The sequence below is a fragment of the Phyllostomus hastatus genome, unplaced genomic scaffold (genome assembly GCF_019186645.2).
Source record: "Phyllostomus hastatus isolate PE091 unplaced genomic scaffold, TTU_PhHast_1.1 phas_scaffold_39, whole genome shotgun sequence".
NCBI classification, from domain to species: domain Eukaryota; kingdom Metazoa; phylum Chordata; class Mammalia; order Chiroptera; family Phyllostomidae; genus Phyllostomus; species Phyllostomus hastatus.
Genome location: NW_025334028.1, coordinates 6,998,853 through 7,120,748, shown reverse-complemented (window position 1 = coordinate 7,120,748; position 121,896 = coordinate 6,998,853). Strand labels below are relative to the sequence as shown.

Below are 121,896 nucleotides of genomic sequence, written 5' to 3'. Positions count from 1 at the left end.
ATTAGGATAATACTGGCCTCATAAAAAGAGTTTGAGGATCTTCCCTCTTCTTGGATTTTTTGGAATAGTTTGAGTCAGGGTTAACCCTTCTCTAAATGTTTGGTAAAGTTCTTTGATGAAGCTCTCTGGCCCAGGGCTTTTGTGCACTGGGTGGTTTTTTTTTTTTTATGGCTTCAATTTTCCTAGTTGTGATTGATCTATTCAGGCTTTCTGCTTTTTCTTCACTCAGTTTTGAAAGATTATGTGTTTCTAGAAATTTGTCCATTTCACCCAGGTTTTTAAATTTCTTGGCATATAGTTATTCATTGTAATTTCTTATGATCCTTTGTATTTTTATGGTATCAGTTGTAAGTTCTGTTCTTTCATTTCTGATTTTAGTTTTGGGGGCACTCTTTCTTTTTTTCTTGATGAGTCAGGTTAAGGCTGGTCGATTTTGTTTAACTTTTCAAAGAACCAGCTCCTGGATGTAATGATTCTTTGAATTGTTCTTTGAGTCTCTATGTCACTTAATTCTGCTCTGATCTTGGTTATATCCTTTGTTCTATTGCTCTAGGCTTTGCTTGTTGTTGTTCTTCCAGTTCTTATAGATGTAGGGTCAGGATGCTTATTTGAAATGTTTCTATCTATTTTAAGTAGGCCTATATCACTATGAACTCCCCTCTCAGGACTGCCTTTGCTGTGTCCCATAAGTTTTGAACTGTTGTGTGTTCCTTGTCATTTGTTTCCAGAAAGTTTTAAGTTTCTTCCTTGATCTCATTCTTAACCCATTCATTGTTTAATAGCATGCAGTTCAGTCTCCATGAATTTGAATGATTTTGATTTTTTTACTTGAGGTTGGTTTCTAGTTTCAGTCCCTATGTGGTTGCTTCATATGATTTCAGTTTTCTTGAATTTTTTGAGGCTTGTTTTGTGTCCTATCATGTGGTCTATCTTTGAAAATGTTCCATGTGCATTTGAAAAGAATGTGTATTTTGGTTCTTGGGATGAAAGGTTCTGTATGTATCAGTAAAGTCCATTTGAGCTAGTGCATTATTCAATGCCACAAAATCCTTGTTGATATTTTGTTTGGAAGACCTATCCATTGTTGACAGTTGAGTGTTAAATTCCCCTACTATAAGTTTGTTCTTGTCTCTATCTTTCTTGAAGTCTTCCAAGGTTTTCCTTACATTTTGGGTGCTCCTGTGTTGGGTGCCTATATGCTTAGAATATTTATGTCTTCTTCATGGATTCTTCCCTTTTGTGTCTCTTTTTATGGCCTTTGTTTTGAAGTCTATTTTGTTTGATATGAGTATTGCTTCCCCAGCTTTTTTTTCCTGTCCATTTGCTTGGAATATTTTTTTCAACCCTTCACTTTCAGTCTGTGTAGGTCTTTTGTTCTGAAGTGAGTCTGTTGTAGGCAGCATATGTGTGGGTCATGTTTTCTTATCCATTCAGCTACCCTATGTCTTTTGATTGCAGCATTTAATCCATTAACATTTAAGGTTATTATTGATCCATTTAATCCACTTACACTTAAGGTTATTTTTGATAAGTACTTATCCATCGCCATTTTCCCCCTTTGTACCTGAATTCATCTCTCTCTCACTGTTTTTATTCCTCTTCTTAAAGCAGTCCCTTTAGAATCTCTAGCAATGCTGGGTTGGAGGAGGTGTATTCTTTTGGACTTCTTTTGTCTGGGAAACTCCTTAGTTGGCTTTCCATTTTAATTGAGAGCCTTGCTGGGTAGAGTAGTCTTGGTTGCAGGCCTTTGCTTTTCATTACTTGGAATCTTTCTTGTCATCCTCCAAGAAAAATGATTTTGAGAGGATAGAGGGAGGAGCATTAATAAGAATAGGGAAGTAGAGCAATGATATAGAGAAAGTAAAATTTACATCATAAATAAAAAAGGGAATGAAGATGGCAGAAATGGAGTAAGGGAAGGGAAGCATGTAATATTCATTTAAAACAGAAATTAAAATAAAATAAAGTGAGAGAGAAAGAATAAGGAAAAATAAGCAAATAATAAAAATATAGGAACCAAATTGGAGAGAAAGATCCACCACAGTACTATCAACAACAAATGAGCTAAAATTAATGTAGGTGGGATGGGAATAAGAGGGGGAAAAGAATGGAAGAGAAGCTTAAGAGATGTCTAGAGGAAAGTGAAGTCATTTTTGCAGTGGGAGAGGGAAAGTAATGAAAACCAGGCTAAGACAGGGAAAAATTAAAATTTGAGATGAAATAAAATAGGAGAGGGGAACAGTAAAATTTGAGAGTCGATGTGAAAAATTAGTGAAGATCTAGAGATAAAATTGAAAAAAATGCAACAACAACATCCCTATCCACAACCAATGAGCAAAGATTTCTAAAGGCGGAGAGAGAACTTGGGTATTTTAAAAGTGGGAAAAAGAATGTGAGCTGACCATTGACAAGAAAATTGGTTTTGAAGGGCTAGTCGGGGGAGAAATAGTAAGTGTACAGAATGGGACAAGTTGTAACAAGAGAAAAAACAAAATTTAAAACAAAAATAATAAAAGGAAAGAAAAAGGTAAAATGGGGTAGGAGAGGGGAGGGGCAAATATGTGAAGTGAAATAAACTATAATATAAAATCTAGTGACTTAATATGCACACACTTGATGGAAAAGAAATGAATGTTAAAAAGCTATGCAGGAGAGTCCCAACCTCCCTTGGTTGGCTCCCCAACCTCCCTTGGTTGGCTCCACTTTCCTCTTAACCTCCTTTAAAAAAAAAAGCTATGCATGAAAGAAAATATCCAAATCATGGAGAAGACCACAGTGGATTTACTCCCAGTAGCATCTAGTATTTACCACTCTTTTTTCTTTCTGAATCTTCTTCTGGTGATGTCAGATGTTGACCCCATCTGACCTTAGGCAACCTGTTAAAGATTTCCAGGGATCTACTATCTGTCACTGACTCCATCTGTTGTTAATCCAGTCACTCTGCACTCAGCAATTAGGCTTAAGCACCACAGGGAGGGAAAGAATCCCCCCTGAGGTTGGAGCTATTGTTCTCCTCAGGCTGTTCCCTCTAGGAGGGGAGTGGTCTTCCTGAGCAACGAGGCTGCTGTGGTATAGGGGATGGCTCAGCCTCAGGATCCCTGAAGCTACTTTCTCAGTTCTCTCACTAAAGCCTCCATCCCTAGTCTCTCCTCAAGCATTTTTAGTCCACTCTGCCACCTCCCCGCCTTTGCCAGAGCCCAGGGTATGTGGCTGCAAATGAAAATTTATGCTTTGCCCCTTTAAATGGCTCTTTGCATCTCAAGCTGTAGTTTCTGGCAGAGAGCAACCCTACTGCTTTTCACAGCTGTATGTGGTTTGTGTACTCTTTGGGCTCTGGTGCTGTAGGCTGGGGATACAAGCTTAGGGTTTAGACCTCGCACTTAAGGGGATACAACCGGCTGCTTAAATATTCCTCTGGAGCTGCTGCCTGTGGGGGCCCAGCCAACCCTCCTGTGTCTCCCGTGCACTCCATACCAGTAGCATTGCGCCGAAGCTGCCCTCTTTGTCTGTCCGTGGTTATAAGGCTTCTCTCTCACTATTGCTCAGTTGTTTGTTCTGGGTGAATTCTCCACAATTTAATTGTAATTCCAGATTAGTCCTGGGAGTAGATTAGTGTAACTTCCAGTCACTCCTCTGCCATGTTAGATTGATAAATAATTTCTTTATATGCATATGCACATTAGGCAGTACTATGCTTTTTGCTTCAATCATCAAACATAGGAGTTCTGGCCAAGGTGGAGGTGTAGGTAGAAACCCTTTGCTTCCTCACACAACCAAAAGGAGGAAAAAAATCTAAAATCAATAATCAACCAGTAGTGCCAGAAAAATCAAACTATATGGAACTCCAACAACCACAGAATTAAAGAAAGAGTCAAATAGAACAACCAGATCTGTAAGGCAGTGGACAGAGAGAAACTGAGGTGAGGCAGTGGACCGTGGGGGCAGGGCTGGCTGTGGTGAGGCAGCAGGCTGTGTTGGAGGGGCGGAAACTAAAACTCAGAGGTGGCTATGGACTACAGCAGTTGCTGTGGTGGGAGAAACTCCCAGTCCCACACAAGAGTTCATTGAAAAGTGTGCTAGAGATGAGCAGGTGAGCTGCGTTGCTCCCTCTGTGGCACCTCCCCCACAGGCAGCGCCTCAGTGTAGCAAGGAGGTTTGCCTGGGTGAATATGGAAGGCCCTGCCCCCTTACAACTTATCAGGGGCCTGAGCAAAGAGATAAAATAAAAGAACAGAGGGCCAAAATAAAAGAACAGAGTAAAGCCTTAGAAAGAGAGCTAAGTGAAGAGATCACCAACCTATCTGATGGAGAATTTAAAGCCCTGGTAATCAAAATACTCACAGATCTGATTGAGCTTGGTTGAAAATGCAAAAACAAATGAAGGATACTCAAAGTGAAATAAAGCAGAATGTTCAGGGAATCAACAGTATCAGGAAGGAAACCAGGACTCATCAACAATTTGGAACAAAAGGAAGAAATAAACATCCAACCAGAATAGAATGAAGGAACAAAAATTCAAAAAAAAAATGAAGAGAGACTTTTGAGCCTCTGGGACAACCTGAAACATTCCAATATCTGAATTATAGGGGTGTCAGAAAAAAGAGGAAGACCAAGAAATTGAAAAAGTAATGAAATAGTAATTGAAAAGTAATTGAAATAAGTAATTACTTATTTGAACAAGTAATGAAGGAAAACTTCCCCAATCTGGTGAAGGAAATAGACTTCCAGGAAGTCCAGGAAGCTCAGAGAGTCCCAAAGAAGTGGACCCAAAGAGGAACACACCAAGGCACATCATCATTAAGTTACTCAAGATCAAAGATAAAGAAAGAACCCTAAAAGAAGCAAGAGGAAAGGAGAGAGTGACCTACAAAGGAGTTCCCATGAGACTATCAGCTGATTTCTCAAAAGAGACCTGACAGGCAAGAAGGGGCTGGAAAGAAGTATTCAAGTCATGAAAGGCAAGGACCTACATCTCAGATTACTCTATCCAGCAAAGCTTTCATTTAGAATAGAAGGGCAGATAAAGTGCTCCCCAGATAAGGTCAAGTTAAAGGAGTTCATCACCACCAAGCTCTTATTATATGAAATGTTAAAGGGACTTTTCTAAGGAATAGAAGATCAAAACTATGAACAGTAAAATGACAACAAACTCACAACTATCAACAAATGAACCTCAAATTAAAAAAAAAGAAAACAAAAACTAAGCAAACTAGAACAGGAACAGAATCAGAGAAATGGATATCACATGGAGGTTTTTCAGTGGGGAGAGGGAAGGGAGGAATAGGTGGGGGAAAAGTACAGGGAAGAAGAAGCATGCTTAGTCGTCATAAGGAAGACTGGGAGAGATAAAAAAAAAATGGTATAGGAAACAGAGGACTCAAAGAACTTATATGTATAACCCATGGACATGAACTAAGGGGGGGAATGCTGAAGGGTTGGGGGGGCAAGGCAAAGGGGGGATAGAGGGGAAAAATTGGGAAAACTGTAATAGCATAATCAATAAAAATATTAGTAAAGAAGAAAACTAAGATGACTCTAAAAAATAAAGTAAAATTTTGATTTACTTTTAAATTTTTCAAATGATCATATATTGTTAAGAGCTAGCCTGATTTGCTTCTGGGAATATAAAAAGGGAGCATTTGGAATTAAAAAATTTCCTTCTCTGTGTCTTTTTTTTCAAGATTTTTATTTATTTATATATGGTTTTTTAAAAAAGTATTTTTATTGTATTTTTCCATTACTATTTAACTCTCTTATACCTGCCCATCCCTCTACGATCACCATACTGTTGTCCATGTCCATGAGTCCCTTTGTCTTTTTGCTGGATCCTATCACCCCCTAAGCTCCTCTTCCCCCAATACCTGTCATTCTGCTCTCTATCCACGAGTCTCTGTTTTGCTTGTTAGTTCAGTTTCTTCAAAGATTCCACATATAAATGAAATCATATAATATTTGTCTTTCTCTGACTTCCTTATTTCATCTAGCATTATGTTCTCCAGGTCCATCCATGCTGTCACAAAGGGTAAAATTATCTTCTTTACATCCTACTAGTATTCCACTGTGGAACTGTCCCATAGCTGTTTTATTCAGCCATCTACTGATGGACACTTGGCTGCTTCCATATCTTGGCAATTGTAAATAATGCTGCAATGATCATAGGGGTGCTTATGTTCTTTTGAATTAGTGTTTTGGGTTCCTTCAGGTACATTTCTAGAAGTGGGTTCATTGGGTAAAAAGGCAGATTTATTTTTAATTTTTTGAGGTATCTTCATACTGCTTTCCATAGTGGCTCTACCTGTCTGCATTCCCACCAATAGTACAAAAGAGTTCCCCTTTCTCCACATCCTTGCCAGCACTTGTTTGTTGGTTTATTATAGCTGTTCTGACAGGTGTGAGATGATATCTCATTGTGGTTTTAATTTGTATTTCTCTGATGATTAGTGATGCTGATCATGTTTTCAAAAGTCTGTTGGCCATTTGTATGCCCTCTTTGGATAAGGTTCTACTCAGGTTGTTTTCCTATTTTTTAATTGGATTGTATATTTTTTTGGTGTTGAGTTTATAAGTTCTTTATAAATTTTGGATATTAACCCCTTATCAGATGTATTGACAAACATATTCTCCCATTACATCGGTTGTCTTTTTGTTATTTGATGGTCTCCTTTGCTGTGCTAAAGCTTTTAGTTTGATGTAACCCCATTTGTTTATTTTTTTTTCTTTTGTTTCCTTGCCCAGGGAGATAGATCAAATAAAATATTGGTATAAGTAATGTCTGAGATTTTACTGCCTATGTTTTCTTCTAGAAATTTTATTTTTGGGGTCTAATGTTTAAGTCTTAGTCCATTTTGAATTTATTCTTGTGTGTGGTGTAAGAAGGTGGTCTAGTTTCATTTTTCTGCATGAATCTGTCCAATATTCAAAACACCATTTATTGAATAACCTATCTTTAACCCATTGTACGTGCTTGCTTCCTCTGTCCAATATTAATTGACTATAAAGGTGTGGGTTTATTTATAGGCTCTCTGTTCTGTTCCATTGACCTATGTGTCTGTTTTTATGCCAGTGCAATGCTGTTTTGATTACTATGTCCCTGTAGTATAGTTTCGTATTAGGTAATGTGATTCCTCCAACTTCATTCTTCTTTCTCAGGATCTCTGTTGCTATGTGGGGCCTTTTATGGTTTCACATAAATTTTGGAAATATTTGTTCTAGTTCTATGAAACATGTCATTGGAATTGTGACAGGAATTGCATTGAATCTATGGATTACTTTGGGTAGTATGGACATTTTAAAGATTTTATTTATTTTTAGAGAAGGAGAAGGGAGGAAGAAAAAGAGGGAGAAAAACATTGATGTCTGAGAGAAACATTGGATGCCTCTTGCACATCCCCAGTTGGGGACCTAGTCCACAGCCCCAGCATGTGCCCTGACCAGGAATTGAACAGCGACCTTTCAGTCGCTGACAGGCCAGTATTCAGTCCCCTGAACCACACCACTCAGGGCAGGTAGCATGGACATTTTAATGATGTTAATTCTTCTTATCCATGAATATCATATGCATTTCCACTTATTCGTATTTTCTTCAATTTCTTTCTTCAGCGTCTTATAATATTCTGAGTACAGGTCTTCTACATCATTGGTTAGATTTATTCCTAGGTATTTTATTAGTTTTGAAGCAGTTTTGAATGGGATTGTTTTCTTACTTTCCCTTTCTGTTCATTATTGGCATATAAAAATGCAACTGATTTCTGGATATTGATTTTGTATCCTGCTATTTCACTAAATTCATTCATCAGTTCCAGTAGTTTCTTGGTGAAATACTTGGGGTTTTCATGTCATCTGCAAATAAGGACAGTTTTACTTCATCCTTTCCAATTTGGATGCCTTTTATTTCTTCTTCTTGTCTGATTGATATGGCTAGGGCTTCCAGTAGTATGTTAAATAAGAGAGGTGAAAGTGGAATTCGCTGTCTTGTTCCCGATCTTAAAGGGAACACTTGTAGTTTTTGCCCATTGAGTATGATGCTGGCAGTGGGTTTGTCATATATAGCCTTTATTATGTTTAAGTATGTTCCTTCTAATCCTACTTTGTTGAGAGTTTTTATTATAAATGGATGCTAGATTTTATCAAATGATTTTTCTGCATCTATTGATATGATCATGTGGGTTTTATTTTTCATTTTGTTTATGTAGTGAATCACATTTATTGATTTATGAATATTGTATCAACCTTGCATTTCCAAAATAAATCCCACTTGATCATGATGTGTGATCTTTTTAATCACACATCATGAACCTGGATTTGGTTCACTAATATTTTGTTGAGGATTTTAGCATGTATGTTCATCATGAATACTGGCCTATAATTTTCTTTTCTTGTAGTATCTTCATCTGGTTTTGAAATTTGGATAATGCTGACCTCATAAAATGAGATTGGGGGCTTCCCCCCTCTTGAATTTTTTGAAATAGTTTGAGAAGGTGAGGTGATAGTTCTCAGAATGTTTGATAAAATTTACCTCTTGAAGCCATCTAATCCAAGGCTTTTGTTTGTTGGGGGTCTTTTGATTATTACTTCAATTTCACTAGGTGTAATCTGTGTATTCAGATTCTATGATTCTTCCTGATTTCGTTTTGGAAGATTTATGTTTTTAGGAATTTATCCATTTCATCCAGGTTGTCCAGTTTGTTGGCGTACAGTTGTTTCTAAAATTTTCTTACAATTCTTTGTATTTCTTTGATGTCAGTTGTTATTTATTCTTTCTCATTTCTGATTTTATTTATTTGATTCTTCTCTTTTTTTCTTAATGAGTCTGGTTAAAGGTTTGTCAATCTTGATTATCTTTTCAAAGAAGCAGTTCCTGTATTCATTGATCTTTTGTCTCATTTTTTGAGACTCTGTTTCAATTATTCCTGCTCTGATCTTTATTATTTCCTTACTTCCACTCACTTTATGCTTTGTTTGTTATTTTTTCACAGTCCTTTAAGTGTAAAGTAAGATTGTTTATTTGAACTCTTTCTTGCTTTTTTGAGATAGGCCTGTAATGCAATGAATTTCCCTCTTAGGGTTGCTTTCTCTGTGTTCCACAGATTTTGGGTTGTTGTGTTCTCATTTCATTTGTGTCAAGGTATCTCGATATCTTCCTTGATCTCATTGATCACCTATTCATTGTTTAATAACTTGTTATGTAGCTTCCATGTCATTGTGTATTTTTCAGTATTTTTTTCTTGAGATTGATTTCTAGTTTCATAGCATTGAGGTCAAAGAAGATGCTTGATATGATTTCAATCTTCTTAAATTTACTGAGACTTGTTTCATGTCCTAACATGTTCTATCCTAGAAAACATTCCAAGTGCACTTGAGAAGTGTGTATATTCTGCTGTTTTGTGGTAAAATGCTCTGAAGATAGCAATTAAATCTAGGGTGTTGTTTAAGGTCACTGTCTCTTTGTTGATTTTGTCTGAAAGATCCTTCCATTGAAATCAAAAGGGTGTTAAAATCCCCTACTACTGAAACTGGAGGGCAACTGAGTCCAGGCTCATGCTGCCTGTCACTGCTCATCCAAATAGTGACAGGGATTGGATTATAATTGCACTTTTATTAATACCAGAGACTAGCAGTCTGAGAAGGTGGTGGGTTAAAACCCTAGCATTCACCTTAACTTGAGCTTTTAGAGGCAAGTTTATATTGGGAAAATGTGGGAATTTGGGAATGGGAAATTCCTAGGAGGAGCACAGATGTGCAGATGTGCTGTTTCTTTTGGGAGGGGCAACTGACAGAGAGGTCACATAGCTTCTTTCCAAATTGGCTCCCTTTGTCCCAGTGTTATCTCTCTATTTCTGTTAGCACTCTTCTCTTCCTTGGACACCTGTGTTCTATGGCCAGGGAGGTTATGTATTTTCTGGTTGGGGAGGAGAGGTATATAACATTTGCTCAAATGTCCTTGGGTAGAGGAAATAAGGTCTTGCAGTTCACCAGCTGGCTGTCAATTGCTCAGACTGTTTGGCCTTGTTTAATTTTCTTGTCTCATTTTTTTCCTCTTCTCAGTTTCCCCATTCCACTTGCCCAGGAATTTTCTTAGCTTCTTACTATCCTGTCTCACTATGACTATATTTCTGTTGGTCTTTCCTTTTATGGCAATCAAGATTTGCTTTAGATATTTAGGTGCTCCTGTGTTGGGTGCATAAATGTTTCCTAAGGTTATATATTCTTATTAGATTGTTTCTTTTATCATTATGTACTGTCATTCTAGGTCTCTTACTATAGACTTGGTTTTAATGTCTATTTTATTGGATGTAAGTATTGCTACCCCAGGTTTTTTTTTCCCTTTCCATTTGCATGAAATATCTTTTTTTTTTATCCCCTTACCTTTAGTTTGTGTGTATCTTTTGATCTGAGGTGGGTCCCTTGGACATGACATCAATATGGGTCTTGTTTTTTTTATCCATTCAGCTACCTTGTCTTTTGGTTGTAACATTTAAGCCTTTTAGATTTAAGGCGATTATTGATAGATACATATTTATTGCCTTTTTATTTTTAAACTATTTTCCTCTGTTTTTTCTTTTTCTTTGCTTCTTAAAGCAAGCCCTTTAACATTTATTGCAATACTGGTTTGGTGTTAACAAACTCCCTCAGCTTTTTTTTGTGTATGTGAGAAGCTCTTTATTTCTCCCTCAATTTTAAGTGAAAGCCTTACTGGGTAAAGTACCCCTGGTTGTAGGTTCTTGCTGTTCATCACCTGGAGTATTTCAAAACCTTTTGGCCCAGAAGGTTTCTGTTGAGAAATCCAATGACATTCTAATTGGAGCTCCTTGGAGGTAAACTACCTGCTTTTCTCTTGTGACTTTTAGGATTCTCTCCTTGTTTTAAGCTTTGCCATTTTAATTATTATGTGTCTCAGTGTGTGTCTCTTTGGGTCTATCTTGTTGGGGCTCTCCTTGCTTTCTGGACTTATGTGTCTTCTTTCACCAGATTAAGGGAAGCTTTTGGTCATAATATCTTCATATAGGTTCTTGATCCCTTGGTCAGTTTCTTCTCTTTCTGGTATTCCTGGGATATAGGTATTGCTACTCTCATGTCATCTCAAAGGTTTCTTAAGCTCTCTTTATGTTTTTAATTTTTGCTGCTCTGCTTGGGTGTTTTCTTCTACCTTGTCTTCCAAATTGCTCATTCAGTCCTCTGCTTCATCTCACCTACTGTTCATTCTTCCACTGTGTTATTTATTTCCAGTATTGCATTCTTTATTTCTGACTGGCATTTTTCATGGTTTCTATATCTTTTCTGTATTTTTCATGCAGTTGAGTATCCTTATAATTATTACCCTAAATTCTATATCTGATAAATTGCTTGCCTCCCTTTAATTTAGTTCTTCTGGAGAACTCTCCTGTTCTTTCATCTGGGCCTGTTTCTTTGTCTTCCCATTTTGGCTGCCTTTTTTATGTTTGTTTCTATGTATTAGGTAGATTTGTAAGAGCTCCTGTGCACCTTTTGTCAGACCCTGCCTGTGACTGGCCCTGGGCAACCTGTTTGGAACTTTCAGCAATCCACAGTTTATGGCCCTATCTGCTGGGCCTGGGTTTGTGCAGAAAGAACCAGACTATGCCCATGGCTGGCTTTTACCACTGGGTGAGAGGGAAGGTCACCTAAAGTCTCAGAGTTCCCAGAGATTTCCTTTAGTTGTTAAATTTAATCACTGAGATGACCTCCAAATCTACTCAGCAGCCAGCCTTAAGCACCACAGGGTGGGTCAGAGTAATTCTTGTGGGCGGGGCTATTGCTTCCTCTCAGGCTGATGTCACTTGGAGGGGAGTGCTCTTCCTGAGAAAGACAGCCTCTGCAGTATGGGGAATGACTTAGCACAGGGGTTCCTGGCTGCCAACCTTTGCATTCTCTCCCCAGGGTCACCAACCCTTAGTCTCCTCATGTTACTCTAGTCTACTCTTCTCTCCCTCTGCTAGAGTCCAGGGCAAGTGGCTACAAATGGAATTTTGTGGGTTGGCCCTTTAAGAGGCTGTCTATATCTCCAGCCATCTCTTCCTGGCAGACAAAAGCCCCACTACTTTCCACAGCTGGATGTTATCTGGGTTCCTTTGCAGGCTCTGCTGCTATAGGCTGTGGAGCCCAGCTTGGGGTTTAGATCTCCTACTTCTCAGGGTGAACCCCCTGGCCACTGAAATATCCCTCTGGAACTTCAGCTGCCACCTATGGGAGCCCAGTCAGCCCTCTCGTGCTTCCTTCACACTCCCTACCAGTCTCATTGTGGTGAAGTGGTTTCTTCTGTCTGTCCTTGGTTATAAGGTTTTTCTCCAGCTAGTGTTCAGCTGGTTATTCAGGATGGTTTTTCTACAATTTAGTTGTAATTCCAGTTTGGTTCCAGGAAGAGGTTTGTGCAGCTTCCACTGAACCCTCCACCATCTTGATCTCCCTATTTATTTCAAAAAATTCCCTCTCCTTGAAAGCATGTTTTGCAAATTTGTGATCTGAAAAATTCTCAACAGCAGGCTAGTCTGAAAATGTAACATTTTCTCTTTGCCTTCCTGCCATGAGAATTATAATACTGCCTGAGGCAAATGGATGATCCCTACCAAATGGGGGAGGTCACAAAAGTGGAGGAAAGTACAGGGAGAAAGCACATCATTTATTTTAAAATAATATCCATTACAGTGATAATCCAGCATCACACTTGACCCAGCTCTTTCAAATACCTTTTTACACTTCATGTTTAGTCACTATTCAGGCCCAAACAAACAGAAATAGTTCCTAACCTCTTGCACGTACATTTTTAAGTAAACGGTACAAATATCCCTGTTGTTTAGAGGTCATCATTTGGGGTTACTCCAATCCTCCTTAAATGTTAGAACAAAAATGAAAAATATTCCTCAATACTTACCCAGGAGTCTAATGGCAAAAGAATCATTCTAAACGAATTTTTCAAATGATTACCTATTGTTAAAAATTATGCCATTATAATAATGGAAAAACTGTTTGGTCTAGAGCTATCTGATCACATGGTGACTATGCCTTCTGTTAGATGACTGGCTAAAGCCGAGGCAACCGTGTGTGCAAGGGAGATATGGCAATGGGCCAGGGCAGTGATCTTGCTAGTAACTCAGTAGTTAGAACAGTTCCTGATAGTTCTTTATGTTTTGGTAGTTATTAACTGTTTTAACATTGAATAGCAATTTTGCAATTACATGTAAACATTTGTGGAATTAAGTGAAGATGAAATAAAACAAGTAAAGCAAAAGCTATGTATTCTGAGTCAGCCACCCTCTCTTGTGTTTTGGCTGAGAGTCCAAGGTAGGCAGAGGGTTTGCAAAGTGCTTCAGGGGCACCTTGACTGGAGGATGTTGTCCTGAGGAAGCTGGAGGTCGCTAACTAGAAGCTGGACATCCTCTGTGATTTGTTAGGAGTATTTGTGATTTGGCTTTCTCTGGTTGGTCCTAAGTGAGAAGTGGGGAAAAAATTAGGGAAGCTGTTAGATATTAATCCAGTCTTGGGCCATTTTAGGCTGATTTTTACAGATATAACTGTTTAACTTCCTAGATTTCCCTAGAGATAGCATTCTTGCTTCTGGTAAGTCTTACAGCAGGCTAGTTTCCTGGGCAGGTCACTGCAGATTGTGGGTTAAAGTTCTATTTTTTTAAAAAATTGTGTTTTATCCTTACCTGAGGATATTTTTTCCCCATTGCTTTCAGAGAGAGAGGAAGAGAGAGAGAGAGAAACATCCATGTGAGAGAGAAGCATCAATTGGTTGCCTATCACACACACCAGGACAGGGGATCTTAGCGCTGGGGCAGAAGGAATATTGGGTAGTGAACCTGCAACCTAGGTTATGTGCTCCAACAGGGAATGGATCCGCGACCTTTCAGTTATAGGATGATTCTCCAACCAACAGAGCCACACTGGCCAGGGCTAAAGTTCTATGCTTATATTTATGGTCTGGCCATTGTCCATTTGTACATTTGGTCTCTCACATCCCATTTCTTAATATATATATTGGAAAGAAAATCTAGGCAAACACATCCAAAAGATGTTGGAGAAAGATCAATTTTTAAATGACAATCACTATGCTCTTTTTGAATTAAGATATTTAAACTTCAGATATATCCTTCAGTTACATACAAGTCAGGTTGCAGATATTCTGGGTAAATAATTTATTTTAAGAAAGCCAGTGTCCTAGAGTTATGCATTTTATTTACATTCACGTTGTGTGCAGTCGACCTCCGCAGCTGTTTTCATCTTGCAGGCATGATGTGGCTAAGCGAGGTGGGCGTGCCACCCTGCCGCTGCGGAGAAGACGTCAGGCTCCCGGACCCCGGGCTGACATAGTGCGGCCCTGACCCAGGTACCCAGAGCTGTGCGTGAGGAGAACACGTCTGCGTTGGCGACAGAGAGCTCACCTCAGGTGAGTGCCAAGTCCTCCTTGTTGTCCTCCTGGAGGACAGCCTCAACAGCAACCCCACTCAGTGCACGCACGGCACAGAGTCTCCAGAGCCTAGCGTGGTGCTCAACAATTTGGCGACTCTTATTCGACATCTGACAGAGTTAATGAACGTTCCTATTCATCAGCAACAAAATAAATGCACAACGCTAGTGAAAAATAAGACGGCAGCTGCGGCCACGACGCTGCAGCCCAGCTACCCCTTGTTCACAGACAAGCCTGCTCCTCGAGGGGAGGCGCCAGCCTCGCACACAGTTCTAGTAACTCCTGTTCTGTACTTGAGGCTGTTAAGCATCAGGATATGGAATTGCCCAGAGAGTTTTCTTTCTGTTCACAACAAGAAGTTGAATCCACTAAGCAAACTTTAGGTAGTAGAAACAAAGCTTTGCCTGAGCAGGTTTGGATTAAAGTGGGAGGTGGGAGAAGCGCCGTGCAAACAAGCAATAAATAAGAGGAATCAGAGTAGGATAACCAGTTGCACACAAATGTGGAGCAAACAGCCCTGGGAGAGACTCAGAGGGTGAGGAAAGGCGGCCCTGCCGCCCCTGGCTCTTGGCAGTCCACGAGTGGGTGCAGCCGCACCTGGGGGAGCACAGGGTGGGGGTGGGAGTGGGGTGAGGTTGCAGCACAAGGAGAGGCACAACTGCATGGATGGGGACAGAAGGCACAGAATCCACATTTGCTGTGAGGAGTTGAACCTCTTCCTCTGGCTCTGCTACCTGAAGGCAGACAAGGTCACGACCCTGCAGTGGACCATCTCCTTCCAGACGTACATCCAGGAGCAGCATGGAGATTCTTTGAAGAAGTTATTTTAATATTGAAGTTGGAAGAAAATTAGCAACATTTCTGGCATATTATGCTTTATTATTTCAAGAAAATAAAAAAACAACAGAAACACAAAAAAAGATTTGTGCAGTGTATGCAGAAGGTGCTGTGACTGATCCAAGGTGTCAAAAGTTGTCTGCAAGTTTTATGCTGGAGATTTCTGGCTGGATGATGCTCCATAGTGGAGTACCAGTTGAAGTTGATAGTGATAAAATCAAGACATTAATTGAGAATAATCCACATTCTACCACAAGGGAGATAGCCAACATACTCAAAATCCTCAAATCAAAGTTATTGGTGGGGGGGGGGGCGGGGAAAAGAAACAGTCACCAATCACCTCTCTCATGCCCCAACTGGGGACCTGGCCTGCAACCCAGGCATGTGCCCATTAAATAACAGTACCAATTAAACAACTCCCCATTTCCCACTGCCTCTATGAAGCTGACCACCTGAGGGACCTTGTGTATGTGGGATCATACAGTATTTGCCATGTTTTGATGGGTTTGTTTCATGTTACATAATGTCTCCAAACTTCATCCATGTTGTAGTATATGTCAAAAATTTTCTTCCTTTTTACGCTGAATAATAGATTGTTGTATGGATATACCACATTCTGCTAATTTATTCATCTATCCATGAACACTTAGGTTGCTTTCACCTTTTGGCTCTCATGAATAATGCTATAAACATGAATGTCCAAAATTTCTTTGAGAACATGTTTTCAATTCCTCTGGGTGAGAAATGGAATTACTAAATCATAACATAATTCTATTTGTAACTTTGGGAGAGCCATTATACTATTTTCCATAGCATCTGCACCATTTTACATTTCCACTAGCAGTGAACAAGAATGTTTCTAACCCTTAAGGTTAATGACCTGGTTTGCTTGCCTGGAATAGTAAACTAGAAGGATCGCAGGTAAAATAACAGCATGAAGTATCGTTTAGAAATCTTGAGTGACAAGAATTCTTTTTTTTCTCTCTCTTTTTTTTATTTTAATCATTGTTCAAGTACAGTTTTCTCCCTTTTACTCCCATTCTAGCCCACCCACCCAACCCTCCCCACTTCCCTCCCATTACCACCCTCCCCCTAGTTTTTGTCCATGTGTCCTTTAAATTTGTTCCTGTAAACTGTACCCATTCTCCCCTGAAATTCCTTCTTCTCTCCCCTCTGGTCATTGTCAGTCTGGAGTGACAAGAATTCTAAGAAATAAAATTAGTACTCGATTATTACAATATTCAATAATAGATACCCTGGAGATATAATGAAAAAGTTTGATTTCCTTTGTATAAGGATGCAAGCATCTATATTATTTTAGAAAAAAACATCCATTGATAATCAATTATATTAAGGTGTTTAATTTTCTCATTATTTCAAAAACTAAGAGTTCCATGGAAAATGGTGAAATTTTTCACAGGATTGGTCTTTATGGAGTTAATTTTCACTTATCCAGAAATTTCATTTATGTGGAATGGAGCTCCTCCCTGTAATGCCACATAGTGGGACATTACTATTTCCATATATAATAATGAATCATACAGATGACTTTCCAAATATAAATCATAATATAATAAGAACAAATACTGAGCTAAAACAGTATTTTCAGTTAATGTTGTATGGTTGTGACATGTTTATTGATCAAATTAGATAGAAGACATCCACTGAGCTAGGAAAAATGTTGTGGAGTTTAATATTAAAATGTGAAATAGTATACTTGAGGATGGAAATAAAAGTTTTCAGGATACTATAGGCTTTCTGAATTTGCATCCTTTTCCCTCTCATTTCATATTTATTCAACCCAAATTTACAAACCAAATCCTTGATGAATAATGACAACTCTAACAATCACTTTGGTGTGGGGGGGAATATGTTGAACTGCCTTGTGTACAGAGCACTAGGAATCTGAAAGAAATGCAGAGGTGACATTTGCTCTGAGGAAGGTCCTAACATAGTTATGACACACAAGGGGCATTATTACAGTGCATGCAGGGCTGCACCTGGGAGGAGGGGGTGGGAATCAGGGAGAGATGTGTACTCCATCCTGTGCAGGAGCGGCTATGGCCACCCCATCGTAGGTGGCTAGCTGGCTAGCTGGCTAGTTGGCTAGCTGGCAGGCTTGTCCAGAGACAGCCCAGGCTAGGGCATGGCAGCGAGCACTGTAAGTGGAGCAGAGGTCCCCAGGAAGCGAGGGTGGACTGTGAGTCAGGAGTAATGTTCATCAGGAAGCTTGTTTGGGGGTTCACCAACAGAGACTGAAGCCAGGGAGACATGAAGATTTGGGAGCCCACAGTGATCTGACTGGAACAAAGAAGCAATTAATAGTTAGAATAGCAGAGATTCATTGGGTGTGGGGGGGATATCACAAACAATGAGGTTTCAATTTCATATCTTGAATTGGGAAAATGCTACTATTACTTGCTGTGCTGTACCTCATGATTCCTTTGTAAAGTAGGTGTGTCGTTCCAGATTCATGGATGAGCAAACTGGGCAGCGAACCCAAGTCCCCTTCAGTCATATCAACACCAGGAGCTGAGCTAGGACTGGCAATTACTTCCTTGGAGCTTTTTGCCACGAGATAAGCCTTGATACTGTAATTTTCCAGTGCTAAAAGTATTTTCCTTACTAGAAAAAGGTTTTGTTTCTAATAACATATTATGTTTTGATTGGCCTTGGGTTATAGGAACTAGAGTATAATTTGTACAAACAGCCATTAAAAATCATAGGTTTCTTCAGAAATGTTAGCTTAGGAAGTGGCCTGATTTTAGGTGACTTGTTATTTAAACTCTATTTAGAGACACTGGGTTTTTGGTGACTTGCACTGAGACTTCTATTCAGTAGAACAGATTCTATATTAATCTTTAAAACTAATTATCTGGATTAATGATTTTTATCTAAAATGAAAATATTTATCTCTTTTGTAGGCAATGAAAAGGGGCTTTTCATGTATGTTTGAAGCCTCAGTGGAGATTTCAAAAAACAATCACTAAAATGTAAGACTATCAAGATTGCTTATATTATTTAAGGCTTCAAAAAATAACTAGATTGATAGGCAATGAGTCTTGGTCAACTGAAAGTTTACTTATTTAGTAGTTGAATCTTTAAACCTCAGTTACTTCTAAGTAGTTACAGACAAAATAGCCCAAGGTACTACTATATTCTAGAATGTTCTACAAACAAGTATAAGACTGATTTTAAAATGTTCTAGAGCTATAAGAATTTTGACTTTCTGTCAAGACCATGTTCATTTTTATAATACTTTTTAAATGTATTATGATACATGAACCACATCTCAATTGGTTAGGATATAAGATGATGCTCCAACTACTATAATATTAGATACTATAAGAATTAGCTAGGAAAAAAATTAGCCAGAGCATTGTTTTTTGATGCATAAAGAACCCCTAATTTTAATATGTCTTCAACTGATCAGGACTGCTTATTGGAAGTAATATAAAAATAGACTCTATTGTTAGGTATGACTTGATTCTGATACTTGCTTTGCTTTCAAGAGAGTTATTTTTAAAAACAGACATAATATTTAGCTATTTATATTTACAATACCAGGAACAGCAATCTATTCCCCCCTATTTTAATTCAGTATGGACTTCAGATTATTCTTATTTATGTTCTACACACACAAAATGGATGTGGGGCAACAACATCCCGTGTAGTTCTCTTTAGAGTTTTGAGAGCAATTTAAAAATATCACTCATACGTGGCTAACTTTGTTTTCAAGAAATATTTTCAATTGATATTCTCAAGGTAAAATTAAGTAAAGTTAGCCCTGGCTGGTGTGCCTCAGTGGATTGAGCACCAGCCTGTGAACCAAAGGGTCACCGATTTGATTCCCAGTCAGGGCCCATGCCTGGGTTGTGGTCCAGGTTCGCTGTAGGGGGTGTGTCAGAGGCAACAGCACATTGATGTTTCTCCCCTTCTCTAAAAATAAATAAAATCTTTTTTAAAAAATAAGTAAAATTCAGCTGCATTGACTTTGAAATTTGTTAGCCACAATGTTAAAAAAACCCTCATTGCGAAAGAAAGCCATTAAAGATACTACATTTTTGAATTTTGTGTTTATCTTCCTTTAGCATAATTAAATAGGACTTTACAGTAAAATATTTTGCATCTTTCTTTAAGTGTTCATATTTATAATATTATTTTTCTGCTTTTCAACCTTAAAATGTTTGAAATATTGTTTAAACACTGTTTTTCCACAGGAGAGACAGACTTCTTTGAGAATCCTGTCTTAAAACACAGAAGCCAAGATGGTTGTCCAACTTATTATCTAGAGTGTTAATGAATTTTCATTGTAGTCTTGAAATTAAAATAGCTAATAGTATCTAGGTTTGATTTCTCAGGAAGCAGAGTTAATAGTAAAGGCTGTTTATATTGTGAATTTGCAAATTTTCATTCTTTATTAACTGACCTGAGTGCAGCCCAGTACATGTGACATTTGCATATATACTGTGACATCATAAACCCCATGGCAAGGAACTTGGCTTCCGACTAAAGCTAATCTGCTAGGTGTTATTCAAATGCTGTGTTACACATTACGAGGTTTTCCTAGTTATAAATGTCATTATTAGGATTTATTTTCAAATTGCAAAGCCAAGTAAGGCTGTCAGTTGCGGCATCGTAACTTACTTCTTCAGATCAGCTACTGCCTGTATTGGGGTTTTCGGTGGATGTGGTGGCATCAGCATAATCTATGTTTCAGGCATCCCATAGAAGAGGATTATTCAGGGGATTCAGGGGAGCTGGAAAAAAAGGTAAATTATGTATACTATGACTTCCTTCTACACACTTTTACAGTCTCCTAAAAAAGAGGTATAAAATTATGAAATACAAAATACATCCACTTAATGATCTTTGTTTTTCAGCAGGTGCCTATCTGATGAGTGTGGTGAATATACTCATAGATCTTCCTATGGCTTTTTCCCTCTCTTCCTTTAGGCTTTTTGTGCAAATGTTCCCTCTGACAAGAAGCTTTCACATTGAGTATATCCTAAAGAGCCTCCTTCCACATTCCCTTGTCATTCTCTAATTATTTACCTTGCTTTATTTTTTTTGAGAATTTAGCACCATCCCCAATTACGTATTTGTTTCTTCATCTGTTTTCTGCCCCCTCCTGATCTAGGAAATCAGAGACTTCTCCTTGCTCACTGCTCTATCCCCACTGTCTAGGCCAGTCCACATGGCGTCTCCCTAGCCTCTGTGAGACTTTTGCTTATTAAAAAGATTCTAATATTCTAATATTCACTCTATGAATATTTGATGTTTATAAGAAATTTTCTATTTCTACCTTCAGAATGCATATTTTAGTTCAAGTGAACTGAATTTTGTCTCCGTAACAGTGGTGTCTTTTAGGAAAGAATTAGTTCTCATCTCTTCCCAGAGCTGCTCTAGAACTTGATTTGTACATTGTGAATAAAATAACTAAAATAGTCTATAGATTATGCTTTGTCAATATTTTCTCAGATATGTATTTCCTGTCTGAATTTTAACCCAAGCATGAGTCCCACAATTTGCCTTGCCTGTTAAAATTTTCACCTTGCTGCCCTTCCACTGCTTTCAGCCTAGCCCTACCTAAAACTGAGTCTACTGCCTTACCCCAAACACAAAGATGCTTCTTTAAAATTTGCCCATTTTGCCATTGCAGCCATCATGCATCTTCAGTCATTGTCTGTGTTTCTTCCATGCCTTCTGTGTAGCATGCTTCAAGGGTGCATATATTCAGTTGTGGCCCATGTGATTAGTATAATAATAAAATAATGCTAAGATGTTAAAGGTAGAGAGCCAAGTGAATTTTTTTTTATGAATAATGGTGAAATTTACCCTGATAAGTTTACTGACACAATTATAGGCTTAATGCTAGTCACTTAATGGCAGTCTCTTTTGGCAGTGAGAATATAGAAGGACTGTTAGACTATCTAGAGCTAAGGGTTTCTGTTTTTTATTTTGTTTTTGTTTTTAAAGATACATCTGAATTTTTTTTGGCATAAAATATTTTAATTTTTTTTAAATTTTATTTTAATCATTGTTCAAATACAGTTTTCTCCTTTTTACTCCTAGTCCAGCCCACCTCCCACCTCTCCCCACTTCCCTCCCATTACCACCCTCCACCTAGTTTATGACCATGTGTCCATTAAGTTTGTTCCCATGAACCCTTCCCAATGTCCCCTGAAATTCCCTCTACTCTCCCCTCTGGTCACTGTCAGCCTGTCCTCTATCTCAGTGTCTTTGGTTATATTTTGCTTGTTTCTTTGCTTTGTTGTTTAGGTTCCTGATAAAGGTGAGAATATATGGTATTTGTCTTTCACTGCCTGGCTTGTTTCGCTTAGCATAATGCTTTCCAGCTCCATCCAAGCTATTGCAAAGGGTAAGAGCTCCTTCTTTCTTTCTGCTGCATAGAATTCCATTGTGTAAATGTACCACGGTTTTTTGATCCATTCATTTACTGATGGGCATCTTGGTTGCTTCCAGCATCTAGCTATTGTAAATTGTGCTGCTATGAACATTGGGATGCATAGGTTCTTTTGGATTGGTGTTTTAGTGTTTTTAGGATGGAGTCCCAGCAGTGGAATTGCTGGGTCAAAAGGCAGATTCATTTTTAGTTTTCTGAGGAAGTTCCATACTGCTTTCCATAGTGGTGGTACCAGTCTGCAGTCCCACCAACAGTGCACTAGGGTCCCCTTTTTCTCCACAACCTCTCCAACACTTGTTGTTTGTTGCTTTGTTTATGATGGCCATTCTGACTGGTGTGAAGTGGTATCTCATTTTGGTTTTAATTTGCATCTCTCTGATAGCTAGCGATATTGAACATTGTTTCATGTGTCTTTGGATTTTCTGTATGTCCTCCTTGGAGAAGTGTCTGTTCAAGTCCTTTGCCCACTTTTTAATTGGATTCCTTGTCTTCTTAGAGTGGAGTTGTGTAAGTTCTTTATATATTTTGGAGATTAAACCCTTGTCTGAGATATCATTGGCAAATATGTTTTCCCATACAGTTGGTTCTCTTTTAATTGTGGTACTGTTTTGTTTGGCTGTGCAGAAGCTTTTAATTTTGACGAGGTCCCATTTGTTTATTCTTTCCTTTATGTCCCTTGCTCTAGGGGACAAGTCAGTAAAAAAGTTTCTTCGTGAAATATCTGAGATCTTCCTACCTATGTTCTCTTCTAGGACTTTAACGGTGTCACGGTTTATATTTCAGTCTTTTATCTTACCTTGAATTTATTTTTGTATATGGTGTAAGTTGGTGTTCAAGTTTCATATTTTTTGCACGTAGCTGTCCAGTTCTCCCAACACCATTTGTTGAAGAGGCTATTTTTACTCCATTTTATGTTGCTGCCTCCTTTGTCAAATATTAATTGACTATAGAGACTTGGGTTTATTTCTGGGCTCTCTGTTCTGTTCCATTGGTCCATGTGCCTTTTTTTATGCCAGTACCAGGCTGTTTTGATTACAGTGGCGTTGTAGTATAGTTTAGTGTCGGGTATTGTGATCCCTCCTACTTTACTGTTCTTTCTCAAAATTGCAGCAGCTATTCAGGGTCGTTTATAATTCCATATAAATTATTGAAGTGTTTGTTCTATGTCTGTGAAATATGCCATTGGTACTTTAATGGGAATTGCATTGAATGTGTAAATTGCTTTGGGTAGTATGGACATTTTGATGATATTAATTCTTCCAATCCATGAACACGGTATATGTTTCCATTTGTTTGTGTCTTCCTTGATTTCTTTCCTGAGTGTTATGTAGTTTTCTGAATACAGGTCTTTTACCTCTTTGGTTAGGTTTATTCCTGGGTATTTTCTTTTTCTTTTTGCTATTTCAAATGGGATTTTTTTCTTGATTTCTGCTTCTGCCATATCATTGTTGGTGTACAGAAATGCCTTGGATGTCTGGATATTGACTTTGTATCCCGCTGTTTTGCCAAATTCATTTATTAGGTCAAGCAGTTTTTTTGGTAGAGTCTATAGGATTTTCTATGTATACTATCATGTCATCTGCAAACAGTGACAGTTTTGTTTCCTCCTTTCTGATTTGGATGCCTTTTATTTCTTTTTCTTGTCAGATCACTGTGGCTAAAACTTCCAGTACTATACTGAATAGAAGTGGTGAAAGTGGACAGCCTTGTCTTGCTCCTGATCTTAGTGGAAACAATTTTAATTTTTGCCCATTGAGTATGATGTTGGCTGTAGGTCTCTCATATATGGTGTTTATTATGTTGAGGACTGCTCCCTCTATTCCCACTTTGCCAAGTGTTTTTATCATGAATGGGTGCTGTACCTTATCAAATGCTTTTTCTGCATCAATTGATATGATCATGTGGTTTTTGTCTTTGCTTTTGTTTATGTGATGTATTACATTTACTGATTTGTGAATATTGAACCATCCTTGCATCCCTGGAATGAATCTCACTTGGTCATGGTGTATGATCTTTTTAATGTACTGTTGGATGCGGTTTGCCAGTATTTTGTTGAGGATTTTAGCATCAATGTTCATCAGTGATATTGGCCTGAAGTTTTCTTTCTTTGTTGTGTCTTTCTCTGGTTTTGGAATTAGGATGATGTTGGCCTCATTAAAAGAGTTTGGGAGACTCCCATCTTTTTGGATTTTTTGAAATAGTCTGTGAAGGATAGGGGTTAGCTCTTCCTTAAATGCTTTGTAGAATTCTCCTGTGAAACCATCTGGTCCAGGGCTTTTGTGTGTTGGGAGTTTTTTGATTACTGCTTCAATTTCTTTTGTCGTTATTGGTCTGTTCAGGCTTTCTGCTTCTTTTCCATTGCGTTTTGGAAGCTTATATTTTCCTAGAAATTTGTCCATTCACCTAGGTTTTCAAATTTCTTGGTATACAGCTCTTTGTAGTAATTTCTTACAATCCTTTGTATTTCTGTGGTATCTGTTGTGATCTCTCCTCTTTCATTTCTGATTGTGTTTATTTGGGTCTTCTCTCTTATTTTCTTGATGAGTCTGCTTAAAGGCTTGTCGATTTTGTTTATCTTTTCAAAGAACCAGCTCTTGGATTCATTGATCCTTAGAATTGTGCTTTTAGTCTCTATGTCATTTAATTCTGCTCTGATCTTGGTTATTTCCTTCCTTCTGCTTGCTCTGGGCTGTCTTTGTTCTTGTTCCTCGAGTTCTTGTAGATGTAGGGTTAGGTTGTTTGTTTGGAATGTTTCTAACTTTTTTAGGTGGTCCTGTATCACTATGAACTTCCCTCTGAGGACTGCCTTGGCTGTGTCCCATAAGTTTTGGGTTGTTCAAAACAACCCAAAAGTGGGTTGAGTTCATTTTCATTTGTTTCCAGAAACCTTTTGATTTCTTCCCTAATATCATTCTTGACCCATTCATTGTTTACTAGCATGCTATTTAATCTCCATGATTTTGAGTGTTTGGGGTTTTTTTCCTTGGGGTTGGTTTCTAGCTTCAGTCCCTTGTGATCCAAGAAAATGCTTGGTATGATTTCAATTTTCTTGAAATTGTTGAGGCTTGTTTTGTGTCCTATCATGTGGTCTATCTTTGAAAATGTTCCGTGTACATTTGAAAAGAATGTATATTTAGGTTTTTTTGGATGGATGGCCCTGTATATATCAGTAAAGTCCATTTCATCAAGGGTATTGTTCAATGCCATAATATCTTTGTTGATATTTTGTTTGGAAGATCTGTCCATTTTGATAGTGTTTCCCACTATAACTGTGTTGCTGTCCATATCTTTCTTGAAGTCCTCTAAGATTTTCTTTATGTATTTGGGTGCTCCTATGTTGGGTGCATATATATTTACAATATTTATGTCTTCTTGGTGGATTCTTCCCTTGAGTATTATGAAGTGACCTTCTGGGTCTCTCTTATGGCCCTTTTTTGGAAGTCTATTTTGTCTGATATGAGTATTGCTACCCCAGCTTTTTTTTCTGTCCATTTGCATCAAAGATTTGTTTCCAGCCCTTCACTTTCAGCCTGTGTAGGTCTTTTATCCTGAGGTGCGTCTCTTGTAGACAGCAGATATGTGGATCACTTTTTCTTATCCATTCAGCTATTCTATGTCTTTCGATTGAAGCATTTAATCCATTTACGTTTAAGGTTATTATTGATAGGTACTTATTCATTGTCTTTTATGTACGTGTGTTCCCCTCTCTCTCTCTCTCTTTTCCTTCCATTCCTTAAAGAAGTCCCTTTAGAATCTCTTGCAGAGCTGGTATGGTGGAGGTGATTCTTTTAGACTTCTTTTGTCTGGGAAGCTTCTTATTTGGTCTTCTATCTTGATTGAGAGCCTTGCTGGATAAAGTAGCCTTGGTTGCAGACCTCTGGTTCCCATTACCTGGAGTATTTCTTGCCATACTCTTCTGGCTTGAAGTGTTTCCATTGAGAAGTCAGCTGTTAGCCTTATTGGGGCTCCCTTGTATGTTACTTCCTGTTTTTTCCTTGCTGCCTTTAACATTCTCTCTTTGTCTTGAAATTTTGCCATTTTAATTATGATGTGTCTTGAGGTAGGCCTCTTTGGGTTCCTCTTGATTGGGACTCTCTGTGTTTCCTGGATTTGTGTGACTTTTTCTCTCATCAAATTAGGGAAGTTCTCCTTCATTACTTGTTCAACTACGTTTTCGATCCCTTGCTCTTCTTCTCCTTCTGGTATCCCTATTATACGGATATTATTATGTTTCATATTGTCTTGCATTTCTCTTAATCCCTCTTCATTCTTTCTGAGCCTCTTTTCCTTTTCTTGCTCTTTCTGGATGTTTTCTACTTTGTCCTCTAGCTTGCTAATCTGATCTTCTGCTTCATCGAGCCTGCTTTTCATTCCTTCTACTGTGTTCTTCAGTTCAGGAATTGTATTCTTCATTTCCTCTTGGCCTTTGTTGAGAGTTTCTATTTCCTTTTTCATGTTTATATAGTTTGCAATGAGATTGTTGTAGTTTCCCTCTAATTTCTGATAGATTATTGTGAGTTCATTGAACTTCCTGATAATCATTGTTTTGAACTCACTATCTGATAGTTGAGTTGCCTCTATTTCATTTAGCATTTTTCCTGAGGCTTCCTTGTTTCCCTTCAATTGGCGGTTGTGTCTTTGTTTTCTCATTGTTTGTGGGTTTCTTCTTGTTAGCCTCTGTTTCTTAAAGTGATCTGTTCTGGTTCCCTGTAGTTATGGTGTGAACTTCTGTGGTAGAATACTTGTGAGATTCAGTGGTGCAATCTCCTTCATGTATCCTGGTGTTCACAGCTTCCCCCTACTCTTTTTTGTGATCAGTTGGAGGAGTAAGGCGAAATGGTTTAAGACAGCAAGACAGTGTACTATGATATTTACATTAGCAGCCAGTAGAGAAGAGATGGGTTATCCTTTGGATCCTTATAGTGTTAACTGTAATCCTCCACTCCACTATCCACATTTTAGAAAGGATGGAAAGAGGGTAAGACTCTTATTCTTGATTAGAGGATTGATAGTTGGATCTAGAAAGCTGTGAGTCTGTGGGAGGTCAGATTCTAAGGTAGGGTTGGATTAAAGATTAGTATATAGCAGTAGTGTGTAAAAAAATAGAGACAACCCCACAATAGTATATTTCAGTAAATTGCAAAGTGGGCTTAGATCAGGTAGGGGTATTGATTAGTATTTACAATTGTATGGACTAGGTCTTATTAACAGTAATAGTAAAGTGACAGTCTTGTGCTAGAATCGATGAGATCTAGATAACAAGAATAAAGAGTATAGAACCTTGAGAAGTGTATTAATGGAACACAGATGAAGGATAGTAAATTATCAACATACTGTGACTGAGATACCAGGGGGAACCTATCAAATGACAGTATAACCAGCCAAGCAAAGAAGATTATACAGAAAGAAAAAAGAATACCAAAATATTATTAAAATAAAAAATGTCAGAAAAGTGAGAAAAAGATAATACAAATTTACAGTAACTTGCAAGATTAAAAAGAAAAGGAAAGAAAAGCAGAAGATGGAGTGCAGGAGAGATAAATTTGGAGTGGAAAGAATAATATTAGGATGAATGGAAGAGAAACATAAGGGATTGCGAGATATAAAAATAATAAGAATTGAAAAATAAAATGTCACTTAAAACACAAGATAAAATCAATCAACCTATAACAGCCACAAAAACCAAACCAAACCAAACCAAACAAAACAAGATAAAAAAAACCTCTTGTTGGTTTCTAACTGGCCAGACTAGTTTTTCTGATCTTGCTGGCTTCAGCTGGCTGAGGGACCTTTGAAATGCTTCTCTCTCTTCCCAGCCAGATCTCAGCAGGTCTCTCAGGAACCCAGGGTGCTCCCGAGCACACTTGCTCTGCAGAGCTCACTGCCACATTCTTCCGGACTCCGGGGTACCTGTAGGCTTCCAGCTCTATGATCTCAGGAGGCACCTGCGACATTTTGGGATTCACTGCACCCTCCCTGGGAATTGTAAAAGGGTGCGCCCCCCCCCACCAAACTTTTGAGATTCGGTATCTAGGAACACCCTAAGCACCGCGACCCTTCCGGGTTCACAGCGCAGGAGTCAGGATTCCTGAAGGGGCGAGCGCTTCCACAGATCAGAACTGCAGGCTCCTGAGACCTGAGAACTCCCAAGTCCTTCCCAGCTCTGGGTTTTCCACCCATCCGCACTCCCACTGGACTAGGGGTGTGGGCGCTGTTCCAGGCTGCCCCTGGTCATGCCGGCTGGAGGCCCTCACTTCTCCCAGGTACTCTGGGTGGGTGTTCATAGTCCCTGGGCAATTTTTTCCCACTCCAACTAGCCAATCTGTGCCTTCAAGCAACAAATTCTCCCCTGGTGTTGCTCAACCCCCGTATTCGGGGGAGGGAGCAGTGACTCCCCTCTCCCGGGAGCCCTCAGGCAGACCTGGGAGCACCAGGCCTGGGGACTGACTGCACACCCCTAGTCCCCGCGCTGATCCCTGGGTCCTTTTTGTCCTGAAGCAGTCTCCTTACCGCCTGGTTTTTCAATGATCACAATAATTTTTGATGTCCTGCTTTCAAAAGTGATTCGGTAACCTAGTCCACTTGCTCTGTTTCTCCATGGAACCTTGAGTTTCCCTCTTCTTCACAGAAGCCAAGAAACATGCTGCCTAGAGTAAAGCCGCCATCTTTAGCCCGATACATCTGAATTCTGACTCTAGGGTATGTCACTTGTGCTTGTGCTTAGCCTTTATTTTAGTAGTTTAGTAACAGTGTTGTCTCATGAGCTTTTGCATGCCCAGAATTTGGACATAGAGAAGTTTCATCATATAGCTTATCCCCAAAATTCTAGGAATACAGTTTTATATTAGTGGCTACAGCTCCTTTTCTGCAGCAGGTATCTTGACACTAAACCATTTTGATAGAGCGATTGTTTAATAAATGAAACTCCTGAAAGTTATACTTGAAAGAGCATTAAAACAACTTAAAGCGTGACTTATACTTATCAAAACCCATGACTCTTTGTTGAGTTGTCCTTCAGTCCTTCAAAATATGTAGTTTCTTTGAGGCTAGGCCATTTGCCCACAGAAAGTGAATGTGGGCAGTATCTGCCATCTCAATCTACTGGCCTAGTCTATAAGAATGCTTGGTATTCTTGGTATAATTTACATAATATTTTGCCCAATCTCTGACATATGAGCCTGCCATCAGGGTTACTGGAGGTGGTGGTTTGGCTGTGGAGCTGAAATCACATCCTGCTCTTGAAGCTGTGAGCCAACGCTTGGAGCCCCCATGAGGACAGAGCAGCAGTTTTCAAAGTATATGCACAGAAACCCTGGGGAGTCTGAGGCCTCTTTCTGGAGGTTTGGGAGGATAAAACTACTTTCACAATATGCTAAGATCTATTTTCCTTTTTTTCTGTGTTTTCATTTGCATTAATGGTACAAGAATAATGAGGGGTAAACCAGGGTACCTTAGCAGGAATCAAATCAGTGGCACCAAACTGGATGGTAGTCATTGTTTTCTTCACTGCCATTCACTTGCAGTGAAAAAAAAAAAAAGCCTATTTCATTCAGGAATATTCTTGATGAAGCAGTAAATATCACCAATTGTATTAAATCTTGACCCTTAAGTACGTGTTGTTTTAATGTTTTCTGAGTTATGAAATTAGGCATTCACTGGAAGCATTTCTGCTGCATATGAAGACTGATGGCATTCTTGGGGGAAAAAACAGCATTTGAGTTATTGTTTGAGTGGCAAGAGGAACTAGTGAGGTTTTTTCCACAGGTCATCTTTCTCAAAGAATGACTAATAACCAAATTGTTGCTATTCAAACTTATTTGAGTTTTTATCAAATGAATGAGTTTGTCACTTCAAGGAGAACAATTGACAGTTTTTATTGCCAAAGATAAAATTCCAGATTTTAAGCAGTAGTTTTGAATTTTGGAAAACCTGCATCTGCCATTTTGAGCTTGACAGCCTCCCCATATCTGCCTCTGAGGCAGAAAACATCAGCCTCAGTTTTCTGATGAGACTGATGTTGGTTTTAGTGAATGTGCTTTCTAATGATGTATAATGAAATGTCAACCTTTTTTGTGATTATGAAGGCATAAGAGTAACTGCAATTTTCATCAGTATAGAGACAAGGCATTAGTTTGTGTCTGGAGTAATTCTATAATATCATGTCAAATGTTTCATTTATTAAAAAATAATTCCCCTTATTGAAGTTCTGCCTTCAATTTCTCTTAAGAAGTGAGAGGGTAGCTTATATTCTGGCCTAAGTAAGGCTTCACTGTTAGTAGTCGTGAGGTAGTGGTGAGGTAGTTTAACTGCTTTAGAACTTCGTGCTTAGAACATTCTTTGCCACCGAAACATGGGAACCAAAAGCGAGCAGCGTGGGTTCTTTACTATGTATCACCTCAGAGAATGACTGTTCTAGGACAGTGACTACCTCCTAATGGTAAGATCCTTGGCTTGCTTGTTATTTCTTGGAAGCAGGAAAAATAGTCTGGTCATCCATAGCAATGGTATGTCTTTTTTAAAAAAGGCAAAAGAACAATAAAAAGGTCTAGCCTTAATCCTCAATGATGCTTGTTTTTGCAGATTTCTGTAGCTGGAATAGGCACTGGAAGAGGCTCCCCAGCTGTGACTCTAGTATAGTTACTTTCGGGTCAGACTGTCCATGTGCAGGGAGTAATTCAGTCACCACACATGCAAACTGTTCAAGTTAGCTTCCTTCCCACATGATTTGTCTTTGAGTTTCTTGAGATTGAGCTTCTTCTTCTTCTTTTTTTTTTTTTACTAATTTATCATATTTTCCTTGTGTAGCTTTTATGCTCCAGTTGTTTTATTAGAGATTTGGAGGAATTTCCTTCTATGTGTGAAGCACATTGTACTCTGCTAGATACATGGATTTGACTGAGAGTTGCTGTTTTGTTGTCAGCTTTTAAGTTGCAGGATGAGTAATTGCCAAATGAATAATTCTTCAGGTTGTTGGCTGTTCAAACTCGTATTTATTTTCCAGAGCTCTCCAGTGGTGCTTAAAAATATTTGAGGATTCTTTGGAGAAGATGTCTGATAAACACAGTAATGTAAAGTTTATAGTATTGATGCTATTTTCATGAATACTCACATTAGTAGGTAGGTAGAAATTTAAGTTTATTTTTAATTCAACATGTATAATCCATAGAGAATAATGATGTCATTGTCTCTTGGTCTTATGTTTATACATCATGTACCCCCTCTTAGATTTAACCTTGGTTTTGTAGATGTGGCTGGTATTATGGTTGTGATCCAGATATGTGTTTTATTGTTATAAAGGAAACATGTCTCTGGATGTGTTTACACCCTCACCATCTCTGGATTTATATCCTTAGCATTTCTTGAAGCATACTTGTTTACTGAATTTACTTCTCTTTTTTTTTTAATGTCAGTTTGTTATTGTCCTTTAAATGTTAGAATTATTTGAACCTAATTGATGACAAAAAGACCTTTGAGGGAAAAAAGTAGATGTACTAATTTAGTCTTGTTCTTTTCTGCATATTTAGTACAATTTACTGCAAAATGAGAATGGGGTTTGCAACATGATATTTGAAGTAATAAACCCACATGCAGTAAAAGCTTGGTTATCTTTGAGGCACCACATGTCTTAATAATTCTCATCATTGTCTCCCTCCCCTGACTTGATGACCCTTGGTTCCAAGAGTTTCTGACTCTAATTATAAAACAAGAAAGTCTTTCCAGTCTCCTTTTTGTATTTTGACTTTGTATTGGGGTGCAGGTGTTTCTTAGTTTTAACCTAGCTGGTACCAGAAGAAAGTATTGTCTTATATTCACAAGGGTTTTGTTTTGTTTTGTTTTGTGTTGTTTTTGTGAAACAATGATTTAATTATCTTTGTATAGCTAGGTGGTGGTGGATCTTGTCTTAAAATTCCTGCCTTTTGAAGAATGGACAAGTGCCTTAATCTCTGTGTGAACTTCAGTTTTTGCCTTTCTGAAAATTAGCAGCCTACCTCACACAAAGAGGTTGTTAGAATTATGTGAGAGTTGTGTGAAAGCCCAGTGTAAAGTGATAAATGTTTGGTGGCAATATTGCCACATTTTTTCTAATAAATTATATTTGTTGGCTAGTATGCTTATTTGTTGGGTGTCCATGAACAGAGATGCATGGTCATGTGTGCAGGTGAACGTGTATGCTCATCCATGTGCTTGGGAAGTATATATTCCTTCTTATATTGTTGACATATTTTTTCCTCACCTGAGGACTTTTTTTCATTGCTTTTAAAGAGAGAGGAAGGGAGAGAGAGAGAAACATTCATGTGAGATAGGAGCATTGATTGGTTGCCTCCTTGACTGGGGATCACGTGCGCCCAGACTGCAGATAGAACCTGCAACCTTTTGGTTATGGAATGACGCTCCAACCAACTGAGTCACACTGGCCAGTGTACACTGTTCATAGTTTAATAAACTCTTTTGATTTTGTCCAAATCAATTCCCACATAATCGTAATATTAAGTAAAGTGAGTTTACTGTAAATGCCTAACTGTCCTGGGCCTTGAATGATAAATGGCTGTATATAATGAGAGCAGTCATGTTGAAGAAAGGTTTTTTATTTTAGTTCTGTGAATTTGTTTAATAATCATGTTATAATTTTATTACTTGACTTGAAAAAAATGAAATCATGCTTAAAGTCTTATCTTTTGAGGACAAATTCCTTATTTAGACCTTCAAGACCTATCATTATCAAATCTTAACAGTTTGTTGTAACATAAATCCTAACTTCAACCAGGCTTATCTGCTTAAATATTCTCTCATCCTGGGACCTATCTAATGTCTAACCTGAAGACCCAGCTCATGTCAGCTGTGGTGTTGCAAAAAGGGCCATGAAATGAGACTTTTTTCCTGCCTCTATCACTCATTCTTTCTCTGTTGGATTTGTGAGGGGACCTTAGGTTTTATGTATCATATATTTAGGCCTTTCCTGTGAAGTCTCACTTGACATTCCAGCCACTATTGTATTTCTGTAGTATTTATTGTCTGTACTGTTCCTTTCCATACACACTTGTCCTACAACTGAAATACTTGTCTCTGTGCTTCCTTTCCTAAGCCAGGCGTGAGCTCCCTGAGTGCGGGTTCAGTGTGTTCTGCTGGGTGCTTCCCAGTACCTGGCTTTGTACTGCTGCACACAGAGACTGTTAGTCGCACTGTTTTGAAATCATATTGTTTATGATGCATTTCAGAAACTTTCATATTATAGGTAGCAACAATTGCAGAGACAGATGAGTCTGCAGAATCAGAAGGTGTAATTGATTTTCAGAAACATAGAGAAATCCTCTCACGAAGACCCTCCTATCGGTAAGTTAAGTTTCCACTGTAATGATGCTTTTTTTTTCAAAAAGACAGAGTCATTATACATCAAACCAATTCTTCTACTATAGCTTTTCTGTTTTAAATCTCATTTATAGATCTTAATTATTTGTATTGTTAAATTCTGTTTTAGAAAAATACTGAATGAACTTTCCTCTGATGTGCCTGGTGTTCCCAAGATTGAAGAAGAAAAATCAAAGGAAGAAGGAACACCACCTCACATCACTACTATGGCAGTACCGGCTAGCATATATCAGACTAGCACGGGGCAATACAGTATGTATACTGCAATTCGATACCATAGAGTACCAGCTTTAAGACTGCTCTCGTTACATGGAAGAAACTCGGGTTTTGCATTAAACTGTTCCATTTTAAATCATAATACCTAATTTGTGTATCAGAATGAAAAGTACATGTTAAAGAAATGAGATTTCAATTGACAGCTGTCATACTTTTGAAAGGTAAAAATTTTTTACTGAATATAGAAGAAAATGTTGAGTTTAAAATAAAGACAATGTTTTTTCTTATTTATATGTTTATATTGCTATTTAGTAAAAGTTTAAAACTTACTATGTCATTGCCTTTATGATGCATGCAAACATAACATATAAATATCTGTATTTCATTCTTGCTGGCTTTTACTATTGACAATTACATTTTCTATTTACTAATTTAAAAGAGGCATATATGTTATCTAAATTATGTTTTAAATGTAATTTTGTTGTCACTATTCTCTACTGTGTTGATTTGTGCTGCAGTTTTTCCTAGATGACAAGGAAAAAATGATTAATGTTTAAAACTACAATAATTAGATCATTGTATTTGAAATTTTATTTTTCTGTGTATTTTAAGTATATTTTATTGCTTATGCTATTACAGTTATTCGATTTTTCTCCTCTTTATTACCCTCTGTCCCGCACCCCCCTCCCTCCACCACTCCCCTACCCCTCAATTCATGTCCATGTGTCCTACCTATAAGTTCTTTGGCTTCTCCATTTCTTATGCTACTCTTAACCTTCCCCTGTCTATTTTGTGCCTACCAATTATGCTTCTTACTCCCTGTACCTATCCCATTCTCCCCCTCCCCCATCTTGCTAATAACCCTCCATGTGATCTCATTTCTGCAATTCTGTTCTTGTTCTAGTTGTTTGCTTAGTTTGTTTTTGTTTTTGTATCTCGTGTGGGAATGGGGTTTTGTTTTTAGGTTCAGTTGTTGATAGTTGTGAGTTTGCTGTCATTTTACTATGCATAGTTTTGATCTTCCTTTTCTTAGATAAGTCCCTTTAACATTTCACATAATAAGGGCTTGGTGATGATGAACTCCTTCAACTCAACCTTATCTGGGAAGCACTTTATCTGCCCTCCCACTCTAAATGAGAGCTTTGCTGGATAAAGTAATCTTGGATGTAGGTCCTTGCCTCTCATGACTTCAAATACTTCTTTCCAGCCCCTTCTTGCCCCCAAGGTTTCTTTTGAAAAATCACCTGATAGTCTTATGGGAACTCCTTTGTAAGCAACTGTCTTCTTTTCTCTTGCTGACTTTAAGATTTTTTTTTCTTGTCTTTAATCTTAGGCAATTTAATTATGATGTGTCTTAGCGTGTTCTTCCATGGGTCCAGCTTCTTTGGAACTTTCTGAGATTCCTGGATTTCCAGGAAGTCTATTTCCTTTGCCAGACTGGGGGACTTTTCTTTTATTATTTGTTCAAATAAGTTCTCAATTTCTTGCTCTTCCTCTTCTCCTTCTGGCACCCCTATGATTCTGATGTTTGAACATCTCAAGTTGTCCCAGAAGTTTCTAAGCCTGTCCTCATTTTTTTAAATTCTTGTTTCTTCATTCTATTCCAGTCAAATACTTACTTCTTCCTTTTGTTCCAAATTGTTGATTTGAGTCCCAGTTTCCTTCCCTTCACTGTTGGTTTCCTGTATATTTTGCTTTATTTCACTTTGCATAGCCTTCACTTCTTCCTTTACGTTGCAGCCATACTCAATCATTTCTGTGAGCATCCTGATTATCAGTGTTTCGAACTCTGCATCTGGTAGGTTGGCTATCTCCTCATCGCTTTGTACTTTTTGTAGTGTTTTGATCCATTCTTTCATTTGGGCTGTATTTCTTTGTTTTGGTGCACCTGTTATGTTGCAAGGGGCAGAGCCTTAGGTATTCACTAGGGTGGGGCAACCCACTTTTCTCCATTGTGGTGCTGTCTGTGGGGGAGGGGTCTGAGAGGGAATAATGCCACTTTTCTGGCTCTTGCCCCACTTTCAGTCACTTCTCCCCTGTCCAGTGAATTGGGTCCTTCTGGTGCTAATTCCTGGGTTAGTGTGTTTGTGTATGTTCTAGCACCCTGTGGGTTCCACCAATGGACTCTTCTGTGAGACTGGCAGTTTCTCTTACAGCCACAACCCCCACAGGTTTTAACAGTCAGAGGTTTTGAGGCTTTATTTCCCTGGAAACCCTAGGTTGTATGGTCTGTCTCTTTCTCCAGTTGTTCCTCCCGATTTATCTACATGTGAATATAGGACTGCCTGGTCCGCCAGCCACTGCTTTGCTAGCCTGGTCTGCCAGCTTCTGCCTTGCTGAGCATCCTGTGGCCCAGCTGCCCTTTTCACCTGGCTGCCTGTCTCACCCCTCCTACCAATCTGGATGAATGTTTCTTCCATATTCCTTGGTTGTCGGACTTACATAAAGTTTTATTTCCTGGCATTTCTGATTGTTTTTAAATTGGTTGTTGTCTTTTTTTTTGGGGTGTATGAGGAAGCAAAACGTATCTACTTGTGCTTCCATTTTGGCCAGAAGTCTGTATTTGACATTTTAAACACCAAAAGCTCTAAATAAATAAGTTCACATTTAGTCTTGTGCATTTTAGTGGGCTGTTCATCTGTGCTTTTTGCTTTAAACACAAAATTTTTCCCCCAAATCAAGGCCATTTCATAAATAAAAATACTTTAGTGAAAAAGGAGATCTAAGAAGGAAAAAAGTATGGGGGGAACAAGACAGCAAAAGGACTGAAAAAGTATAAAATAAAACCAAAGCTGCTCAGGTACTAGAATATGTGTGCTAATAAGTACTGTGTTGGTACAAAAACAGTGTTAATATTTTGGATATGGTTTCTGTTTTCCTTTAAAAAGTAATAATGCCTAGAAAACTCTCAAGTCTTAATTTAAGATGTGGATGTTAAAGCAATCTATAATGTCCTTTAATCTATGGGAGAACCAAAAGAGTCATTAGTTTTTTAGGGTTTTTCTTACAGGGGTGGTGGATTTTCAGCATTAAACACTCTCCTTTGGTAATTCAATTTCTTAGGTAGCCCCTGCAATAGTCCTTGGCATAACTGGGCTATACTTTGTCTACAACCTCTACAGGATGGTGAGTGGACATGCCTGAAAGTCCATGTTAGGAAAGGAAAACTCCCCACTGTGTATAAGAGTTGGACTCTGAGGTTATCACTGTCTGTTTTCTTTTATTACACCACTGATTTGTGTGTCTTTGTGCCTGGCTCACTGGGAACACATGGTAGTAGTTGTAGAACTGAAAATTGGAGTTTGCCAGCTGTGAGCTTGGCAGGGCAGCACACCAGTCACAGGAGCACTGAGCTCCTCCTGCCCTCAGCCCCAGAGTGGCTGTGCAGGGCTTATGTGAACCTGCTGGAACCTCCTGGCTGGTCAGCTGTGCACATATTATCATATCCTATTTGTGCTGTAATGGAAAAGATTGGGAATTACTGATGAAATAAATAATGTTCAGACACCTTAAAGTTTGGGGAACTACTATCCAAGATACTGTCATCTTGAAAATCACCTGCCATATCCTAATGCCACCTAGAAATTGGTAAAAGCAGTGATCCCTGTACAAGGTGATATGGATGAGGATGATTAAGGTTAATATGCTTAGATTATTAGCTGAAAATTTGAATCATGAAAACATCAAGTTGAGAGAATGTTGAAGCTATAGATGATGTGGAGAAGGCGTTCTGGTCCTGTCATTTGCCAAATGCATCAGAGAGTGTGTTGTTTTCCCATCTTAGGTGTTTGATGTTTGAAGTGGGCATAATATTAGATTGGCAAACTCTGGGGTTAATGTGAAGACACAAGAAGATAACAGGTAGAAGTGGGGAAGAGAAACATACTACTTAGACATGTCACAGAGAAATGTCAGCTAGCTGTGGCCATGTCTCAGTCATGTTTCCGAAGTCTTGCCATGCTCTGTGTGGCTTGGAGAAGAGAGCTCAGAATGAGTCACCACTGTGTCCAGGGGGTGAGGGGCAGGCAGGAGTGCAGTCAGGAGTTCTGCTTGAGAAGTAGGAAATCCAATGTTTAGAAGTTAGGCATTTCTCTATTTGCCATATTGGAAGTCCTGGACTGTCTCCTGCTTAGGTTTCTTAATTTGGACCCACACAGTATTGACCCTGGCAATTATTTTAATGAAAAGTTGTGATGGTTCTATATATGCTGTCCCCATGTGAAAATGGGCATTTATTGGTTCACAAAAAGCCATAATGCCTTTTTAATGCATTTTGTAAACATTTAGTGACCCATTATGGTTAATAATTGTTTCATTTGGAGAGTGAATGTTAATATTTCAAATTTTTATTTTTTTGCATTTTTAATTGTTTAAAAAAATTAAAAACTGCAATTGTTTTAATTGCAGGTTTTAATTGTTCAAGTACAGTTGTCTCCATTTTCCTCCCACCACTACCCCCCCAACCCCAGCCATCCCCACCTCCCACCCTCAGTCCTTACCTCCTTTTGGTATTGTCCATGTGTCCTTTATAAATGTTCCTGAAAACCCCTACTCCTTTTTCTCCCTTTATCCCCTCCTACCTCCTCTCAGGTTACTGTCAGTTTGTTCTTAATTTCAATGTCTCTGGTTATATTTTTCTTGCTTGTTTGTTTTGTTGACTAGGTCCCACTTATAGGTGAGGTCATAGGGTATTTGTCCTTCTCCACCTGGCTTATTCACTTAACATAATGCTCTCCAGTTCTATCCATGCTGTTGTAAAGGGTAGGAGCTCCTTCTTTCTTTCTGCTGCATAGTACTCCATTGTGTAAATGTACTACAGTTATTCGATCATTTACTGATGGGCACTTAGGTTGCTTCCAGCACTTGGCTATTGTAAATTGTGCTACTATGAACATTGGGTTGCATAAGTTCTTTTGAATTGGTGTCTCAGGATTCTTAGAGTATAATCCCTGCAGTGGAATTGTCAGGTCAAAAGGCAGTTCCATTTTTAGTTTTCTGGGGAAATTGCATACTGTTTTCCATAGGGGATGCATCAGTCTACATTCCCACCAACAATGTACTATGGTTGCCTTTTCTCTATATCCTCTCCAAACCTGTTTGTTGATTTGTTTATGATGACCATTCTGACTGGTGTGAAGTGGTATCTCATTGTGTTTTAATTTGCATCTCTGATAGCTAGTGATGCTGAGCATCTTTTCATATGTCTCTGGGTCCTTTGTATGTTCTCCTTGGAGAACTGTCTGTTCAAGTCCTTCACCCATTTTTTGATTGGGTTGTTTATCTTCCTGGAGTGGAATTGTGTGAGTTCTTTATATATTTTGGAGATCAAACCCTTGTCCAAGGTACCATTTGCAAATATTTTTTTCCATAAAGGTGGTTCCCTTTTCACTTTGCTGATATTTTCTTTAGCTGTGCAGGAGCTTTTTATTTTGATGGGCTCTTACTTGTTTATTCTTTCCTTTATGTCCCTTGCTCTAGGGGACATATCGGTGAAAATATTGTTGCATGCAATATCTGAGATTTTTGGGTCTATGTTCTCCTCTGAAACTTTTATTTTGTCACAAATTATCTTTAAGTCTTTTATGCACCTTGAAGTAATTTTTGTGTATGGTGTGAGTTGGTGATCGAGTTTCAATTTTTTGCATGTACTTGTCCAGATCTCCCAACCCCATTTATTGAAGAGGCTATTTTTACTCCATTTTGTACTTCTTCCCCCTTGTCAAATATTAATTGACCATAGACACTTGGGTTTATTTCTGGGCTTGCTATTCTGTTCCATTGGCCTATGTGTGTTTTTTTGCTTTTGTTTTTGTTTTGTTTTGTTTTGTTTTTATGCCAGTACCAGACTGTTTTGACTGCAGTGGCCTTCTAATACAGCTTGATATCAGGCATTGTGATCCCTCTTACTTTGTTCTTCTTTTTCAAAATTGCTGTGGCTATTCAGGATCATTTATGTTTCCATATAAATTTTTGAAATGTTTGTTTTTTATCTGTGAAGTGTGCCATTGGTACTTTAATAAGGATTGTGTTGAATCTATAAATTGCTTTGGGTAGTATGGACATTTTGATGATGTTAATTCTTTCTGTCCATGAACATGGTACCTGCTTCCATTTGTTTTGTGTCTTCCTTAATTTCTTTCTTTATTGTTGTGTAGTTTTCTGAGTACAGCTCTTTTTCCTCCTTGGTTAGCTTTATTCCTAGCTCTTTTATTTTTCCTGTCACTATATCTAATGAGATTTTTTTTCCTGATTTCTGTTGCCAATTTTTCATTGTTGGTATACAAAAAGGCCTTTGATTTCTTTTTTTAAGTATATTTTATTGATTATGCTATTACAGTTTTCCAAATTTTTCCCTTTTATCCTCCCTCCTCCCTGCATCCCCCAACCCTCCAGCATCCCCCCAACCTTAGTTCATGTCCATGGTAGTACATATAAGTTCTTTGAGTTCTCTGTTTCCTATACCATTTTTTTATCTCTCCCTGTCTATTTACTACCTACCAACTATGCTTCTTCTTCCCTGTACTTTTTCCCCCTATTCCTCCCCTCCCCCTCCCCACCAGAAACACTCCATGTGATGTCCATTTCTCTGATTCTGTTCCAGTTCTAGTTGTTTGCTTAGTTTTTGTTTTCATTATTTTTCTTTCTTTTATTATTTTAGGTTCATTTGTTAATAGTTGTGAGTTTGTTGTCATTTTACTGTTCATAGTTTTGATCTTCCTTTTCTTAGATAAGTCCCTGTAACATTTCATATAATAAGGCTTGCTGATGATGAACTCCTTTAACTTGACCTTATCTGGGGAGCTCTTTATCTGCCCTTCCTTTCTAAATGAAAGGTTTGCTGGATAGAGTAATCTTGGATGTAGGGCCTTGCCTTTTCTGACTTGTAATACTTCTTTCCAGACTCTTCTTGCCTATAAGGTTTCTTTTGAGAAATCAGCTGATCGTCTTATGGGAACTCCTTTGTAGGTAACTCTTTTCTTTCCTCTTGCTGCTTTTAAGATTCTCTTTTTGTCTTTAATCTTGGGTAATGGTGATGTGCCTTGGTGTGTTCCTCCTTGGGTCCAACTTCTTTAGGACTCTCTGGGCTTTCTGGACTTCCCAAAAGTCTATTTCCTTTGCCAGATTGCAGAAGTTTTCCTTCATTACCTGTTCAAATAAGTTTTCAATTTCTTGCTGTTGTTCTTCTCCTTCTGGCACACCTATAACTTGGATATTGGAATGTTTCAAGTTGTCCCAGAGGTTGCTAAGTCTCTCTTCATTGTTTTGGATTCTTGTTTCTTCATTCAGTTCCAGTTGGATGTTTATTTCTTCCTTTTGTTCCAAATCATTGATTTGAGTGCTGGTTTCCTTCTTGTCAGTGTTGGTTCCTTGAATATTTTACTTTATGTCATTTTGGGTATCTTTTATTTGTTCTTTCATTTTTTGACCAAGCTCAATCAGTTTTGTGAGCATTTTGATTACCAGGGCTTTAAATTCTCCATCAGATATGTTGGCTATATTCTCATCATTCAGCTCTCTTTTGAGGTTTTCCTCTGTTCTTTCATTTTGGCCCTATTTCTTTGTTCAGGGCCCTTGTTAAGTTGCAATGGGGAGGGGCCTTAGGTATTCACCCAGGCAGGGCAAACCTCCTTTCTACACTTAGGCACTGCCTTTGGGGGAGTGCCACAGAAGGAACAATGCAGCTCACCTGCTCATCTCTAGCACACTTTTCAACGAACTCTTGTGTGGGACTGGAAGTTTCTCCCACCACAGCAACTGCTGTAGTCCACAGCCACCTCTGAATTTCAGTTTCCCCTTAAGTCAGCTCCTCCAACACAGCCTGCCACCTCAACACAACCCATCCGGACCCCACAGTCTGCTGCCTCCCCTTGGTTTCTCTCTGTCCACAGCCTTACCGGTCTGGTTGTTCTGTTTGACTATTTCTTTAATTCTGTGGTTGTCAGAGTTCTGTGCAGTTTGATTTTCTGGCACTACTAGTTGTTTATTGATTTTAGATTGATTGTTATCCCCCTTTTGGTTGTGCAAGGAAGTGAAGGGTTTCTACCTATGCCTCCATCTTGGATGGAACTCCTGTCTCTGATTTCTTAATATTGACTTTGTATCCTGCTGTTTTGCCAAATTCACTTATTAGGTTGAGTAGTTTTTTGGTGGAGTCTATAGGATTTTCTATGTACACCATCAAGTCATTTGCAATCAATGGAATAGTCAATTTTTCTTCCTCCTTTCCAATTTGGATGCCTTTTATTTCTTTTTCTTGTCTGGTTGCTGTGGCTAGGACTTCCAATACTATGTTCAATAGAAGTGGTGAGAGCGGACATCCTTGTCTTGTTCTTGATTTTAGTGGGAAAGCTTTCAGTATTTCCCCATTAAGTATGATGTTGGATGTAGGTTTCTCATATATGGCCTTTTTTGTTGAGGAATGTTCCCTCTATTCCCACTTTGGTTAGTGTTTTTATCATAAATGGGTGCTGTACCTTATCAAATGCTTATTCTGCATCTGTTGATATGATCATGTGATTTTTGTCTTTCCTTTTGTTTGTGTGATGTATTACATTTATTGATTTGTGAATATTGTAGTATGCTTGCATCCCTGGGATGAATCCCACTTGGTCATGGTGAATGAGCTTTTTAATGTATTGTTGGATGTAGTTTGCCAATATTTTGTTGAGAATTTTGGCATCTATGTTCATCAGCCGTATTGGCCTGAAGTTTTCTTTCTTTGTTGTGTCTTTATCTGGTTTTTGGATTAGGATGATGCTGGCCTCATAAAAAGAGTTGGGGAATCTTCCATCTTCTTGGATTTTTGGGAATCGTCTGTGAAGCATAGGGGTTAGCTCTTCCTTAAATGTTTTGTAAAATTCTCCTGTGAAACCACCTGGTCCAGGGCTTTTGTGTGCCATGAGTTTTCTGATTAGTGCTTCAATTTCACCAGCTGTTACTGATCTGTTCAGGCTTTCTGCTTCTTCTTGATTCAGTTTTGGAAGGTTATATTTTTCTAGAAATTTGTCCATTTCACCTAGGTTTTCAAATTTCTTGGCATATAGTCATTCATAGGAATTTCTTACAATGCTTTGTATATCTGAGGTGTCAGTTGTAATGTCTCCTCTTTCATTTCTGATTGTATTCATTTGGGTCATCTCTATTTTTTTCTTGATCAGTCTGTAAAGGCTTTTCAATTTTGTTTATGTCTGCAAGAAAAAAAAAAGCTCCTGGATTTATTGATCCTTAGAATTGTTCTTTTAGTCTCTATGTCATTTAATATTCCTCTGATCTTGGTTATTTCCTCCCTTTTACTTGCTCTGGGCTTTGCTTGTTGTTGTTCTCCAGTTCTTGTGGATGTAGGGTTAGGTTGTTTATTTGAAATATTTCAGTCCTTCTTAGGTAGGCCTGTATCACTAAGAACTTCCCTCTCAGGACTTCCTTTACTGTGTCCCATAGGTTTGGGACTGTTGTGAGTTCATTTTCATTTGTTTCCAGAAACTTTCTGATTTCTTCCTTGATCTCATTATTACCCCATTCATTGTTTAATAGCACACTATTCATTATCCATGAATTTGAATGTTTTGATTTTTTCCCCCTTAAGGTTGGTTTCTAATCTCAGTCCCATATGGTCTGAGAAAATGCTTGATATGACTTCAATTTTCTTGAATTTGCTGAGGCTTGTTTTGTGCCCTATCATGAAGTCTATCATTGGAAATGGTCCATGTGCATTTGAAAAGAATGCGTATTTTGCTTCTTTGGGATGAAAGGTTCTATATATATCAGTCTATTTGATGTAGGCCATTGTTCAATGCTGTGATATCCTTGCTGATATTTTGTTTGTAAGATCTATCCACTGCTGACAGTGGGGTGTTAAAATCCCCTCCTATAATTGTGTTGCTGTCTATATCTTTCTTGAAGTCCTCCAACATTTTCCTTATGTATTTGGGTGCTCCTGTGTTGGGTGCGTATGTTTACAATGTTCATGTCTTCATGGATCTGATGGATTCTTCCCTTGAGTATTTTGAAGTGTCCTTCTGTGTCTATTTTTATGGCCTTCGTTTTGAAGTCTATTTTGTCTGATATGAGTACTGCTACCCCAGGATTTTTCCCTGTCCACTTGCTTGGAATATTTTTTTCCCAGCCCTTTACTTTCAGTCTGTGTAGGTCTTTTGTTCTGAGGTGGGTCTCTTGTAGGCAGCATATGTGTGGGTCGTGATTTCTTATCCATTCAGCTACCCTATGTCTTTTGATTGCAGCATTTAATCCATTAACATTTAAGGTTATTACTGATAGGTACTTTTTCATTTTATCCCCTTTGAACCTGTGTTCCTCTCTCTCTCACTCTTTTCCTTCCTCTTCTTATAGCAGTCCCTTTAGAATAGCTTGCATTGCTGGTTTGGTGGAGACGTATTCAGCCTTCTTTTGTCTCCTTATTTGGCCTTCCATTTTAATTGAGAGCCTTGCTAGGTAGAGTAGTCTTGGTTGCAGGCCTTTGCTTTTCATTAGTTGGAATATTTCTTTCCATTCTCTCCGGGATTGGAGTGTTTCTATTGAGAAATCAGGTGCTAGCCTTATTGGAGCCCCCTTGTATGTTACTTCTTGTTTCTCCCTTGCTACTTTTAAGATTCTCTTTTGTCTTTAAAATTTGGCATTTTAATTGTGCTGTGTCTTGGAGTAGGCCTCTTTGGGTTCAGCCTGATTGGGACTCTCTGTGCCTCCTACACTTGTGTGGATTTTTCCCTCTCCAGGTTTGGAAAGTTTTCTGTCATTATTTTTTCAAACAGGGTTTCTACCCCTTATTCATTTTCTTTTCCTCCTGGTATTCCTGATTCGAGTGTTGTTGCGTTTCATGTTATTTTGGAGTTCCCTTAAGCCATCTTCATATTTTTTAGTCTTTTTTTTTTTGTGCATCTACTCTACCTGGGTGTTTCTTTCCACCTTGTCTTCCAGCTCCCAAATTTGGTCCTCTGCTTCATCCAGCCTGCTTGTAATTCCTTCTACTGTGTTTTTTAATTTCAGAAATTGTATTTTCCATTTCTTCCTGGTTCTTGTTTATAGTTTCTGTTTCCTTTTTCATACTGTTACAGTTCTCTGTTCCTTATGGTTGTCTGAGCATCCTTATAACCATTATTTTGATTTCTATATCTGATAGTTTGCTTACCTCCATTTTATTTAGCTCTTTTAGTGGGAAATCTTCTATTTTTTTTGATTTCAGGTTCTCTTTTTGTCTCCCTATTTTATGTGACTCTTTTTGTCCGTCTGTGTGCTTCCTGATGTTCTGCTTTGCTAGCTGACTTTGTAGGGTAAACTTCTATGGCAGGAATTCTATAGGATTCAGTCATGTGGTCTCTTTGATTTCCTTGTCTGGATGCTCTAGGATTGCCCTTCCTTTTGTTTGTGTGGGCTCTCCTGTTGTACTTGGGTTTTTACCTGTTGGTGGTTCCTTTGTTGGTGGTTTCTGTCCTCCAGCAGGTATACTGATGTTTGCAGCTTCTACCTATTCTCGTATGTGATCAGTTGCAGGGTGAAGGCAAAATGGATTAAGACAGTGGGAGAGTATTCTATGGGATTTGAAGTACCAACATGTAGAAAAGAGATAGGAGATCCTTTGGATAAGTACAGTGTTAACCGTGATATTTCACCCAACTAGCCACTTTTTATAAAGGGTGAAAAAGAGATAAGACTCTTGTCAGAGGAGGGAAGGATTGTGAGCTGAATCTAGAAAACAGAATGCTTGTGCAAGGTCAGATGATGAGATATAGTGAGAGTAAAAGACTGAAAGTAGGTGTTGTGTGCAAGAGAATAGAGTTAATATTCTATTACAACAGTAATAAAGCTCAGGAAGATAGTGAAGTGGGCTAAGAGAACGGAAGGGTGCTGCATAGTATTTACAATTGTATGGAACAATTCTTTACAATAATACCACAAAAACAATAATATGACAAGAAATATATGATTTGAATAATAACAATACGGAGTATCACACAACCTATAGTAGTGTGATATTGGAACACAAGTGAAGTGAAAGAAAAGAAAAGAAAAAAGAAAAGAAGTAAAGAAAATTACAATATGAAAGAGAGAACAAGGAAAACCAGTAAAACACTGCAATTAAACAAACAAAATGAAGAAAACTAAACAGAAAGAAATTTAAAAATACTAATAAATTAAAAGAGGTAAAAATAATGAAAAAATAATAATGCAAATAAACAATAACATGCAAGTTCTCTAGAACAGCAAACTGAAATATGTCTTAGTTTCTCAGTTGTTGGGGTTAGCCTTGTGTTTCCTCCTTGCGTCTCTCTCTGGACCTTTCACAATTCTAGGCCTTATTGTCTCATTTGAGATGGGTAAAAGGGCTCCTGCTGACTTTAAACCCAGCAAGTGAGTTCTCCTGGTGTTCCTTGATGCCTCAGGCTGAGAGGGGTGGGGGGGGGGGCTGGGATTCGCTTTTCTCCCTTTGTATGGTTTTTTTGAGGATGGGGGCTGGGGCTGGGAGGCAATCTTCATAGTTGCTCAGCCTCCAGCCCAGGTCCTCTGTACACTGCTGAGCCCCCACTGTCTACCTGCACCAGGCTGTCTCCTTCAGTCCACCAGTTGTGCTGTCCATGAGGTACACTAACTAGGGGCAACTCACACACCACCTTCTCCCTCTTTGCTGGCCTAGGTGATGCACACTCTCAAAGTCTCTTCAGGGTAGTTCAGCTCCCCCACTAAGTTAAGTCTTTCTGGGGACTGCTAACTCCCTGAGCCCTGCTGCCCTCCTCTGAACATCTGTGCTGGGTGCCTCCTCCTTCCTCTTTACAAACCAGCCATGGTGCAAGCCAGCCACAGGGAGGGGCAGTAGGGGTGAGGGACAGCTGTGGCAAGGGGCAGCCAAGGTGAGAGCCAGCAGCTGCATAAGAGTTCCTTAAACAGTGACTGAGATCCTTTTTTAGAGTAAAATTCTCTTGTTTAAGCCTGCTATTCTAAACGAGTGCCCCGACTTCTCACACAGCCCAGCTTTCTAACCAGATCAGAGACTATCCCAGTCAGGTCCATCATGGCCCAACTTTTCTCCCTTCTCCAGGTGTCCCTCAGCTTCCCAATTTCTCTGGCAATGACCTAGTTGGTGTCCACAGTCTCAGTGGGTGAATACTGACCCTGTGCATCTCCCACTTCATCTTTATTCCCCTCAGCGACTTCAAGCATCCAGGTCTATCCTGATGTGACCTCCCTGTTTGGTAGGGGAGGGAGCTGTTGATTTGGCTGTCCTCCAAGGATCCTAAGCAGTCTTGGTCCCCGCACAGATCCCAGGGACCTTAGCATCCCAACACAATCTCCTTATCATCTGTTTTTCAATGTCCTGTACAGTTTTGGCCTCCAAACCTCATATAAGCTGGAATTCTGTTTGCTGTTCACTCTGTTCCTCAGAAGATTGGCTAAGTGTTCCACCTGCGCACAGGGGGAAGTGGGCTCCACTCCCACCCACCTCGCCACCATCTGCCACTTAATATCAACCTTTCAACTTTTTAGAAGACATTTACTTTAGTTGGAGGGTAAACATATATTCACACATACACAAGATCTATTTTTTTTGGTTTTATTTCTTACTAGGAATAACTTAAGAGATACTAATGCTTTAATATTCCTAAATATCTAGAAATAGAAACACTCTGGTATCTTTTGGTTTTTATTTTTATTTTTTTTAAAGATTTTATTTATTTATTTCCAGACAAGGGAAGGGAGGGAGAAAGATAGGAGAAGGGAGGGAGAAAGACAGGGAGAGCAACATCAATGTGTGGTTGCTTCTCAAATGCCCCCTACTGGGTACTTGGCCTGCAACCAAGGCATGTGCCCTGACTGGGAATTGAACCAGCGATCCTTTGGTTCACTGGCCAGCACACAGTCCACTGAGCCATACCAGCCAGGGCTGGTATCCTTTGGTTTTTAGACTAGAGGAGTTTATTTTACCAGAATTTCTGGAGATATTTCTATGTATTTTCATGTACCTATCTTTAAAACCCTTTTATACTTTTTTATTACAAAAATTAATTCTTCAACTTTTTTCCATGGATCACTTTCCTCCAACCTTACTTCTATTTTTGAAAAATTATTACTTTAGATTATTTATCATTAAAATTTGTTTTTCTTTTATTGATTCTAGAGAGCTGGATGGGAAGGAGAAAGAAAGGGAGAGAAACATTGATGTGAGAGAGAAACATCAATCCATTGCCTCTCCTGGCTAGGGACCAAATTTGGTATAAGTTAAAGTTAAAAACAAAAAGAAGTAAATAACTTTCTGTGTCAAAGTTGAAGAAATAAAAATAACTGTTCAGATTTCCTCATATAAAACTGTTACACTTTTAGTAGTTGAAAGTTAGATGTGACAGAAGTTGGTCTTATTATTTCAACTTGTTTTTTAAAGTATATTTTATTAGTTATGCTATTATAGTTGACTCATTTTTTTCTTTATTCCCCTCCACCCTGCATACCCCCATAGCAGAATCCTCCCCCCTTTAGTTCATATCCATGGGTCATACATGTAAGATCTTTGGCTTCTCCTTTTCCTATACTATTCTTAACCTCCCCCTATCTTGTACCTACCAATTATGCTTCTTATTCCCTGTACCTTTTCTCCTATGCTCCCCTTCCCTCGTGATAACCCTTCACGTGATCTCCATTTCTGTGATTCTGTTCCTGTTCTAATTGTTTGCTTAGTTTGTTTTTGTTTTTTAGATTCGGTTGTTGATAGTTGTGAGTTTGTTGTCATTTTACTGTTCATATTATTGATCATCTTCTTTTTCTTAGATTAGTCCCTTTAATATTTCACATAATATGGGCTTGGTGATGATGAACTCCTTTAGCTTTGCCATATCTGGGAAGCACTTTATCTGCCCTCCCACTGTAAATGAGAGCTTTGCTGGATAGAGTAATCTTGGATGTAGGTTCTTGTCTTTCATGACTTGGAATACTTCTTTCCAGCCCCTTCTTGCCTGTAAGGTGTCTTTTGTGAAATCACCTGATAGTCTTATGGGAACTCCTTTGTAGATAACTGTCTCCTTTTCTCTTGCAGACTTTAAGATTCTCTCCTTATCTTTAATCTTGGGTAATGTAATTATGGTGAGACTTGGTGCGTGCTTCTTTGGGTCCAACTTCTTTGGGACTCTCTGGGCTTCCTGGACTTCCTGGAAATCTGTTTCCTTTGCCAGATTTGGGATGTCCTCCTTCATTATTTTTTTCAAATAAATTTTCAATTTCTTTCTCTTCCTCTTTTCCTTCTGGCACCCCTATGATTCAGATGTTGGAATGTTTAAAGTTGTCCCAGAGGTTCCTAAGCCTCTTCTCATTTTTTAAATTCTTGTTTCATCATTCTGTTTCAGTTGGACGTTTATTTCTTTTGTTCCAAATTGTTGATTTGAGTCCTGGTTTCCTTCCCTTCACTGCTGGTTCCCTGTATATTTTGCTTTATTTCACTTTGCATTGCCATCATGGTTCCATTTTGTGACCATAGTGAACCATTTCTGTGAGCATCATGATTACCAGTTTCAACTTGTTTTTTTAATCACAAAAACTAAGAAGTGAAAGTTAGAGTAAACTAATTTTTCTACTTTGGGGGTAGGAAAATAACTTAAAATAGTCAGGGATTCATTACTGCAAAACCAAGAAAATTAGCTACACTTCAAAATCTTGCTGAAATTACTGATCTTGACTATAGTTTTGCTATCTCTATGCCAATTAAATCATTCTGGTCAAAGAAAATCCATCCTGTCTCTGGAGAATATTTTTAAATGTGGTGGTTTTTAATTAGCAAAGAATTTACTTTCTATGTAAGATATGAATTAAATAGAGTGAATTCATAAATGGATAGTAAAAGCAACTAAGGAGTTTTAAATGTTTAAAGCCTAATTCATTGTTTTCTCTAATACATTTGGTTTTTTATCCCCTTTTAAGACAGCTTTTTAAATTTAATTTTTTCATAGTATTATTTTTTAAATCCTCACCCAAGGATATGTTTATTGATTTTAGAGAAAGAGGTAGGTAGATAGGGAGGGAGGGAGAGAGAGGGAGAGAGAAACATTGATCAGTTGCTTCCTGTATGTACTCTGAAGGAGATCTAACCTGCAGCCTAGGTATGTGCCCTGACCAGAAGTCAAGCCCAAAACCTTTTGGTGTATGGAATGATGCTCCAACCAACTGAGCCACCTGGCCAGGGCTAAAGACAGTTGTTTTTTTAATCTCTTACTCTGCTTTACTTAACCTGACCTTTCCCTTACCAATTAAATACTATCACCCAAGTCTTCATTTTTCCCAAATGTCTCTTGTCTCTTTGCTTGTACCTGCTTTATTTTACTAGGGACTTTTAGAATGAGTCTCTATTAACTCATTTTTTTACTGAAATTCTTATATACTAAAGGTAAGTGGTCAATCCAAAATCCACCGTTATGAAAAAGACACACATATGAGCTGTGTGCACTGCAGAAGAAGTCATAATTCTCAGGAGACACTAATTCCAATTCTTCATTAAAATAATTTGCATATGACAGGTTTATACATTGTAAGGTAAATGCAGTTGCATTTATTATTACTCTTAGTGGTTACTTTGCTTACTTTCTCCCAAAGTAATTTCCAAAGCGAACATAGTTTTTTTTACTTAATATATTAAGTAAACTTAACTTAATATAAAAGCTTAATATAGTAAGGGAACTTAATATAAAAAAGTTTAAGTATACTTAAACTATTAAGTATTATTTGCTATACTTAATGTAAGTCTGGCTTTTTAATATTGGTGTTGCTATTGTTCTAACTTGAGGCTGTTTTAGTGTTTCTTCTGCCTTTAAGGTAGGGATACATATATTAATTCAATGAAGATTTTATCATCAATCTTTTTATTGTAATCTGGAATAAAGATGGTTTTAAACTATAATTAATTAAACATTTACATGTTTATGTATTTGAATCAGCTCATTTATACTGGTTTGGGGTTTAAAAGATGTTAGCATCAAGTAAAATGAGAGCATGTGAATTTTTTTTAAGATTTTATTTATTCGTTTTTAGAGAAAGGGGAAGGGAGGGAGAGAGGGAGAGAAACATCAATGTGTGGTTGCCTCTCGAGTGCCCCCAACTGGGGACCTGGCCCACAACTTGGGCATGTGCCCTGACTGGAAATTAAACCAGTGTCCTTTTGGTTTGTGTGATGATGCCCGACCCACTGAGCCACACCAAGGCAGGGCGAACAGATGAAATCTTAAATAAATTCTCTTTCCTCATTTGCTTATGAACTTCCCCTGCCTGATTTTCAACATTTATTTATCTTTCTTTTCTCCCTTCTTTATTGATTTTACAAGACTTTAAAATATTTTTGAGATTTCATCCTGTAAATAATATTTTCTGTCAATGATATTAATAGTTTTAGGAGAGAAGTGCTCAATGGCAATGAGTAGTGGAAATTGCAGATTTTTACAATCTGGTGTTGTATACCAGGAATTTTTTAAAAATTTTATTGGCTGGACTAGTTGATATGATAGCATCCCGGTAACAGCGAAAGATGGTTAAGTTGGAGATGAGGAAACCATACTTGGGTTAATACTGATTTGAAACTAATTGCTATGACTGTATAAGGATATATTGAATATATAAAAACACTTGTGTAACCACTAAAACTAACTTAGTAGAAAAACACTTAATAAATTAATGAGTTACACTTTACCTAGACAAATGCTTTCCTGATGAAAGGTCAGTGTGTCCAACATTCAACTATTGTGTATTGAGTAAGCTACTTAATTATGTGGTATAAGTCACCTGAGACTCTCAAGGTGGGTAGGTCAAATAGGCACCTCCCAGAACAACTAGAACAACAGAACTTAACCTCTACCCACCACTGCCATGAGTATGTAACATACTAGCAGGCTTGAGTCAATTAATAATGGGCATTGGAGTAGAATTTAGTTGATTATATATTCTAGCTGTCCATTTTTACTTTAGTTATTTTATGAAACTAATGTTATTAAGGATTACTTAAAAGATGAAAATAAGTGCATATAGTTTAAAATAGAAAAACAGATTTACTCTGCTTGAGTCCCAATTACCATGCATAGACCAGTGTGGACTCTTCATTGTTAACAACAATGTGAGCTTCTTGCTAGAAAATTCCTCTAAGTTTTTTTTAATGAGCTAAAATGAAAGATGTTAATAAACTCATTCAGTTGATTTTGTCTTGGTTTTTCCTACTATTTAATCTATCTTAATGTGTGTTTACTGAAAACACATACTATTCTTGAATATTTTATAAACTAAATGTGTACTCAAACCTTTTGAATAAACGTATGTGCACACAAAGCCTATTTCCAGTATCCTGAAGCATTAGGAAATCTTATGTATTGTCACATGAGAGGTGACATTTGAAATGGAAAGGTTCTCTAGCATTTGATAATGCCAAAATCGAGAGTACCTTTGTTATAAAAAAATAGAATAAAAGCTAGCATTAAGTATGAGACATCAGTTGAAACGTTTTCCCCCTAGAGCTGCTTCGTTTGTATATTTAGCTTTTGTTCATTACATCTCATTGTATAATGACTTAACCAGAAAATTAAATGATGAGAATAACAGATCCTTGCTACATCAACATTTCAGACTGTGAAAGCAGTAAGTTTTGGATGCAATCATGGGGAAACATTGAAGAAAAGAAAAAAGCATAAAAAGGACAAAGCAAGGACCTCTGTTACCTGTCTATTTCATGGTTCTTATCTGTGGAAGCAACTCCTCTCACCTCAGATATTTTTACTATTCCAAAAGCTTACTAATTGGTATTGAAAATTAAGTTCTATTATCAGAATTTGAAACCATTCTTAATTTAATTTTTCTAGATTCCCAAGTAGCTTATGGTCTGTCATGAGGAAATGACAGCCATTCATTTGTCATATTGAGTGCCTGCTATGTGTGAGTGTGAAGAATAACAGGAATGGATCATTTTAGAATGCAGCCGAAGCAGCCATTCCAGAGGAAGCTGTCTTGCTCGTGCTGTTTCTTGGAACTGTGGACTGGGGCCCAACCACAACTGTCTTATAAACAGTTGTTGGGAAGGTCAGCAGGACTCTCTGATCACAAGGACTGATGATTATGCGCCTTCTATCTGAAGATAGAGTCAGTGTAGCCAATAGTAGCTCAGCTTATCAGCACCAATAGGAATTTTTCTTCTTTTATAATTCCCCCTTTCCTTTTTCTCATAAAACCCCTTGCTTTCACCCTGTAACCAGGATGTCAACTTTCTTCGTGAAACTGTGCTCCCAAAATTATAATTTTTTTGAGCCCAAATATAAGCTTGTTGTCTCATTTTGGCTTTTAAAATTTAGGTTAACACTAGGCTTTGTGCTTCTTATACGGTGTGGTTACACTGCCTGTGCTTGTTCTTTCTAAAGCACTATTACTGTGACATCAAACTAATTATCATCACACATTCAAATGTGTGATAACATATAAAATTTATCCATGTCCAGCCATGATATTTATGGAAGATTTAAAATCTCTTCATTTTCATACATCTTTTTAAAGAAGGTAGATATAGTTAGATCTCTCCCAAATCCTCTTATTGTAAGAGATGAATCTTGAGACTCTTGAAATCTTTAGAGTCAAGGTGAAATCTGGTTTTTAAAATGTGTACAGAATATAAAGTTCTGGATGAGCCATAAAAAGCGATGTTACATCAGAGTTTCTCAACTTCAATACTAATAACATTTTGTAACTGATTGTTCAGTTTCTGTCAGTCCTACTCTAATAGCGGCCTGTCAATAAACTAAAACACAGACAATGTATCTGTGTTGAACTCTTAAGAAAGTGTTAGCCCATCTTTTTGTGTCAGGCTTATCCCATCAGGTCTTCACGTAAGTGGTCCTTTGCTTAAAATATTGTTAAAATGTCTTGGAATGACTTGGAAATGTTTAGAGTGTATTTTAGATGTTGCTGTAACATTCCTGTAATAAACCATTTACATTGGTTTATCAGTGTTGTGTTATTCTGATGATGTATTTTTTATCTTCATGTTAAATGTAGTTAGCTAGTTTATATGTGATTTTTAAAAAAAGGATAGCCCTTGTTCCATTTCATCTTTAGTGTGAACTAAACTAAACCAAAATGTTGAGTGATAGTCCTTATGTTAGAGTATACCAAACTTTCAGATATTTAGATTTATTTGTCTGTTCAACTCAAATTTAGAAACATTTCACTTGATCCATTCTTCTTTTCAAACTCTCAGTTAATGTGTTAATTTTTAAACACAACTCGAAAACCTCCATATTTAGAAGCAATCCTGCTCATATTTGTTGCCATTAGCTGAGATCGTTATTTCAAGACACTTGGTAGAGGCAAATATTGTAGCACAAATGGTTTCAATAGTTACTTTGTAAGGTCCTTTCCAACTAAATATTTTATATTTCAGGATTAACCTGACATAGTGAAAATGATAAAGGCTAAAGTTTTGTAAATTTGAGCTTTAAAAACCAAAACATATATTCCATGAAAAGCTATTTTTAAGTATTTTTATTGATTATGCTATTACAGTTTTCCCAATTTCCCCCCCCCTTTATCCCCCCTCCACCCTATCCCCTCAACCCTCCACCCCCACCACTTAGTTCATGTCCATGGGTTATACATAAAAGTTCTTTGAGTCCTCTGTTTCCTGTACCATTTTTTATCTTTCCCTGTGTATTTTATGCCTACTAACCATGCTTCTTCTTCCCTGTACCTTCCCCCACTCCCCCTCCCCACTGAAATTCCTCCATGTGATGTCCATTTCTCTGATTCTGTTCCTGTTCTAATTGTTTGATTAGTTTTTATTTTTGTTGCTTTTCTTTTCTTTTAGGTTCATTTGTTAATAGTTGCGAGTTTGTTGTCATTTTCCTGTTCATAGTTTTGATCTTCCTTTTCTTAGATAAGTCCCTGTAACATTTCATATAATAAGGCTTGCTGATGATGAACTCCTTCAACTTGACCTTATCTGGGGAGCTCTTTATCTGCCCTTCCATTCTAGATGAAAGGTTTACTGGATAGAGTAATCTTGGATGTAGGGCCTTGCCTTTTCTGACTTGGAATACTTCTTTCCAGACCCTTCTTGCCTATAAGGTTTCTTTTGAGAAATCAGCTGATCGTCTTATGGGAACTCCTTTGTAGGTAACTCTTTCCTTTCCTCTTGCTGCTTTTAAGATTCTCTCTTTGTCTTTAATCTTGGATAACATAATGAAGATGTGCCTTGGTGTGTTCCTCCTTGGGTCCAACCTCTTTGGGACTCTCTGGGCTTCCTGGACTTCCCAAAAGTCTATTTCCTTTGCCAGATTGCGGAAGTTTTCCTTCATTACTTGTTCAAATAAGTTTTCAATTTTTTGCTGCTGTTCTTCTCCTTCTGGCACACCTATGATTTTGATATCGGAATGTTTCAAGTTGTCCCAGAGGTTGCTAAGTCTCTCTTCATTGTTTTGGATTCTTGTTTCTTCATTCTGTGCCAGTTGGATATTTATTTCTTCCTTTTGTTCCAAATTATTGATTTGAGTCCTGGTTTCCTTCCTATTACTGTTGGTTCGCTGAATACTTTGCTTTATTTTATTTTGGATATCTTTCATTTTTCTACCAAGCTTAATCAGTTCTATGAGCATTTTGATTACCGGGGCTTTAAATTCTCTTTCAGATAGGTTGGTGATCTTCTCTTTGCTTAGCTCTCTTTCTGAGGCTTACTTTGTTCTTTCATTTTGGCCCTATTTCTTTGCTCAGGGCTCCTGATAAGTTGTAAAGGGGCAGGGCCTTCCATATTCACCCAGGCAGAGCAAACCTCCTTTCTACACTGAGGCACCGCCTGTTGGGGAGGGGCCAGAGAGGGAACCTCCTCAGCTCTTGCCCCCCTTCCCAATGAACTCTTATGTGTTACTGGGAGTTTCTCCCACCACGGCAACTGAGTTAGTCCACAGTCAGCTCTGAGTCTCAGATTCCTGTTCAGTCAGCCCTGCCTGTGTGGCCTATCACCTTGCCTTGGGTTCTCTTTGCCCTGTTACTGGTCTGGTTGTTCTGGTTGACTGTTTCTTTAATTCCTTGGTTGTTGGAATTCCATGCAGTTTGATTTTTTTGGCACTTTTGGTTGCTTATTATTTTAAGATGGGTTGTTATCCTCCTTTAGTTGTGTGAGGAAGCGAAGGGTTTCTACCTACATCTCCATGTTGGCTAGAACTCTATTTTCTTTTGATGATAAATTAGAAAAGTAGTTAGCTGAGTGAAGTAACAAATTCATTGTATTTATGATGCTCAATGGAATTTCACTGACCACTTTTTAAATGTTAGAAGAATGCTGCTTGTATATATCTAAAAATATCTGAAAGAATAGAGAATCAAGACTTCCTGTCTGTCTCTATCTCCAGTCTTCCTCTTAAATAATTTAGTTGGATGGATGACAGGGAGGAGGGAGGCTCCATGGGCTCTATGTATTTCAAATAATTCTGAACATAAGATATTTTCAAGTGTTGGACTTTGGGCCAAGATGGAGGCATAGGTAGTCACACTGTGCCTCCTCGCACAACCAAAAGAAGGACAACAAAAATTTAAAAACAAAAAACAACTAGTACTGACAGAAAATCTAGCTGTATGGAACTCCAACAACCAAGGAGTTAAAGAAGAAACATTCATCCAGACCGGTAGGAGGGGCGGAGATCAGCAATGGGGCAGAGAGGACTCCCAGCAATGCCACAGCTGGCAGACATGGTGAGGTGGTTACTGGTGGAGCAGGTGGTCCCACATTCATGTGCAGATAAACCGGGAGGAACACCTGGAGAACCAGACATACCTCGCAACCCATGGTCCCAGAGTGGGCAAATAAATCCTCAAACCATTGATTGAAAACCCTTGTGGGTGTAGAGGCGGCAGTGGGAGAAACTCCAAGCTTCACAGGAGAGTTCATTGGAGAGACCCACGGGGTCCTAGAATGTACACAAGCCCACTCACCCAGGAATCAGGACCAGAAGGGCCCACTTTGCTTGTGGGTAGTGGGGGAAGCAACTGACATCTGGCAGAGAGTGGAGCAAGCACTATTGTTCCCTCTCAAACTCCTCCCCCATATACAGTGTCACAAAGCAGCCATGTGGGTTGCCCCACCCTGGTGAACACCTAAGGCTCCACCCCTTATACCTAGCAGGCATGCCAAGACAAAAAGAAATGTCCCAAATGAAAGAACAGATCAAAGCTCCAGAAAAAATACAACTGAGCAATGAACAGATAGCTAACCTATCAGATGCACAATTCAAAACACTGGTAATCAGGATGCTCACAGAATTGGTTGAATTTGGTCACAAATTAGATGGAAAAATGAAGGCTACACTAAGTGAAATAAAGTAAAATGTATAGGGAACCAGTAGTGATGGGAAGGAAACTGGGACTGTAATCAATGATTTGGACCAGAAGGAAGAAAGAAACACTCAACCAGGACAGAATGAATAAACAAGAATTCAAAAAAAATGAGGAGAGGCTTAGGAACTTCCAGGACATCTTTAAACATTCCAACATCTGAATTATAGGGGTACCAGGAGAAGAGGAAGAGCAAGAAACTGAAAACTTATTTGAAAAAATAATGAAGGAAAACGTCCTCAATCTGGCAAAGGAGATAGACTTCCAGGAAGTCCAGGAAGCTCAGAGAGTCCCAAAGCAGTTGGACCCAAGCAGGAACACACCAAGGAACATCATCATTAAGTTACTCAAGACTGAAAATAAGGAGAAAACTTAGAAGCAGCAAGAGAAAAGAAGACAGTTACCTACAAAGGAGTTCCCATCAGACTGTCAGCTGATTTCTCAAAAAAGACCTGACAGGCAAGAAGGGGCTGGGAAGAAGTATTCCAAGTCATAAAAGGCAAGGACCTACATCCAAGATAACTCTATCCACCAAAGCTTTCAATTACAATGGAAGGGCAGATAAAGTGCTTCCCAGATAAGGTCAAGTTGAAGGAGTTCATCATCACCAAGCCATTATTACATGAAATGTTAAGGGGACTTATCTAAGAAAAAGAAGATAGAAAATATGAACGGTAAAATGACAGCAAATTCACAGTTAATAACAACAACACCTATTACAAAAACAAAAGCAAACTAAGCAAACAACTAGAACAGGAATAGAACCATAGAAATGGAGATCACATGGAGGGTTAGCAACAGGGGAATGGGAGGAGAGAGAGGAAAAAGATATAGAGAATAAGAAACATAAATGGTAGGTAGAAAATAGACAGGGGGAGGTTAAGAATAGTATAGGAAATGTAGAAGCCAAAGAACTTATATATATGTTCCATGGATATGAACTAAAGGGGGGGATTGTGGGTTAGAAGGGGTGTGCAGGGTGGAGAGGAATAAACGGGTAAAAATGGGACAACTGTAATAGCATAATCAATAGAATATGTTAAAAATAATCTTGAAAAAATATTTTCAAGCATTTATGAGCCTTTCAGAATAGTGTCTTGTGAAATAGGATCTCCTTATCAATTCAGCACATAGAAATAAGGGTAAATTGAGAATGAGAAGCACTGGTAATACGTAGACCCAGAGTGTGTCCTTCCAATATGAGATTATTAAAAATGAAGCTTGGAATTCTCTAATATTTCTTTTCTTTTTCTGTAAAGTTGCTATAGCTCAAGGAGGAACAATCCAGATTTCTAAACCAGGATCTGATGTTGTTCAGGGACTTCCAGCATTAACAGTGACAAATTCAGGAGCTCTTCCACCAGGTGCTACAATTGTACAGGACGCAGCGCAGGCAGCTGACGGCACACAGCAGTTCTTTGTCCCAGGCAGCCAGGTGGTTGTCCAAGGTATAGTTTATTAACCTGATGCATTTAGAGTACCTGTGGGTTACTACAGCACACCCCTCACTGGTGGTGTTATGGTGTTCTGAAATATACAGGAGGTAGATAGTGGGCCCTTGAAGGCTTGAAGAAGAAATATTTTAGTATATTAAATATATTTAGTCAGTTAAATACATTACATGATTTTTATTTTTTAGCAGGTTTTATTGGCTAAAGAAAAGTTAAGTTCAGAGTAGCATAATGAAAAAAAGGGAGTAAAAAACATAAGTGAATTGTTTAATTAAGTAAATAATTTTTTACTTGAGAGGGTTACAAATGTTGTATCTATGTTTATTACCTACAGGGTCCAGCACAAATAATGCCCCTGTTTTATTACAAAATCATAAGCATATAATCATGTGACATAACAATGTCACACTCAAGCACACCATATGACATGGTAGGCGAAATGTTCAAATTAAAACTATAAATTATCACACATATTATTACCCTACCAACCACTCTCAAGCAGGCATTGTTTCTGCCAGACCCTGTAGTTTATGACTGAGGTAGCCAGTCTATGATGCACTGATTTTGGGTCTTTCCCTAACTGTTATACTCAACTGTTACACTCATAAACATCTTATTTCAAAAATGGCTGATTTTTTTTTCTTTAGATCATTCACAGTATGTTTGAAATCTGAGGTGCCCATTCTACCTCTTATGGAAGCTGATAGTAGTGAAATAAAGCAGTTGGAATGTAGCCCTAAGCTTTTAGGGGAACCTAAGCTTTCAATTAAATTTGAGTTATGCATTACTTTAATTTTATGCAGTTGTGCTTATAATAACTATAGTGTGTTTATTAGAACTTTCAGAAGTCTTCTTTTTTAACTTAATTCTATTATTCTTGGACCATATGCTGAGGACTTACAATATAGCACTAATTTTAAGAAGAGTAATATTAGTTCCTTTAGTTTGAAAGTCTTCCAAGTATGGAAAAATGCAGATATAATGGATAAATCTCTTGTTAATTAGTTTTACTCCTAGGTATTTTGGAGGTTAATGTGGACTATAATAAAGGTATATGAAGAACTGTAGTGGTAGCATTTATGGAGTATGAAAAACTTTCATAGTACTTACCCAATACTCTGTTGTTGTTGTTTTTAACATTTTATTTATTTATTTTTAGAGAGGGAAGGGAGGGAGAGAGAGAGAGAGAGAGAGAGAGAGAGAGAGAGAGAGAGAGAGAGAGAAACATCAATGTGCGGTTGCCGGGGGTCATGGCCTGCAACCCAGGCATGTACCCTGACTGGGAATTGAACCCACGACACTTTGGTTCACAGCCCACGCTCAACCCACTGAGCTACGCCAGCCAGGGTTAATGTTTTCTTTTAAATGTATATTAAAGCTACCCATTAGAGATGCTCCTCAGTTTATGGTGGAATTACATCCTGATAAACCTATCGTAAATTGAAAATGTAGTAAGTTGAAAATGTAATTAAGACACCTAACCTACCAAACACCATAGCTTAGCCAACCTGCCTTATGCATGCTCAGCTGGGCTCAATCAGGCCGATCACACACTGAACACTGTAGAGCTTGGGCTGTTGACTCTTGTGATTGCCTGGCTGACTGGGAGCTGCAGCTCACGGCACCTGCCCAGCATTAGGAGACAGGGTCAGACCTCATACCACTAACCCTGGAAAAGATCAAAATTCAAAATTCCAACTGCAGTTTCTACTGAATGCATATTGCTTTTTAACCATTGTAAATTCAAAAATTGGAAGGCAAACCATCTTAAGTCAGGGACTGTACGTATTCCTCATATTCATGAAACCTCTATATCTAAATGATTAATCATGAAGAATCATCATTTCTAATCTGTTAAATATAGAAAGTCCACCACAAACTTCATACCTGAACAATGAGAGGTTTTTAATTGATACCCTAACAATGAGTTTTGCATAGGTAACACACAAGTGTTGTGCTTTGGGGGTTTATTTAAGAACTATTTTCTTTCCTCAGTCACAAAGATATTTTCTACAAAAATTCTGTTAGCTTCATAGCTTTTACCTTTTACATTTAGGTTCATAATTCACATGAGGTTCACCTCTGTATACAGTATTAGGTAGGAGTATGGAGCCAGTTTTCCCCTACTGATGGTTTGCCCTTTCTCTGTTAATTTCTGAGGCAGTCTTAATTACACAGTAGGTTCTCATGTGCACTTGGATCTGTCTCAGAACTTTGTTTGTTATCTCACAGAACAAGTTCATTTTTTTTTACTTTTTTTTAAAGTTATGACTTAGTTTTTGTGAACCATTACTCTTTCATGTGCATTTGGAATAAATTTAAGTTTCTAAATAATAATAATATAAAACCAATGATAAGATTGGATTTAATTTATAGATTAATTTAGAAAGAACTTATGTCTTTTTTATTGTGATATAAGTGACATATAACATAATATTAATTTTAGGTGTACAACATAACAATTTGACATTTGTGTAAGTCACAGCAAATGATCACCATAGTAGGTCTAGTTAACATCTATCCCCACAAATAGTTACAAATTAATTTTTTTTGTAATGAAAACTTTTAAGATCAACTCTTCAGCCATTTTAAAATATACATGCAGTATTATTAACTATAGTCACGTCCCCTGGAGTTTGTTGCTCTCTTGAAGGATACCTTTTTATTACATTTTCTAGTTGGTGCTGATGTGGGGAAATATTACTGATTTTTAAAAAAGTATCTTTTGACTATTAACCTTTGAATCTCTAATGACTTCCAATAATATGCTGATTCTTGGTGACTCTCTGATACTGTGTGAATATTTATATCAAAAACAAATAAGATGTTTTGTTTCTTCCCTTTGGATCTTTTATTCCTCTTGCTTTCTTTTTCTCCTTGTCTTGCTGCTTCTCTTTTTTCTTTTCTTCTTTTTAAAAATGATGATGGCCAGGAGTTCTAGTTTGGTGATAAACAGAGCAGGTTGGTGGACATTCTTCTCTTAATCTCTATCCCATTGAAAGGTCACAGCAATTTCTTTCTGAGATTTTGGTTCTTATCTTGATTGAATCCCTCAGCAGTATTCAGCACTGTTGACTTGTGCTTCCTTCACTTCCCTGATACTGCATTCTTTTTTTTTATCCTTTTTTTCTCTTTCTCTTTTTTTAAAAATCATTGTTCAAGTACAGTTTTCTCCCCTCTACTTTCATTCCAGCCCACCCACCCAACCCTCCCCTCCTCCCTCCCATCACCACCCTCCCCCCAGTTCTTGTCCATGTGTCCTCTAAATTTGTTCCTGTAAAGCCTACCCATTCTCCGCTGAAATTCCCTCTTCTCTCCCCTCTGGTCACTGTCAGTCTGTCCTCTATTTCAGTGTCTTTGGTTATATTTTGCTTGTTTCTTTGTTTTGTTGTTTAGGTTTCTGTTAAAGGTGAGATCATATGGTATTTGTCTTTCACTGCCTGGCTTATTTCACTTAGCATAATGCTTTCCAGCTCCATCCAAGCTATTGCAAAGGGTAGGAGCTCCTTCTTTCTTTCTGCTGCATAGATTCCATTGTGTAAATGTACCATAGTTTTTTGATCCATTCATTTACTGATGGGCATCTAGGTTGCTTCCAGCACCTAGCTATTGTAAATGGTGCTGCTATGAACATCGGGGTGCAAAGGTTCTTTTGTATTGGTGTTTTAGTGATCTTAGGATAGAGTCCCAGCAGTGGAATTGCAGGGTCGAAAGGCAGATCCATTTTCAGTTTTCTTAGGAAGTTCCATACTGCTTTCCATACTGGTTATACCTGTCTGCAGTCCCACCAACAGTGCACTAGGGTCCCCTTTTCTCCACAGCCTCTCCAACACTTGTTGTTTGTTGCTTTGTTTATGATGGCCATTCTGTCTGGTGTGAAGTGGTATCTCATTGTGGTTTTAATTTGCATCTCTCTGATAGCTAGCAATATTGAACATCATTTCATGTGTCTCTGGATCTTCTGTATGTCGTCCTTGGAGAAGTGTCTGTTCAAGTCCTTTGCACATTTTTTAATTGGGTTGCTTGTCTTAGAGTGGAGTTGTGTAAGTTCTTTATATATTTTGGAGATTAAACCCTTGTCTGAGGTTTCTTTGGCAAATATGTTTTCCCATACAGTTGGTTCTCTTTTTATTTTGATACTGTTTTCTTTAGCTGTGCAAAAGCTTTTTATTTTGACGAGGTCCCATTTGTTTATTCTTTCCTTTATGTCCCTTGCTCTAGGACACGTCAGTAAAAAATTTTCTGCCTGGAATATCTGAGATTTTCCTACCTATGTTCTCTTCTAGGACTTATATGGTGTCACAGTTTATATTTCAGTCTTTTATCCACCTTGAATTTATTTTTGTGTAAGGTGTAAGTTGGTGCTCGAGTTTCACTTTTTTTTTGCACGTGGCTGTCCAGTTCTCCCAACACCATTTGTTGAAAAGGCTATTTTTATTCCATTTTATGTTGCTGCCTCCTTTGTCAAATATTAATTGATCATAGAGACTTGGGATTATTTCTGGGCTCTCTGTTCTGTTCCATTGGTCCATGTGCCTGTTTTTAATGCCAGTACCAGGCTGTTTTGATTACAGTGGCGTTGTAGTATAGTTTAGTGTCAGGTATTGCGATCCCTCCTACTTTACTGTTCTTTCTCAAAATTGCAGCACCTATTTGGGGTCATTTATAATTCCATATAAATTTTTGAAGTGTTTGTTCTATGTCTGTGAAATGAGCCATTGGTACTTTAATAGGAATTGCATTGAATGTGTAAATTGTTTTGGGTAGTATGGACATTTTGAGTATATTAATTATTCCAATCCATGAACACAGTATATGTTTCCATTTGTTTGTGTCTTCCTTGATTCCTTTCCTCAGTGTTATGTAGTTTTCTGAATACAGGTCTTTTACCTCTTTGGTTAGGTTTATTCCTAGGTATTTTCTTTCTTTTTTGCTATTTCAAATGGGATTTTTTTCTTGATTTCTGCTTCTGCTGTTTCATTGTTGGTGTACAGAAATGCCTTTGATTTCTGAATATTGACTTTGTATCCCGCTGTTTTGCCAAATTCATTTATTAGGTCAAGCAGTTTTGTGGTGGAGTCTATAGGATTTTCTATGTACACTATCATGTCATCTGCAAACGGTGACAGTTTTGTTTCCTCCTTTCTGATTTGGATGCCTTTTATTTCTTTTTCTTGTCTGATCACTGTGGCTAAAACTTCCAGTACTACATTGAATAGAAGTGGTGAAAGTGGACAGCCTTGTCTTGTTCCTGATCTTAGTGGAAACGATTTTAGTTTTTGCCCATTGAGTATGATGTTGGCTGTAGGTCTCTCATATATGGCCTTTATTATGTTGAGAAATGCTTCCTCTATTCCCACTTTGCTGAGTTTTTTATCATAAATGGGAGCTGTCAAATGCTTTTTCTGCATCTGTTGATATGATCATGTGGTTTTTGTCTTTGCTTTTGTTTATGTGGTGTATTACATTTACTGATTTGCAAATATTGTACCATCCTTGCATCCCTGGAATGAATCCCACTTGGTCATGGTGTATGATCATTTTAATGTGCTGTTGGATGCGGTTTGCCAGTATTTTGTTGAAGATTTTAGCATCAGTGTTCATCAGCAACATTGGCCTGAAGTTTTCTTTCTTTGTTGTGTCTTTATCTGGTTTTGGAATTAGGATGATGTTGGCCTCATAAAAGGAGTTTGGGAGTCTCCCATCTTTTTGGATTTTTGAAATAGTCTGTGAAGGATAGGGGTTAGCTCATCCTTAAATGCTTTGTAGAATTCTCCTGTGAAACCATCTGGTCCAGGGCTTTTGTGTGTTGGGAGTTTTTTGATTACTGCTTCAGTTTCTTTTGTTGTTATTGGTCTGTTCGGGCTTTCTGCTTCTTTTCCATTGAGTTTTGGAAGCTTATATTTTTCTAAAAATTTGTCCATGTCACCTAGGTTTTCAAATTTCTTGGTATACAGCTCTTTGTAGTAATTTCTTACAATCCTTTGTATTTCTGTGGTATCTGTTGTAATCTCTCCTCTTTCATTTCTGATTGTGTTTATTTGGGTCTTGTCTCTTTTTTTTCTTGATGAGTCTGCTTAAAGGCTTGTCGATTTTGTTTATCTTTTCAAAGAACCAGCTCTTGGATTCATTGATCCTTAGAATTGTGCTTTTAGTCTCTATGTCATTTAATTCTGCTCTGATCTTGGTTATTTCCTTCCTTCTGCTTGCTCTGGGCTGTCTTTGTTCTTGTTCCTCGAGTTCTTGTAGATGTAGGGTTAGGTTGTTTGTTTGGAATGTTTCTAACTTTTTTAGGTGGTCCTGTATCACTATGAACTTCCCTCTGAGGACTGCCTTGGCTGTGTCCCATAAGTTTTGGGTTGTTCAAAACAACCCAAAAGTGGGTTGAGTTCATTTTCATTTGTTTCCAGAAACCTTTTGATTTCTTCCCTAATATTCTTGACCCATTCATTGTTTACTAGCATGCTATTTAATCTCCATGATTTTGAGTGTTTGGGGTTTGTTTCCTTGGGGTTGGTTTCTAGCTTCAGTCCCTTGTGATCCAAGAAAATGCTTGGTATGATTTCAATTTTCTTGAAATTGTTGAGGCTTGTTTTGTGTCCTATCATGTGGTCTATCTTTGAAAATGTTCCGTGTACATTTGAAAAGAATGTATATTTAGGTTCTTTTGGATGGATGGCTCTGTATAGATCAGTAAATTCCATTTCATCTAGGGTATTGTTCAATGCCACAATATCTTTGTCGATATTTTGTTTGGAAGATCTGTCTATTTTTGATAGTGGGGTGTTAAAATCCCCCACTATAATTGTGTTGCTGTCAATATCTTTCTTGAAGTCCTCTAAAATTTTCTTTATGTATTTGGGTGCTCTTATGTTGGGTGCATATATATTTACAATATTTATGTCTTCTTGGTGGATTCTTCCCTTGAGTATTATGAAATGACCTTCTGGGTCTCTCTTTATGGCCCTTTTTTGGAAGTCTATTTTGTCAGATATGAGTATTGCTACCTGGGCTTTTTTTTTTTTTCCTGTCCATTTGCTTGGAAAATTTGTTTCCAGCCCTTCACTTTCATCCTGTGCAGGTCTTTTATCCTGAGGTGGGTCTCTTGTAGGCAGCATATGTGTGGGTCATGTTTTCTTATCCAATCAGCTATTCTATGTCTTTTGATTGGAGCATTTAATCCATTTATGTTTAAGGTTATTATTGATTGATACTTACCTTTTCATTCATTACCTTTTATGTACATGTGTTCTTCTCTCTCTCTCTCTCTCTCCCTCTCTCTTTTCCTTTCTTTCCTTAAAGCAGTCCCTTTAGCATCTCTTGCAGAGCTGGTTTGGTGGAGGTGTATTCTTTTAGACTTCTTTTGTCTGAGAAGCTTCTTATTTGGCCTTCTATCTTGATTGAGAGCCTTGCTGGGTAAAGTAGCCTTGGTTGCAGACCTCTGGTTCTCATTACTTGGAATATTTCTTGCCATTCTCTTCTGTCTTGGAGTGTTTCCATTGAGAAGTCTGCTGTTAGCCTTATTGGGGCTCCCTTGTATGTTACTTCCTGTTTTTTCCTTGCTGCCTTTAACATTCTCTCTTTGTCTTGAAATTTTGCCATTTTAATTATGATGTGTCTTGAGGTGGGCCTCTTTGGGTTCCTCTTGATTGGGACTCTGTGTGTTTCCTGGAGTTGTGTGACTTTTTCTCTCATCAAATTAGGGAAGTTTTCCATCATTACTCTTTCAAATAGGCTTTGTATCCCTTGCTCTTCTTCTTTTCCTTCTGGTATCCCTATTATATGGATATTATTACGTTTCACATTGTCTTACATTTCTCTTCATCTCTCTTCATTCTTTCTGAGCCTCTTTTCCTTTTCTTGCTCTTTATGGGTGTTGTTTTCTACTTTGTCCTCTAGCTTGCTAATCCGATCTTCTGCTTCATCAATCCTGCTTTTCACTCCTTCTACTGTGTTTTTCAGTTCAGAAATTGTATTCTTCATTTCCTCTTGGCCCTTGTTGATAGTTTCTATTTCCTTTTTCATGTTTATGTAGTTTCCAGTGAGTTCATTGTAGCTTCCCTGTAGTTTCTGGTAGCTCATTGTGAGCTTATTGAGCTTCCTGAGGATCATTGCTTTGAACTCAATATCTGATAGTTGAATTGCCTCTATTTCATTTAGCATTCCTTCTGAGGGTTCCTCCTTTCCTTTCATTTAGGGATTGTTTCTTTGTCTTCCCATTCTTTGTGAGACTCTTCTTGTTAGCCTCAGCTTCTTAAATTGATCTGTTCTGGCTCCCTGGGTTTGTGGTGTGAACTTCTGTAGTAGAATAGCAGTGAGTTTCAGTGGTGCAGTTTCCTTGATCTCCCAAGCTCACTGGTCTTGGTCTGTCATTTAATTTGGCTTTGTGTTTGCCTTTGGGTTTTGATTGTTGTAGGGTCTTTCTTTGGTGGTTCCTTCCCACCAGCTGGTTAAATGAGGGTCCCTCTGTCCACCACCTATTGTACTTTGTTGTACTGGTGAGGGCAGGTTGTGTTGAAGCTGGTTCTTCTGTGTGTAAAAGGTTTTAAGGATTCTCTCTTGCTCTTGTTCAGTTGTTTGTATTGGGTACCATCTCTACTGTTTAGTTGTATTTCCAGATAGGTCCTGGATTGAGGTTTGTGTGGTTACCACTCCCTCCTTCACCTTCTTCTGTTGTTATCTGTTAATGGTTCCTTTGTTGTTGGGTTTCCTCTTCCAGTGGGTATCCTGGTGTTAACCGGTTCCACCTACTCTTTTTTGTGATGAGTTGGAGGGGGAAGGCAAAATAGTTTAAGACAGCAAGATAGTATTCTATGATATTTACAGTAGCAGCCAGTAGAAAAGAGATAGGAGATCCTTTGACTATGTTTATAGTGTTAACCTTGATCTTCCACCCAGCTAGCTGATTTTTAGAAAGGATGGAAAGAAGATAAGACTCTTGTTGGGGAAGGAAGAATTGTGAGTTGGATCTAGAAAGCAGTGAGTGAGGTTGTGGGAGGTCAGATTCTGAGGTAAGGTGAGAGTAAAGGATAGTAAATAGGTGTAGTGTGTGAGAGAATATAGTTAACCACTACAGTGTTATAGTTTAGGAAACTTTGAAATGGGTTAAGATCTGGGAGGGGTGTTTTGAAGTAATTACAATTGCATGGAACAGCAATTATTTACAATAATATTAGGTCAATAATCATATGACAGAATCTATGAGATCTAGGTAACAAGAATAGAGAGTACAGAACCTCAAGTAGTGTGCTCATGGGACACAGGTGAGTTAAAGTACAGTAGATTAGCAATACACTATGAAAGAGATATCAGGGGAAAGCTGTCAGGTCATACAATATAACCAGCCTAGCAAAGCAAACTATACAAAAAGAAGAGGGATACAAAAATACTATTTAAAAAGATGTAAGAATACTGGAAAAATAATAATAATACAAATATGCAATAACTTGCAGGTTCTCTGTAATAGCAAAGTGAAATTTGTCTCAGTGTCCCAGCTGTTGTGATTCCCCTTCTTTGGGTTCAACTTTGGTCTTTTCACAGATCCAGGATTTTGTCTCACTTGTAGGTATTAAAAAAAATAAAAATAAAAAAGGCAGACAAAGGAAGGAAGAAGAGATAAAATTGGAGGAAAGAAAGGAGGAAGGAATAAAACAAGAAAGCAGGAAAGAGAGGAAAAAGAAATTAAAAGAGAATAAAAATAATAAAAATTTAAAAAATTAAGAATTGTTAAAAAAATAGAATCAAATTAAAAAGTCTCTTGGTTTCAAAGTGGCCAAAGTGGTTTTTCTGCTCTTGCTGGCTGCGGCAGACTGAGGGGTGATTGGTATGGCTTTTCTTCCTCTGTCAGCGGTGTGCACTGTCTGGAAAGCTAACGTGGCTCCTCAGCCCTGTGTCCTGGGTGTGAGAATCAGGCCTTTCCCCAGGGTTACTGCTGTGGACTGGGGTGCGGGGATGCTCTCCCTGTGTGCCCATGCCTGTGTGCCCTTGGCTGGGTGGCAGGGAGGCTGGAGCGATGGATCACTTTAGGAGAATTCCCCAAACAGTGTCTGTCTATTCACTCCTTCCTCTTGAGAAATTCCTCCTGTTCAAGCCTGCCGGTCCCCACAGTGGCCTGGCTTCTCCTGCCACCGAACTCTCCAGCCAGACCAGTGACTGTGGGGATCAGGGCCCACTGTGTGACCCAGCCCCTCCGGTGTCCACTGCCTCCAAAGGTGCTCACAGCTCTTGTGTGTTTGCTAGTACCTGGGTTCCTCCCAGTGCCGCTCAGACCCTGTTTGGCTGGGGAGGGAGCAGTTGTTCCGGGTCTCTCCCAAGGACTCAGTGGCAAATCCAGCAGCGGGCACTGGGCCTGGGGCTGCAGCCCCCGGACCACACGCTGGTCCCTGGGACCCTACCTTGTTGCAGCACTCTTCTTAGGGTCCAGTTTCTCAGTTCCGGTTCTGCCACAATCCTTGGTCCCTTATTTTCACATATGCTGAAGTATGTTGGTTGCTTGCTTCTCTACTCCATAGATCAGTCAGGATTTTCTCCCCTGAGCAGAGGGAAGCAGAATCTGCTCCTTCCTACTCTGACGCCATCTTAGATCTCCGATACTGCATTCTTTCCATTTTTTTCTGTCTCTCCTGCCTCTCTTTCAGGCTCCTTTATTGGTCTAACCTTCCTCCACCCATCTCTACATGTTAGTGGCGTTCTTCAGAGTTGCATCCTGGGCCTTCTTCCATCTGACTTGGGCACTGTCCCTGGATGAACTCATGCCTGCCCATGGCTCCAGTTCATTGTGACTCTGCTCCTGATTCCAGTCGGCTATGGACATATTCCTCATACATCTTGACTTCTTAAATCCAAAGCCCCCCACCCATTTCACAGCCCCAGTTCTCCTTTGTTTACTCTACTTCAGCAATGGATTCTTCCATCCTATTGCTTCAATTCAGAAACATGGGTGTCATGTCTTACTCTCCCTTGCCTTCTCCATTCATTCTTCTTGCAAAGTCACAAGTGCCTGCACTCCTCTCCACCCCCACCATAATTCTGGTTCTAGCTGCTGTCCCCTCTCACCTGGATTTCTGCAGCAGACCTGGGCCTGCCAGGTGCCTGACCTCAAGCTGGTAGCTCTGGAGCAGTGTCCTCAGTTTCCTAATCATGCCAGGGACAGCATATCCCTTCTTGGCCCATTTTTTAGGAAATTCTCCCTGAAAGTTCAGCTAGGTTCTCTTTCTTCATTCCTCCCAATGATTCTAGGAGCTAATAGTTCTTAAAAACAAAAGTCCATTTCTTGAACATTTCCCTTTCTCTGTTATACTTTCAATTCTACAGTTCACAGTGGTAATTCTAAAATTCGCATCTTATCATGTCAGCCTCCCACTCAAAACCCTTCCATGGATGAATGCCTCTTACTTGTTGGACAGAGTCAGACCTTAACATGGCCCAGCCTCTGCTTGATCTGGGTCTTACTTCCTCCTTCTCACTTCTCCCTCTTATGCTGGATTTCTTTAATTTCCTGTATTGTGTTGTGCCCGCTCTCTTCTACGGCCTTCACACATTGCTGTTTGCCCTGAGATGTTGTTCATGTTTCATCTTGGGTAGCACTTCCCCAGAAAGCCTTCCCTGACCTCCACAACTGGCTTAGGTCACCTCTTGCAGCTTCCACTGAACCTTCTCAGAGCATGTATCACTGAATTGTGATTCTCGGGCTCCTGCCTAGATGGTAACTTCTGCTTGGACAGGGATCCTTAGTCCCTAGGACTGTCCCTGGCATATGATAAGTGGGTTCAGTAACCATTTACTGAATGAAAGTAAAATACACTTCCTCTAGTGAGAATGTTACTAGTTCTGTGTGCTGATTAACTGTGTTTTGGGGCACATGGAATTTATTAAAACGTTCTAATAGTAGTCAGCCAAGCAACCAACTTACCTCTTTCCTTTCCTTCTTTACACTTCTTTTACACTAATATTTACTGGGCACCTAAGTGCCAACTTAAACAAATGTTGAGAATAATTTAAACTTTCTAAAATGTGAATAAAACCAACTAGTAGTCTTAGATCCACACCCTTAGGTGTAGATGCGATGACAAGATATTTTTATGAAGCCTCTGATGGGGTTGATGTCTAAAGTGCTCCCCATATTTTCTTACACATTAGCAGGATGTCTTCAGTTTATATGTTCTGGAGAATTAGTAGAAACACAGGTTCTCCTCCTGATGTTTCTCCTCCTAAGCATCTGAGTGTCTCTGACTTTACAAGAAGATGCTTCTTTGAATAAGGTAAAAATGTGATGTCCTTTCATTGATTTAAGGTCAGTTTGAATTCTAACCATACAAGGGGCTGGGCTTTGTACAAGCCACTGATGAAAGTAAAAGGTCTCAAGGACATGTCACTTACTTTTGTGTCCTAGAGATGCCAATCATTTTTCCCCAGGTTATGGTCCATGATACTGTTGAACAGTGCCAATTTTGTGTCCAACCTTGAGTTGTAAAATTTACAGTGATCCAGCTTCCTGTGCCAAATCTTCATTAAGTAACCCAAATAATTTCAGACATACTTTTTTAAGTGGACATATTTTTAAAATTTATGACTAGTAATTTCAATTTATTTACAAAATTTTATTTTTTAATTTATAAATATATTTTATTGATTATGCTATTAAAGTTTGCCATCCCCGCCCCCCACTCCTTTATTCACTTCCGCCCTGCACTGCTCTCCCACCCGCATTTCTCTCCTATAGTTCATGCCCATGGGTTGTACATGTAAGTTCTTTGGCTTCTCCTTTTCCTATACTATTCTTAACCTCCCCCTGTCTATTTTCTGCCTACTGTTTATGCTTCTTATTCCCTGTATCTTTTCCCCCATTCTCCCTTTCCACCTCCCCACTTACAACCCTCCATGTGATCTCCATTTCTGTGATTCTCTTCTCATTCTAGTTGTTTGCTTAGTTTCTGTTTTTGTTTTAAGTTCAATTGTTGATAGTTGTGAATTTGTCGTCATTTTACTGTTCATAGTTTTGATCTTCTTCTTTTCCTTGGAAAAGTCCCTTTAATATTTCATATACTAATGGCTTGGTGATGATGAGCTTCTTTAACTTGACCTTATCCGGGAAGCACTTTATCTGCCCTTCCATTCTAACTGATAGCTTTGCTGGATAGAGCAATCTTAGATGTAGGTCCATGAGGTGGAATACATCTTTCTAGTCCCTTCTTGCCTTTCAGGTCTCTTTTGAGAAATCAGCTGACAGTCTGATGGACACTCCTTTGTAGGTAACTCTCATTTTGTCTTGCTGCTTTTAAGATTCTCTCCTATCTTTCATCTTGAGTAATGTAACTATGATGTACCTTGTGTTCCTGCTTGGGTCCAACTGCTTTGTGGCTCTCTGAGCTTCCTGGACTTCCTAGAAGTCTATTTCCTTAGCCAGAATGGGGAAGTTCTCCTTTATTATTTTTTCAAATAACTTTTTCACTTGTTGCTCTTCCTCTTCTCCTTCTGGTACCCCTATAATTCAGATGTTGGGATGTTTAAAGATGTCCTGGAGGTTCCTAAGCCTCTCCTCATTTTTTTGAATTCTTATTTCTTCATGCTTTTCTGGTTGGATGCTTATTTCTTTTTTCTGGTCCACTCCATTGATTTGAATCCCAGTTTCCTTCCCATCACTGTTGGTTCCCTGTACATTTTCTTTATTTCCCTCAGCATAGCCTTCATTTTCCCATCTAATTTGTGACCAAATTCAACCAATTCTGTGAGCATCCTGATTACCAGTGTTTTGAACTGTGCATCTGATAAGTTGGCTATCTGTTCATTGCTCAGTATTTTTTCTGAAGCTTTGATCTGTTCATTCATTTGGGCCATTTTTTTTTTTGTCTTGATGTACCTGTTACGTATGAGGGACAGAGCCTTAGGTGTTCACCAGGGTGGGGCAACCCGGTCACTGGGTTGTGACACTGTATGTGGGGCAGGGGTCTGAGAGGGAACCATGGCACCCATTCCGCTCTCTGCTGGCTTTCAGTCACTTCCCCAGCTACCCACAAGCAAATTGGGCCCTTCTGGTGCTGATTCCCATGTGGGTGGGTTTGTGTAGGTCCTGGGACCCTCTGGGTCTCTCCAACAAACTCTTCTGTGAGGCTGGGAGTTTCTCCTGGCATCTCAACCCCCACAGGTGTTTTCAATCAGTGTTTTGAGGCTTTATTTCCCCACGCTGGGACCCTGGGTTGCATGATTTGTCTTGCTCCCCAGTTTTGCCTGGTTTATCTGTGTGCGAATGTGGTACTGCCCGACCCGCCAACCACCTTGCACGCTGCACCCCTCCACAATCTGCTGCCTCACTGGGTTTGCCAGTTGCCACTTTGAGTGCCTGGGGTCCACCAGCCACCCTGCTGGGAGCCCTCTCTATCCCAGCTCCCTGGTTCCACCCCTCTTACTGGTCTGGATGAATGTGTCTACTTTAACTCCTTGTTTGTCAGACTTCCATACAGTTCAATTTTCTGTGAGCATTGGTTGTTTTTTGTTTTTAAAATTGTTATTGTCCTTATTTTGGTTCTGTGAGGATGCACAGTGTGTCTACCTATGCCTCCATCTTGGCCAGAAGTCTAGTTGTATTTTTCTGGAGCTTTGGTCTGTTCTTTCATCTGAGCCATTTTTTTGTCTGGCCACACTTGTTATGTACTAAGGGGCGGAGCCTTAGGTGTTTACCAGGGCAGGGCAACCCACTTTGCTGCTTTGTATGCGGGGGACGGGTCCAAGAGGGAAAAATGCCACTAGCTCAGCTCCCCGCTAGTTTTCAGTCACTTCCTCTGCTATCCACAAGCAAAGTGGGCCCTTCTGGTGCTGATTCCTGAGTTGGGGGGGGGGTTGTGTACTTTCTAGGACCCTGTGGGACTCTCCAATGAACTCTCCTGTGAGGCTGGGAGTTTCCCCTGCCTCCGTAATACCCACAGGTTTTTTCAGTTAGAGATTTTGAAGCTTTATTTCCCGGTGCTGGAACCCTGGTTTGCATGATCTGTCTTGCTCCCCAGTTGTTCCTCCGGGTTTAGCTGCACACAAATGTGAGCCTGCCCTGGTCCTCCAGCACCACCTTGCCACGAGTGCTCTCCATCGTACCTGCCATCTCCACCCCTCCTACAAGTCTGGATGAAATGTTTCTTCTTTAACACCTTGGTTGTTGGACTCTGATACAGTTTGATTTTCTGGCAGTTTTGGTTGTTTTTTGTTTTTGAATTTGTTGTTTTCCTTCTTTTGGTTGTGCGAGGAGGCACAGTATATCTATCTACGCCTCCATCTTGGCCAGAAATTCTATTTATTAATTTTTAAACATCACAAAATTTGTTTCAAGGGATTTTAATTTACTAAAATGATGTGTTAGATTGAGCCACATGTTATTGCTGTCTTTGTGGGCCAAAAAGTTCAAATATGAGCTGGCCCATATGGTTAAATCTAATATTTGTGGAAGAGTGCTATATTATACTGGCTACATTTGAATTTTTTAAATTTCAGTATCCCTTTCAAATGAAATTAGCAAATTATACATCACCCTAGGAACTGCTGGATTTTCTGGTGTAACAGATAGAAATGTATTATAAGCAAACAAAGGTGGCTAGTTATTTCTTAGTAGGAGAATCTAGAAGTGTCTATGAAATACGTTTCTGTTTGCTCCACAGCATTTCTCTCAACTGAATGTCAGTTATTTTTTAAATCTCCAAGTATTCCTTTTCTCCCCCAACTTACTGAAAAGTCTATAGGGCTTATGGCCCCTTACTTAGAAACCTTGGACAGAGTAATAAATAGCCCCATAAGAAAAAAAGAGCCCTTCTTTTTTTCAGGTTATTTTTTGTGTAAAAATGAAAAATGAACATTCAATGGTTTATTGCAGGACTTTGATAGGGCTTTGGTTTCAGTGAGCTCGTCTGTGACAAAGCAAATTTATGGCAGTGATAGGCTAGTGATGTCATTGTGAGGTCAGCACTGCCACTTATAACTGCACATGCTTGCTAGTCAGAACACTGTGTTGGCCTGTGAAAGGAAGAGTGGGCAGATCTGTATGCAGAAGACTGTCATGGCTGTGACTGGAGATGAAACAGGTAAGAAGAGCTTTAGAGAAAGATTTAATTTTGTAAAATTATTTGTGAAGGTTTGGAAACTTATTTAGGAACCTCTGAGTATATAAAGAATACTACTTTTCTAGTAGCTGAGGAGTTTTATATCTATAGCATGCTTGCAGGGGTGTCTAACCTGCAGCCCAGAATGGCTATGAATGCAGCCCAGTGCAAAATAGTAAATTTACTAAAACCTTCCTTTTTTTGCTTGTCAGTTTTTGTTAGTGTTTGTGTATTTAACATGTGGCCCAAGACAACTCTTCTTCTTCCACTGTGGCCCAGAGACACCAAAAGGTTGGACACCTCTGCAAGGCATCTTAGTGAAACTGGTTCTTTGCTTGGTGTTACATTGGTTACTTGATCAAGACGGTTTCTCTCTCTCTCTCTCTCTCTCTCTCTCTCTCTCTCCCCTCCCCACCCTCCACCCCTCCCCTAAAGTAAGCTGTTGCTTCATCAGCAACCTGTTGCATATCCAATGTGGCTGCAAGTTAAACATATGTACTGTTCAAGTTGTAAAAAACTAAGCTTCCGATTTCATTGCTGTGTACAAATGTAGCTCCAAAGCAGACCAGAGTGTTGGGATGTTTGTATGCCTACTCCTTTCTTTGCTCCAGTGTCTAAAATGGTCTGTTCCTCCCTAATGGAGTTCAAAGGGCTGACGTCATTGCATTTCCTGGAATCGTGGGTCCTCGGGAAGTGGAAAAGTTAAACTCCAAGCAGGCTGCACATTGACGTCAGCCCCGAGCCAGGCTGTGACTGAGCCAGTTCCCTTCTGCTCTGTCGAGCGCAGCTGACAGCTTGAGGTTGTTAACTAGCTCGCCGCTTGCCTGTCTCCGTGGAAGCTCTTGGACTGTGTAGCTTGACTTGTGGGCCTCACTTTAGCGTTTCTCTGCAGGTGAGTATCTGCTGTAGGAAGCCAGCATTACCCCGGCCGCGTGTAGGCAGATACCAGGAACCCTACACCACTCCAAGGTCCGAATGTGCGTGGGCTCCATCCGGGTTGGGTCAGGCGCCCTCGCTCACCCCACCCCGTTGCTCTGCAGGATCTGCAGCTCACCGCTCCCTCCGTGCATGGTTAGGGAAGTGCAAGTCTGAAAATCCGCAGTTCTTTCCCTGGTTCGGTTTCCTTAGTTATAGATAATGACCTGACTTAGTCACCAGTGTTCATTGTGTTGTCGCAACTGTGTTTATTGAGTGGTGTCCTATTTCTAACCCACTACTGATTTGCATTTGAGTTCACGAAGAATGGATAGTTGTAAACAGCTTGCTCACAATTTACGTCTTCAGTTAGTGGATCTCAGCTCCTCCTCCTAAACAGGAACATTCCATTGTCTTGAGCAAATAACACCTGTATAAAATTGTTTTTTAAATTATCTTGAGCTACTGTTTCTCAAAACTTCTGTGAAATTTTAGAGACAGTATAGATTGCAGAAGCTCTCAAATGGCAAATTTATTGTAAGATATAGATGGACTTAAAGTAACCTGAAATAGTGCATGTCATATGATTCTTAAACCAAAAAGCACTTTTGTGCATATATTTATTTCCTAAAACATAGTAATTGGTTTATAAATTTAAATTCATCATTTGACTTCTCTAAACATGAGAGAATATCATAACAAAAAAGAAAAGAAAATGATTTGAAATTACTCAAGATATATTTAAATATGAACATTTAAGATAAATATTTGCATAAATTTTTAATCTTTGCTTGAAAATAGATAAACATTTACAGAATGAATATAGCATACTTGAAGAGATTTTTTTTCACAGTTTTACCCATACTGCTTATATATGATTTATCCTTTCCAATTCAAAATTTTCTAAATGGTGACACTTTAAAATGTCAAACTTTTTCACTACCTCATTGTACCCTTGGAAATTATTGTTTTTGGAAATCTGGTCAGTTCTCACAGAATCAATTCTATTTAATGTGCTATTTGAAAATGGAAAGGACATTTCTTTCTCTCGCTCTCTCTAAGGTTGATTGGTATAGATTATTGGCTCACAAACTTTTTGACCATGATCCACATTTATACAACAGTAGACTTGTGTGTACTTTAGGTCTATATTAAAATCTGCTTGAAAAGTAATGCTTAGCTTTAGTATATGTAATGTAGTCATACTTTCTATTTCTTTTTTTTTAATGTTATTCTTGACCCATGAAGTTGACTTGATGACTCACCAATGTTCTACAACTTATGGTTTGGAAAACTGATCTAGACTAGCATCAGTCTGCTGACAATAATGACAGTCTGGGAGAGTTTTTAGAAGCATTTACTTACAGGGCCAGGGGAGTGAATCTGAAAAGAGAATACTTACAGTTTACAGAATTATATTATTCTGTTGGATGTAATTTAAATTTTTATTAGAAATAGTTTTGGCTTTATTTATAAGCTGATTGTTAAGAGTCTAACTCTTAATCTTTTAGTCTCTGGGTCTAAAAACCTCTAATGAATTATATTCAGCCTGGATATCTGAATTAACAAACCTTCCAACTTATTCAAATTTAGAAAATAGTATCTTAATTAATATTTGATACAAAAGAATGAGGATACATTTCACCTTTGTGAAAGGAAAAGGTTTTTGGAAATTTTCACATAAAAGAATGGTTTGTATCAAGTATAACAGCTTCTTGAAGTTGGTAACAAAGCAAATATAATCATGTTGGAAGTAAAAATATAGGAGTCACTTACCTTACGTTTCATTAGAACTCTGAATTTGTATGAAATTGTTATATGCTATTTTCCCACTATTTTTGAAAAATCTTTAATGAAAGATCACTTGGGATAATTGTTTCACTTTGCCCAGTTATATTTGCCTGTGTAAACATATTGACTAATAAAATAATACTTTGCACTTATGTAAACTTCAAAATAAAAACTCTCTTAATCTCACAAATAAAAATAAATATAAATGTGGTAAGTGCTATCAAACTATCAGATTGTGAGAGACTCGCGGCTACTATAGGTTGAAGGATCAGGGTAGGCCTCGCTGAAGAAGCCATATTTAAATACTCACAAGGAAAAGCACTTTCTGCGCATACCCCCTGATTTACTCAAGGCACATTATTATGTTCATTGTATACATAATCACACAGATCAGAGTGGGTATATGACTGTTACAAGCTTATAAACCTAGCAAGAGGTGAACCAATTTGGCTCTTCCGAGTCCTTATCTGATTCTGTTCACATTATGCTGCTTCTCAGAATTCACCTGACATTGATAAACTAAAGCTGATGTTAGGTGAGTTACAATAGCGCACTACACATTGCTTATAAAACATACAAAGTAAAGTTTGCATCATTTTAAGTAGACAAAATAGATTTTTTCTAGCATTATTACTTTCATAGGACAACAGAGCATAATTTTGCCATTACATACAACTAAAAATATCCATATAATTTCTCATTTTTTATAATTTTTTTACTCATGATTTTCACTGAATGCATAACTCATGTGTAACTTAAAGTAAAAACTACTTAATGACTTGATTCTATGTGGTCTATGTGTTGTAACACATTTGAACTGTTTGGTGGTTAATAGTCCTGTTTACATGGGATTTAATTTTCCTGGAAAACTTGGAGCAAGGAGGAGGGGAACCTTCCTGACAGAGTGAGGCACCCTAGTAAGGACAAGCCTGATTTCGGCATTAGGAGCACTGACGTGGTCATGGGGAGGGAGAGAACCAACACAGAAAGGTGAAGATGTCAGTAGCTTTCTGGAGCTCCCTGCTTCTAAGTATGACATCTAAGTTACCTCTATTGCTTATTACTTAGGTGTATTTGTGATTAGTGACACATAGCAAAAAGACCTATGAAGATAGGAGCTCCACATATAAAAATGGTTTTGTTCAGTTAATGTGCTCAGTACTATAGAGGTATCAATCAATCAATCAATCAATCAATAGGCAAATAAAGTCACCATTGTGGGATGTTGATAAACTTTCACATTAGAAGCTATCAAGATAGGCATTGGGCTGGGCTGCTCATTTCTTTCTCTGTTAGGAGGAAACAAGCACCTCTTTGACTTGTGGGGTTTTCCAGTTTTCTTATTACGAGTCTGATGAGATTGTATCATTCAGTGTTTTGTGATTCTTCACCTTAACAGTTACATATTTTAAATAATTACCTACATTTAAAAGGATATTTTATAATTCTATCTTTTAATAATTTATTCTATAAAAGGATATAATAAAATGTAGTATAGATTTTTAAAGTTATTAATAGGCATATTTTTTAACAAAATAAAGAATGAGAGTCATACATTTCAATCATTCCATTACCCAGGTTTTGTTAGAAGGGGAACTTCAGGGAAATAATTATGGATGTTATTTGCCTTGTAATTAATATGCAGTATAAGCATAGTTTGGAACATTGCCTTCCAGAACTTAAGGGAGGGAAGGGGAAGGGAACTAACACTTGCTGAATGCCTACCATGAGCCAGGCACTGTGCTAGACACTTTGACATACATTACAGAATTTATTGTGAGTATTAAATGAGATAATGTATCCTCATTTTGCAGATGAGGAAACTGAACTTGCCCCAAGTCACATGACTGGTAAGTGGCAGAGCTGCACCAGAACCCAGACTCCAAATCCCATATTTTTTCTTCTGTACTGTGTTTAAAGCTTGCACAGAGTTGGAGAGTTATAGGAATTTTCTTTTCTCATGAAATATTTGATAACAAACCTAAAATGAGTTAGATGGTTGGAAACACTATACAGTAATTAGAACTCCTTTGCTTCTAAAATGGCAAGTTATTTGAGTAGCACCTAAGGGAAGGCTTAGGAAATAATGCCTTCTATCAAGAAAGGCCAGTTTGAAATAAATACATAGCATCTTTAAGAGCTTTCCATGTCTTAGTGTTACAGACTTAGTTATGATAATGGCTAATGATAGTCTTATAATTATAAGACTGCTTACTTGAGACGTTCCAATTGACAGTGGACTTGTGCAAACCCTTGGAAGTTCAACATTTCCTTCCTAGTGCACAAGTAAGCCCACCAGCCACCCATTATATGCCAAGTGTTGCTGGGTTCTAGGGGACTACATGCAAGGCACAAAAGATATCGCAGCTTGTCTAAAACTTTTGCTGCCTCAGAGTAAAGTTAAATTAGTGTATCTTTTTATTATCTTTCTTCAACCATGAGTTTAAACTCCCCACTGATGACCCATTTATTTTTAGAAATAATTTATGAAGTGAAATTTTAGAATAAAAAAATTCTTTGGCACATTAGTAGTTAGATGGAGCAGAAATTGGCCTTTATTAGCATACCGGAGTAAGAACATGACATCCAAGAATGCAGGATGCCCTTTCAACTGTGATGCCAGGTATCTTATCTGCGTTAAATTACCACTGAATTTTTGTATATAAACTTTTTATCACTTGTTTCAATAACAAAACTTTTAACACTTGGATTTTCTTAAAACAAGACCTTCTTTTTGCCCATATATTTTTAATGTATTAACTTTAATGTAATAAGATCATTTGAATATTTGAAATTTATCCATTGATATTTATTCAGTGACCATTAGAACTATACCATCACCAGAGAGTTACACTAATTTCTGCTAATTTATACTAATTCATATTTCTGGCTTGAACCAATGAGCTTCAGTGTGATTTTTGTTGAGAGAGATAAAATGAATAGATAGTATATCTGAAAAATCATAATAAAACTCAGTTTGTTAGCTAACATTTGAGGACTAATACATCCATACATATAATCCTTTCCAAAATACCATGTTAGGGTATTTTTTTCTAAGCTGTTGCTCAAAATGTTTTAAATATTCCTGCCTCTTTTGGAATTGCCATGATCCTTCACAGTGCCACATTTGGTCTTTGTAAGGTGGCTTCAGTTTTGGAAACAGGCAAGAATTTAGAGCCTGTTCTGATTCTAAGACCAATAAACTTTTAAAAAATATATTTTATTTACTTATTTTTAGAGAGAGGGGAAGGGAAGGAGAAAGAAAAGGAGAGAAACACTGATGTGGAAAGAAGAAACATCAATTGGTTGCCTCTGGTGCATCCCCAACTGGGGACCTGGCCTGCAACCCAGGCATGTGCCCTGGCCAGGAATCTAAGCAGCAAGAAGCGACCTTTTGGTTTGCTGGAGGATGCCAACCAATGGAACCACACTAGTCAGGGCCGAATTTTCTTTTTCATCTGTGAAGTATTCCTGCCTTCCTTTTTAACTTTTTAATGAGTACTCTCCAACTAACTTTTGTATATTGTATAAATATCCTGCTCTAAGTTTAAGTACAGAGAAAAGCAGATGTATACAAAACTAGAGAGAGAATAACAAACACTTCTGTACCTTTGTATTATTTTATTGCACTTGTTTGTGAGCAATTTGGCAAGAACAACCCTAGACTAAGGCCTGCATCCCTGCTGCTTACATATGTCAACATGATGACAGGAAACTTCCCCTTGTCACTGCCGTTGTTTCAGTTTTAGAAAGCCTTTGTCTCCTCCAGCTGTCCCATTGTTTCAGCCTTCATTACCCCATAACCTTCTTCCCTGATGTCAGTGAAGAGAACTGTTACTCCAGGCTCCAATCTCTCTCCTCTACACTATGATTTAAATACATGTTTTTAAAATTTTGTCAGTTAACAGTTTATAGCTGACTTTAAAATTCTCTTCTGAAATATTTCAAAGGTATAAGATTTTCTATGACATATACTGAGAAATCTGTGTATATAGTACTTTAAATTGTCACAGAAACAAATTTAGGATTATCCCCAGGTTGGTGATCATCATTATATTTATCACAGTTACAACTGTGATAATTGTTTCTTAAATTATGTGTAGAAGGAAGAAGCAGTACAGCCTTACAATCTTATGAAGACCTTTAAGTGGTTTTCTCCTAAAGCCATGTTTTTATCATTTTATTCTTTCATCTAATTCTTTAGTCCAGGGAGCATAAAATCTGGCATTTACCCAAAAAGAAACATGTAGATCAATTTTTGATTAACCCTTTAAACCACTTGGCTATTTTCAGTGATTATATTCCATTTACCTGAAAATAAAAGCCTTTGCCTCTCTTTTGACTAAAATTTTAGTTCTTAGTGGAATATGGAAGCGATATGTTTCATATTTGATTGGCATTTGCTTCCCACCAACTTTTATAGGATTTTATCATTTTTAACTCATTTTCTTGCATTAAGTTCTTAGAGAGCATGTATTTGGTCATATCTCATCAGAATGTCACATGAACTCTGGACTGTATGTTTTCAAAGTTGAAACAGTGGTGGCAGGAACATGTTTCATGAATTTAACCCGTCTGTCTTAAGGAAGCTGTTTATTGCAGTAGATACAATCATGCAGAATGTAAATTAGGACACTTTGAGGACTGTAGGATTCAATCTCAATAAATAAATACTAAGTCTTTCATTTAACTATGATTATACTATAATTGGACAATATTTTTTTAAATGAATACTTAGGAATATATTATTATCCCAAGAAACCTAAGACACAAAAATTACCATTTCCCATACAAACCGCAGAGCTTTGCTGTTTTGTATGTTATTTTTTGCTCTTCGATGAAAATATAGTGAGTGAGTATTTGCCTGCCAGTACTCTTTCTGGCAATAGGTCTTGCACTAAAAGACGTTAGGTGAAGTTATAGGGTATAGGAAAATTCAGACAGATGGAAGTGTGCTGCTTAATTAAAATTTCTGCAGTGGTGTGCTGGAACAAGCTCTCACTGATTTGCTAGAGCTAATTGTTAAATTTTAGGGATCTTTATGAGCTGGTTGTTAAAATAGTATTAAAATTTTAAAGATATATTTAAAAAGTTACTTAAAATATTAATACTCAAAATTTATCATTTATAACTTTTAATCTATGCTCTTGCTGTTATTTACATGTTTTATCTGCATGCTGTGCTACTTCCTGTGTATGTCTTCCCAGTTCTGAATTCACTGAAGTCATACCGGTAGCCTCCAGTTGACCATGGTGAAAGTATTTATATCATGGGCATCAACATGCTACAGATCTCACCTTGCTCCAGGAAAGCTGGTTATTAAACCTTCATCAGCACACCACTGATTTTAGGCTCAACAAACTCTCAGTTGAAAAGCTCTCTACTTTTAGCCTTTGATAAAAACCTATCTGAAATGCATTAGGGCAATTTTCTTCTTTAAATGTGTAGAGCATGCTAAATATCATTGTTCCTAGTGCTGAAGATCTTTGATACTTACAATTCCTATAATGCTCAAAATAATCATCTTAAATGTTAGCAACATCACCCCTTAAGACATGAGAAGTATGCTTTTCCAGGTCAGTTTTATATAAAATACCAAGTTGTAAAATGTTTATATGAGCATGTAATATTTCATTGCAGCTGCCACTGGTGACATGCCAACTTACCAGATCCGAGCTCCTCCAACTTCTTTGCCTCAGGGAGTGGTGGTGGCTGCCTCCCCAGGAAGTTTGCACAGCCCCCAGCAACTTGCAGAAGAAGCCACACGCAAACGAGAGCTGAGGTTGATGAAAAACAGGTAAGATGGTTCACTAGAAATCAGCAACGACTTAGAGGACATATAATTTGTAACTGTGGGGCTTTTTAAAAAATTACTTTTCCTAAGCTATTTCCTCAAGTTCAGTGTTAAGTGGCATTTTATCTGGGCTTGTGCTCTGCATGTGATGATAGATTGTCTGCTAGACATGCAACTATTTCATCAGGAGGAGGTAAATCCCTAGGTGTTAGAAAGGTAATGTCTGTAAGATACATTAATTTTTTTAATGATCATGGGAGGACTTTATTACAAATAAAAATTTATTTTGTACTTGGCATTTACTTTGTAAAATTAGGTGATAAGTATAATTTCCTAGTTTATGAGCAAAAACTTTAAGTGTGAGTTAAGAATTTTCTGGTTTTTACATGTTTCCATTTACTTTTTTTTGTAACTTTTTTCCAATTGTACTAAAATACATCTTTATTCTGATAAATTCTAGTCAAGTGAAAATACAAAACAACAGAATTAAAATTACCTATAATCCCACCACCTGGAGATATCCACTAATATTATAGTATATACATTTCCAACCTGCTCTCTCATTTTCTCACTTATTCTTGTACTGTCTCTCTGTAACTTTATTTTTTAAAGAGCAGTATATCATACAAACACTGTTTTCCAACATTCTTTTTAAAATCTAGTTTGAGCCCTGGCCAGTTTTCTCAGCTGGTTGGAGTGTCGTTCCATACACTAAAAGGTTGTGGGTGTGATCCCTGGTTAGAGCACATCTTACTGGAGGCAACCAGTTGATGTTTCTCTCTCACACCAATATTCATCCTCTCCCTCTCTCTCCCTTCCTTCCTCTGTCTCTAAAATCAATAAAACATATCCTTTGGTGACGATTTAAAATAAATAAATCTAATTTGCATATTATTTCTTGGTTTTCTTTTTTATTAGAGAGAATAGTGCAAATGAATCTGCTTTTTCAAAATGAACAGAATAAAAATAGTCTTTTCCCAGTAGTCTTGTCACCTTACTCCTAAGTCCTTGTTGCAGGAGAGTCAAACATTTCAGATGGAATCATGTGTTTGCCTATGATCAGGAATACATGGGAGTAAATTTATTAGGTGTTAGCAACCAGATTAATGTAGAAATTGTGGCTTGTAAAACTCAAATTGAGGAAAAGATGGTGTTGATGTAGCTGGGAGCTGAGCCCACTTGCTCCTACAGTCAACTGGGACACTTAGCTGATCTTATGAAAAATGAAATGAACAGCCGACAGAATCTCGGCTGATAGGGAGTTTGGAAGCCAAAGTGTGCAGAGGATGCTTCGAAACGGGCAGTAAGGAGGTTTTATAGGCCTAGGGGAAGGTCCCTGGACCAGGTGCCAAAACCGTGGCTGCTGTGGGAACCCTGGAGGAGAGACGGATCAGTTACAGCAGCCCAGCCGCTCCCTCCCCTCCCAAGGCAGGGAACCCCAGACCCGCCCCAGGAGAGACCTGGATGCATAAAGTTGATGGGGGGGAAAGGCAGCAAGCTAAGTACAGCCAGCTGTGTACCAAGGCTGGGGTGGCGGTTGCTGCCTGGAACATTGCCAGAGAATTTGGGGGATCCTAATGACACCTGGAGCTAGGAGAGGAGGAGGGCCTCGACTGGCTGTGACCTTTATAGACTCTGGACTTGCCAGAGGGTTGCAGAGAGGGTGTAGAAAGCCAGGCTGCGGCTTCGAGTAGCAGTGGCACCCTGGAGACTTTTTTCAAAAGGGTGCACCACACTATGAAGGGACCACATGTGACAGCGGTCCAGCCAACAAAGAGGGAGGAGTGTGGGTGCAATTTGCTCCCACTCCATGTGCCTCATGGACTGATCAAAGGGGTGCAAAGTGAAGTGGCTTGTTGGTGCCCGCTGAACTCAAATGAGCACAGTGCAGAGTGCAGGACGCACAGTGCTCTGAGAGCCTGGGCTGGAAACTGGGCGCCTGTGATGATCGTACCCCAGACTGAGCCCCCGTCCTGGGGGAACCCATGGGAATGGAAAAAACGGAGCCCAACCTCCTCTGCCTTCAGGAAACTGGAAGACCTGCAAAACCTGCTGGAAAGGCTTTCTGTTTTCTCAAAAGTGAGACAGTAAGACCTGGGGCTGAGAGAAAACCGCAGACAGATCCAGAAAGAAGTCAGAAGGCAAACACCAACAGCTGAGACAAATTTCACTTTGCTCTCTTTCAGAACTTGAATGTTTTTTCTTAATTTCTTCTTTCCGCTTATTCAGTTTTTGTGTTTGTGTTTGTTTTTGATGGTTTGTTTTGATTTTTTATTCTCCCTTTCATGTTGCATTTTAATTTTTCTTCTTTCACTTCCCTCATATTCCAAATAACACACTATTCTTGGTCTTTCACTTTTTATTCTTTTTAATCAGATTATGTATTTCTTATCATACTGTTGTTATTCCAAATTCCACATAGCACCCTTCCCTGGTCTTAATCCATTTCACTGTCTTCTTGAGCTTTATCACTATTGTTGTAAACTTTATTTTCTCTCACACTATGCCAAGTTCCTATCCCTGACTCTCACTCTTTCTCCTCCATCTAACCTTGCACAAGCACTCCTCTTTCTTAGGTCAGCTCACATTCCTTATCCCTTCCTATGAGTCTTATTTCTATTCCACCTTTTATAAACAGTGGCTGGTTGAGTGAACTACCAGGGTTATTGCGGTTCTTCTCCAAAGGAACTCCTATTTGTTTACTACTTGTATGTACTTTAAATCCCATAGAATACTCTCCCACTGTCTTAGTCCATTTTGACTTCCACCTGCCTCTAATCAGTTGAGGGAGGAATTTTATTTCATTGTTTCCTCTCTCCCTTTTTTTACCTGCTCTCGCAACCTGATCTTTACTCCTTACTCCTATTAGTTTGCTACCCCATCCTCTCAAAACCATTTTTCTTCACTGTGGACGTTTCATATTCACTTTTCACTTGTCTACAACATTCTTATTACCAATCTACCTTTACTAAACTTGATTCAGCTGTCATTGATATTGACCCTGCTGTGGGTTTTCTGCAAATTTGCTCCTATTGATCCAGTTTTACTCCAAACTTCCAATTTTACTCTAAACTTCATAGTATACTCTTCTCTCTTCTTACCCCATTTTTCCCATCACCCTTTTGTGTTTTACTTATGTTTTAAAAATTTTCTCTCCCTTTCTTCACCTCGGTTCTATCCTAGCTCTTAATCATTTCTCCTCTCTTTTACCATGCAATAACATTTTCCCTTCTTTCAGTCATCTCATATGCCCTTTGACATTTCTTATAGTATCAGCAATCTTTCCTCACCTTTGTTACTCTTAGTCCTATTGCAGTTGAGACTACATATGTGGTATGTGGTTCTTTTTCCTGGCATAGGTTTGGTCATCTGATATTATTGCTTTGTTAACCAACACCTGTACAACAGCATACAAGACAAGGTGGAAGTTACAACTACCAGTAAACCAGCTGGAGGGGAGCACCCACCAGCAAGGAAGCCACCAACAGGTAACTCTCAAGAGCTACAAGGGAGCCCACACAAATGGAAGAAAGGGTAACCCTAGAGCATCCAGACAAGAATATCCAAGAGACCGTACCAATGAGTCCCACAGAACTTTTACCACAGAAGTTCACCCTATGAAGATAGCTGGCAAAGCAGAGCACCCAGAATCACAGAAACAACAAAGAGAGTCACCTAAAATGGGGAGACAAAAAAGAACCTACAATTGAAAGGACTGGAAGATTCCCTAGTAAAAGAGCTAAATGAAATTGAGGCAAGCAAACTATCAGACACAGAATTCAAAAGAATGATTATAAGGAACTTATGGAAACTACAACATCATGAAAAAGGAAATAGAAACTATAAACAAGAACCAGGAAGAAATGGAAAATACAATTTCTGATATTAAAAAACACAGTAGAAGGAATTACAAGCAGGCTGGATGAAGCAGAGGACCAAATTTGGGATCTGGAAGACAAGGTGGAAAGAAACACCCAGGTAGAGTAGCTGCACAAAAAAAGACTAAAAAATATGAAGATGGCTTAAGGGAACTCCAAAATAACATGAAATGCAACAACACTCGAATCAGGAATACCAGGAGGAAAAGAAAATGAATAAGGGATAGAAACCCTGTTTGAAAAAATAATGACAGAAAACTTTCCAAACCTGGAGAGGGAAAAATCCACACAAGTGTAGGAGGCACAGAGAGTCCCAATCAGGCTGAACCCAAAGAGACCTACTCCAAGACACACCATAATTAAAATACCAAGTTTTAAAGACAAAAGAGAATCTTAAAAGTAGCAAAGAAGACACAAGAAGTAACATACAAAGGGGCTCCAATAAGGCTAGCACCTGATTTCTCAATAGAAACACTCCAATCCCGGAGAGAATGGAAAGAAATATTCCAACTAATGAAAAGCAAAGGCCTGCAACCAAGACTACTCTACCTAGCAAGGCTCTCAATTAAAATGGAAGGCCAAATAAGGAGACAAAAAGAAGGCTGAATACGTCTCCACCAAACCAGCAATGCAAGCTATTCTAAAGGGACTGCTATAAGAAGAGGAAGGAAAAGAGTGAGAGAGAGAGGAACACAGGTTCAAAGGGGATAAAATGAAAAAGTACCTATCAGTAATAACCTTAAATGTTAATGGATTAAATGCTGCAATCAAAAGACATAGGGTAGCTGAATGGATAAGAAATCATGACCCACACATATGCTGCCTACAAGAGACCCACCTCAGAACAAAAGACCTACACAGACTGAAAGTGAAGGGCTGGGAAAAAAATATTCCAAGCAAGTGGACAGGGAAAAATCCTGGGGTAGCAGTACTCATATCAGACAAAATAGACTTCAAAACAAAGGCCATAAAAATAGACACAGAAGGACACTTCAAAATACTCAAGGGAAGAATCCATCAGATCCATGAAGACATGAACATTGTAAACATACGCACCCAACACAGGAGCACCCAAATACATAAGGAAAATGTTGGAGGACTTCAAGAAAGATATAGACAGCAACACAATTATAGGAGGGGATTTTAACACCCCACTGTCAGCAGTGGATAGATCTTACAAACAAAATATCAGCAAGGATATCACAGCATTGAACAATGGCCTACATCAAATAGACTGATATATATAGAACCTTTCATCCCAAAGAAGCAAAATACACATTCTTTTCAAATGCACATGGACCATTTCCAATGATAGACTTCATGATAGGGCACAAAACAAGCCTCAGCAAATTCAAGAAAATTGAAGTCATATCAAGCATTTTCTCAGATCATATGGGACTGAGATTAGAAACCAACCTTAAGGGGGAAAAAATCAAAACATTCAAATTCATGGATAATGAATAGTGTGCTATTAAACAATGAATGGGGTAATAATGAGATCAAGGAAGAAATCAGAAAGTTTCCGGAAACAAATGAAAATGAACTCACAACAGTCCCAAACCTATGGGACACAGTAAAGGAAGTCCTGAGAGGGAAGTTCTTAGTGATACAGGCCTACCTAAGAAGGACTGAAATATTTCAAATAAACAACCTAACCCTACATCCACAAGAACTGGAGAATAACAACAAGCAAAGCCCAGAGCAAGTAAAAGGGAGGAAATAACCAAGATCAGAGGAATATTAAATGACATAGAGACTAAAAGAACAATTCTAAGGATCAATAAATCCAGGAGCTTTTTTTTTTCTTGCAGACATAAACAAAATTGAAAAGCCTTTACAGACTGATCAAGAAAAAAATAGAGATGACCCAAATGAATACAATCAGAAATGAAAGAGGAGACATTACAACTGACACCTCAGATATACAAAGCATTGTAAGAAATTCCTATGAATGACTATATGCCAAGAAATTTGAAAACCTAGGTGAAATGGACAAATTTCTAGAAAAATATAACCTTCCAAAACTGAATCAAGAAGAAGCAGAAAGCCTGAACAGATCAGTAACAGCTGGTGAAATTGAAGCACTAATCAGAAAACTCATGGCACACAAAAGCCCTGGACCAGGCGGTTTCACAGGAGAATTTTACAAAACATTTAAGGAAGAGCTAACCCCTATCCTTCACAGACGATTCCCAAAAATCCAAGAAGATGGAAGATTCCCCAACTCTTTTTAGGAGGCCAGCATCATCCTAATCCAAAAACCAGATAAAGACACAACAAAGAAAGAAAACTTCAGGCCAATATGGCTGATGAACATAGATGCCAAAATTCTCAACAAAATATTGGCAAACTACATCCAACAATACATTAAAAAGCTCATTCACCATGACCAAATGGGATTCATCCCAGGGACGCAAGCATACTACAATATTCACAAATCAATAAATGTAATACATCACACAAACAAAAGGAAAGACAAAAATAACATGATCTTATCAATAGATGCAGAAAAAACATTTATGATTAAAACACTGAGCAAAGTAGGAGAAGAGGGAGCATACTTCAACATAAAAAAGGCCATATATGAGAAACCAACAGCCAACATCATACTCAATATGCAAAAATTAAAAGCTTTCCCACTAAGATTAAGAATGAGCGAAGGATTTCCACTCTCACCACTTCTATTCAACATAGTATTGGAAGTCCTAGCCACAGCAACCAGACAAGAAAAAAAAAATAAAAGGCATCCAAATGGGAAAAGAGGAAGTAAAACTCACTGTTGGCAGATGACATGATAGTGTACATAGAAAACCCTAAAGACTCCACCAAAAAACTACTCAACCTAATAAGTGAATTTGGCAAAACAGTGGAATACAAAGTCAATATTCAGAAAGCAAAGGCATTTTTTTACATCAACAGTGAAACATCAGAAACAGAAATCATTAAAAAAATCCCATTTGATATAGCAACAAGAAAAATAAAGTCCCTAGGAATAAGCCTAACCAAGGAGGTAAAAGACCTCCATGCAGAAAACTACACAACACTGAAGAAAGAAATTAAGGAAGACACAAACAAATGGAAGCATGTGCCATGTTCATGGATTGGAAGAATTAACATCATCAAAATGTCCATACTACCCAAAGCAATTTATAGATTCAATGCAACCCCTATTAAAGTACAAATGGCACATTTCACAGATAAAGAACAAACATTTCAAACATTTATATGGAACCATAAATGACCCCAAATAGCCTCAGCAATTCTGAGAAACAAGAACAAAGTAGAAGGGATCACAATATGTGATATCAAACTACATTACAAAGCCACTGTAATCAAAACAGTCTGGTACGACATAAGAACAGACACATAGAACAATGGAACAGATTAGAGGGCCCAGAAATAAACCTAAATGTCTATGGTCAATTAATAGTCAATAAAGGTGGCAGAAGCATAAAATGGCGGAAAAATAGCCTCTTCAACAAATGGTGTTGGGCGATCTGTACAGCTACATGCAAAAAAAAAAAAAAGTGAAAATCACCAACTCACACCATACACAAAAATAAATTCAGGGTGCATAAAAGACTTACATATAAGTCATGACACCATAAAAGTCCTAAAGAGAATATAGGCAGGAAAATTTAAGACATTCCATGCAACAATATTTTCACTGAAATGTCCCCTAGAATAAGGGACATAAAGGAAAGAATAAACAAATGGAACTTCATCAAATTAAAAAGCTTCTGCACAGCTAAAGAAAACATCAGCAAAATGAAAAGGGAACCAACTTTATGGGAAAACATAATTGCCAATGGCATCTCAGACAAGGGTTTGATCTCCAAAACATTTAAAGAACTCACAGGATTCCACACCAGGAAGACAAACAACCCAATTAAAAAATGGGCAAAGGACCTGAACAGACACTTCTCCAAGGAGGATATGCAGAGAGCCCAGAGGCATATGAAAGGTTGCTCAGCATACTAGCCATCAGAGAGATGCAAATTAAAACCACAATGAGATACCACCTCACACCAGTCAGAATGGCCATCATAAACAAATCAACAAACAACAAGTGTTGGAGAGGATGTGGAGAAAAGGGAACCCTTGCACACTGTTGGTGGGAATGCAGACTGGTATAGCCCCTGTGGAAAACAGTATGGAATTTCCTCAAAATATAAAAAATAAACAATGGAACCGCCTTTTGACCCAGTGATTCCATTGCTGTGATTACACTCTAAGAACACTGAAACACCAATTGAAAAGAACTTACGCACCCCAATGTTCAGCGCAGTGTTATTTATAATAGCCAAGTGCTGAAAACATCCTAAGTGCCCATCTGTAAATGAATGCGTCAAAAAGCTGTGGTGCATTTACCCAGTGGAATACTATGCAGCAGAAATAGGGAACTCCTGCTTTTCGTGGCAGCATGGATGGAACAGGAGAACATTATGCTAAGCGAAATAAGCCAGGTGGTAAAAGACAAATACCATATGATCTATCAGTGGAACCTAAAAAGCAAAACAAACAGGCAAGCAAAATATAACCAGAGACATTGTTATAAAGGACAAACTGGCATTCATCAGAGGGGAGGAGGGAGGGCGATAACAGGGGAAGGAGGAAGGATCATCGAGGAACATGTATAAAGGACCCATGGACAAAGAAACACGGGTTGGGAGAGGATTGAAGGGGGGAGGTGGGTGTGGGTAGGATGTGAGAGAGTAATAGGAGGAAAATAACGACAACTGTAATTGAACAACAATTAAAAAAAGACTCTCAAATCCAGAAATAAGTTCATCACTGTCCTTTGTAACTGAGTATGAAGAAAGTAGCAGCTATATTCAGTTTACTAATAGCCTTTTAAATGTCACAATTTGATGTATTATAGTACTTTGTATGTTTGCTACAGTTCCCAGGCTTATGACAAGTCACTAGATGGAGTTTTGTACCCTGTGGAACTCGACGGATTACCGGCAATAGGACCATTAGATACACACATCTTCATCAGTGGTTGTGCCAGGTTGTAAGTCCTGCTGGATTCACCTTTTACACCACCAGTATTTTGCTCAGAAAATCTGAAGGGGCTGAATGGGCAGGGCTCACATAGTATCACAGTTGGTGTGTGGAGATCTTGCCACTGAAGATCCCTAACTTTGATCAGATGGAGGATTGTGGATACTTTAAAACTGTACTTTCAGAGATCCAAGGAGCTACAAATATAATTGCCTCTCTGGTCACAGAATGCACATTGTGAAGTTCAGTTTATAATGTCAAGTGTGATGATAATGCAGAATTGTTTATCGATGTTTTATTTTCCCAAAGAAAATAAAAAGGAAGAACTAGGAGTTTAGCCTTGTTATCTCCCTGGTGTCATTTTATACCTTTATTTTTAGGTTTAAAAATGTTGTCAGAACTACCAAAATGAAATAGATAAAACATTCGGCAGTGGATTCCTATAAAAGGTGCCCCACAGCTACCTACACACACATATGAGCTCTCCCTGTGGGAAAAATTATAAAATACTGGGATTTTAAAAAACAATTTGTTAATAACTATTGGATAGCATTTGTGTTTGGACTCTAAATAACCCAAGGGAATGGAAGCTTAACCTTGCTGGTGGTATTTTTTAAAAGATTTTATTTATTTATTTATTTATTTATTTATCCATCTATTTATTTATTTATTTTTAGGGAGTGGGAGAAGATAGGGAGAAAGAAAGGGAGAGAAATATCAATCTATTGCCTCTCACACACACCCAACTTGGTCCTGTACTGCAACCCAGGCATGTGCCCTGACCTAGAACCATACCAGTGACCTTTTGCTTTTCAGAGTGATGCTTAACCAACTGAGCCATGCTGGTCAGGGCGTAGGTGGTATTTGATCTCACATTGTGGGTCCAGAGATACAGGCATCCAGAACCAAGGCCCCATGGTGTCATCCAGGATCCAGGCTCCTCCTCCTGCCCTGCCACCTCCCTAGCCCAACGTTTGTTCCTGTGATCCAGTGTGGCTGCGTCCCCTCCAGCCATTTCATCAGTCAGGAAGAGGAAAGAAGAACTGAAGCTTAAACTGGGGGCTGGTTGAGTCTGACCCTTCTAAAAACTTTTCCTGGAAGGCTCTGCCAGCAACTTTTACCCACATTTCATTGACTAGAAATAGCTAATAGAATCCCCAGCTTCAAGGGATTCTGAGAAGGGTCTGTTTTAGCTTTTCAAATCTCAGTTTTGAAGCAATATAAGAGAAAAGCAGAAAATGAATGGCTATTATGTTGCTCAGTATCTGTTGAGTGAGTACCATATGCACATTTTAAGTGCTTTGTTTCTACTGTTTGCATAACTATCACATAACTTTCACATGAGAATAGGTCTGGCTATTATCCTTACCTTACAGGTAGGAACTGAGGTTCAGAGACTTTACATGAGTTGGTTAATATCACACAGTGCAAACTAGACCGAACCTGGATATTCAACCAGCCAGTCTCTATTCCAGAGCCTATCCACTACACTAAGACCAGAGTCACCCCTGAAAGACCTCAGCATGATCTTCAGATTCAACTTTATGGAAAGAATGTAGGTTTCATTCAATAACGTGAAAGATCTTTTATACATTTTTTTCTTTTTATTCTTTGTTTAGCCCTTATAATGGATATTTAATTATATTTCTACCAATCCGGCCACAGTTTTTCTTTCTTTACAGCCTTGTCAGCTTTTCCCGTTTGCCATGTATTTTTCTCTCCATGCTGAAGATATATCCAGACAAAAGCAAGGCCTGAAAACTGAGCTCTAACTATTAATAGAAGAAACAGGTGTTTTCCATAGCTGAGAAGTTAAGTTCTTAGGAGTGTGCCTTCTACTAGTGTGATTAGTTAAAGCTTTGTGCTTAGAACGTTCGACTCTGGTAGCAGCACGTGCACACATGTGAAACACCAAGTATGGATGTTTACAGTACATAGTACACCTTGGTAAAAAAAATTCAGGTTAAATAGCCCATAACACTGCTATTAGATATTTAAAATTTCATTTAATGGTGACCTGTCTTATAAAATGACCATCTTCCTTCTAGATTTAGAATTTAATGTAATGATATAATTGTGAAAACCTTGGTATTCATTAAATGTATATTTTAGTTCCTTTGTGGAATAGTTGAATTCTGTTCCCAAACTGGCATGTTTTTAAGTGTCCTTGGATTTATTCTTTGCTTTTTCCCCACACATCATTAGATTAAATTAATCAGTACTTATCAGATTCAATTCATTTATACATTGTTACTTTTTTTGCTAATCAGTTGAGAAGTCTGAGAACTTTGTGGGTTCACAGAGGAGCGCATTGTTCTTGCTAGGAAATAGGGGTTGATCTTTTCCTACAGTTTATTGGCATTTCAGGATCTCTTTAATTTCTGCTGACTCTTGCTTCCTGCAGGGAAAAACACATAATCAGTTTTTGGTGAGAATCGACTATCCTAAAAATAAAACAGAATTGGCCAGATCTGTTGTACGCTCACTGCTAGTTCAGACTTGCAACAGTGGTAATTGGCATTACAGTAAATTGGTGTTTAGACATTCAACACAACTTTTATTAAATATAGTTGAATTATTTTTAAAAATTTATTGATTTTAGAGTGTGTGTGAGAGAAACACTGATTTGTTGTTCTACTTATTTATGCATTTATAGGTTGATTTTTGCACATGCCCTGGCCAGAGATTGAACCTGCAACCTTGGAGTATCAGGACGATGCTCCAACCAACTGAGCTACCCCACCAGGGCCTGAATTATCTTTCAATATAGGATTTTTTGGCATGAAAAATATCCCTAAGGCAGTTTTTTTTAATTGAAAACTCCAAAAATAAAACTGTTAGAAGAATACAATCTATAGAGAATTAAGTGACGTAGTTGCCAACCTCTCCCACCCAGAAAGAAAGGAGAGAGAAAATGTTGGTTGTATTCATTGTGTTTCTTTTGGTGGGATGATGCATGAAAATGACCATGGCTCATCTTTTTATTTGTGTCTGTTGCTTTGGCTGCTGGCCTGTTCTTTCCTTTGGGTATGCCTACAGTATGTTAAAATTCAGTGGATTGGATAGTAAATGCCTATGATGAGAGAACAGCCTTGAGTAATTAAGTAGCTTTCTTTTCATTTTCCTGGTGTTTTCACATTCCTGGATTTCAATTGTCTGAACTATTGAGTATTGTATCTTGTACCTTCCTTCTTTCCATCTTTAATTTTCAGAAGCAGAGTCCATTTCATTTTGGTTTATGAAAATGTGCATGATTTATGATTCATTTATTGTTATTTTTATCCATGTTGTTTCCCAGCCAACAACTGTCTCGCAGTCCTGATTAATTTATTTGTTTCACTGTGATTTAATCTTGAAAAATGAAAATCTCTATTGATATTTAAGATCTCTGGGGATTAATTTTTGTAATCATTCTTGATAAAATAAAGTTAACTCATTATGATGGAATGTAGGGCTTTTGGTGGACAAAAATAACTAAGAGATTCAAAAGGATCTGTAAATGTTTTTGTAGAAATTCCACTTGAAAATGTGGTTCTAATGTTTTAGGTTGCTGAAAACCATTCTAGTCACTGTTGTTGTGGAATGTGTGCCCCACGAAAACACCATTTATGATGAATGCTGGGCAAATGGACTCTGCTCTCAAATCATTCCTGTTGTCTCAGAGTCACCTTACAAAAAGGCATGGGCTTGGGTACATTTGTTGTGTGGCTTTGTGCAGAACTTACCTAGGATTGCTTGGCCATTGAGTTTGGGGCCCCAAAGTTTGCGGAGCCCCTCTGGACTGTGCTGGGAGGTCGTTCCTGAGTCATTTGCCTTGTGTTGGTTGCAGGGAAGCTGCCCGGGAGTGTCGCAGGAAGAAGAAAGAATATGTCACATGTCTTGAAAATCGTGTGGCTGTGCTTGAAAACCAAAACAAGACTCTCATTGAGGAACTCAAGGCCCTTAAAGATCTTTATTGCCATAAAGCAGAGTAACTCTTTGACTTGGACCTTGTTTACTGTGAACTCAAATCAAGGCAGGAGATGCAGCAATTCTACTAATTGTCATGTGGACATATGGAAGGGACACTTGTGACCCTTAAGAATCCAGTTTGGCTTAGTGTTTGAAATTGAGTGGGTAGTGTTGTACCAAATTTGGAATGCAACCATGATCACATACACCAAGCTCACTTCAGTCTCTTCAGTCAATAGCATGCAAAAATTGTTTTCTTTGCCCTTTTGCTTCTCTTTTTTTTTTTCAGGGAAGCTGCTAAAGAATGTCGACGTCGAAAGAAAGAATATGTAAAATGTCTGGAGAGTCGAGTTGCAGTGCTAGAAGTTCAGAACAAGAAGCTTATAGAGGAACTTGAAACCTTGAAAGATATTTGCTCTCCTAAAACAGATTAGTATAGTACTTTACTATGAACTGATTACATGTACAGTTGCTTTTGAAAGCAATACAATATGTAGTCGGCAAGAATTATGGCTCTTTTCCTTTGTATCATTCATAATATTATCTAACCTCTAACATTCCTAAAATACTTCATTGTATGTAGTGAACTCTTAGCTGTAACTTCAATTTTTAAAAAGAGACAAACTAAAAAATGTATTTAGCAAATTTTTGAAAGTATATTTTATTGATTAGGCTCTTATAGTTGTCCCATTTTTTCTCCCCTTCATCCCCCTCTGAGCTATATGCCCGCTCTGTCCATCATTCCTCCCCACCCCAATTAGTTCATGTCCATGGGTCATACATATAAGTTCTTTGGCTTCTCCATTTACTATACTGTTCTTAACCTCCTCCTAATTTGTACCTACCAATTGTGCTTCTTATTCCCTGTACCTTTTCTCCCATTCTCTCCCTCCCCCTTATCCTTGATAACTCTCCATGTGATCTCCATTCCTGTGATTCTGTTCCTGTTCTACTTGTTTGCTTAGTTTGTTTTTGTTTTTTGGTCTAGTTGTTGATAGTTGTGAGTTTGTCATCATTTTACTGTTCTTAGTTTTGATCATCTTCTTTTTCTTAGAAAAGTCCCTTTAATATTTCATATAATAAGAGCTTGGTGCTGATGAACTCCTTTAGCTTTACCTTGTTTGGGAAGCACTTTATCTGCCCTTTAATTCTAAGTAATAGCTTTGCTGGATAGAGTAATCTTGGATGTAGGTCCTTGCCTTTCATGACTTGGAATATTTCTTTCCAGCCCCTTGTTGCCTTCAAGGTTTCTTTGGAGAAATCAACTGATAGTCTTATGAGAACTCCTTTGTCTGTAGCTGCCTCCTTTTCTCTTTCTGCTTTTAAGATTTTTCTCTTTACCTTTAATCTTGGGTAATTTGATTATGGGGTGTCTTGGTGTGTTCCTCCTTGGGCCCAACTTCTTTGGGACTCTCTTAGCTTACTGGATTTGCATGTTTATTTCCTTTGCCAGACTGAGGAAGTTTTCCTTCATTATTTTTTCAAATAAGTTTTCAATTTCTTGCTCTTCCTCTTTTCCTTCTGGCACCCCTATGATTCAGATGTTGGAATGTTTAAAGTTGTCCCAGAGCTTCCTCTGCCTCTCCTCATTTTTTTGAATTCTCATTTCATCATTCTGTTCTGGTTGAATTTTTATTTCTTCCTTCTGTTCCAAATAGTTGATTTGAGTCCCAGTTTCCTTCCCTTCACTGTTGGTTCCCTGTATATTATGCTTTATTTCACTTTGTATAGCCTTTACTTCTTCCTTTATTTTGCATCTGTATTCAATCATTTCTGTTAGCAACCTGATTACCAGTGTTTTGAACTCTGCATACGATAGGTTGGCTACTTCCTTGTCGCTTAGTTCTTTTTCTGGAGCTTTGATTTGTTTTTTGATTTGGCCATTTTTCTTTGTCTCAGCATACCTGTTTCGTTGTAAGGGGCAGAGCCTTAGGTATTCACTGTGGTAGGGCAACCCACTTCGTTGCATTGTGATATAGCCTAGATGAATGTTTCTTCTTTAATTCCTTGCTTATCAGACTTCCATACAGTTTGATTTTCTGGCAGTTCTGGGTTTTTTTTTAATTTGTTATTGTCCTTCTTTTGATTGTGCAAGGAAGAAAAGTGTATCTACCTATGCCTCCATCTTGGCCAGAAGTCTGTTTTTAGCAAAATCTTAAATGCAGCATTTGTAAGACTTCTCCAATGGCACATATTTGTAGTTCCCAATTTCTATGTCCTGAATAGTGTGCTATACAATAAAATTTTCTGCAGGTCTTTTAAAAGTATTTTAAGAAAGGATGATCAAAGATAATGCATCCAGTAGTACAATAAAAGTACACTGCAAAAAAATACCTCAGAAAAGAATTGAGAGAATCTAATAACCTGCCTATATGAAAAAAAATAGACTGTAAGTGAATTTATGCCATTTGCATATTTTTACATTAGTGCTTTGTAAAGAAAACATTGTATTGCTGTCCTCAGATGCCATAGTTGGAGAGCATTTTTAATAGAACCATGTTGGTTACACTTGTAGTGTTTGGCAGTCATTTAACTATATGAACATTTTCTACAATTTTTACTCGTATATAATAGAAAATATCTCACAGAACCTCTAGTGCCATTTTGATACTACACAATGAAAGTTACAAGTTGTTAGTACCTAGAAATAATTGAAAGTTATACTTAGAATGGCATTTGCATACCTTCAAAGGTACGTGAACTGATCTGCACACAGGGTCTGATTTCTGGAAATGCTCTGCCTTCTCACCAGAAGGATTCCCCAGACCTTTTACACAGAAGAACCACTATGAGAAACTCAGCTTGTGTGGTGGAATAGGCCTTTCTGCATATGGTCTGGAAATCTGTGTGGGAATTTTGAAGGAAAAACAACCCAAGATTTTATTTTCCATTTCAAAACATCTTGAAATCTACCTTATATCAAATATTTTTATGTCACACATTTAGATGAAGTTCATTACATTGAGACAGCAGCTTTATTACTGGTATCCACATTTAATTCTATGTTCACAATAAAAAGCTCCATGATATAAGCCCAAAGCCCTAACCATATGATGCTATGTCTTCTCTCCTTCACTCATGAGACCTTTGTTGAAGGCCTACTCTGTGCTACACTCTGATGTATTTTCTTTTTTAAAGTATATTTTACTGATGATGCTATTACAGTAGTTTCAATTTTCCCTCCTTTGCCCTCTTCTGCCTGGTACCCCCTTTCCCTACAACCATCCCCCCCCCCTTAGTTCATGTCCATGGGTCATACATATAAGTTCTTTGGCTTGTCCATTTACTATACTGTTCTTACCCCCAACCCAATCTATCTTGTACCTACCAATTATGCTTCTTATCCCCTGTACCTCTCCCTCCCATTCCTCCCTTTCCCTTCCCCTTTGATAACCCCCCCAAGTGATCTCCATTTCTATGATTCTGCTTCTGTTCTGGTTGTTTGCTTAGTTTGTTTTTTAGATTCACTTGTTCATAGTTGTGAGTTTATCATTTTGATGCTCATATTTTGATCTTTTCTTAATAAGTCCCTTTAATATTTCATATAATAAGGACTTGGTGAAGATGAACTCCTTTAGCTTTACCTTGTCTGGGAAGCACTTTATCTACCCTTCCATTCTAAATGATAGCTTTGCTGGATAAAGTAATCTTGGTTGTAGGTTCTTGGTTTTCATCACTTTGAATACTTTTTGCCAGTCCCTTCTAGCCTGCAAGATTTAGAGAAATCAGCTGACAGTCTTTTGGAAACTCCTTTGTAGGTTACTCTCTGCTTTTCTCTTGATGTTTTTAAGATTCCCTCTTTATCTTTAACCTTTGGCAATTTAATTATGATGTATCTTGGTGTGATCCTCTTTGGGTCCAACTTGTTTGGGACTCTGTGCTTTCTGGACTTGTATGTCTATTTCCTCCAGCAAATTAGGGATGTCTTCTTTCATCATTTTTTCAAATAAGTTTTCAATTTCTTGGTCTTCCTCTTCTCCTTCTGGTAGCCCTATGATTCATATGTTGGCACATTTGGAAACATCCTAGAGTCTTCTTATTCTTTCCTCATGTTTTTGAATTCTTGTTTCTTTCCATTCTGGTTGAATGTTTATTTCTTCCTTATGTTCCAATTCTTTGATCTGAACCTTCTTTTCACTGTTTCCCTGTGAAATTTTATTTCATTTAGTGTAGCCTTCATTTCTTCCTTTATGCTTTTGTCATACTCTGAGATCTCTAAGCAACCAGTGTTTTAAACTCCACATTTGATAGGTTGGCTATCTCTGTTTCACTTAGTTCCTTTACTGTGGTTTTGTTCTGTTCTTTCATATGAGCCATATTTCTTTGTCTCATCAATTTGGCAGCCTCCCTGTGTTTGTTTCTGTGTATTAGGTGGAGCTGCTTTGACTCTCTGTCTTGGCGTACCTGTTACATTTTATGGGCAGAGCCTTAGGTAATCACCAGGGCAGGGCAACCCACTTCACCACTCTATGGCTTTGTGTGTTTGTGAGGGGGCAGAAAGTGGGTGATGCTATTGCCTGACTGCTGGAGGCTTGTTTGGCACTCATGCAACTTTCAGTCACTTATACAACTGGTGCTCTGCTAGCTGTTGCCCTGGTGGTGATTCCCGGAGTGGGTGGGTTTGCGAACATTCCAGGACACCTTGAGCCCTTTAACAGACTCTCCTGAGAGACCCACAGTTTCTTCCACCACCCCAATCCCTACTGGTTTTTACAGCTAGGAGTTATGAGGCTTTATTTTCCCTGCACTGGAACCCTAGGCTTCACAGGCTGGCCTAGGGCTTGCACCCCAGGTATCCCTAAAATGAACTGCCCATTCCATCACCTCACTGCTGCCACATCACATCCTTTCAACCCAGCTCCCCGTCTCTGCCCCTCCTACCTGCCTAGATGAATATATCTTCTTTAAATTCTTACAGTTCGATGTTTTGGCAGTTATGGGTATTTTTGTTTTGAGGTTAGTCGTAATCCTTCTTGTGGTTATGCAAGGAGGCAAAGTGTATCTGCCTATGCCTCCATCTTGACCAGGAGCTAGCTCTGCTGTATTTTCTGCTATTAGTCATGATTTTCTGAGGATGCCTCCACCCCACCCCTAGTTTCAGTAGTGGAAATGGTCAATATGTATGGGAGGTACAGTAACAGGAGGTCACTTACATAGCATCTAACTGCTATTCCCCCATTTCATAATTCTGTCACTTATTTGTAACTCCCAGAGGCAGGGCATACCACTTGGGACTTTATTTAGAAATAGTTTTTCTTCCTTCAGAATCTGAGCTCTGAATTTCTTTTATCTCAATTTTTGTCTTTACAGAGAAGTAAGATGAGGAAAGAAGACAAGAACAAAAAGAGGAAAGGGAAACCCCAAGTTTCAGGTGAAGGGATATGGTGCTTTGCACTCAGTCTTCCATTCAGTCAGTCACTAAACCCAATGAGTGCCCAGTGGTGCACACCGAGCAGACTCAGGAATCAGCAGACAGCATGGAGGCAGATTAGAGGCAGTAGATGCTGTGTGTTAGAATCGGAGAAAGCTGCAGGCAGGGACTTCATAAGAGACTGACCCCATAAGAGGCAGACTCTGAACTGGACCTTGATGTGATCATGCTGGGGAGGAGGGCAACCAGACAGGGAATCCAGACACACACTCCACTCCCAGGGGCTTGAATTTAGGAGATGGGGGGTAAAGTTCATGCTCACACCACAGTTAGTTTAGTGTAAAAGAGTGCATGTGCATGTGTGTGTGTACTCCACTCTATAGAATAGGTGGTCATTTCAGGGAAGAGGATTGTGTTTGATTACTTGGGGCCAGAAATAGCAGATGTCCCCTCCACTCCCCAGTGCTTTAGAAATAAGAACATTTTATTACCTCACCACATAAGTCCAGAGGTAGGAAATCCTAAGGTTGCTCAATGTAATGACTTAATGGCATCATGACCAGGTCCTTCCCATCCCACTCCCTGTTTAGGCTGGGTCCCCTGTTGCTAATATTGTCCCCATAGCTGCAGGAACCAGAGAGGAGATAGGCAGCATCTTGTCCTTTTGTCCTGTTTTAAGAGGAAGGACAACTGGCTCAAGGGACCTTCACCAGCACACCCCCTCTGAGTCTCACTAGCTAGTTTTTCATCATGGTCAGTCACTCTGGCAACAGTGGAACTCAAAAGCACTGGATAAACTAGTGCACATTCAACCCCTGGGGCTGGGATGGTTCAGGCTTCTTTGAAGCCTGGCCATCAATATTGAACAAAGTGGCTTCTGGGAGAAAGGTGTGCAGGCAACTGGTGGTGGTTACCACCCAGAGATGATAAGCGCTGACCCTTCTCTGAAGGTGGGAACAGCTGTGAGGCCTGGGGCTTCAGCTGAGCTCTCAAAGGGGCATCAGAACTGAATTCTTGCTCTTGTAGTTTGTCCCTGATGCCAAAGCTCTTGCTACCAAAATAGCATGATTTTACAACTCTCCAATCAGCCTCCATAGGTACTGCCTACAAACTTGCTGAGCACAGCAAGCAGAAAGTTGGAAGCTACATGGATATCATACATCTAGTATAACACAGAATCCACAGTGGCCCTTGTGGGTTTTTTAATTCTAAAATTCTCAGAATGAAGACTTTTGAATATAGAAATCACTGATTCTAGATCATGGGATTATGCCACCTTGTCATATTTAACTAGGTAGTTCATAATTCTAAATCATTCGAAATCAGAAAATAAAGGAAATGAACTTCTTCGTATTTGAACATGTTTGAGCACCACGATTGCCTGAAACTGAGACCATGTCGCCTTAGTAACCACACTGCTCAGTTTTCTTCATACATCCTTCTATTCTGTACTTGATGTTTCCTGTACACCTAAAGGACACCTTCAGACACACAGTGAGGATTTGTGACACCAACACTGTTTATCCAGAGTGCATCAAAATCAGTGAAGCAGCTGGGACATGCCTGAGACAAGCAGAGCTGTTGCCAGTTGGCATCGTTTCCTGGCAGTAGGACAAGACTCTCAGAGACTTAAATGTGCCTCTTCTTCTCTAAAGCCACCCCAGACACACAGGCCTGATTCTGAACTGCATAAGCTTGGCATATCTCAGTCTTTTTGCTTTATGTGTAGCTTTTTTCTATATAAATTCATTTTCTCATAAGTGCATTTCATAATATATGTTTCACATTTCCAGATGTATTTTTAACACTACTTGTTCTTCAAAACCCCATTTTGCCATGGGCTACTGTATAATGAGATTTAAGATTTTTTCCAGGACTGTTCTCTTTATGCACACACAATTCCATCAGGGGTGGAAAATGATGACTAAAAAGAGAAAACTAACTGCTTTGTAATACCAGACTGTACTTGATCAAATAAAATGCAACCTTTGTTATTTCTAAGCCAGTCAATTTTTAAGAGGGCACAGAGTTTTTTCCAGATCTTTCTTTATTATGATAATATTTTGAAAAACAGCATTGAAGGGTGAGCCAGAGTGGGTTATTTGAATGACACACCCACACACACTGCATTTGCCCTGTTCTTTTAATTTGGGCCTTTACCTTCCCTGGGCAGTAGATGAGAGTTAGAGAGAAAGCCCTATGCCAAATCTATAATAGGAATTCATTTGGTTACCTTGTACAGAAACCAGTCAAAATCTGAATAATCCTGAACCCAGAAGATTCCCCTCCTTTTCTGTCCTCCCATGCTTCCATACCCTTCCAGCTGGAGGCACGTGGAGGAGATTGCACAAGCTCCCCAGCCCTCACAGGTAAGACAAAACTTGTTTGTTGGTTTAAAAAACATTGAGCTAGAGATTGCATATGATACAATTTACCCATTTAAAGTTTATAATTCAATAATTTTAGTAGCATATTCAGAGTTGCTCAACCATCACCACAGTCCAGTTTTAGAAATTTTCATCACCCGCAAAGAAACCTGATGCCCACAAGCAGTCACTGCCCCTCACTCCCTCTGTCCCAGGGCCAGACAACCACTCCTCTGATTTCTGTCTCCACAGATCACAAAGAACTTTTTACAAATGGTGGTAAAATGTCCATAACATAAAATTTACCATTTTAACCATTTTCAAAAGGTTTGTTAAAAAATTGTGGTAAAAGAATACATGAAATTCACCATCTTTACCAATGTTTAAAGTATACAGTTTAGTAGTATGAAGTACATTCGCATGGTGAAGCAAATCTCCAAAACTTTCTCACCTTGCAAAACTGAAATATACCATAAAAAAGGAGCTGCTTAATGTGTATAAAGTTTCATTTTAACCATTTACAAGTAGAGGTTAGTGGCATTAAGGATGTTCATTCACATTATTGTGTGACCATCACTGCCCTTCACCTCCAAAACTGTTCCATCATTCCCAACTGAAACCCTGTATTCATATATTAGTATCATCATCAGAGTTATATCATTTATGTATCTCTCTTTGTTCGTGTGACAACTGGATTGGTTAAGTGAAACTCTCTGGGCTATAATATGCTCATGTAAATGAAGGAGTGACCAGTATATAAGTCATGACTGAAGGTCATGAGTTATAAGCCCCCATACTCCTTGCCTATAAGTCAAAGTTTTTTGACAAACAATATACTAGCTTCAGGTGTACAACATAGTGATTAGACATTCATATACCTCACAGAGAAATTACCCTGATAAGTCTTATTACAATATTCTCTATGCTGAGGCATAACTTTTAAAAATACAAATTATGTCTTACAACTTTTCAAAAATTAATATGCTAAAAATACTTTTGATGTTCAAAATTCTAAAGATAAAGTGGCATATAGTGAAAAGTTAATCTCCCATCCCTGGGTCCATTTCCCCAGTTGTCCTTGGGACAATTTCTGTTACCATTTTCTTTTTTTGAGAGAGAGAGACCTTTAGTTAATAATTAATTATGCCACCTGTTTCCTTAAATTACTGTCCCAAATTCAGAGTTGCGTGATGTAAAGTTTCTGGAAAGAGACACAGGGGTAATCATATTCATTCATTCCCTCAAAGTCAACAAGTGAGGCTACATTAGTAAGAGCAAGCCCAGGTGGCACTGCCTTCCCAGAGCAACACAGGGAACGGGAGAGTCAAAGACCACTGGTGTGGGCCTGGGCTATCCCTGTGGTGGGAACGTGTGCACAGCTTCCCAGGTGAGGTATGGGTCTTAAGATGAGCCTCCCTTTGGGTTCCATATTTGCCAGATAACCTGAAAATACCCTGTTTTTCTGTGTAACTGTCTTTAGAAAGGAAACAAACTGTATATGCTGACATAGGTATTTTAGTGTCTATGGTAAAAGTTACATACCTTAGTACAAAATAATAAACCAGGTAATTTATGTAATGTGGGGGGAAAATAAGTCCAGAAGAGAGGACCACAGGCTGTGGCAACACTGTGACTACCAGCACCTTCGTGGACTTTGAGCAATTAGATACTTACTCACATGAATGCAGGGTGGGCATCAAAAGCATCCCTGCACATGGACAAAAACTAGGGGGAGGGTGGTAATGGGAGGGAAGAGGGGAGGGTTGGGAGGGTGGGCTGGATTGGGAGTAAAAGGGAGAAAACTGTACTTGAACAATGATTAAAATAAAAAAATAATAATAATAATAAAAAGCATCCCTGCCATTTACTGAGTGCTCACCTTGTGCCAGGCACCACACTATGCACCATATGGGACTTATCTAATTTGTATAACAACCCAATAGATGTTATCAGCCTCACTTTGCATATGAGGAAACAGGCTTGGAGACGGTAAGTAACATGCCCCATGTCATAGAGCTATACAGCTGGGCAGGGTGCATGACACTCTATCTTGGTGGCTTGCCCAGGTGAGACCCACAGACAGAGCTGGCCAGTGAAGTGCAGGCTGGCAAGGGCCCAAGTAGGTGTGGCTGCTGAGGTTCTGAGTGGTTAGATGTAGGACTACCCCAGTCTTTCCTGTCCTAATGAATGAAAGCATGTGCTAGTTTCTCTTTGGTTTTTAAAATCCCTGATACTGACCAGGAGAAAATGATTCTACAGTTAAAGGACTGGCTATTGGAATATCAAAGCTACCGTTGTAAACACTGAAACAGAATCTTCATACTATCTTTCTATAAACGATAATAAACCAGCTTTTGGTGAAAGCATAGCTCTCTGAGAAAGCATTTATTTGCCTTGTGGTCTGAATAGATGTAAACCCTGGAAGGAAAACTGTCACTCACTGTACAAAACTCATGTCTGGTCTCTAAAGCATTGTGGCCAACTAGTTTATAAAAGGGTGTTTGACACAGGACAGTGTTTTCCAAAACAAATGACTCAGGGCTTATGCTCGATCTTGCTTTTAGTGTTTGGGAACTCTGTGAAGCATTGGCTTGTGGCAAAACAGCATCAGGCTTGACATAGGAATGGATTTTTTAAATTCTATAACTAAATCTTGGTACACTTTTGAGAAAGTAAGTAACCCAAGTAAGGAGGTTCTTAATGAAAAAGGGCTTTTTAGATAAAGGAGAACATGAGTATGCCCACATATTTACTCCAGTTGGCATTCTACATATCTTGAATTTCGATTCAGTAGGTCTGGGTATTTCTATTTTTAACCATTTCCATGCATGTTTGTGATGCACTCTAGTGGTGGAGAATAGTGACGTCTATGGCCTGGGCTTGGGTCTTACCCAGTGTTCCTGAGTGTCCAATGGCTGCACACTCCTGCCTTTCTTGAACACCAAAGACCATTTAATATCAAGGCCACGGCCTTACAGAATGTACGTGCTATTTCTGTAATTCCTCATTTCTCTTGAAACATTGTTAGTCTATGAAGACCTTAAAATGGATGGGTGGTGTGTTCTGTCATGAACTCTCCAATTTAAGTCAAACCCCATGAGGGTAAGGGGTAAAAGCAGTTTTCTCTGATCTAGCTTAGTGAATTGTGTTCATAGTAACTCTGGGAAATCTCTGGTAAAGTGTTGTGTGGGGAGGGGCAATAATTTGACACAGTTTGGACACCTATGCCTATTTGCCCCCAGGAGAACATAAATACAGTTATTTGCCTAAAGAATGAGCTACTTTATAGAGGAACCTTATAAATGACTTCCAGCTTGTATATTTTCAGCAAATGAGTGACTTTAATATGAATGGATAGTTTCTCAGTAAAACTGAAAATGGAAAATGAGATTAAGGACTTTTTACTCACCACACAACCTATGGCTGTCCTTCTGTCCTGGCATTTTAGTTCTTATCTCAACCTGTGATCAGACTGTTGGTCTTATGAGGACCAGATGAGTGTGATCATATCACTGGAAAATCCTGGGAAAAAAGAGTTTTGTTCACTGTGAAAGAGCAGTGATATCTGAATAGTTTAAAATATACTCACATACTATATCCTAGATGCGGGAGCCATCTTTGCCTTATTATAGCTTGAAAGATCAAGAAAATGTAATTGGAGATTAAGACACTAATGGCATTTGGTGATTGCTTAGACCACAGGTGGCAAACACAAGGCCTGTGGGCCAAATCCGGCTCTCCATGTTCTTTTATCTGGCCCAGCACCTTGTTTCTACCCCATGGCAGTGCCAAGCTCTTGCTTAACTGTTAAGGAGTAGTTACATTTATACAGTCCTAAAATTGCATTTGGCCCTTTGAAGGCATCAACAAGGCTGATGTGGTCCCAGTGAAAATGAGTTTGACACCCTTGGCTTAAAGTAATGATAATGGTACCTACTTTGCAACAATTTAAATTCAGGGACTTTTTATGACATGAAATTATGAATAATAAGGGCATGTTAGAAATTCTAATTTTTAGACCTTTAATCCATTTTGGTATTAATTTGTTTAAAATAAATACACAGCCCTAGCTGGGTAGCTCACTTGGTTAGAGCACTGTCCTGATTTGTGGGTTTGATCCCTAGTCAGGGCACATACAAGAATCAACCAATGAATACATAAATAAGCAGAAAAACAAACCAATGTTTCTCTCCCCTCCTCTCTAAAAATAAAATAAATACACAGACACACATACTATTTTAGCCAAAACTTTTAGTATCCTTTCCTCACCTAACCAGGCAGTGTTAAAATACATTAAATGCCACAAAGCTTGCAGCTTTTAAGCAGTGTGGTTTTTTGCAGGCACGTGTATGTCTCTATTATGTATGTGGTTTCATCTTTCCTTGTACTGAACTGTCTGAATTGGTATAATCCAGGTGGAGTTTGTTGGAGTTTAGATGTTGAAGAGTAAAAAAATGAATCTGCTTTATCAAGGGTATATATAATATGCTCCACCCATTAGTCTTTCTTTCTTTTCTCTTTATTTTTTGTGTTGACACTGTTACAGATGCCCCCATTTCCCCCTCCCCTTGCCTGCATCCACACAGTCCCTGCACAGCATTCCGTCTGGTCATCACCACCCTGTTGTACCCAAAGCAATCTATAGATTCAATGCAACCCCTAATAAAATACCAATGGCATATTTCACAGATCTAGAACAAATATTCCAAACATTTATATGGTACCCAAAAGACCTGAATACCTCAGCAATCTAGAGAAAGAAGAACAAAGTTGGAGGGGTCACAATACCAGATGTCAAACTGTACTGCAAGACCACTGTAATAAAAATAACCTGGTACTGGTGCAAGAATAGGCATATAGGTCAATGGAATAGAACAGGGAGCCCAGAAATCAATCCACATCTTTATGGTCAATAGTTGACAAAGGAGACAAGAGCATATGACAAAGGGAAGATAGTGTCTTCAATAGATGGTACTGGGAAAATTGGACAGGTACATGCAAAAAAAGTAAGAAAGAAAAGTAAAGAAAAGGAAAAGAAACTAGGTCACCAACTTCACCCGTTAGTCTTTCTAGTCAAGAAACATGACTTATGTCATTAACTGTCTGGTTGTTCCTGCTCCAGCAATACTTAGAGGAAGGGCAGCCAGAATGCCCAGTGCAATGCTGGAGAATAAAGAAGCCCAGGTTACTGCAGAGGCTTTACAGGACAGTGAGGGCACAGACTTCATGTCCCAAAGCACATCAGGACTCACTGCATAGATTTGTAGTCATAAGGCATTCTCACCATAACTAATTACTTAAATACTTCCAGAGCACTTAGCATCTCCAAATCAGTCTTATGACTTTGATTTCAAAGCCTTCGAGTTGGCAGTGAATATCTATTTTTAAACATCCATCCTGGATAAAAAGAACTACAGAAACAAAACAAAAACCATTGTTACAGATAATATAAAGTGTATACTGAGTAATGGAATAATGTTTTAACTGAGAGCCATGAGACATAGGTGCTAGTCCTGACTCTTCCTATGGTACCTAGACCCCTGTTTCCTCTGTGTTGACCTCGACATTTAGTGATACTGTGAAGAAACACTTGATACTCAAATTTCTGAGAAGAGCTATTATAAGCAACAGTTAATCAGACCCTATACTTTCTTATCCTTATGAGCACAGCTTCTAGATTCTTGGTACTCAAGTCAATCCAAAAATTCATTCAGGTCACTTTTGATATTAACCAGAATTTGAAAGCAATATGGCCTTAGGCTGAAACTGGCCTCACAATGAAGGCAGGGGTGTCTACTTTGATTTGGAAAACTTGGTTAGGACTTTGACATATTAAGACTTTTTGGACAAATGTTATTTCACTTATAGTTATTTTTAAATATGCTCAAAATGTGACAGACTGAAAATTTTCCAATTCACAAGCTTCTTCTGCCCTTCTTAACAGGGTCAATGAGTCAAAGGAGGTGGCACCAGCCCAGAAATGGTTGAGTTTTCAATGTGTATTAGAAAGAAGGTTGACCTTCCCATAACCCTATTTATTATTTTTAATGTTCTTTAAAGAACTAAAGAAGTAACAAGAGAGAGATTACACTACTTTCAAAAGACTCCTCCATTTTAACTAGTTTTTTGAAAAGTTTTAACCTGTCAGAAAGGCCATCATCAATAAATCAAACAACAACTGCTGACAAGAATTTGGAGAAAAGGGAATCCTTGTGCACAGTTGGTGGGAATGCAGACTGGTGCAGCCACTGTGGAAAGCAGTATGGAGATACCTCAAAAAATTAAAAATAAAACTTTATAACCTAATAATTCTACTTCTAGCTATATATCAAAGGAAAACCAAAACACTAATTTGAAAGAATATATAAACCCCTATGTTCACAGCAGTGTTATTTACAATAGCCAAGCTATAGAAGCAATCCAGGTGCTTCCATATATGCAAGTTTATATATACAAATGGAATATCACTCATCCATAAAAAGGAATAAAATCTTAACATTTGTGGCAGCCTGGATGGATCTAAAGGGTATTATGCAAAGTAAAATAAGTCAGAGGAAGCCAAATACCATATGATCTCATTTATATGTGGAATCTAAAGAACAAAATAAATGCACAAGCATAACTGAAACAGACTCATTGATACAGAGAACATACTGATGGTTGCCAGAGGGAAAGGGGGGGTGGGTGACTGGGTGAAAAAGGTGAAATTAAGAGAAACAGAAATTGATAGTTACATAATAGCCACAGGCATGTAAAGTACAGCATAGAGAATATAGTAAATAATAATGTAATAACTCTATGGTGCTAGCTGGGTACTGGAAATATTGGGGGGGGACACTTTGTAAAGTTTATGATTATCTAATCACTATGCTGTATACCCAAAAGTAATACAAAGTAATATTGAATGTAAACTGTAATTGAATAAAATTTTTAAAAAACAGAGAAAGTTTGATTACCTGTTTTCAAACTGAAAGTGAGTTAGATTGAAAGTTTTAATATTGTACTTTAAAATAAACAGTTAAAATGTGCAATGGTCATGATAAAATTTGTATAACATGTTACTAAAATGTATAACTAGTTGAAAATGAGTTTTAAGTGATTTTAATATTTTCTCTTTTTTTTACATATTTTATTGATTATGCTATTACAGTTGTCCCATTCCCCCTTCTCTCCCCTCCACCTTGTACCCCCTCTCCCACCCATGTTCCCCCCCTTTAGTTCATGTCCATGTGTCATACTTATGAGTTCTTTAGCTTCTACACTTCCCGTACTATTCTTGCCCTCCCCCTATCTATTTTCAACCTACATTCTATGCTACTTATTCTCTATAGCTTTCCCCCTCTCTCCTCCTCCCACCCCCTTGCTGCTAACCCTCCATGTGATCTCCATTTCTGTGGTTCTGTAACTGTTCTAGTTGCTTACTTAGTTTCTTTTGGTTTTGCTTTAGGTGTGGTTGTTAATAATTGTGAGTTTGCTGTCCTTTTACTATACTTGTCTTTTCTTTATCTTCTTTTCTTAGATAAGTCCCTTTAGCATTTCATAAAATAAGGGCTTGGTAATGATGAACTCCTTTAACTTCACCTTATCTGAAAAGCACTTTATCTGCCCTTCCATTCTAAATGAGAGCTTTGCTGGATAGAGCAATCTGGGATGTAGGTCCTTGTCTTTCATGACTTGGAATACTTCTTTCCAGCCCCTTCTTGCCTGTAAGGTCTCTTTGGAGAAATCAGCTGACAGTCTGATGGGAACTCCTTTGTAGGTTACTGTCTCCTTATCTCTTGCTGCTTCTAGGATTCTCTCCGTTTTTACCTTGGCTAGTGTAATTATGATGTGCCTTGGTGTGTTTCTTCTTGGGTCCAACTTCTTTGGGGCTCTCTGAGCTTCTTGGATTTCTTGGAAGATTGTTCCCTTTGCCAGATTGGGGAAGTTCTCCTTTATTATTTGTTCAAATATGTGCTCAATTTGTTGCTTTTCCCCTTCCCATTCTGGTACCCCTATAATTCAGATTTTGTAATGTTTAAAGGTGTCCTGGATGCTCTTAAGCTTTTCCTCATTTTTTTGAATTCTTATTTCATCATGCTTTCCTGCTTGGTTGACTCTATCTTCCTTCTGGTCCACTGTATTGTTCTGAGACTCAGATTCCTTCCTTTCACTATTGGCTCTCCTCCATGTATCTTCTTGCATCTCTTTTATGGTAACCTGCATCCTTTCATCTAATTTGTGCCCAAAATCAACCAATTCCGTGAGCTTTCTGATCACCAGTGTTTTGAACTGTGCATCTGATAGATTGGCTATTTCTTGGTCGCTCAAAAGGATGAGTCCTGGGGGACTGATCTGTTATTCTGTTGGAATCATGTCTCTCCCTGTCTCTCCTTTTTTTTCTTTTTTTTTTTCCCTGGTCTAGTCGCTCTTGTTACGGTGGAGGGCAGAGCCTTAGGTGTTCACCAGGGTTAGGCACCCCAGTCGCTAGATTGTGACGTTATATGTGGGGGCGGGAGCGGGGATGGGAGGGAACAATGGCGGTAGTTCCATTCTCCTGGGCTCAGACCCTTCTCTGGGATCCTGGGCTGCGAGCTCTGCCCTGGTCCACAATCGCTGCCTCACTGGGTCCGCCAGCTGCAGCTTGTGTACTCAGGGATCACCGCTGTGTTCTTGTGCCCCGGATGGCTGTCGCACCGATTTCATGCCAAATTTTCCCCGACCTCTGCATGCCGCCCACCCGCGCCAGCCCAGCTTGTCTTCTCCTATCAGTCTGGATGTACGGGTCTACTTCAACTTCTTGGCTGTCTGACTTCCATTCAGATAAATCCTCCATCAGTTCTGGGTGTTCTGGGTGTTCTGTCAGTTATTGTTGTTCTAATCTTGGTTGTGCGAGGAGGTACAGTGTGTCCATCTATTCCTCCATCTTGCTGGAAGTCCCGATTTTAATATTTTCAATAGGCAAGAATTCCTAGCTTGCTCACTGAAAATTATCGTATTGTCCAAAAGGGTACGTACTGTGTCCATAAGGGGGAAAAAATTACTGTGGTGTGAGGGATTTTTTTTGTATGTGCTGTGGATAAAATTATCTAATAGATTCTATCATTGTAGTTTTGCATAAGCCAGTATTTGAAATATTTTCTTATTTCTAATACGTGATGTAGTGTTTGATAACTTCAAGCTCCTGAGAGTAGAAATAAGAAATTTCTTCAGTGAAAGACAGCTACATCTAGTGGCTGGTGGCATTCTCCATAGAAAATTAGATTTATAAAAAAATGCCTTCATGGCTGTCTTTGTTAACATTCTGAGGTTATATGAAGGATTGCAAGTAATTTGGTGTGTGTAACTTTACTGAGGTATAATTTACATGCCATAAAGTTTAATATTTTAAGTGTACAATTCAATGACTTTTAGTAAATTTACCCAATTTTGCAGTCATCACCGTAATCCAGATTTAGAACACTTCCACTACCTCAATAATTTTTTCATGCACATTCATAGTTAACTAATTTGGTTGTGCTTTGCTTGCTGTGCTACAAAGAATGGTAAAGTAAATCCCTGGGTCCAGAGATTCTTGCTATCTACTAAAGCAAGGAAGAGAGCCAAGAATGGAGGAAAGTCTTTACATGAGGGAAAATTATTCTCTTTGGAAGGCAGCATATATGGTGTCTAGAAGACAGCACTACTGAACAAGCAAAGCTACTGGACAACTTCATGTTTCAAGAGGCAGTGTTGGCAGATGGGCTTCCAAAGTGAGACCTATTGTGTAGACAAGCAATCAAGTATTTAGTGATGGGTGTGCTTAGTAGTGCAGAGGGAATTGTCATGGAGTCAGAAACTGGAGAGACAAAGGATCCCCATGATCTAACCCTGAGTGGGGTTTTGGGTAGCACACCCAACAGCAGGATGAATTTGCTAAGGAAGCCACTATCTGGGAAATGCAGACAAAGGCATTATCAGTCCAGGCATGGGCATAAAGTACAGGAATTCTCCAAAATAATAAAATAAAATGTAACATTGTCACTTAGCTTTGGAAAGTGCTGTTCCTTTCCAAAAGAGGAATTTTAAATTTCCTTCAGTGAAGGTCCGCCTTTCCCTTGCAGTACCAACAGACGCAGCGAGATATGAGTCCTCCTCAGGTGGCACCTGCTTTACTCACATGTGGTGGATCCAAAACTTGATTCTGTGAGCTTTAGAGAAGAGTGTGTTGTTGGCAGGACATCATAGGGATGGGTCCATTGCTGACTAACTGTTGTTCAGGACCTTGAGTCTTCCAGATCTTTAGTAAGACCCAGCTGGAACAGGTGTAAGGGCTCATCAGGTGGGTAGATGGACCTACAATGAGAAAACTTGTGTAAAGTTGTTAGTGTTTGCCCTAAATGTTTACATATTGATTTTTTATTCACATTCTAAATCTAAAGAGGGTGTTCCTAAAACAGAACCTTGGAAGGGTCTCCCATAAACTGTCTCAAAAGGACTTACTTTAAAACCACTTCAGGTCACTACCCTAAACCACAGCAAGGCAATAGGGAGTGCCTGGTTACATTTCACATGTTTCCTGGCATATTTTCACCAGGGTCTTCTTTATCATGTAGTTAATTTTCTGAGTCTTCCCTATACATTGAGGTCTCCAAAATGCATCTAGTTTCCATTGAATCTATAGTGCCTGCCCTCTTTTCCGGGAGATTTCTGAAGCAAATGATGGTTTTTGATGCTTTGAATGCTGTAAGGGAGTCCAAACCCAGGGATTTTATCTTTGAGTAGAAGTTTTGCTACCTCAATTGTTTTCTCAATTCTAGTGGGGTATGTCTTTACCCATCCAGAAAAGGTGTCCACAAAAACTAATGAAAATTTAAAGTTTCCTATGGTTTTAGGCATCTGTGCAAAGTCTATTTGCCAGTCCTCAAATGGGCATATCCCTTTTTATTGTATTCCCTTTCCTGTTGAGGCACTCTGTCTTAGGGTTGTTTTTGGTTCATATCTGATAGGCTTAAGTAATCTTCTGAATGGTCCTTTGTGAAGGAGGACCCTTCCAATGTGGTCCGATGAGGTCCATTAAAGCATCCCTTCCATAATAGGCCCCTTCATGTAGATGTTTGAGGAGGGGATATATATATATATATATACTAGAGCTTTAGGGAATAAGAACATACCATGAGTGTTGCTCTTCCATATAGAATTAAGGTCAGTGTTAGAGAATTCCCACTCATGGGCCTGTTCCTCATCTTGTTCTGTATAATGGGGTATAAACTCTGAGAAGTCCAGGTGGGGAATTAGAGCCCCAAGAAGTGGAGGCCCTTGTGTGGCTTGTCTTGCTGCTTTATCGGCAGTTTGGTGGCCATGGCTTGTTTGGGAACTGTCCTTCTGGTGTACTGGGCAGTACATTATGGCAATCTGATTTGGTTGATTCACTGCCTCTAGTACTTTTAAAATTTCTTTTGCATTTGATGTCCTTATTCCTTTGAGGTTAAGAACCCTCTTTCTTTGCACATTGCCCCCATGGGCATGGAGTACTATAAAAGAATATTTAGAGTCAGTGTAGATGTTAATGTTCTTTCGCTGAGATAATTCTAAGTCTTTGGTGAGGGCTAGCAGTCCAGCCTTTTGTGCTGAGGTTTGTACAGCAAGGGCCTGGGCTTCTATTACCTTGTCAATGGTGACTACAGTGTGCCTGGATCACTCTTGACCATTCTTCATAAAGCTGCTCCCATTTGTATACACATATAACTCCCAGTCAGGTTCTGTCAGAGGCTGGTCCAGTAGATCTGGTCTGCTGGAATAAACTTGGTCAATGATTTCTAAGCAATCATGTTGGAGGTCTGAGCTACTCTATAGTCTGGGAGTAAGGTAGCTGGGTTTAAGGTGGTGATGGTTTATAAGGTAATGTTTGGGTTGTCTAACAAAATGGCCTGATATTTTTCTATGTGCCCTGCTGTCAGCCAATTCCCTCCTTTCTGTTCTACCAGAGTTAGGACCTGGTGTGGTACAAATACAGTAGTAGGTTGCCCCAGGGTGAACTTAGCTTCCTATAAGATGTCACAGGTAGCTGCTATTGCCCAGAAGCATGGTGGCCATCCTTTTGTCATGTGATCTAGTTTCTTTGAGAGATAGGCTATGGGTTGAGGGGCACTTTCCCAGGGTCTGGGTTAGTACCCCAAGTCCAATTCCTTGCCTTTCACAAATGTATAATTATAAAGGTTTTTGTAAATTGGGAAATTCTACTGTGAGAGCTGAAACTAGTTTTTCATTCAAGGTGTCAAACGCTGTCTGACAGTCTCTCCTCTATTTGAGGATTCTGAGCCTAGTACTTTCAAAGAAATTATATGTATATAATTAAAATTATATATGTATAACAGAATTATACAATGGTTTCACTAAGAGGCCAAAGTTTAGAACCCAAGTTTGGCAAAACCCTGTAGTCCCTAAGAATCCACAAAGCTGTCTCTGGTTCTCTGGGATTTTTATTGTAGCAATGGCCTGTATTCTATCTGCCGTCAAGATCCTAGTGCCCTAATTCAGTTGGAATCCCAGATATGCCACTCCTGTTTGCAAATCTGGGTCTTGTGGGACCAGACTTTATACTCTCTTCTTTGCTTAATGATACAGAACTGTGATGGTGTTGAGCAACCCCTCTTTATAAGTATTGTTAACTATTGATAAGTCATCTACATATTGTAGAAGAATTCCCAATTTCAATTGAATACCTATTAAACCTTTTGCTAATATTTCCCCAAATATAGTCAGGGAATTATGAAATCCTTGTGACAACAGAGTCCACAGTATTGGAGTGTGGCTTTGGTTTCTGGGTCCTGTCACCCGAAGGCAAATAATAGTTCAACCTGTTCGTCCATTGGGAGGCAGAAAAAAGCATCCTTCAAGTCTATTTCTGGGCACTGTGGTCAGCAAAGTATAAGGGTCCCAGACAATGTCATTTATAGCCCTAAGACCCTGAACAAATCAATACTCATTATAGTGACACTTTCTGACTGGCAAAATGGGATTGTTATAGAGAGAAAGGCATGGCTTAATTAATCCTCATTTTAAGAATTTCTACAATACTGATTAAGTTTCCTCTAAAGCTTTCTTTTTAAAGAGGTATTTTTTTATTCCATGGACTCTGCACCCCTTCTTCTAGGTTAATTTTTATGGGATGTATGTTAGCCAATCTACCTGGGGGTTTTGCTGACCCTACAGCTCAATCAACCTGCTCTCCCCAATAGGAAGAGGTCACCTCTGGGTCCTTCTGGGCAAGTCAGGAAAACCTGGAGCTAGAAAGTATGTTCCAGAGCTACTCTTAAACATGTCTGGTGCTTCTCAGGGGAAAAAAGTTATTTGTGCATGCAATTTACAAAGTAAATCTCAGCCCAAAAATGGAATGGGGTAGTTGGGCATGTAGAGAAAAATGTGTAAGTTTTTGATCCCCAAGCTGGCATTGTAGAGGTTAAAGGAACATCTATTTTTGTAATTGTCAAGTCACTCCAGTAAATGACACCACAGTTAAACTTTTCTTGGTTTTGTATTTAGCACCAAGTATGTTGCTCCCATATCTAGGAGTGAGTCAGTTAGCTTGTTCCCGACAATTTACCCGAGGTGCTTGCGGGGAAATAGTAATAGGCTGAGAGGTATCTATGGGAGCCCCTGGGCCTCCTCAATCATCATCAAATTTGTCATTCCTTTCTAATATTTTAAGATGAATGTTTGTATCCTTTTTATATTTATTTTAGAGTTTTTGGGCAGTCCTTTCTCCAATGGCCCTTCTCCTTGCAATAGGCACATTGATTGGCACCTAATGGGACTTTTATCCTTCATTTTGGGCCCCACCTCTCCTTCTGGTTTCCCGTACTTTTTCTTTAAGAAAACAGAGGTCTGGAGAAGTTCCTGTCAAGATGGAGGCATAGGTAGGAATGCTTCACTTCCTTGCACAGCCAAAAGAAGGATAACAACCAACTTAAAAGTAATAAACAACTAGAAGTGCCAGAAAATCAAACTGCATGGAAGTCCAACAACCAAGGAGTTAAAGAAACTTTCACCCAGAACTGGTAGGAGGAGTGGGGACCAGAGATGGGCAGCAGAGCAGAGAGGACATGCAGCAAGGCAGCAGACCGCACAGGCAAGGCAGGGCTGGCTGATGGGAAATTAAAGACTCAAAACTATCTTTAAAATACTGCAGGAGTTGCAACAGCAGGAGAAACTTCCTCTCACAGGAGAGTTCATTGGAAAGTGGGGCTAGAGCAGAGAAAGCAAGCAGCATTGTTCCCTCTCTGATCCCTCTCCACAGACAGCACCTGAACACACCAAAGAGGGTTGCCCTGCCCTGAGGAATACCTAAGGCTCTGCACCCTTACAACATAACAAGTGTGCCGAGACAAAGAAATATGGCCCAAATGAAAGAACAGATAAAAATGCCAGAAAAAGAACTAAGTGGTGAGATGGCCAACCTATCAGATGCAGACTTCAAAACACTGGTAATCAGGATGCTCACAGAAATGGTTGAGTATGGTAGCAAAGTATAGGAAAAAGTAAAGGCTATGCAAAGTGGAACAAAGCAAAATATACAGGGAACCAACAATGAACAGAAGGAAACTGGGATTCAAATCAACAATTTGGAACAAAAGGAAGAAATAAACATCCAACTGGAACAGAATGAAGACACAAGAATTCAAAACAATGAGGGGAGGCTTAGGAACCTCTGGGACAACTTTAAATGTTCTAACATCTGAATCATAGGGGTGCCAGAAGGAGAAGATGAAGAGCAAAAAATTGAAGACTTATTTGAACAAATAATGAAGGAGAACTTCCCTAATCTGGACAAGGAAATAGACTTCCAGGAAGTCGAGGAAGCTCAGAGAGTTTCAAAGAAGTCAGACCCAAGGAAGGACACACCAAGACATATTATAACATTACCCAAGATTAAAGAGAAGGAGAGAATATGAAAAGTAGCAAGAGGAAAGGAGAGAATTACCTACAAAGGAGTTCACATAAGACCATCAGCTGATATCTCAAAAGAAACTTTGCAGGCAAGAAGAGGCTGGAAAGAAGTATTTGAAGTCATGAAAGACAAGGACCTACATCCAAGATTGCTCTATCCAGCAAAGCTATCATTTAGAATGGAAGGGGAGATAAAGTGCTTTCCAGATAAAGTCAAGTTAAAGGAGTTCATCATCACCAAGCCCTCATTATATGAAATGTTAAAGGGACTTGTCTAATAAATAGAAGAAGGTAAAAAACTATGAATGGTAAAATGACAACAAACTCATGGAACAAACAATGGAATCTGAAAAAAACACACAAAAACTAAGCAAACAACTAAAACAGGAACAGAACCAGATAAATACAGATCACATGGAGGGTTTTCAGTGGGGATGGGGAAGGGAAGAATTCAGGGGAAAGGTACAGGAAATAAGAAACATAATTGGTAGGCATAAAACAGATGGGGAGAGGTTGAGAATAGTATAGGAAATGGAGAAGCCAAAAAACTTATATCTACATGCCATGAACATGAACTAAGTGTGTGTGTGTGGGGGGGGGGATGCTGGAGGGCAAGATGGTGCAGGGCAAAGAGGGGATAAAGGGAAGAAAAAAATTGGGAAAACTATATGAGCATATCAATAAAATATACTTAAAAATAAAATAAATTTTAAAAAAGGAAATCCCAATGGTACCCCAACCCAGGCAGGGTGATTCTCTGATATCTGGGAATGCAGACTGCTGCAGCCACTGTGGAAAACAGTATGGAATTTCCTCAGAAAACTGAAAACAGAACTTCCTTTTGACCTAGCAATCTCATTGCTGGGATTATACACTAAGAATCCTGAAACACCAATTCTAAAGAACCTATGCACCCCCGGGTTTATAGCTGCACAATTTACGATAGCCAAGTGTTGGAAGCAACCTAAGTGCCCATCAAAAATGAGTGGATCAAAAAACTATGGTACATTTACACAATGGAATACTACACAGCAGAAAGAAAGAAGGAGCTCCTACCATTCATGACAGCATGGATGGAATTGGAGATCATTATGGTAAGTGAAATAAGCCAGGTGGTGAGGGACAAATACCATATGATTTCACCTATAAATGGAACCTAATCAACAAAATGAACAAGCAAGCAAAATATAACCAGAGACATTGAAATAAAGAACAAACTGACAGTAACTAGATGGACAGGGGGGAAGGAGATAATGGGGGAAAGAAGGAGGAGGGTCATCAAAGAACATATATAAAGGACACATGGACAAAGCCAAAGTGGGGAAGGATTGAGAGTGGTAGGTTTGGATGGGTGGGAGGTTAGAATTGGGGGTGAGTGGTGGGGGGAAAATGGAGACAATTGTACTTGTACAACAATAAAAAAATTTCCCAAGCCTATGAAAAAAACTGGACCATGAAATTCAAGAAACTATCAGAATCCCTAAATAGCCTCAATGTAAAAAGACCTTCTCCAAAACACATATTAAAACTGTCAAAAGTTAGTGACAAAGAATTCTCAAGGCAGCCCCAAAAAATGACTGTAACCTATTTTCAAAAACCTCCATTAGAATATTATTGGATTTTCAGCAGAAACTTTGTACGCTAAGAAAGAGTAGAATCAAATAGTCAAAGTATTGAGAGATATCACCAGTCAAGAATAATATAGCCACTAAAATTATCCTTTAGATATGAAGAACAAATAAAGACTCCAGACAAAAGCTGAGGGAATTCTCCACCACAAGACGTGTATTACAGTAAATATTGAGGGAGGAGCAGGTAGTGGCTAGAGTGGTTGAACACCCAGGCTCTGGCCAAAGTAGAGCTGCCGCCATTGTCTCCACACCGTGACCCAGCCATAGCTGCTCTCACCCTCACCTGCCCACCTTGGGTTAACAGCTGTGGAGTGAGGGGAAAAGGAGCCAGGAGAACTGCCTGCAATGGCCAACATGACTTGGGTTATATATATGATTTCACTGCTGAAATAATTAACTGATAATTAATGTTGAAATTATCACAATTACAAATCCAGATGTTAGTGAAGGATAGCTAGAAAAAAGAAACAGAAAACAAGAATGAGGTCTCGTCCCCACAGACTATATTGAAATTTTGTCCAGTGATGAAAAAGGTCCATTTTTCTTGTGGAAATTCAGTGCTGACCAAGCCTTTCTCTATTCCCTCTCAGCAAATACAGCTGAAGCCAATTCATCAGCTGCCAACAGTATTGACCAGGTCAGCAGTGGCAATGACCCCTGGTCATCCTGGAGAGCTTCCAAATATAACACTGGGACAGACCAGATAACTGAGGAATGAAGCCAGGGAGAGCTGTAGCCCCCAAAATACTTCCAACAACTGGAAAACTGCCTTTGGTCATGCCCAGGTCTACCAAGGACCACCAACTGGTGACAATGATAACTGGGATGAAGGCTGGGATGACCCTTAGTCATCTTCTCACTAGTTCAAGGCTTTCTAGTTAGCCAAAGCAGAACATGCTTAGAGTGAAAAGAGTGTGTTGGAGCTTATTCCATGAAGCTGCCACTTAATAAATTTCCTGGACTTGCAAAACCTGGAATGGAATGAAATTAGTGGACCAAGCAACTTGAAAAACCCCAAAAGAAATTTCCTTTCATTGTTTGAAATTTGGCCCAATGTGGGTTTACCCTACATTTACATTTGACTGTGTGGTAGCAGATCCCAGGAAAGACTCCAACATGTTTGGGCTGAGGAGCTGCACTGAATGTCACTTAACACTTACTAGCACTGATTGATCTCCAAACACAGGTATAAGCACTTTGACTGGTTTTGTCAGCTTCTCCTGGTTAAATTTGGGTCAGCCATTCCTATCCCCTCTTCCAGATAAGCAAGTTACAGGTCACTTGGAAGAAGAATTTACCAAAATGAACATGGAGAGACTCAGGACATGGATGACCAGGATGTGTTGTCATCTAGTAATTTCAGAAAGTGAGATTTCCCCAGCAATTTCCATATTTTGGGGAAGGAAAGGAATGGAAAACCGGGAAGAGGAATGCTGAGATAGATGAGCGGGTGGGAGTTATATTTTCCACCATATGAGGAGAGGCACCTGACTTGGACTTATTAGAAAGAGAAGTGTGATGCTGTTAGTAAGTTCACCAAAGTCGTGGAGGATGGTGTGAGGCTGCTTCTGACCATGGGCAGGAGCAGTGGGAGCAATGCACAGGACTGTTAACCAAGGAATATCAGAAAGTAGGAAAGGCCTTGAAGAGTTTAGCAAGTGTTCATTTCTAGTGTTTATCAAGATGAAACCATCCTCAATGATGCAGTAACAGAGCAGGAAAGACTTATGAAGAAATTGCCAGTCTCATGGGAAAACAGCCAAAGAAAGATCTCCATTTCCTAGTGTGATATAACCATGAATATAAAGGTTTCCTTGGCTGCTTCCTTAATATTACTAGTGCTCATATGGGAACAGTAGAAAAAGGAAAGTGAATGCCCTGGGTTTCATGGCTCAGTTGGTTATACCATCATTTCATACACTGAAAGGTCAGATGTTCAATTCCAGGTCAGGGCTCATACCTAGGTTGTAGTTTTGTTCCCTGATTGGGTTGCATGTGGAAGGCTACCAATCAATGTGTCTCTCACTTTCTCTCTCTCCCCTTCCTCTCTATAAATATATCTTTGGGTGAGGATTAAAGAAGAAAAAGTAAACTGATTAACTGGTTGCAATGAGTGTCAACCAATAGTCATTGGCACCAATTCAATGGC

General features: G+C 38.7%; 1 protein-coding gene and 2 pseudogenes across 9 annotated transcripts; all 3 read left to right on the top strand.

Moving 5' to 3' along the window:
• The first annotated feature begins 14,247 nt into the window (after window positions 1-14,247).
• On the top strand, window positions 14,248-15,255 carry LOC123806720 (annotated as a pseudogene).
• Window positions 15,256-19,950: 4,695 nt separating this feature from the next.
• On the top strand, window positions 19,951-96,117 carry LOC123806894 (cAMP-responsive element modulator-like). Of its 9 annotated transcripts, XM_045820341.1 has the most exons (7): window positions 19,951-20,034; window positions 32,923-33,020; window positions 33,166-33,308; window positions 57,866-58,054; window positions 78,657-78,692; window positions 82,483-82,639; window positions 95,762-96,117. In XM_045820341.1, exons 1-7 carry the CDS (start codon window positions 19,951-19,953, stop codon window positions 95,904-95,906), a joined length of 852 nt encoding a protein of 283 aa, XP_045676297.1. In that variant the 3' UTR covers window positions 95,907-96,117. The 9 variants fall into 9 exon arrangements, with proteins under 9 accessions (XP_045676297.1, XP_045676298.1, XP_045676299.1 ...); XM_045820342.1 differs by lacking the exon at window positions 78,657-78,692; XM_045820343.1 differs by lacking the exons at window positions 57,866-58,054; window positions 78,657-78,692.
• A 24,036-nt stretch (window positions 96,118-120,153) lies between these two features.
• Window positions 120,154-121,896, top strand: part of LOC123806719 — a 2,654-nt pseudogene continuing 911 nt past the window's right edge.

Bases quoted from the DNA above. Each gene is read 5' to 3' on its own strand.
- LOC123806894 (XM_045820341.1), top strand. From the start codon at position 19,951: ATGTGGTGGCATCAGCATAATCTATGTTTCAGGCATCCCATAGAAGAG. The intron at 58,055-78,656 runs GTATAGTTTATT...CTCATTTTGCAG, and splicing joins CAGCCAGGTGGTTGTCCAAG to ATGAGGAAACTGAACTTGCC. The intron at 82,640-95,761 runs GTAAGATGGTTC...TTTTTTTTTCAG, and splicing joins CTGAGGTTGATGAAAAACAG to GGAAGCTGCTAAAGAATGTC.